General features: G+C 38.1%; 4 protein-coding genes across 16 annotated transcripts; 1 reads left to right on the top strand and 3 right to left on the bottom strand.

Annotated features, from left to right (window-relative positions):
- Positions 1–24,262: 24,262 nt before the first annotated feature.
- LOC108716896 (protein dopey-1) lies at positions 24,263–74,437 on the bottom strand. Of its 6 annotated transcripts, none has more exons than XM_018263444.2 (38): positions 74,342–74,437; positions 68,509–68,699; positions 67,188–67,369; positions 63,702–63,872; positions 62,604–62,793; positions 62,027–62,125; positions 61,061–61,160; positions 57,712–57,821; positions 56,905–57,013; positions 56,459–56,579; positions 54,744–54,863; positions 54,458–54,569; positions 54,078–54,107; positions 53,276–53,509; positions 51,712–52,318; positions 50,361–50,635; positions 49,300–49,452; positions 48,404–48,504; positions 47,942–48,198; positions 45,644–47,606; positions 45,448–45,559; positions 44,768–44,950; positions 42,279–42,404; positions 40,924–41,058; positions 40,139–40,194; positions 38,716–38,820; positions 36,436–36,502; positions 35,956–36,100; positions 35,741–35,823; positions 35,529–35,638; positions 34,692–34,841; positions 33,059–33,120; positions 32,333–32,485; positions 31,202–31,338; positions 30,859–30,914; positions 28,028–28,192; positions 27,186–27,315; positions 24,263–24,718 (listed from the first exon to the last, which is right to left on the bottom strand). In XM_018263444.2, the coding sequence occupies exons 2-38, from the start codon at positions 68,644–68,646 to the stop codon at positions 24,413–24,415; spliced, it is 7,353 nt and encodes a 2,450-aa protein (XP_018118933.1). In that variant the 5' UTR covers positions 68,647–68,699; positions 74,342–74,437; the 3' UTR covers positions 24,263–24,412. The 6 variants fall into 6 exon arrangements, with proteins under 6 accessions (XP_018118933.1, XP_018118931.1, XP_041418989.1 ...); XM_018263442.2 differs by lacking the exon at positions 74,342–74,437 and adding an exon at positions 74,100–74,305; XM_041563055.1 differs by lacking the exon at positions 74,342–74,437 and adding an exon at positions 74,100–74,305 and having other exon boundaries at positions 57,712–57,794.
- Positions 74,426–110,759, top strand: LOC108716899 (E3 ubiquitin-protein ligase E3D-like). Of its 7 annotated transcripts, none has more exons than XM_041563063.1 (12): positions 74,426–74,576; positions 77,455–77,592; positions 78,613–78,718; positions 80,684–80,765; positions 82,743–82,881; positions 83,673–83,807; positions 84,102–84,171; positions 85,395–85,464; positions 102,011–102,080; positions 104,455–104,524; positions 106,520–106,621; positions 110,658–110,759. In XM_041563063.1, the coding sequence occupies exons 7-12, from the start codon at positions 84,137–84,139 to the stop codon at positions 110,674–110,676; spliced, it is 366 nt and encodes a 121-aa protein (XP_041418997.1). In that variant the 5' UTR covers positions 74,426–74,576; positions 77,455–77,592; positions 78,613–78,718; positions 80,684–80,765; positions 82,743–82,881; positions 83,673–83,807; positions 84,102–84,136; the 3' UTR covers positions 110,677–110,759. The 7 variants fall into 7 exon arrangements, 5 of the variants coding, with proteins under 5 accessions (XP_041418997.1, XP_041418996.1, XP_041418994.1 ...); XM_041563062.1 differs by having other exon boundaries at positions 74,428–74,576; positions 82,785–82,881; positions 83,697–83,807; XM_041563060.1 differs by having other exon boundaries at positions 74,428–74,576; positions 83,697–83,807.
- LOC121393718 (protein kinase C theta type-like) lies at positions 88,893–91,290 on the bottom strand. 2 transcript variants are annotated; one of them, XM_041563059.1, is made up of 4 exons: positions 91,022–91,290; positions 90,376–90,567; positions 90,141–90,269; positions 88,893–89,625 (listed from the first exon to the last, which is right to left on the bottom strand). In XM_041563059.1, the coding sequence occupies exons 1-4, from the start codon at positions 91,031–91,033 to the stop codon at positions 89,503–89,505; spliced, it is 456 nt and encodes a 151-aa protein (XP_041418993.1). In that variant the 5' UTR covers positions 91,034–91,290; the 3' UTR covers positions 88,893–89,502. The 2 variants fall into 2 exon arrangements, with proteins under 2 accessions (XP_041418993.1, XP_041418992.1); XM_041563058.1 differs by lacking the exon at positions 91,022–91,290 and having other exon boundaries at positions 90,376–90,609.
- LOC108716897 (protein kinase C delta type-like) lies at positions 110,016–115,241 on the bottom strand. Its single transcript, XM_041563056.1, has 7 exons — positions 115,166–115,241; positions 114,181–114,272; positions 113,653–113,715; positions 112,555–112,693; positions 111,909–112,100; positions 111,679–111,807; positions 110,016–110,767 (listed from the first exon to the last, which is right to left on the bottom strand). The coding sequence occupies exons 1-7, from the start codon at positions 115,223–115,225 to the stop codon at positions 110,645–110,647; spliced, it is 798 nt and encodes a 265-aa protein (XP_041418990.1). The 5' UTR covers positions 115,226–115,241; the 3' UTR covers positions 110,016–110,644.
- Positions 115,242–117,744: the final 2,503 nt, after the last annotated feature.

The following is a 117,744-nucleotide window of genomic DNA, read 5'->3' as shown; positions in this document are numbered from 1 at the left end:
ATATATATATATATATATATATATATATATATATATTACATACACATATATATATATATATATATATATATATATCGGGAACAGACGGAGAGCCGCACTCACAGGACTTAAAAAATAAAAAATTGATTTATTTAAAATTATTGTATGACCAACGTTTCGGCCTCCTCCAAGGCCTTTCTCAAGGTACAGAAAATGGCAAAATATGTGCTTTAAATACATAAACTAGCGGGAAAAAACAGCAACACCCTTAATGACGTGTAATTCGCGTCAATGCCCAGTAAATATCATTAGCATAGATCACATTAGCTATTCACTATGTATATTATACACATAAAGTACTGGGTACTGATCTATGCTAATGTGAATAGCTAATGTGATCTATGCTAATGATATTTACTGGGCATTGACGCGAATTACACGTCATTAAGGGTGTTGCTGTTTTTTTCCCACCAGTTTATGTATTTAAAGCACATATTTTGCCATTTTCTGTACCTTGAGAAAGGCCTTGAAAAAGGTCCCAGAGAGGACCGAAACGTTGGAAATGAACCTGTGAATAAAAGCACATTTATTTCACCTTTAAGAATGAGTGCGGGTCCATTTACTGAATTATATATATATATATATATATATATATATATATATATATATATATATATATATAAAATGCAGGGATTGACAGCACTCAGAGGAAATACATCAAGTCAATAGTTCAAATGAAAGTGGAAATTTATTGGTGATCCAACTTTTGGCTCTGCACAGGACGAAGGCTCCTGTGCAGAGCCGAAAACGTTGAATGCATTTGAACTATTGACTTGATGTATTTCCTCGGAGTGCTGTCAATCCCTGCATTTTGTCTACATACTTCTCAGTCTAGCACCCAGGTTTCTGCATACTAATGGTTGTGCATTCCATTCTGTTTTGAAAAATAGTCGGAGTGCTGGTCCAAACTTCGTATACTATACTTTGACCAAGCACCCACAACTGAACAGCGTACAAGTGCAGGTACTTTCTAAATCATATATATATATATATATATATATATATATATATATATATATATATATATATATCTATATCTATATATATCAAAACTTAGTCTTTGGAACTATGGAAAAGGCCACTAAGTTTTGGTCTAAAATGATTTAACAAATGTAAAGGGACAAAGGGATTCATAAGCTTTTTCAGCTAAAATATCCACTGTGCTACAAGCTAAAATATTGTCAGATGCAGCTGATCAATAGCACCTTTCTCTCAGTGATGCTCATTAGAAGAACCGTTGGTCAGTAACATGATTGATTTTCCTAGTGCTTCCAAAGCAGCATGCATTATAGTGGAAACAGGAGAAAATGTTCATCAGGTAAAGAAACAGTGCCCTCTGCTGGTCCAAGTACATTGCACAATAAAAGTTCTAGTTTTAGGAATGTGACATATTTGTGTTGTGATTAAAGTTGTGTGCAGATGCAACATACCTAGTGGGATCTAATGTCCAATTTGTTCCAGAATATAAAGTGTAGAGATGCTCTTGTACTGCAACATGGGATTTAGCATCAGTTAAAACAGTTGCTGTAGGAGACCTAACACAGTAACTCAATGGTACTGTATGTCCAAACATTTTTTTAATTTACCTTTTTTCTCTAGACTCTCAAACTTTAATATACTAGACAGAATTCACAAAGAAGAAAGGCCAAATTCTGTAATTTTCAACTTTTTAAACAGTTTATTACGACTTTGGGGAGCTCATGCCAAGAAACACTCCACAGCGGTTCATCGTGGCTTATGAATGGCAGTGACACCTATAAGAAATCGTATTTAAAAATATTAATGGCTGTTTTTTTTATTAGCCTCACACCGACACTACAGATCTTTAAGGGAGATCACCTACAGGAAGTAAAATTATAATAGGATACAAGGCATACCTGTAGCTGTATGATGAATGACACATGTCTGCCAGCCATACAAAAGATAGGTCAGCTTACGACTGTATGTGTGTTTGTGCTGCACAGTATCTGATATACAATCAGAACAAAATTCCGTGAAAGAAGGCCGTATTTTAGGAAAAAAAGACCAAAGTAAATGTATTTACAAAGCTCCCTTGTTCCTCCTACACATGCATTATATATAATCCACTGCAAAAAACTGTCTCGTTATCCAACAGAATAAAATTACACCATAATGTTACATGAATCTAGACCTAGTATTAACCTAAATTTAGGATCAAAGAGTTTCTGGAGTGAAAAAAACTTCCAAGTACAGCAGAACTACAAGCAATTGCATCAATTCCTGCAGTGAATTCCCATATCAGTGAATGAGGGAGGGTGACTTTGGCAATCTGCCTCTTTGCTACAGCCCTAAATATTCATGATTTTATACTATCTGATCAGCGTAGATTATACCCTTTATTGTACTATGCTCAGTTCAGCAGGAAATAATTATGGTAAAGCGGGCTGTTTTTCTGATCAAGAAGCAGATTAGTTTATTGGCAGTTTAGGAAATGGTGACTTAGTCACCAGTGTTAAAGGAGAAGGAAAGTCGTTTCACACTTGGGGGTGCCAAATGTTAGGCACACCCAAGTGAATGTATTTACTTACCTGAAACTCCCGGGCCAGTGCTCCTATCAGCAGAAAACTGCAATGGCCCAGGGTTATTCCAGCGAGCACCATGGAGCGATCCTCTTCCTGCTTTATCTTTCTTTGTGCGCCTTCGCATGCACATTAGAGTGAAAACCCGAACTTTAACTAAAAAGTCAGCTTTTTCATTCTACTGCGCATGCGTCTGGAAATTTGAACAAAGAAATAGCCAGAAGAGGAGCGATCCATGGTGCTCACTGGTATAATCCCGGGCTGGTGTCGATTTCTGCTGATAGGAGCACCGGCCCGGTGTTTCAGTGAAGTAAATACATTAACTTGGGGGTGCCTAATATTTGGCACTCTAATTGGTAAACGACTTTCTTTCTCCTTTAAAAGTAGGTTTTTGTCTATGGTGACTAGTACAAGTATAGGATCTGTTATCCAGAAAGCTCTAAATTACGGAAAGTGTGTCTCCCATTGACTCCATTTTATCCAAATAATACACATTTTTAATCCATATTGGAAGCCAAACCAGCTTGGCTTTACATGATTTTCTAGTAGACTTAAAGTATGAAGATCCAAATTGTGGAAAGATGCGTTATCCTGAAAACCCCAGGTCCCAAGCATTTTGGATAACAGGTCCCATGTCTGTACAAAAATGTTATTTCCTGGTCATCAGCTGTCTCCTACTTGAATCTTTTGCATCTGTTTCATTTACAAACCCAAAGTTCACTCATTATTTAGTATGAATGAATTTCCATGCAGGAACAGCTGGTATTTTAGGCAAGACTTTCTATTGAGTCCATCTAGTGAGTTAGTAATGAAGTGCCCTTGTGTTGCTATTAATAATCTGTGAAAGCAATAAAAACAAGGCAACTAATTAAATGCATTATTATTGATGACTATAGTGCAGTGTTTTCCCTTATGGTATGTGATGTTGGTAGGACTCCAATATATAAATCCATTGTGACACTGTAATAAATAAGGGAGATGCTTTAATTCAGAGGGGATTTTATCTGATTTCAAACACGTGTCACAAAAGGAAATGTTTTATGCTGTGGGCATCGTGTATAAGATAACACCAAAGCTGGAGGCATGTTTATAAATCATCAAGCATTGTGGGTTAAATACTGCTTAGGAAGATTGTCAAAAAAAAATTAAGCGGTCGTTTATGACCTCTATGGCAGTGTGCAAAGTGTGTAAATTGTAGAACTGCTGTTTTGTAGTGCAGAGAATTGTGGTTGCAGGAGGTGCAGACATGAGGTGCAGGACAGGGAAGGTTTATCATTGTACAGCTGTAAGTAACGTATATTGGTAAGTTATTTAGAATTATATTTCAGTTTAATAGTTCTGTGTAAAGTGCACTGATACTGTATGTTAACTACACTTGTACAACACTTGTAGCTCCTAGCCGCCAGCACTACTCTACTCTCTGGTTCAGGCAGTAAATCAGTAGCTTTCATGTCTGTTTGGGTAAATTGTAAATTTCCCCTGTATTTGTCAGGAGCCTATCTGAATTGAGTCCCTTTGCCTGGTCTCCCGCAGTAACAGGCCTTTCTCATGTTGTCAGTAATTTGCACCAAAACCTCACTTACATACTCAATTGAAATGCATAAAACCATCACCCAAATTTCTCCAAATATTATCTAGAGCTGTGGAGCTGAGACCACGGCAGGGGGGCAAGGCAAAGGAAGAACATGTACGGGCCAGAGGCATGATAAGCATGGCCTCCGGTCCACTTCAGATCCGGGTTGGAATTCCTGGACATTGTGCAGTGCAGGCTTTCCTTTAAATATCAGATACAAATTGATGATGTGTTGTTTTTGTTTTATTGCCTGAGCTGGATGTTCTGAGCTTTAAAGGCACTGACTAGAAAACAAAAGAAAAAAGCATACCCATATTACTCCAAAAATCCTAACATAGCAGGCCATAAGTAAAAAGCAAAGTACCTTTATTTTATTTATATGCCCTTTAAAAAGTTTTTTTTTACATCAATTAACCCCCTATGGCTTTTACTCTTACACTGTTCGGTGTGTCGACTTGTACCTCATGCTTGACTCCCTGTCATGTATATGGGTTGTTTTGTTGTGTTTTGTTTTGTTTTACATGTTTAAAATAATGAAACTTACCTTAAAAACAAAATGCCTTACACATTTCATGCTGCAAGGAGCAGCACAAAATGCTTCAGGCTTTTTTAAGGGCATATAGACCAAATAAAGATACTTTTTGCAATTAACATCAATTTTTTTGTTTCATTTCCAAGATATTGACCCATCTTGTGTGGCCCCACCTACCTGCTGTTTGCTTACCATATGTAAACTTTAAATGGTATCACTACAGAGATTAACTGGCCCCTGCATTGTTTAAACCTCAAATTCAGATTTATTCCCTGTATTGTTCACACCTGTGATCCTCCTGCATTTTTCCCACTTGTGACACCTCTATTGTCCTGTCCTGTTCACACCTGAGACCCAGACTGAACCTGCCCACATTGTTCACCTGTTCACACTTTATACAAAATGCTAATAGACAACAGCACTGTGTCACTGTATGTAGTACATATTAGACTGGTCCTGATGGGTTTCCCTGTCTCTTGCTCTGCTTTGCCTTCCATATGCTGCCTGTGTGTGCCCGGTCTACCTGTTTGTGCCCTGCTCTGCCTACGTGTGACATACTCTGTCTGTGTGTGCCCTTCTCTGCCTGTGGAATATAAACCTGGTATTTGTTCTGGGGGTTTGTTAGAATTTGAAAATAAATTATTGTTAGGGCCCCTAAGGTGTTTAATCATGTGCTGGGGGTGCTGTGTTATCCAAGGGGAAGAGGAGGCATGTGGATTTAAGGATATGTCTTAATATGACAACTTTTTTCACATATGAGTGATAAGTGATATCCCTGCAGTAAGCACTAACTATTTGTTTTTTTGGTGTGCTACCACATGATCTTGTGGTTACATGGATGTGGTTTAAAGTGGGTGTGGTTTAAAAACAGTAACTGGCTTCCATTATCGGCCCTCCTCCACTATGTAGGCCAGAAAAACTTTGGCCCTCTGTACAACAGAAATTGAACAGTAATGAGTTGAATCAATGAATTTAGTATCAACAGTGCCACCTCCTGGGCAATTTCACTTAACTGTCTCAGTCAAGAAAAAGCTAATGATAAAAGAAAGATGATGTTGCTCTGCTTAGAAAATTACATTTGAAGAGTTTCTCTAATCAATATTAAACAGAAATAAGCAATTGCGAATTCATGAGGTAGAATACTGGGTGACTCCCAGATTCACTCAATAGTTCACCAGGTAACTAGTTCAGGTGCTGTAGTAAATTAGTCATTAAAACTTAACATTTAATTGTTTTCATTAAAAACCGCACTTCCCGAATACGAACAAACACACAAATGAATAGCGACAGCTCCGCTCACAACTTTGGTTCTAATCGCTATTATAACAGTAAAAAACAAACACGTGACAGAAAAATGAGGGGGAATAAAGAACCGTCCACTAGTACACAGTCCTCATATCCTCCTTTTTTGGAGACACGACATCCAGAGGAAAGAACTCTGAGGGACCGTCAAAAATGGGGGTACCGGTACAACAAGTAACCTCCCCAAACACACTACAAATCATAAATCTTTCAAAACATTCTCTTACGGAAAATCAGATTAAAGCTTTGAAACATGGTCTATCATTCTCCCCTACCAGCACATTCAATATATTTAATTGGGTCAAAGACCTACATCTTTTTGGTAGAAAACTTCTGCTACATAAATATTTTAGTAAAGATAACAAACAGTCGCATTGGTCCCCAGAAGAAGAAAGAGCTCTTCATGACCTATATAGCCTTTTGGAAGACAATGAGAACTACAGAGAGGAAGCATATGGCCCCTTTACTCTGCTCAAACCTAAAAGCAAATTTACTCCACCTAGTACGATCTGTAATAAAGTTGAAGTATTCATAGAAAGTTGTACCGAAGAACTAAAATCTTTACAGACTAGATTGAGATCCACGCCTTATTGTAGACAGAATATGTCTTGGAAAGAACGACAAGGTTTACTACAACTAGAAAAAAATGATGACATCATCATCAAACCTAGTGATAAAGGGGGCAATATTGTTATACTAGACAAACTAGCCTATGTACATGAATGCTTGCGCCAACTAAACGACACTAGCTGTTATGTACAACTGAGAGAAGACCCTACTAAAACCTTTCAAACAGATTTATTCCTAATTTTACAACGTGCCAAGGATTCCCATCTTATAAATAAGAATGAGCTGAATTTCATGCAGGTCAAATCACCTATTATTCCCACCTTTTACACAATACCAAAGATTCACAAAAACTCCACCTCCCCGCCGGGACGGCCCATAGTATCGGGGATTGGCAGTCTCTCGGAGCCCTGCAGCATTTATATTGACAAGATCCTTCAACCCTTTGTCACATGTCTACCCTCATTTGTGCAAGATACTATGGACACACTTCGACACCTGGAGGGAATTTCCCTCCATGAAGACCACTACTTAGCATGTCTGGATGTTGAATCCCTATACACTAGCATTATCCATGAGTTTGGGTTAAAAGCGGTGAAAGACACTTTAAATCAAAGAGGTCAACAGTTTAGTAAACATAACCTCTTTATTTTGGAACTTTTGGAATTCATCTTAAAACATAATTATTTTACCTTTAATGGCAAATATTATCAACAAATTCAAGGTACAGCGATGGGCAGTACCTGCGCACCCACATATGCAAATTTATATTTGGGTTGGTGGGAACGCGCATTCGTTTTCAGTGAAGACTTAAGTGATTACACAAAGCATATTTCTCTATGGTTACGCTATATTGATGATATAGTCATACTCTGGACAGGACCAGTACCCAAATTTAAAGAATTTGTTGAAAAACTAAATATTAATGACATCAACCTGCGAGTAACTTCCGAAATTGATCATGATACGGTCAATTTCTTGGATATTCATATTTTCCGAGATTCACACAACAATTTACAAACTTCTGTATATAGAAAAACCACAGCCACCAATAATTTGCTACATGCAGGTAGTCAACACCCCAAAAATTTGATCAAGGGGATACCAACAGGTCAATATCTCCGTGTTAGGAGACTTTGCAGTACCCTGCCTGAATTCAAAAGTGAAGCCAGAAAACTCCATGATAGATTCAAACAAAGGGGCTATAGCCACAATTGTCTAAAAAAAGCCTATAAAAAAGCTCTAGAATGTGATCGAAACCAGTTACTGATTCCTAGGAGGCATATAGAATCCAAAAAATTTACTAACACTGATAGACACCAGATCAGACTCATAGGTGATTATAGTTCACAACACAACGAAATTACCAATATTCTCCAAAAACACTGGCACATTCTAAGACAGGACTCAGATCTTCAAGAAATCATTGGTGAAAAACCGCTGATCACTTATAGACGCAGTAAAAATCTACATGACAGATTGATACACAGTCATTACACTAGCTCTACTAAAAAGACCTGGCTTTCACACAACACTAAGGGATGCTACAAATGTGGGAATTGTGTGGCATGCCCGTTCGTTTCTAAAAAAACTACTTTTATTGGCCGACTAGACATTAAAGAATTCTCCATTAAACATTTCATTAATTGTAAGACCACCGGCGTTATATACGTCATGGAATGTAAATGTGGCAAGAGATACGTTGGTAAGACGAAGAGAGAATTCAGGAGACGTATCATGGAACACATGGGCGATGTCAAAAATAAAAGAAATACCTCTATTGCCAATCATATCAATGATCACCATAAAGGTGATTGTAACGTGATGAAATTCATTGCAGTCGACCACATTATGTCCACCACAAGAATAGGTGACATTGACAGAAAATTACTACAACGTGAAGCCCAATGGATATACCGGCTTAATAGTAAAACACCCGTGGGCCTGAATGAAGGGTTCACATTCAGCCCTTTTTTGTAACATCATTAATTTAATTTAATCTAATTTTTCCTTATTTAATTTGATTTATTATATTTCCTAAAACTTATTTTCACTGGAACACAATTTAATTGATATAGGTATGGGCTCCAAGATAATTTGGATTACTCAGAAGCCCCGTTCCTTGCTCCTTATAAGAGGCAATTGTAGCAATATACTTCTTGACTTCCTTCCTTTTAAGTGACCTTACGATGCTTTTAAATGTCACCGAATGGATACAATTGTATATACATTACTTAACCCTGCAGTGTCAAAGCCTTTGACACCACAGGGAACGCTCTAGCGCAGCGAAACGAGTCACACATGCGCAGTACGAATCTCCTGACGACACGTAATACTTCCCCGATGGGCGCATACTTGTCACATGACCAGAATGACGTATGCGGAAGTACGCGCACAACAGCTAACGGCTTAGAAGCCTATTTATACCGCACAGAGAACACGCGCAAACCACTTATGCCCCTGAAGAAGCCGGTTTTACCGGTGAAACGCGTCGGGTGTGCATAGGTGGACGGTGGGAGACCAGCTCCTATCTGCTCCCTACGTAGCCAGGTAGAATTTCTGGGGATTAATAGAACGAAACGGAAGGGAGGTGCGGGAGGCAGCGGTCTTGTGTGGGCACTTTGTATGGTTGCATTTACAACCAAATTCGTTATTAATGGAGCAACTGTGAATAGATAACAGTTGACTTGACCAATACTAATGAGCAGCGTCTTGGATACTTTTTCACTTTGTATGCACGCTCCAGTGGGAGCGAAGTTAAACTAAAGTGCACTACCCTTACTTGACACCAATCCACCTATGTGGTTTTAACGAGTTTATATGTTTTTTAAGGGCACAGCCCTGTATCTCTGTAGCATTCAGACTTCGGCCTCAGAGATTTATTCATTTGTGTGTTTGTTCGTATTCGGGAAGTGCGGTTTTTAATGAAAACAATTAAATGTTAAGTTTTAATGACTAATTTACTACAGCACCTGAACTAGTTACCTGGTGAACTATTGAGTGAATCTGGGAGTCACCCAGTATTCTACCTCATGAATTCGCAATTGCTTATTTTTGTTTGATACATTGTTTTGTAACTTGCGGGTGCATCAACAAACTCTCTTTTCTCTTCACTACTACCCTATACATTATGCAATATTAAACAGAGCACGGATTCCTTTTCTCAGAATGTATGTTCTTTCCTGACATTGGCACTCACACATAATGACACTGCTAATTTTCCAAAGTTAGAACAAGGTGCTTAAGTAATTAGTGCAGGTACTGAGAATGAAGACATTATTCTAGATACACTGCAAGTGAACTGGATTTCCCTCCGTGATGGAATCCAGATGCAGACCCCAAACCTGATAAAATGTATAAACTAAAAAGGTCATAGCCATATTCCTTTTTAACAGGTCATTTTTATGCCTTTACTTTAGTACAAAACACCCAGTGATGAGCATGGAAAATAACTAGTCCATCTGCAGTCACTGCTTTCACTTTGACCTATTGCAGTGTTTGGATGATTTCAAATACTGACACTTTAATAGATCATCGATAGGACTATTCCAGTAACATAATACAATGCTAAGAAAGAGGAGATTATATTTAGAACAAAGTGTTCTCTCATTCTGACAGTACCTGTACTGTTAGCAGCTTCCACTTTCAGCCGCATGTGTAACCCTTCTCCAGCAATCTGCTGCGCTAAACGGCAAGACGGAGGAAGCAGCTTCACATCAGCTGGGATACAGAACCTCTCACACTGCTCAGAAGTTTGGATCTGCAAAGAAGACGGGCCCAGAGACACATCTACAGGAAAACCTTCTCAAAGGGTCATTCATTTACTATTAATAGCTGTATTTTCTTTTTTTATTCATATGTGACTGTAAATGTCACATAATGTCGTCGGACATTGTGTATTATGTGATTGTGTGCACTCATTCCATTAATACCAATGGTAAAGAGCTGCCATTTTACTTGCCTGGCAAACACATTCTCCATAGATATAAGTGTCATGTCTCCAGCATAAGCTTCTACCAGGCTATGGGGTTTCCTGACTCGCATGCTGTGGGCTCCCTCCGCTGGATGCTTGCTGTAATTACACAAGGCCATTTCATGTTTATTCAGAACCTTCATAAGGCCAGTTACAGCAGTGCAATTGAACCTACCTGGTTACCGTAATTACCATGTGACCTAGTGCAATGCCTTGTGGGAGCCAAGACTCCATTTTACAACTCATGGTGTGGAAGAAGCAGACAGTTTCATTCTCTCCTCATGGTAGCATCGCTGGTAAATAAATGGACTCAAAGTTGCACCAAATCACCTCCACAGCTGCCAGCACCCCAAGAGACATTGTGCATAGACATTTGTGCCAACATATATTTTATATTGCACAGTTCTCTGCAATTCATTTATTCTACTTTCTTTTATTTGTTTCACCTATTCCCCTTGCCATCGAGTAAAATCTACAGACTTCAGTTCTCAGTCTCTTTATTGGAGCATGGGGAGGTTTGGCTGCATGTCGAACTACACACTGCCCCAGGGTAATACATAGGGAGGACAGAACAATAAGTACAAAGCTGTAATCGCCAAATGATCACAAGGTGTGCCATCACAGAGAATGCCTTTGCTGAGTCAGTCAATATGACCCCCCTTATCCACAGATATGGACATAAAAACTATTTCAGACAAAATAAGATCAGAAACACATCTGGAAAAAAATATAATGGATTCTTCCTACTGATTTTAGAATGGATTAGCATACATGTGCTTGGATAGAAGGCATAAATTAGGCAAAACCGAGACTCTTTATTCCCTTTTAAATAGAAATGTATGGATCCAGCAAAGGGTAAAAGAGGCACAATGCTATAGTACTTTGCTGCTGACTTTTCCATGTATGCAAGTACATTTTTATGGAGACATACACAGGGTTTACTCACAGTAAACAATTTCTCTGAGGCAAGTGGTACAGACAACATCAAATGTAGAGTGTATTACAGGCAGGTTGAAACTTGAACAGGCAGTTATGACCTGAACAGCCCTAAGAAAAACAGAACTATTGGGTCTGTCAAACCCCAACAGGTGGCAACCCTAGCGATTCCTAATGGGTGGCAGTGGTTTGCTGGGAAATGTATAGATAAACATTTTGCGCACACTAGGGTTATTTAGCTGGACACTGGGACATTATATTTAATTAAATGAATAACGCTGTGTTTTTAAAGGCACCATGCCTTAAATGTATTGTGTTCTATAATCTGTGCAGCCCTGTATCAGTTATGTTGTATTATTTTCACTGTTAAATTGAGAATGCTGAAATGAATGTACTTGATTTAGAGCAGCAGAGATTGAGTCTGCAGTGCATAATTAATTTTTTACTCTTTAACTGTGTAATGTTTTAAAGGTGAAGGTTGAAATGTATGATAAAGGACTCCCAAAACTATGAAAAAATAAATAAACCCAACATCGTTACACTGTTACCAGTATAGATGTATGCAATTTCGTTACCATCAAGTACAAGCTACTGTTTTATTACTACAGAGAAAATGGAAATCATTGCATAATTTTTAAAGTTTTGAATTTGAATTAAAAATTTGAATTATCTCCTGAAAATGGACTTAGACTGCCTTCCCATAATTCAGAGCTTTTTTTTTTTTAAATAAGAGGCTTTTTGGCAGAGAGTCCAGAATACTCAGCACCTGCACTTAGATACAAATGTATCTATTTAAGCAAAGATACAACTGTAACTATTTAATATAAGCAAGTCTCTTGAGAAAAATGAGACTTGAAGATTAAAAGGACATGTCACCTTCATTAGCAAAACTGTAAAAACACATAAAACATGACCCTAAAACCCCCAGAAATGTGTTCAGATTTCCCATAACCTGGCAAATGTTGTAAAGTTGACATGATATTAAGGGGATGTAGCCACAAAATGGGCATGATAAAAAAATAACTTTTTGTCCCTCTTTCCAAGTTTCCAGTGTTGGGAGATACGACAGAGATGCTGAACCTGGAAATGGCTCCCCAGGGGGTCAAGTGCTGAAATAGGGGTCAGGGTAATCAAGAATAACTGAAAATAAGTAATTTAGCCTTAATTATAATATAAGTACAAAGTGCTATGCAGGGGTCCATAGTGTTATCTTTTCCTATGTCTTGGAATCCCTACTGATTGGGAATCCCCTGGTATGAAACACTGTATCCAGAAAAAATGTGAGGATCTCCAGGATTAAAGAAACAATTATTTAATTAAGTAGAAAAATGTATTAGGACATGAAACGCGTTTCGTGCCTATTGGGGCACTTACTTGCCCCAATAGGCACGAAACTCTTTAGGTTTTTCTTAGGGCTGTTCAGGTCATAACTGCCTGTTCAAGTTTCAACCCCAACAATAATTTGGCCAATAACCCCCTCTGATGTCAAAACCCCGCCAACACAAGGCACAAACATGCCCCCAAATGTCATAACCCAGCCCCATATGCCACTGCTCAGCCCCTGATGTCAGCATCCGCCCCCTTGTTCACTTATGCAGAGGGTAAAGCAGGCAACAGTAGGTATAACTGTCACCCACCCCTGTTTGTCCTTGCGCCGCTCACATGGGAGGAAGTGGTCCCTGACCCTGGACACAGCAACATCTGTCTGCAGCGCCATCTGCTGGTCTGCACAAAAAGAAAACATGCAGAATGTGTCATTTGTTTCAGTTACAGTTACAGTTTTGGAAACCTTACAGCCTCTGTTGGCACATTTTGCCATGTTACGTAAGAATAGATTTTATAGATTTTTAACAACAAATTGAGATAAAATGGAAATATAGCCTCCATTGTGCTGCTCTTTGTTTCCATGTTCTTAAAGGGAAATTCCACAAAAACATAACAAGCTTTTTGAAGTAAACATAATTTCAAGCAACTTTGCAATATACATAATTTAAAAAATATGCAGACCATGATTTTTAATGGTTTCTGACAGTTCCCTAAGCCTAGCCCCCTGCTCTCCTGCTGATCATTCTGTCTACTTTGCTGACTACTGTTACTTTGTATCAATTGCGATCTGTCCTCAGCCTGCATCCTCCAAACCCCACAATTCCCTGCACAAGTGATTTCAATAAGGAACAGAACATCACAGTACGATGCATTGTGGGTTATTTAGTTCCTGTATGCTGTCTGTAAACTGTGGAGTAGTAGTGTTTAGTCCCTCCTTCCCTGCCAGGATTTCAAATGATACAGAAAGAGAAGAACTGTTAAATGCATTTATTCATACTTTTTGAAGAAACAGGTAACCGTGATGGATATATTAGGGGTTTCTGTGTTAAGTGGGCCTCTTTATCAAATTTTGGTTTGGAAGCAGTTCCCCTTTAACATTTTTTTACCTATGCATAAGTCCTTGCATATGTTACATAATTGTTTTGGTTTGATTTAGCTTTTTCCAACACATCTCTAATGAAGCCACACAATAGCACCAATTCAAAATGAATTATTAGTTCAGGCACATGTCGGCCTGTAAATAGTGCAGCTGGCAGCATGCATCTGTACTAATTGATTAAGAAGCAGCAGAGCAGTTTTAGACCCCAACAGCAGCTCCTGCAAGGCACAGTAGTATCCTGCCAGACATATGCATCGAAAGCCACTCCAAGTTCCTTAAGGCAGCGTGTGCGGCAAGACCCCTCTACGAAAAGCATCTCCTGCTGTGCCTGCTGCCAGATGTGCAGTTTCACTATGTATAAGAAAAGTCTAACTAGAACTTTCTGTGAAGACCTGTAACTTTTATTTACACCACTGGCTGATTAATGATTGTGACCATTTATTAAAGGGTTGAATTCTCCTTTAAGGTTCACCTTCTAGGTTGTCAATGCCTCTTGTGGTCCGGGTCCCATACATCAGAAGAATGATCTAAGCCTGATTCCCTATTCAGTACTGCAGACCCTTAACACTTAACATTTGGTGATCTAACAGCTGCAGTTTACAGTCCTTGGTATTCATACTTACTAATATTTGAATCTAGCCTGTATTAAATAAACCCTGCTGAAACTGCTAACCATACACCTCCTCTTCTAATATGACTAGTGGCTGTGGTTGTTATATCGCATGTTCCTATTTTATTCCTGACAATAAGAGCATGTAATGTGTTGCAATGCAATATTTTGTAGGTTGCAGACAGGAAAGTAATTGAAACTACTGACGCTGAGAGGCGCACAGTAAAACCACCAGGGCTCCAAGAAAAAATTGATGACCTTGTCAAGAATTACAATATGTCAAGATCATTTGTACGACCTTCAGGAACAGAGGATGTTGTGCGTGTGTATGCTGAAGCTGACACACAGGTGGGAATTCACACAAAAATATTAACATTTTAGTTTGCTCTGTTTCTTACATTTAGAGATGATAAGCATTTGTTATCAGGACCTCAGCCTTCACTTTTGTCTGCATACTTAAATACGGATATCCCGAATTGTTACCCAAAAGTTTGAGCTACTTAAAGGGGACCTGTCACCCTCAGAAATAATTCCAATAATTTTTTATCATGTTAGTTGAGCAAAATAAAACTTACTTACACTACATTTATTATTTAATTTGTGTTTCCTTCAGTCTTGGAATTACACAATCACAGCACTCAGGCAGGCGCCATTTTGTGGACACTGTTATTCAGACAAGTTGTGTATCATCCCAATCTTTCCCGAATGGGAAACCTAATGCCCATACTCATTGCCCTAACCAATTATAGAGTATGAGGAGGGAGGGGGATTGTGGGGAGAGCAGTAACATCTAGGAAGTGCTGAATGGAAGATGAAAGTAATTGACTGCCCCACCTCTATGCCTCAGGCAGGTAATATTTGATTGACAGCTCAGATATTTAAATGCCTTTATTGATAAATGCCTTTAATGAGAAAAACTATTTGGGTTGCATGTTTAATTTGCAAACAACTTTTTTTTATACAGATTTTTATGTGTAGGTCCACTTTATTTAGCCATTATATATATCAAATATATATTTTGATCTAGTGGCTTTTTCAATCTCTTGATGTGCACAATCTCCATTTTTGTATTTGTCCTTTTTGTATTGGGATATTTTGTGTTGTTTGTTACTAAAATAATCAAAATCAGGGAAATTCATTATGTATTATATATTGGTGGACAAAAGCGCATATGCAAATGACATATTGCTTTCGATCACAAACCCTATGACCTCCCTTGCCTGCTGGCATCGGTGGTGAGAATAAGCCACCGCTCTACGACCCAAGGAACTCCCTTGGACAAATTTGGGTCTTTCCATCAATTGAGCGAATGCCTTACATGCGCAGATAGCGTCATGGGATTGTCCAGAGAGCTCTCTGTGCCATCCCAACTTCTCACTATTGCTCTCTGAAGAAGCTTCATATAGTCGCCGTCATTCCTCCAAAGGCTGACATGGCCTGCCTGATCGAGACTACCCTTCGCTGAGAGAGACTCAACAAGGAACTGCACAGGCTGACTTTCCTCAGCTGAGAAAGGTACGTACGACTCTGTCCGAATCCAGCAGAACCCCCAAAAACTGCTTTCTCCGTGACGGTATAAGATCTGATTTCTGGTAATTGATCTTCCAACCCAGAGCCTCCAGACAGGAAATTGCTTTCTGTAGATGACTGAGCAGTAGATCTCTAGAAGACGCTTTCAATAGCCAATCGTCCAGATAAGGAACAATCGGAATGTTCAGGGTCCTCAGGAAAGCTACTACCACCACCAAGACCTTGGTGAAAATTCGAGGGGATGACAAGAGACCGAAAGGTAGAGCTGCAAACTGATAATGACTTGTCTTGTGCTGATCTCTGATCGCAATTCTCAGGAGTTGTTGATGCCCCTCCCAAATAGGAATATGAAGGTAGGCGTCTTGAAGATCGATCGTCGCCATGAAATCTCCTTCCTGCAAGATAGAAACTGCTTATCTGACGCCCTCCATCCTGAAATGAATCTTCTTTATGAACGTATTTAGATAAACTATATTGATTATCATCCAAAATTTGCCTGACCGTTTGGGGACCAAAAAAACTGAAGAATAAACACCCTTCTTCTATTTGCTTTGAGGAACAGAAACCAACACACGGGAATGCACAAATTCTTGAACTCCCTTGAGGAGAAATATTCTCTTCACAAACCACCTGGGAACTCTTGTGCAAAGAAATCGAGGTCACATGACCAGGGGCAGCTGGGAAATTGACAAAATGTCAGATTTCAAAATTGAATATGAAAAAAAATCTGTTTCCTCTTTTGAGAAATGGATTTCAGTGCAGAATTCTGCTGGAGTAGCACTATTAACTGATGCGTTTTGAAAAAAACATGTTTCCCGATGACAGGATCCCTTTAATAATTTCCATGGAAGACTTCATGTCTTCACGAGAAACTCCATCTTCCATATCTTGATCCAGCTGCGTAAGCCAAAGCCTAATGGACCGGATAACACAAGCTGTGACCACTCCAGGCCTAAACCCACGCTGCAGAGGATTCAAATTGTTTCTTGGAAGCAGCATCCACCTTCCGATCCATCGGATCTCTAAAAATGGCTCCATCTTCCACTGGAATAGTCGTCTTCTTAGCCACCTCGACTTTAGGCAGAAGGTCCCAAGCTGCTACCACCTTTTCTTTAAATGGAAATAAAACTTTCAATTTCCTAGGCATAGTTAACTTCTTTTCAGGCTTTAACCATTCCTTAGAAATGATACTTGAAATTACCTCATGCACTGGAAATACTCTTTTCCGACCTAGAAACATCATGTCCTGTTTGGAACGTGGCTTATCTTTATTTTTTAAATCCATCGAAAATCTAACAGCTTTAACAAGATGATCTATATTTTCTACTGAAAAAACATAGGAATCCTCCCTAGCATCCTCATCAGACGAGTCCATCGCCACCTCATGTACTACTGGCGCCTCCACCTGGCTAGCCACTGAAGTACTTACTTGTGGCTGAGCTTGAGTGGCACTTTTGAACGTATCAAAAGTCTGTTGCATATTAACTTTGAACCAGGACATGAATTCCGACATGGACTCAGGCACATCTTGCTGAAAATTTTCCTTAAAGTAATCTTGACACTCTCTTTTAGGAAAATCATGGGGGAGTCTTGTCTTGCAAAGCGCACATCTTTTGGATCTTTTTTGGATTGCAATAGCAACAACCTACCATACTTCAGGCACACTGATTAGTTGTGCGACCTTAACTTATGAAGTGCAACTTTGTTACGGGCATTGGTTGATGGTGCCGAGGACACCACTTGATGGGAGGGTTCTCTGAGTGGGTGAAGGGGTTGGCACAGGGTATTTAATCCTCTAAGTGTGACCAAGTTTGCCCTGATTGCTACTCTAGGAGTAAGGTCTTAAAGGGGGGTTGGCACGTGGAGTGGAATCGCCTAATGGTTGTGTGTTTTGTCCGGTATTGGGACACATTGCATTTGCTATATGCTGCATGCGGTTGGTAATATACAACCACCACGCAATTAATCAGTACTGACCCCAAACACCAACTCACTTTTTGCCCTGGTCAATCAGTACTCTGTGGATAGCCTAATTTTTAAGTGTGAATACTGGACAGTTATATATTAACATTTTTAACATATTTTCTTATTAAAAGTTACGTTTTATTTGCACATTAGCAATTTGGATGCTGTGGATGGGATGGTGCAGTCACATGGGTCAGCTCTTTTTCTCCTTTATTTTTGATTTAATATACATTATCTGACTCTGCACACCATTTTTTCCTGTAACTGATGGTTGGTGCTCCCTAATATCTAAATTTTGTATAAAATCAGTTTTGATCAGATAGTTAGAAAAAGAAACAGATAATTTTACACTTTTGCTATTAAAGGAATTGTACAGTGTAAAAATAAAAACTGTGTAAATAGAGGCTGTGCAAAATAAAAAATGTTTCTAATATAGTTAGTTAGCCAAAAATGTAATGTATAAAGGCTGGAGTGTTTTGATGTATAACATATCAGTCAGAGCATTACTTCCTGCTTTTCAGCTCTCTTGGTTTACACTGACTGGTTGCCCTCGTTACCAGGCAGTAACCAATCAGAGACTTGAAGGGGGGCACATGGTTCATATCTGTTGCTTTTGAATCTGAGCTGAAGCTGAAGATCAACTGCAAACTCACTGAACAGAAATGTACCATGTGGCCCCCCTTCAAGACGATGAAAAAGCTGAAAAGCAGGAAGTAGTGTTCTGGCTATTATATTAGACATCCAGTCATTCCAGCCTTTATACATTACATTTTTGGCAAACTAACTATATTAGAAACATTTTTTATTTTGCACAGCCTTGCATACCCAGTTTTTATTTTTACACTGAACAATTCCTTTAAGTACCGGTAAATTCACTGCTGCAATTTACCATCTATTTTTGTATTTCAACCTCTGTACCGATTGCGATCTTAATGTTATATCTCTCTCTTACAGTGGTAAATATACAAAAATTCTGTGTGTGATACTTTGCTCATTCCATACGCGCCATCATCTCAACCCCAGCAAGATTGAGCTGGAGTGGGGCAAGACTACAATGGGCAACCAAGATTACACGCCATTAATCCAAATGAATGGTGTCAACGTGAAAACCTTTGACACAGGCACCAAGTACTTTTTACATCCCTGGTATCCAGGGGGAACTGCAGTTTGGTGATCAGCCCCACAGAGACTACAGACAGTGGCATATATCAAGTCCGGCTCTCAGTGAAAGGAAATCTCTACAAGCCAATTCCATCAATTGAAATTAAGGTTGTAAATCCAAGGGAACATTTAGGTCAGTTGTAGAACTCATTTCTGTTTTTATAGGTGATTTAAAATGAAAAGCTTGGCACCTGTTTACACCTGAAACATTCAACATATATAAAAAGCCTAGGGGGCCGATTTATTAAATGTCATTGTTTACCTGTGATCATTAGTTTTTTTCTGCAGGTTTTTATCATTTTTTCCCCAAAACATGCAGAGATATTTTTTATTTTCTAGGTTTCTTTAAAAAGAAAATCTTTTTTTCAAATTACGAAAATATCAGAAAAATGCAACAGTCAAAATGAATAAATCAGCCCCTCACTGTCTGTCACAGAAGCTGCTGTATTAAGGGGTGCTTACAAATTGTTTTCAGCCAAGCACTTAATGTCACTTAAGATTATTCACTTACCTGCCTTTCTTCTAGCAGCTAGATCACAGGCTGCTTCATCAAATGTAGGGAAAAAGACAACAATGCCTGTACCTACTAAGACGACTGCCGTAAATCCTACAGAGATAACTTCAATTGTGGAGGAACGTGATTTCATCAGCTATTATATCCTCCCAAACATCAAAGGAAATGAGAAAACAGCTCTTATAGTTGTACTCTCTATCGGTTCTGTCCTGATGCTCTTCTCAGTGATAGGACTTGTTGCATTGTAAGTCTAATTTGTTTTCATTTTGTGGAGGGCAGGTAGAGTGGAAACTCAAGTTAACTTTCCCCTCTTTTTACAGTATTCAGTATTGCAGACTGAAGAGAAAATTGCCCTCTATGGATGAAGGGGCACCTCCAGTGTTGCAGTCTATCAGGTATGTAAGCCTGGCTGAAATGTTGCAAAAGAGGCTAAACATGTTCAGAGGGGGAAATTAACACAGATATTGCAGGAATGAACAGTATTTTGAAACATTAAAAAAAAAACTGAAATATTACAACATATTATATGGGCTTAATGGTGACGTGTTAAAAATAAAATAAGCTAAGTACAAAGCAATACTCATTACAGTTTACCGTTCTAGTATTCCTTCATCTGATACACAGGCTACTCCTGAATGGAGGAACATTTTTTAATTCAATCCTTTAATTGCTACCCACTGTAAAATTTATGGACCAGAATGAAAGTACCATTGTACATTCTATGGGTCCGGTTTCTCTTTGACCTGCAGTCATCTTGAAAATATACATTGTTTTGTTTGTGCAGGACAGAGCAAGTGCAGGTGAAAATTGCTTCTGATAATGAAGAATCATCGTTTGAGGATGAATAGTCATTGGATGATAAATAATGAGATCAAGAAAAATGACTATATGAAAAAGAAAATTCTCATCTGCCACTATTATTGCTTCTACTGTATTGTATCAAACCTACCCACTCAGACCACACCTTCCCTAATTATCCACAACCTACCCCACAACTTAAATAAAAGTTACTAAAAACAAAATATCAGTACTGAAATACTCATTATTACTTAGGGGGAATGAAGCCTGTCTTGGGCTAAAATTGGGTAAGGCAAGGCCCCCCTTCCGCCTAAGGTGCAGCGTTTAGCCTCCCCCAACCCTCCCCAGCTAGCCCCCAGGTGAGAACAATTGAAGGGGGCTAGCAACGGCAAGAAAAAGAAGGGTGAGCTGGGGGAGGAGTCAGAGGAGGAGTGTTGAGCAGGGCAGGGTTTTTAAGGGGATGCGGTTCTTGAGGAGCTCATTACTAACCTGTTTTTTGTTTCCCACCCTCCCTCCCTAGGTAAGACGGATCCAGTCATGAAGAAGGTGCTCCAGGGTTTTTGACCTATCGACTGGATGGGGTCAGGAAGGAAATTTTCTAGTAGCACTAATTGGCTAAAAAGTGCTAGAATTTTTGCCCTTCCTCTGGAGTACCAACAGATTTGTTGGGGTCAGCTGTGGCTCTGCGTCAGTGCGGCTCTAGGAGTACGAATTGATTACAGTGCAGGCCTACCTTGAGTGAGTCATGAGTGTGCATCATACTGGGACTGCACGGTCTTTGATGCATGCAAGAGACTGGGTTAGCACCATTTTTGGGCAGTGAGCCCAAGTTTGGAGAATAAGAGCCGCAGCTGGGGTCAGGGTGTACCTAGACTTTGATTCTTTAAACTGTTAAATAAAGCCTGAGACCTACACAGTTTTTTGCCATAATTTTGCGTATGGTAAAGGCACAAACTGGGGGATAGGGGGTTCCTTGGCCTAGATTCATATACTGCACTGGGTTTTTTGCAACATTATTCTATACAACTAAATGGATTAATAATCTACCTTGAAACGTGTAAATTGGGAATTTCTGGGATATGGTTTGTATGAGTCAGGGATAGACTATGATGAATCCAGGGGAATCGTGTGTCTGTGAAAATTCAATACAGTTATACTTAATTTTTGAAGTCACATAAGCCAAATTGAAGGAGGTCAGGTTAAAAAAAAAAGTTATATTTGGGGGAGTGGCCATGATGCAGAACCGCTGAAACTTCCAAGATGGCCAACACAGAGACAACATTTACCCTCAAAACTCTCCAATCTGACTTGACTTGACACAGTAAGGTATTCTGGAGACTCACTTTTAATAAGCCGGTTCAAATCATTGCTGCAAGACGCAGGACCTGGGCAATAGCACCTTGGCAATAGTAGACAAAGTAGATGATATGCTTGGCAAGGTTACGTTTCACAATAAACTAATCACTAAACTACAACAGCAACTGCATGATCTCCAAGACCACATGGAGGAGAAAACTGATAAGGTCAGAACATTAGGATCCTCATTCTACTTCTACATATCCCCTGTATATACTGTAGTCCATAGGGCTCAAGGGCTAAGGCAACAAGCCCCCCCCCCCTCCCAAAAAAAATATGTTATTGCAGGATTTGACTACTATAAATCCAAAGAATCTATAATGAAAACTTCTAGGGCAGCTTCTCAACTTATAAAAGATATAAAAGACACATATATTCTATCAACTCTGATCTGGCCTCAGCAACATTTCAACACAGAAAAATTATGAAAGCTGAACTGCACTGATATCCCAGCACATCAGATATAGATGGAGATATCCCTTTAAATTGTCAATTTATTTGCAGAACTGCCAGAACTCTATCACTACCCCTCAAGATGGGCTATTCCTTCTGTCCCACCATCAGCTGTCTGGAACTTCTGAGCCTGACATGAGGTTATCCCTCACCAATAGTAGAACTTACCATTGACCTATAGGGTCAGTCACTTGGTACCTCCACAATCTACTATCACCTACTAATTAAAATGTTTTAGGTAAAGGTGGCCATAGACGCACAGATAAAATCGTACAAAACGAATTTTCGTACAATATTCGTTGCGTGTATGGTGGAAAAAGAGCCGACTGATATATCGGCAGAAGACTTGGATATCAGTCGGCTCGTCGATCGGGCTGGGCGGAAAATTTTGATCGGAGGCCTTTGAAGGGACCCAAACATCGCCCATTGTTAGTGCTGAATCGTCAGATACAGGTAGAATTCTATTGTTTCTTCCCGTATATCTACCTGTTTATCTGACGATTCAGCTCTGCCCGTGTGTATTGAAACGAACGATCTTTCTTGGAAAGATCTTTTCCAAGAAAGATCGTAATTGTTACGTCTATGGCCACCTTAACTGTCCACTTAACTTTTTATCTATTAGTGAGTTCTTAGTCCTTGATTTATAAATGGCATTAATATGTACCACCCACAATGTGTAAGGTTTGAAATCCATATCCAAGAGATCGAAGTCAGCTTGTGAAACTCGTTTATTATGTGCATGTTCGCTATGCAAGTTGGATAGAAAGGACCTCTGGCAGGGTTAAAAAAGGTGACCGGTGCCCTTTCAATGACTAATAATATACAAAGCAATATTTAATGGTAACCTCAAAAGTATGCCAGCTTCATGTTAAATGCCCCAGAACACACATTGTATGTGTATGTTGAAAATTCATTGGGAATAAGTTATTACAATAACATCCTGATAACTACGAGCTTTGCAGCTTCAGTTAATAAGACATATACAGTATTTCTGAGCTCACATCTTTCAACCAATGTTCAGAGCACCTAATGGGAGAGCAGATTCTCCAGTTCATGAAGACACTTTTGTGCAGTAAGTTACACTCTTGTGTATTCAAAATAGTCCAGCCAGTGATGTGACAGATACAAAGTCAGTGTGTCAAGCACTGAAATAATGCACAAAATTTCACAGGCTTTTTGTGTAACAAGCGCTAAATGCAATCATATTTAGGGGGGAGAAACATGCCACAAACCATCTCCATACATGTTATGAACGATACTGTCACTGTACCCATGGGATGATCTTCCACTGCTGATAATTTCATGCCTGAAGGGAAGTCATACAGGTGCTGGATTCCATTGGATGCAATGGTCTAGAACAGTGATCCCCAACCAGAAGCTCGTGAGCAACATGTTGCTCCCCAACCCCTTGAATGTTGCTCTCAGTGGCTTCAAAGCAGGTTCTTATTTTTGAATTCCTGGAGGAAACTTTTGGTTGCATAAAAAAAACAGTTGTATTGCCAAATAGAGCTTTCTCTAGGCTCCAGTCCACATAGGGGCTACCAAATAGCCAATCACAGCCCTTTGTTGGCATCCTCAGGAACTATTTTCAATGCTTATGTTGCTCCCCAACCCTTCTTACATTTGAATGTGGCTCACAGGTGAAAAAGGTTGGAGATCCCTGGTCTAGAACAATAGAACAAAACACAAGTGCCTTTGCAGTGCACCTTCCACATCCTGAACTTCCCTCAATGGGTACAGGGTGTTTGGTTCTGGCCGTGTACTTAGTTCATAACTTTAAAACTAACTTTTTGGCACAAGCTACTGGGATCAACGCAGTATACCCCTTGTAAATGAGGATGAATTAGAGCATTATTTGTTAAGTTATAGGGAATGCTGGAAACTATATTCATAATATATAGGGTGTTAGCTTACTGTCACGAAGAGAGCAAGACTAAGCACAAAAAAATATGCAGGAAATCTAGTTCAGACTGGAAGTTCTTTTAGTATGGTTGATTTTTTATTTACAAATAAAAATATTTAAATTAAATATGATCAAATGAGTAAGTAGTAAGAAGCATTTCTCATACATTACATACAAGGTAAAAAAAATCCAAATGCTGTACAATGCAAATGTGATGATCAGTAGTGGCTTTAGATCAGCTCTTCAAAACCCCCTCAAGAAAATCTCTCTCAAGCATCTCCTCAATTTTTTGTCTAATTTTGCTGGAAAACAGTTTCTGGTTTTCCAGTTTTATGTCTTTGTTGGGAAAAGAGCTTTGGTAAAGTATCGGGCTCCCTGATTCTCCAACACATCTGCTTGTGATTTTGCTATTGAAGACTTGGCTTAGTACGTTGAAAAAGGGCAGTAGCTGCTCGATGGTGCGGATGCTGTAGATTGTAAGTAGGAGGTTTCCTGGGTTCCAGTTTAGTGTTCTCCCTGAGCAGTCCTCCTCTGGATTTTTCTGAAAAAACACACAGGCTGTTTAAAACCCAGTTCAGTTACTGTTGGGACTGCACTCTACGTGCTTGTTGATAAGGGCCTCTTCCAACAAGTCTGAATAGGTCTTTATTATGATCTAATCAATGGCCAGGGAGCCAATGATCAAATTAGCCTGATTTGCAATGAAGCAGCAGTACTCTACAAGTGAGTACTGTGCATAGGGTCCAAAACTCCAGTAGTGCGTTAAAAAAAAGCTACTTTTTCTTTTAAACTCCAGATTAAAAGAATATGCAAAACAGCATTGGGAACTGGAAGCATTTCAGGCACTCCTGCCCTTAGTCACATAAAAATGAGGTCACACCATGCATATCATGTTTATGCATTGCACTTAATAAGAACATAACCACTGTATGAAATAATCATATTAAACTAGATAAGGTAACATACAGTGTTCAAACAATACAGAGTAGAGGGGTGCCGGGCAAAAGTCCAGCCTGCTTCTCATAATTATAAAGGATCAAAATATTCCCTTTTCTCAAAGAAATCTGAATTCAGTCTAACACCTAGATTATAAACATATTAATTTAGATTATAAAGAATATAGCACAGTTTATATAGAGAATAAACTACTCCCTTTTGTAAAATATAAGGATATTTTAAGTTACCAAGGAGTTCCATGACCATTTAAAAACACGAGGCTGAAGGCAGAGTGCTTTCATACAGGTCATGGAACTTCAAGATGGTATCTAATATCCTCATATTTTCCAACAGGGGGTATTTATTTATTATAATACACAAGTTTCAGTGAGTCATGTGACAAAAATAACATCACTAAGCTCTGATTATAACTGATGACATCACTAAGCACTGTTTATTCATGACTCTTGTGTATTTTAACGATATAATACACAAATACAATAATATACCATGTATATCTTGTAAATTATATCCTTATAAACGGTGAGTACTGATGTCATCAGTTATAAATGGTAAATAGTGATGTCATTTCTGTCACAAGACTCAATGAAACTTATAATAAATAAAGTACCACCTGTTGCAAAATATGAGGATATTAGAAGTTACCTCAGAGTTCCATGACCTGTATAAAAACTCTCGGCCTCGTGTTTTTATATGGTCATGAAACTCCTCGGTAACTTATAATATCCTTATAATTTACAAGAGGGGGTACTTTATTCACTATATAATAAGTCTGTACTTATTGAGGTTTTGTTCAAGAGCCATTTAAAGATGGTTTGTAGAACAGCAAGAAATATGGGAATTAAGTGGGGACCTACTTTGGTACAGAAACAAGACTCGCTTCACAACTGGTTATCAATCAATGAACATAAAAATGTGGTGTTAACCATTGTAAGACATGTAAAGTTTAGAATTCCAATTGAATGGTACAGAGATGATTTACCAGAATAATACATATTGTAACTGAAGTACTTTATAGATAATTAGGATGCATGAATAGATACGTAGATGAATAGACAGAACGTAGCATGAAGATTGTGTCCTCTTAAATTATTAGGGAGCTTATGAATGATGCCATTAAAATAGAGTTGAGGACACACTACAATATGTGGTAAGCAACAAGTGTGGAATTTAAGATCTAGGCATTAAATGATAGAACAAGTTCAGATTTACATCTCTTAAATTTAAGATATCACCCATCTTTGTGTGAAATAGGGTGATTTCCTTATTTCACACAGTATTTTGGGGCTTTCTTTAATTCTGTACTTTTTTGTTTTATAATGATATTTTTATTTCTATAGGGCCATGTTCGTATTAACAGCTCTGTGCTATACATCTAATATACATTTTTATGTGTCTATTACTAAGGGTGGGAGAGACTGAAATGCGTCAGGTTCCTGATGCTGTTTTGTATAAGCTTTTAATCTGGAGTAATGAGTCAGATGTTAACATGCTACAAGAATTGCTGCTGCTTCACCACTTTTGTTATAGTTTGGAATGCAATGAAGCGTTGCATCTGGTCAGAGTGAACAGCAACCCCCTTGCACACTGGTATGGTGTGAGGAGTCAAGAGTGGCTTTTCTTTTTTCTAATTACACAGCCTCTCATTTTGAGGCCTCGTCAATTGAGTTGAAGTTGCCATGTATAGCTAGTGTAAGGGTGATTTAGAGAGCATGACATCATTGCAAACATTATTAGTGGATGCAGCAAATGTCTGACAGAGTTTGTCTGTAGAGACATAAAAGTTATGGCAATGTAATGCCAATACCACTTACAGCCTTACACTATCTTGCTTAATCCAAGAGGAATAAAGATAACACAAAGGCTAAATTCCCGAAAACTCAGGGGGCATAAACACCACTACCCACAGAGCAGTTCTTGACAGATGAGAGGCTGGACTGCTTAGAGTAGGAGACAACATTAAAAAAAAGTGCCTAGTATTTTTACCATTAGTATTTAAATGATCATTATAGCCTCCTGTTCTACTTTTCCACCAATAAACAAAAGAATACCTTGGCTCTTTTCCTCAGCAGCTTTGCAAGGCGAACAACGTATGGTTTGAATTCCCGTTGATGTGTGCCTTGTCTGCGCACCTCCAAGCCTGCATCATCTGATGCTTCCGGGATAAATGCCCATCGGTACCTAGAGTTATCAAACACAATGTTTTTAAAATACAAACCTGGGCATGGGGATACATAGAATGAGTAGGTGGTACACTTTACCAGTGTTAGTGTGTTACTCAAGTACTCCATTCTATCATAAATAGATTCAATAATTTTTATTGATAAATGAAGGCTTAGAAATTAGTGCTTGAATCCATTCATATGAAATGATAAAATTATGAAACGTGTGTTCATTTATTGTTCACAAAAATGTTCTTCTCTGATAGCCAGAGCCAGTGCAATAGGGAAACAAGGATTGTGAGCACATAAATTACTTAATGCTCTTGATTACAAGTGCTCTTTGCTTTCAGCAAACAGCTAATTTAGCTCTTCACATGTTATACTGCACTCTTTGTAACCTTTACAGTTAAATTATCTCACTGTATGATGTAGATGGGAAAGACAATCTGCCAGTGGTTTCACTATTCATTTCAGTTGATCACTGAACTTACTCCTTTACAGTTTGGCATTTAACCTGTGGATTTTCTAGTCACTGAGCTAAGAAACCAGGCAGTAGTATCAATGACAGATCATAAGTTATCAAAATAATTAGATGATTAGAAATGAATAAAATACCCAGCCTCAAAACAGTAGTTCTATACTTCAGTGCGGGCCAAACATTCACATCCTGCAAGCATGAGGTTTCAGTCAGTTGTATGCATCCATTTAAAGCTGAAAAACATTCGACTTACATCTGAAACTGAGGCAGGTTTTCAGAAGGCAATGCTAAGGCCAAATCTAGAAATTTGCATGCAGATAGATACAGATTTAGCCACCGTTGGCTGTTGTAGGATGTAGAGAAGCCATTCCCTCCAGTGTAAGTTGTCTCTAATCCAGCAACTGATGGCCCAGATATCCTACAATAAGAAAGAGTGATTCAATTCCATAGAGGAGAAAAAGCATGGCCGTACCAGATAACAATTAGAATAATATTATGCTGAGCTCAACTTCACTGGCTGCTCTTTATTGTAGCACTATTTTGCACACAACTATTCACAGGATATAAATCCTCTATAGCTGCTGCTCTGAACTTTATGATTACGGGTATGTTATTGACAAACCTGTTAGCCAGAAAGCTCAGAATGATGGGAAGCCTATCTCCCATAGACTCCATTTTAATCAAATAATTAAAACGTTTTTAAAATGATTTCCTTTTTCTCTGCATGAACAAAGATATAATTAATCCTTATTGTATGCAAAACAATCCTATTGGCTTTAAAGGGGTGTTTCACCTTTCAGCCAACTTTGACTATGTTATAGAATGTCCTATTCCTGGCAATTTTGTAATTGGTCTTCATTTTTTAGTTCTTATAGTTTTTTTTTTTAAATTATTTGCCTCTCTTCTGCCTCTTTCCAACTTTTAAATGGGGGTCACTGACCCAGCAGAAAAAAACTATTTCTCTGTAAAGCTACTATTTTATTGTTAATTGTTAGTACAGTATTTATCATCCTATTCCTGCCCTCTACTATTCATATCCTAGTCTCTTATTCAAACCACTGCCTGGTTGCTAAGATAAATAAGACTCCAGATAGCAGCTGAAATACCAGAGATGCTGAACAAAAAGATAAGTAACTTTAAAACTGCAAAAAATTAAGACCAATTGCAAAATGTCTCAGGATATCAATGACTACATCATACTAAGGGCAGAGACACGCGGTCAGATTTGGGGAGATTAGTCGCCCAGCAACAAATCTCCTCTTCTTCAGGGCGACTAATCACCCAGAACTGCCTTCCCCAGCATTGCCGCCAGCTAGAATGTAAATCGCCGGTGGGATGGCACTTGGGGGGGCTTTGCTTTCCGAAGTCAGCTGAAGTTTCCTTGTGAGGCAACTTCGGAAAACTAAGTTCTACAAGTGCCATCCCACCGCGATTTATATTCTGGCCTGCGGGAACGCAGTTTGGGGAGATTAGTAGCCCCCAAGAAAAGGAGATTTGTCGCCGGGCGACTAATCTCCCCGAATCTGACCACGTGTCTCTGCCCTAAAAGTGGATTTGAAGTAAACTACCCCTTTAATTAATATTTAGCAGATGTTTTAGTAGACTTAAGGTATGGAGATCCAAATTACAGAGAGACTGAGATCTTGAGTATTCTATATAACAAATCCCATGTCTGTACAATTAAAGGAATGGCACTACTTAAACTCACAAACGGTCAACTTTAATTAATTACCAACAAACCAGTCACCAACAGTTCTGGTTTTGCCATTTTTTTTACTGTAGAAGCAGAATACACTTCCTAATTTCTCTTCTGGAATCATTATCCATGTACAGATGAAAATAATCTGCACTCTACTAATTTTTGGGCAATAACACATACATGCAACCTTTTATTATACAGTGGTGCTTGAAAGTTTGATAACCAGAACCCAATATAACAAACACATAAAACTTGTTCATTAATTTATATGCAAAGATCCATATTTGTTTGTGGCAAAAGAATGTGAATCGCCAGGATTCCCAGTTTATTTAAAGGGGGAATTTGAGGCAGGTGTTTCAATCAATGGGAAGATAATCAGGTGTGGGATAATTATAGGTTGCTAACCTTGCTGGAAAGAGTTAGAATTTCACCACTCCACGGTCAGACAGGACATGTATAAATAGAGGCAATTCATCACCTTTCTTAGCCTTCCCAGGAGTGGTTGATCAACAAAGATCACACCAAGAGCAAGGTGTGTAATACTTATATCCATATTATTCTCCAGAAAACCTCAAAGAAGGCCTCTCTTGCATTGGCGAATTTAAGTGTTCATCAGTAAAACACATACATGGCAGGATTGCAAGGAGAAAGCCGCTACTATCTAAAAAGAACATTACTGCCCTTCGTGTTAGGTAAAGACTTCATGGTTAAGTCAGAAGGTTATTAGGAGAATGTTCTGTGCATGAAACTAAAAACCTGCATATTTTAGGTTAGAATTAGGTATGGGCGAATTTTTTCGCCTTGTTTCGCTGCGGAAATGACGGACATAGACTTGTATGGTGTTGGGCGTCAAAAAAAAAAAAAAAAGTGCATCACAAATATTTCGCCACGTGACAAATAAATTTCAATGCCCACTTTAATGGGCATCGACGACATTTCGCTGGCGGTGAATTTTTGGCAAAATGAAACGGTCAAATTTGCTGATCCCTAGTTAGAATTTAAATTGAGTTTTTTTAAAGGGTCTGCTTTAATTTATGTAAAGCGTGTAAGTGCAGACAAATTGCAACTAGCAATGTACAACATAGTAATGAACCATTTGAATAAAGGTTGATTGATCTTGTTCGTCTTGTGGTACAGTGGTAGGCAGTTAGTATATAAGAAATAATTGCCATATAGCAAGATGGAGCTTCTGCTATTTCCCATGTTGGATACAGGGATATAGTTATGTAATAATCATTGGGGTACTGATAAATGGATTGCTCCACATATATAGTGCCAGCAGTATTCTATTTCCATTAAACTATACAACATAGTAGTTTTTAGGCACAAACACTTTTTATTCAAAAACAATATTTATTATATGATGTCAAAAAAACATATAGTACCTTGTGATATCTTCATCAGCAGTGAGTTCCTGTTCCATGAGCAGAAATACTTGTACCTACAAGGAAAAAGAGTTTGATTTGGATTCAAAGCACTGCATTGGATTTGCTAAACAGCAAGCAAATGTGTATGTATATATATATATATATATATATATATATATATATATATATATATATATATATATATATATATATATATATATATATATATATATAAACTGAATTTTTTTCATTCTCCATGTACGCTCGGATATGAAATATACCTCTGCACATATTTTCTTTACTAATAAAAAACTCCAATTTTAGAAAACAAGAGTACAAGATTAAATGATATGCAACACACCAGTTCAGTTATCATAGTTGGCCACAGAGAAGTGAGGTGCTGGGGAGACATCCTTAAGAGCAAAACTCGAAAGAACAGAAATACTTGGGAATGTAGGGTTGGCACCTGTGGTAGTCTCAGGCTCTCCACTAATCTTTCTGAAAAAGAGAGCAAAAGAATTTATTTCAGCGAGGTGGGGCACTCAATCTCATCTGATCAACCCAACCCTAGATTACCTTCTACATCATAAAAAGAGATGACTTTATTGAGAATAATTCCCTTAATTCACAAATAGCCAAAAAACATGCCTGTGATAAATAGAATGGTGGCTTTCCTAGCTGTGAACTGCTGCCAGTGTTGAATAGTATACAACTGACCATGGGGCTGTATCTTGTTTGAATATACAGTAGCGCCAACATACTTACATAGCACTTTACACAGATAACCATAAGGGAGCTTACAATCAAATTACCTAGAATAGACACAGGGGGTCATTTATCAACACCGGGCAACTTTGCCCATGGGCACTAACCCACGACAACCAATCAGATTGCTGCATTTATTGTCCTACTTTCAGCTGGCTTCAAAGATCTTATCACTGATTGGTTGCTATAGGTAACTGCCCATGAGCAAATTTGCACTGTATTGATAAATGAGCCCCACAGCAACTAATGTCGATTTCATCAGGAGCAAATTAACCCTTTTGAATGTCTATTATAATGTGAGTGTAAACTAGAGTACCTATAGTTACAGAGTTAAGTTGGGTTGAAAAAAAGACCATAAAGTTCAACCCCTTCAAATGAACCACACTGCATGTATAGAAATACAGATACCATCACAAACTTAGTTATGAACTCACATATTATAGGAAACCCACAAGGGGAGAACATAAAACCCCCTTACAAATAGTACCCAGGTTTATTATAACAACATAGGGGTCTATTTATCAGGCTGTTTAAAAGGTTGAGAGAAACAATACTGGTGATGTTGCTCCTAGCAACTGATCATATCTAAAGTAAATCTTATTGTTCATTGGTTGTTATGGGCAACATCACCGGTAAGGTTTCTCTACACTTTTTACACAGCATGATAAATAGGCCTCATTTGAAGGTTACTTGAAGGAAAACTTCAAATTAGTTCTGATGTATTAACCTTGTATGTCTGGTAGAAACTTCTGGTACTGGTCTATCTCACTGCTGAAGATGGCAAATGCCAGTCTCTTGAGAAGCATGGCTCGCTGCTCCAACTCTGCTTCACGGTTAGTGAACAGGCCAAGTGAACTGCTCTGTGCCACAGCAACACGGGCTGAAAAACATAGTATTACTATATAAAAGTATTCCAATTTTGAGCATGCACTTAACAAACCTCTTGGAGACAGCTAAAACATCTGCAAACACACGTAACCATAGATATAAAGATGCATTTAACTGGCACCCTTTTAAAAAGCAAACAGAACTTACACCATTAATGACGTACCGTAGTTTCCCCCGTTAACTATTAACTCTCTGTAATTTTCTATGAAATACAAGCTCTATTCTACATTCTGCATTAATGTCTATTTACGAACCAAGTTTTTACGTACGTTTTTTTCCTTTTTTCTGTCTTCAATAGACTTCCACTATGTTTTAGCAACAATTGTATCAACTTTATCAACATTAGTATCAACTTCTCATTTTTAATTAAAGTTTTAGTTTAGTTATCTTTTTTTGTTTTTACTATACTACACTATATACAAGAATTTAAAAATACAACGTAATGAACAAAATGAGTTGAACTGTGCTTTTTACCTAATATTTGCACTTATAATGTTCAGTTTCTACCAGTTCACTATGAAAATATATTGTGTTTTTTTCTCTTTTTCGCAATGCAGTCACTTACTCATTAAATCCCGAAATGTGGTTTTATCATGTGTCATGAGATGGTCCATAATAGATCTCCAGCTGAAAGGGAATATCAAGAAGTGTTACTTAAAGCACAAACATTTATGACTCTTTGCATTATGGATGAAGAGCTCACTTCTTCACAGAAAGAGTAGGTGAGCACTTCATCCATAATCAATTAGTTATTTAATGCCCTATCACATATTTCAACCCAGTGTGAATATTATGGGGCAATATACTGATTACTGGAACACTTAACTGCAATACAGTGGGACTTATGGTTGCTCTTTGCTTTATTGATGCATCTGCAGAGTGATTTTATTATAGCACATGTGTATACTTACAATGAACATTATTGGTTTAATATTTGTAATATATTTTGGATATTGCATTAATTGTGTAAAGTGACAACTATAAATTATTATTGAATATAGTGAGGAGCTCTGTTAGCTCCATTGTTTGAGAGCATTACTGAAACTGGAGAGCTGCTAAAAGTTAAATAACTCAAAAACCACAAATAATAAAACATGAAAACCAATTGCAAAGTGTCTCAGAATCCCGCTCTCTATAGTATACTAAAAATGAACTCAAAGGTGAACAACCCTTTTAAGAAGTATAAATATCTGCACACAGCTTAAATGGTGCAAGGGCAATATAAGCTATGTTACTCTCCTATATCCATTATGCGGAAACCGTTTTCCAGAAAGCTCCAAATTAGGGAAAGGCTGTCTCCCATAGACTTAATGTTATCCAAATAATCCACATTTTTAAAAATGATTTCCTTTTTCTTTGTAATAATAAAATAGTACCTTGCACTTGATCCCAACTAAGATATAATGAATCCATATTGGAAGTAGAACCAGCCTATTTGGGTTTATTTAATGTTTACATGACTTTCTAGTTGACAAAGGTATGAAGATCAAAATTACAGAAAGACCAGTTATCTGGAAAACCATTGTAGATTGAAACCCGAGCATGTTTTTCGGCCCGTCAGCAACAATTTTAGTATCCACATATCTTTTCTTCACTTTTTATTGCCTCTTCATGAACATGTTGAAACAGTCAAGGATAGTTAAAAAGTATATTCCCAAACATAAATGCTTATAGGGGGCCTGCTAATCTAAGAAATAATTCTAAATCCTATGCTATCATGTTAATCTAGCAAAATAAACTTTACTTACACTATATAAGTTTTTTAAATCTTGTTCCATTCATTTACCATCTACATTTAGATCATATAGGCAGACACCATTTTGTTGAATGTGTTATCAAAGCACAATTTGCAGCATCAGTTGTATGTGCCATAAAGGAGGACCTGATGTACATGTCTATGCAGAGGCTATGCAATCAAACAAACTTATGGGAAAGGAGGTATTTAGGGAGGTCAGCAACATCTATGAAGTACAGAAATGAAAGTGAACGTCTTTGCTGTATCTCAGGCATAGAGGCAAAATATCAATAATGCATATGTATGGACGTTTTAATTTAAAAAATTAAGTTTTATGTTTAATTTGAGTACTTTTATTTTATAGCTTTTTATGTCTGGGTGAAAGGTCCCATTAAATAATGATAAAGAGATTACATCAGAATGCGATTTGCCATATTATATCATAAGGATTGGATAGTCTTACTGACTAACAGAGGATCCATCCATCTGGAAGAAATTGGGATCCATAAAAAGGTCAAATGCTTCCTTCTTCCACGTTCTCCTTGTATACTGATAGCCACTGAGACTGCTCAGAAGCTGCACACACGCTCGGTAGCTGGAAGCATTATGTGCACTGCAGAGATGGGAAACATGTCAGAGAATAACAAATCAGCACTTTCAGGCATAATTTTATCACAGAATCAGCACATTAAGTCCCTTGGTTTACTGTCTCTTTGCTAGAAATCCAAGGAACAACTATTCACATGGTGTTCTGGGGGAAAGTTCATTATAAGCATTCTTTTACCTGAGCCTTGACTTCAGTTAACATAAAAGTAATAACTTGGCACAGACCACCCAAAAATGCTTGTTTATGAAACTGGTATAAAGAGGAAGAGGGAGAACCTCAGTGGGGTGCTTTACACTGGGATATCTGGGGGCACATATGGCCACACCTTGCAGACAGATAATGGACTTCAACACATTATATTTGGGAAATGTTAAGCACTGGGTGAAAGAAGAATTCACCAACTGATATCTCCCAAAAAGCTATTTTAGAGAGAAGTTTGAAGATCGAAGAATTAAGTTTAAACATATTTGTCGGGGGTTTTCTTTCAACTTTGCTCAAATCTAAACATGCAAAAAGGTTTGGTATTTGGTACAGTATTTAGGCTAAAGATATAGTATTTGGCCAAATAACCTGCATCCCTACTTTCATACAGGGTCAGCATTTTTAGGCATAGTTTCTTTTTAACTAGTTAAAGAGACCAAGTCTGGCAAAACCAATATGTTGCTAATATCCGTTTTTATATAATACACATACCTGTGATTGCGTAAGTATGGTACCACATAATGCATAATATTAACAAGCAAAGGTATAACTCTTTCTTTCTCATCACTGTAGAAGACCATATCCAACAAGTGTGCAAGAACCTGTCAGGATATAAACAGGAAGAAAACAGACATTTTAATGCTATGGGGCACAGGCAATACTGCTAATGCATTTAAAAAAATAATGCATTGCTGCTTTCCTACCTCAGCGAGTAGTGTTAGGGCATGTACACTGTAAACAGATGGAGTAATATTTGATATTTCCATGACTGGGGATAACATGATATCTGGATCAAAGACGATAAAAATGCGTATTAAGATTGTATACCAAACTGACATAACTATAGGCATATCATACTTTTCCTTGAAAAGATTATATATAATGTTATGGAACAGTAACAGAAAAAAAAAAAATCTACCTTCAACATCAGATTCTAGGTTGGTCCCATCTACAGTAATCTTGGGAGATGGTTTGACTTCCAGATTTCTTCTTAGCCATGTAGTCTGCTCCAGGGATGAACCAGCAATTGATCCAATGGCATCTACTATTTTGTGAGTTACATCCTAAAATCAAGCAGATGAGCATGCACAGATAAATTTTGCAATAGAAGAGCAGCCCCTTACACTGCAGTGGAATACTCAGCTCAAGGCAGTACTCATCAGAATTTAAAGTATTAATTTATAGTTAAAATCAAGTGTAATGTAGATCTTTTAAACCTTTGCTTTCTTGCAAATATAAAATACATGGTTCTCTTGGGTATATACTAAAATTAACAAGAGCTGGATTCACCAGTGCAAACATAGAAAATAAGTATATACTATATAATAATCTTTTTATGGAGTCTTCTAGCTAACAGATAAAGTTCTGTTCATAGTGCTCTACAATGGCCTTGCCCTACCTGTAGATCCCTCTGGTCTTTCTTGTTTTCCAGGGTGGGGTTTTTCATGATAAACTCATTTAGAATGCTGAAAGAATAAGAAAGTTATTTAACCAAAGCCGGTTCATACTTGTACTATATCTACATTGGTGTGAAAAACTATTTGCCCCCTTCCTGATTTCTTATTCTTTTGCATGTTTGTCACACAAAATGTTTCTGATCATCAAACACATTTAACTATTAGTCAAAGATAACACAAGTAAACACAAAATGCAGTTTTTAAATGAGGGTTTTTATTATTTAGGGAGAAAAGAAATCCAAACCTGTGTGAAAAAGTAATTGCCCCCTGAACCTAATAACTGGTTGGGCCATCCTTAGCAGCAATAACTGCAATCAAGCGTTTGCGATAACTTGCAACGAGTCTTTTACATCGCTCTGGAGGAATTTTGGCCCACTCATCTTTGCAGAATTGTTGTAATTCAGCTTTATTTGAGGGTTTTCTAGCATGAACCGCCTTTTTAAGGTCATGCCACAACATCTCAGTAGGATTCAGGTCAGGACTTTGACTAGGCCACTCCAAAGTCTTCATTTTGTTTTTCTTCAGCCATTCAGAGGTGGATTTGCTGGTGTGTTTTGGGTCATTGTCCTGCTGCAGCACCCAAGATCGCTTCAGCTTCAGGATTTTTTGGTAGACAGTAGAATTCATGGTTCTATCTATCACAGCAAGTCTTCCAGGTCCTGAAGCAGCAAAACAACCCCAAACCATCACACTACCACCACCATTTTTTACTGTTGGTATGATGTTCTTTTTCTGAAATGCTGTGTTACTTTTACGCCAGATGTAACGGGACGCGCACCTTCCAAAAAGTTCAACTTTTGTCTCGTCGGTCCACAAGGTATTTTCCCAAAAGTCTTGGCAATCATTGAGATGTTTTTTAGCAAAATTGAGACGAGCCTTAATGTTCTTTTTGCTTAAAAGTGGTTTGCGCCTTGGAAATCTGCCATGCAGGCCGTTTTTGCCCAGTCTCTTTCTTATGGTGGAGTTGTGAACACTGACCTTAATTGAGGCAAGTGAGGCCTGCAGTTCTTTAGATGTTATCCTGGGGTCTTTTGTGGCCTCTCGGATGAGTTGTCTCTGCGCTCTTGGGGTAATTTTGGTCGGCCGGCCACTCCTGGGAAGGTTCACCACTGTTCCATGTTTTTGCCATTTGTGGATAATGGCTCTCACTGTGGTTCGCTGGAGTCCCAAAGCTTTAGAAATGGCTTTATAACCTTTGAAATTGAACTCAGGTGTGATAAACCACAGTTAAGTTATTTTTTAACAAGGGGGGCAATCACTTTTTCACACAGGCCCATGTAGATTTGGAGTTTTTTTTCTCCCTTAATAACGTAAACCTTCATTTAAAAAATGCATTTTGTGTTCAATTATGTTATCTTTGACTAATAGTTAATGGTTTTTGATGAGCAGAAACATTTAAGTGTGACAAACATGCAAAAGAATAAGAAATCAGGAAGGGGGCAAATAGTTTTTCACACCACTGTATTTAACTGAAAGCAACACCATATAAGTGTGCAAAGTGAACAAGAAGGGGGTTATTTATTAAGGATGGAGTTGTGTTTTCCATGAAAATTTGAGCCGTCAAGGTAATTTTTTTAGTCAAAAATCACATTTGGGGTTAAAGAAAAACCTAAATTTTTTTATTATACCCTGGCCCTGGAAATCTAAAACATGTTGAGTCAATGGCAGAGGTCCCTTGAACTAGTTGAAGATGTTTTAAAAACTCTAACATAACCCCCTAAGTATCAAAAATTGCATATGTTGCTGTTTTTTCTTATCAGGAAAATAAAAAGATAAGGGCAAAATTGTGCTTATGGCACATGTAATTATTATCCAGTGACACATTATTTTGGGATTTGTTTTATTTTGGTAATAATGGCTCACATTTTTTTTTATAAGGCCAGCAAGTCATATTTACTGTAATTTTTGGTGATTTGTTAGCCACATTTATCCCCTGAGGGAAAACACGATTACTGGTATAGCCCCAAAGAACCCATGATCAGGAACATGCACAAGCCATTGTCAATGACAGCTCCTTCTGTAAGCCACCAGCAATCACTGCAACTGATTGGATGAAGAACTTTATCATGTTAAATGTGCATTTTGCAGAAATATATACAGTTTGTATGTTGTACTTTACTACAACATTTGGTACAGTTTTGGAACTTTTTTACTCTTTCCACTTGAAACAGAGCAATAAATGGCACACAATTTTAAGGAGATGTGAGGATCTGTTATCATACCCAAGTATAAGAAACTGCCCCGGTGCTGGAAGATTAAGCTGAATGGAGTCCTTCAGAAGCACAAGAAAAGAAGCCCAACTATCGACAAGATTGGAGACAGGAATTCTAGAAAATAACCGACAGATGTAAATAATAACAATATAAATTTACAATTATATGCGTTGAAGGTAGTAATGACGCTTATCATTGGAACTGCTATAGGGAAATGTATACTCAGTATGTGAGTAAGGATATTGTTATTTTTTGTAATCAGTAAATTACTATGGTCCATAAGCTTCATTTAATTTGTAACTTACTTCTAATAGCACGGGATTGTATGATATTGTTGGAGACTTTAATTACAGGTATGGTATTACTAACTCTCTCCATAGGTGTACAACATCCCATTGTGCATACCTATTGGATAGCCAGTAGATTTTCCACTATTCAAATGACTGCAGCACAGTTGCTACAGCAGTCACCTGTAGCATCTGTACATGAACCGCACACTCCAGCACCTTTTTTTGTGTTTGGTTTGAGCACCCTGGATGGGAGTCATAGTCCTTTGGCTGGACCCCAGGCCACGACTCGCCCTGGGGGAAGCTTTGGCAGAACCCAGGGTAGACGGGACTCCCCCTAGCTTTGGCGAAGGGGAGTCCAAACGACCCCAATCCCCTTGGGGGGGGGATGGTGGGCCCTCCCTGGCTTCGGTGAAGGGGGACCCACCCGCTCAAGCTGTCCGCAGGTGGTGCCTGGGACACTTGGGCAATGGAGCCCATGCCTTTGGGTAGGACTCGGAAGGATGATTCAATATCATCTGTACCATTCATGAGAACCATTAACCATTCTTCATACAAAGAGTCATATAGCAGGAAATCATGGCCATCTTACTATAATACATAGTATGCCCTTATTTACTGCCACACAAATAAAAATATGCATTCAATTATACTACAGAAAGTCAGTTAATTGTCTCTTTAATGTCAGTTCTAGCAGGCAGCATATCAAAGGAATATTATACTAAAACCCGACTAGTTTCTTTGATTTTATATATATATATATATATATATATATATATATATATATATATATATTAATTTTAACAAACATTTTACAAAATGGTTGAAAAAGCATTGTAGTTATATCATTTGCTTATATTATGCAATTTATCCCTTTGCTTGTTAATGCAAACAATTTTAAGACATTAATACAGGCACATGCCAAATGGAGAAATCAGCTTCACCTCTTATTACAATATTATTATTAACATGTATTTATATAGTGCCAACATATTTCGCAGTCACAAGGACATATTTATCATATCACATTCTAACTGCAAAACATTTCTAACCACAAATTAGAGTTTCATTTGTGAATCTATTTAGTTCGGTGAGACTTTTATACCTACATTTTATTATTTGTTGTAGAAATTCATCTGGCTTACCTCTGAACATAGGCATAAAAGAACTGTAGCATGCAGACCTCAAGCGAGAGATGCTTCTAAAATATTTAAAAGTAAAACAGATACATTAGCTTCAAAGTAAATGTTCTATGATCTGTACAGAGTTAAATGTAGACTGAATTGCAGAGACAGATTTATAATAAGATATATAATATAAGTTAAGGTGGCCATAGACGCAAAGATGTTGCCAAACGAGCGGATCTTTCCCCAATATGCCATTAATGAGCATGGGCTCCGGCGGGATCTGTCGGGTCAAAATCAACCCTGACCGATTGACCAAACGACCGATCTCCGCCGGATGAATGATGTCGGCACACGCCACACACGATCCGAAAATCGTACGAATCCTCGATTCGTACGATAGGATCTGTGTGTCTATGGCCACCTTAGCACACCTTTGAATACAATTATATACCAGGCTACAACTTTTTACGTATGTGACTTTACCCTAACTCACTGGCCTTCTATGCAGTGTGTATGCTCTCTTATTAAAATAATACTATATGCTTTTGCTTCATTCAGCATTATCATTTAACAATACCTTCTAACTGCTGCAGGGGTCTATTTCTGACCCGAGGACTACTAATTCAGATGATTGTTATTTCACAGTGACCAAAATAACACAATTATCTTGTGAATGAGGATTTTACATTTTATCTAATAGAACAATTCGATGCTCTACTTAAATATATAAATATATATTTTATACATGATAAATAAAAGAATGTCACTGCAGCTGTTCTTCCTAGTATTAGTACATGCATTACCTTGTCTTTAGCAATGGCTGGTGGCTGCTTTAATACTTCTTTCACAGTCTGTATCACGGTTTCAGTCCTCATCACACTGATGGAGCGAACCAGTTCCACCAGCAAAAGCTGCTCATCACTAGCAGATGGGATAACCTGAACATAGAAACTGCAGTTAACAGCTAAGCACATTCCTTAACAACTCCAACTAATAATAATGAATAAAGAATATTTCTGAATAACATTTTAATTGCAGCATTATGAACAAACTCACAGCTGTTGTCCCCCCAGCTATTGACAGGCCCTGTTTCAGACCCCTGCACCTGCATTAGTTATAAAAGTAGAGCTGGAATGGAACACCGGTCCTTTCGAGGGCCCCTCAGTTTAATTCCACATAGCCATCCCACTGTAACCTTTACATATTGAAGATGTTCTGCTTGTGAAGATTCTCATTCATCAAGGTCATGGTATATTTTTAGAGATAAGTCAAATCAACTGGACTTGCTGTGTTTTTTCTTGAAGACTTTTCACCAGTCATCCAACTGGCTTTATCAATTCAGAAATAACAATCTTCTGCCTTAGTAGTCCTGACTCCTGGGGTCACAAATAGACCCCTGCAGCAGTTAGAAGGTACAGTGTTATATGATAATGCTGAATTAAAAAGCCAGTTGGATGACTGGTGAAACGTCTTCAAGAAAAAAACACAGCAAGTCCAGTTGATTTGACTTATTTATACAAATATGCTGTTATTTGTGAACCTTCTTACTTAGATGAAGGCAAGACTGCTTTTTTTTGGCAAAAATGAGATCTTTAATAATACACTGCATCTTGTTTCTGTAAATCTCTATTCAAAGGTAAATATCTATTAATGCAAAGTATCTGGATTTTTTATGATATATCACAGATGTATTTATGTGAGTTTTTGTTGGGCAAATGGTTACGCAGTACCAGTTCTGCCCATAAAAACATTTATTGGTGTACACAAAAAAGTATAAAAAAAAAAAATTCATACCATACAAAATGACAGAGGTCTCTTAGTGATCTATACCCCCCCACCAGTTCTTCCTTCCTAACATCTTCTGATGAAGCACCCAATTGCATCCATTAAATGTTTTACGTGTGAAACTGCTTTTGTTTGGCATTCAATATTGTGATATATTTAGGGCCTTAGAAGTAGCCCAAATATATGATTGATGGCTTTTTTTTAATTGAAAATAAATGGTTATGCAGTCATTTTATAAAAAAAATAGGTGCTGCTGGGCAGGCCATATTAGATCTCCTTGAAACCTGACAAAGTATTTAACATACATTTTAAAACCTGACAGCTCAAATGTATTGTTGATGAGCAGAACATTGTTGACGTAAAGGACTATTACCTTTGTGCGAGCAGAATTTTTGTTCTGTCTTCTCTCATTCCAAACAAACGCAATGGCAGCCATGAAATATACCCCATGATTCATGGAAATTGGACCCAACAGCTCTAGAATCTGCTGCCGTAAATTCTATAGAGAACACAACAAAACAAGATTCCAAAATTGCATGGTTTCACAGTAATATACACAAGAAAATGTCAAGAAAAACATGGTAGTAGGTTATCCAGCTAAACAGGAACTGCCACTGATGTAAGATGTATAATGTACAGTAAAGTATCATTGCAGGCTAACTGCTATCAAAAACAAGGCAAGCTGAACAGAGGCACTGCTCCATGAGGAAAATGTAAACTAAAAGAACCTTTGTCTGCTTATAATTTGGTCTTATGGGTACATCTAGAGGAGATTGTACAAAATACAATTTCCCCTTTAGCTTCCTAAATTATGTGTTTGCAATCTATTAAAGTCCATGTGCTAAGGTAACATATGTGAACTTTACCTAAAATCCCATTATTACACAAAGGGGAATAAGACAGGGTTGCCCATTCTCTCAGCTTCTATTCTTATTTTGCATAGAACCTTTTAACCATGCCATTAGAATGTGTCTGGACATCTTGGTATTACAGGCAGATGGTATTGAATACAAGTGTTGCCAATATGAAGACAATATAATACCCGTTGATGACATCACTACCTAATCTATATCGCATCTTAGCAGGCCTAATGATAAGTCTGTTTAAATAAACAGCACAGGATATAATCGTTCTGCTACCATTAAATAAACTCCTTCAAATATATTTAGATTTTACCTGGAAATCTGAGCATATGGAATACCTTACAGTAAAAAGTTACCCCTGAGTATGCATATTTGAGTACCAATTACCATGGGCTTATCAATAGTTTACTGAAAGATCTTGAGACATACCCCCATATGTAATAAAAGGCACTAAGTTTGCCCAGGAGCAGTACCCCAAAGCAATTGATAAGATGTTTGCTTTTAAACAGGTGACCAGCAAATTCTACCTGCTGATTGGTTGCTATAGGTTACTACTGCTCCTGCTCCTACATATTTCCTAGTTTGGCAGAATCCATGCTCTCAAGAGGTCAATTCTAGAACACATCTTATATTTAAATGATCTTATATTGAGTTTGAAATATGTATATTTCAAACTCAATATCCCCACCAAAGCACTTAGCTACAAACAACTAGTCAGAACTTTACATACAGGAGTGTTAGGCCAAATTGATACTGACATGACATTTCATGCATGGTGGCCTGAGAATCCTAAAATACTATGGCAATGCCAGCATGGGTAGACATTTAAAATGCCATAAAACCCTCCCTGATTTTCCAATACATGCTGTGGTTAAACTGCATAAACCCTTTTGTAAGCTCTCCTGTAATACTATTATGCCTAAAAATTTATGATGCAATCTCTCGTCACCATGCCCTTCTGTCAGCCCTGCCTCTCCTCTATTTCATAATCCTAAATTCCACCTGGTACGTACAGTATGTCTCATTCAATTGTAATGGTGGACTGACAATGTTTTATTTTATAATTATATTACAGTATATCATCTAACAAGGTAAGGTCCTGGAGTGGTCAACCTTCAAACAGCAAAATCAAGCGCCAGACACAGAACTGTTCCAATTTCACCAGATAAATAACTTCAACCTCTGGGTGGAGAATCATACACACTCTCCATAACACAATACGAGACATCTTGCCTTAAGTATATATCATTAAACCTGTATGGGTATGACTAATGAAACCTCTTTAAAGAAGGCAAGAGAGTTAACTATCTTATGCGCAATTAACATTTAAACTTAAGAAACATCACATAAAATGCTTAGGGGGTACATGGTACTTGCCCACAGCCAGGGACCCTAATGCTAATCCACACTGTTTCAGAGGCTGTCCAATAACAGACACTATTAGTAACTAAAGTACAACTGGTTCAGAAATATAGCAGCTCATTTATTCACTATTAGGTATTCATTAAACCCATAACCCATATATTTATAGCAGCTAGGTGACATCAAGCGTGGCTTTTTCAGGGTTTAGTTAGTGACTTGAAAGCCAGCAGTGTTCTCCCCATGCCATTTTAGCTGAGGAATTAGTTTTAGTATCTGGAAAGACTTCTGCATGGTATTACCAAAGCCTGTTACAGGATCGTGGAACACTATGATTTTGTTTTAATCAAAAGGAACAAAACCTACCAAACCTAATCATAATTATTTATGCAGCACTTTACATCTATTTATAAGGTATAAATCTTACAATGGTTACAGAATAAAACTAGGACCAGAGAGCCCTGCACACAAGAGCATAAAACCTAAAGTACATCTTATACCATAGCTATTTCTTTTAATTGCAATGTGCTCAGTAATTGCACACCTTGAATTCTACATTGATCTGCTTTCATAAAAGAGAGAAAAAAACAAATCCAACATATCCACTGAGTGAAACAATTGTCTTTTGCCTTTGTCTAACCTTTGTAGAGCCAAGATTGATTGTGGTTACAGATGCAGAAGCAGCAGTGAAGTTTCTCTCTGAAGAGTCAGCTTGTTGCAGTACGCTCCACAGCAAGGTAACTGATGACATAATCAGATGAAGGATGGACAGCATTCCACTGCGAGCCTCAAGTAAGTGCTTCTGATCAACACTCACCATAAGCTGCCAATAAGGGAGGCATAAATCAAACAGCTGACAAGTACTGCCCAACGTCATCTCTTCTGTTAAAAACCTACTTAACTTGGTGCCACAATAAGGGGCAATTCATATCAAACATATGTTTGTCATGCCCAAAAGCCTCTCCTTGTACTCAGCTAATGAAATGTATAGGGTTCGGTTTGGCCCACCTAGAGAAATCTGTTTGCATCCCTCAAACATACTGCTTAATATTCAAACATGTTTTACAGCTTAGTGTAGAACAAAGTTGCAAATTGCAGTGGTGCAATTTCCAGTAACAGAAGAGCTGGATTGTTCGAAAGAATTAGCTAGATAAAAGTTCTATTCATGCACGTTGGTAGCCTATTCCACTGTGGATATTTTCTACCTTCTGTGTCTATTCTTTATTATTTCAAAAGTACATATTCTTGCTATTTCACTAAAAAATATTCATCTGTAGTCAACGTTTTGCATTCTATCAAAATTCATCATCCATATTTTACCTGGTGATACTGAGCGGATGGATCAAGCAAGCAGTAGTGAATTATTGTTGTAATTCCTTCTAACAGAGTCAGAATCGTGTCTGGAGGAACAAAAGATGCCATCCAAAGTGGCCTAAAACAGAAAAGAAAATTAAATGAGTTTTCTTAAAACAACACAACGAGAAATAATGAAAATAATATTATAAATATGACATGCCTAGAGTCCGACAGTCCAGTTTCATACTTGTACTGCTGAATTAAGTTATCCAGATTTCTGCAAAGCTGTAAGGTCACTGAAACTACTACTTTTTGCAGAACTTTCCCCATGTAAGGCAAGGTGGATGTCATAAGGCAAATCCACTGAGGGTGCATTTTACAAGTGTAATGCTGGTGTAAAGCTCTAATGACAGCACAAAGGAACATCCCCTGGCATGTGATTGGTTGAGAGTGCAAGTACTGGAGTGAAGTCATTGGCTGCTGAGGATTAATGTTTTCCAAGTCAGTAATGACAAAATCAAAGGCTGCTTCGTTGTCTTCCGGAACGGTCAGCACACGGTGCTCCAGAATGATCAGACTCTGAAGAACCTTTAAAAGCTGAGACTGCAATGTGCTGCCATTGTCAAACTCATCTTCTGAGAAATTAATTAAGCTGTCCTCAGAAAACCCTTCTTCTATAGCCATTATGTTCTTTTCAGCCATTCTTTCATTGTGCCATTTCTGAGCACTAAAAATTGATGACAACAAGCAATGTAAAATTACTTTCTGAACCTTGCACTTTGATAACACATCCGATATGAAACTGGCAAAACCCTTTGCAGAGCTTTCGATGACTTTAGCAAGCTCTGTAAAAAGCAGAGTCAGAATTTCAATGCTCATCATTTGCATGTTGCGATTGCCCATGAGATCTTGCTGTGTTACCTTAACATGAGTAGGATAGTGGCTCCTCATAAAATATAGACATAAGGATATAACAATCTCTATATACATTGAACTGCGAAAATTGTGATTTGAGTCCAGTGGAATATTGCTATAAAAATCTTTTCCCATTACCGATATCCGATGGCGGGCCAAAAGATTTTGGAGCAATGATAGCTGCGGGGTATAAGCATTACAAACATTAGTGGTTGAAATGGCTTTTACAAAAACCGTGGGGCAAGTCTTTAATATGGCTTTAATGGCAGTAAACGCATATAATGTCCTTGAGGAGTCATACAGCTGAAGGTAGAGCAGCACGTGTTGATACAGAGGGTGGATGTTAAAATGTGGAGATTTACGTACTTCAGGAGATCCCACTTCACTTTCAATTTCTGAAATTTCTCCTTCTCCGCAGCTGTACCAGTTCTCTAAATCCAACCCATCACTAAAGAAAACATTTGCCTGCTTTAGCTTTTCATTTTGTGTTTTTTTCTTATCTTCATCTTTCCTTCTGGACATTTTTAATTTGGGCTTTGCGCCCTGTTTGCTGACATCTTTAACAGAACTGTCTTTTTCAGTTGTTTTGCCTATAAAATTGAACTGTATACTACTGTGGCTTCTCTTTCTGCTTTGTGATTCTAAGTTAAGGGTAAAATCTGTGAGGTTTTGTTGGCCCATGATGCAAGGAGAGGAAATATTTCTAGAAATAGCATTTGCTAGGCTTTCAATGCCAACTTCTGCAGACACAGATAAAAGTTTAGATTGGTCACTGCCTACTAGAACATCATCATTCATCTGAACAACTTTACCCTCATTGTCCCCATTGACAGTAGAGCTGAACGTATTAATATTTGGGTTGTCTTGTGGATTATATTGTGAATAATTTGAATCATCATCTTCACCAAGGTCTGTGAGAACTTTGTCTATCATGTCTAAAATAACTTGTTGAACTATTTCAGCAATGGGTTCCTCTGCTAAAGTTTGGCAGTTATCTTGAGCAGATACACTCTCTGCATCAACCTCATAGTTGACACTTTCTCCCACTGATGACTGAGAGCAACCAGAGTCAGAGCTTTGCAAAATCTCAGTCTGCTGATCCGGAAGATCAAAATCAGACACTCCCATTGGAATAGTTTCGCTGCTGGTGCTCAAAAGGGAAAGCCTGTCACTGAGAGGGTTAACTGTAAGACTGAAGGTCTCCATATCATCAGCGGCTCCTTGTTTTGATGCCATTTGTCCTGAACTTTCCCTGGAGTTAGACATTGCTGAAAAAAAGAAAGAAAAAACAGTCTGAAATTGTATCATTAGAAGCATGAATTTATACTGAATCAATATTTAACCAAGCAACAAATATAAATAGATTATCAAGAATCAACGTCCACAAGTGTTTATACCATACCGAAAGCAGTGCACTAAGTAGATTAGTATGCAGTAATCCTGCATACCAATCTACTAAATGAGCCAATAACAAGTATGATATACTCTAGTTTTGATATATGGCTAAAATGTTACATCACTGGTTACATTACTCTAATGCTATACACAAGTGTTTACAGTTGGGGTGCCTATTTTCCCTATAAATGTAAGCAACTGCACATACCATCACTGCTGGTAAATTTTCTAAGTGAGTTATTCCTGTTATCTTCAAGGTATCGAAGGGACTTGCTCCAATGCCTCTCTGCTTGCACCCTTTGCACAGATACCCGCTGTGTCTTTGGATGAAGGAGCAACAGCAGAAGAGGCTCAAGTACTCTTGCAATATCATGTCTCTGGAGCACTTGATTTAGCCAGGCTTGTCCAACAGATGATGTACATCCATCCAAACTGTTTAGACTATCAAGCATAATAAACAATGACCTAAAAAAAACAAGGCATATAAAATGATCAGAATGGAATGATCAGAATGTTTCTGTAACATACAAAACCCTGGGCTTTGTGTGTTAATATACAGTGATATGTATTAATAAAGTTGCTGTAATTGGAATGTATCTTTTTTACCAAATAAGGCCCACCAAGTTGCTGTGTCTATAGTTATGGTTATTGTTGGCAGTGCATTACAGACCTGTCAAATGTACGTCCATAAGATGATGTTTTGTTTATATGTAAGTCCCGGGTCAAATGCCAGAGGACAGCAAATCTTCCATGAGCTTCCATTCTTATTTTCTATAAAGATATAAAATACATTAAAGAGAATATATGAAACCAGACAAAAATACACACTACCAATCTAATCTTCTAAACAAAATTAAATTCGTTTTACGCTGTACTCCCTTATCTGTGAGATGGTTCATCCAAAGTCTATATAAAACTTTTAAAAGAAAATTAACATTATAAAATTTTTATGATAATATGTGTACTAGGTGCACTGCTTCATTAGAGTATGAGGGTGAGGTTTTACTCAGATAGAATCAGTAAGGCTGCCTGACACATTTTATTGAATGCTAAGTCAGTACACAACATGTCAATTTCAAATTCTATACAGATATGGGACTTGTTATGCAGAATTTTCAGATAGTGGATAAGGGGCATTTTATTAATTTGGATCTTCATATCTTAAGTCTACTAAAATAATAATTTAAACATTAATTAAACCCACTAGGATTATTTTGCTTAAAATAAGTATATATATCATCGTAGTTCAGATCAAGTACAAGCTACTGTTTTATTATTACAGAGAAAAAAGGAAATCATTTTTAAAATTTTTAATTATATGATTGAAATGGAGTTTAAGGGAGCTGGCCTTCCTGTAATTCAGAGCTTTCTAGATAAGGTGTTTCCGGATAATGGATCCCATACTTGTATATGGAGAAGATATCTAAATTCACACAATAAAAAAAACAAAAAGGTACTACAGTTTACTAGTCCATACTTAGAAAAGCTTACTCCCCTATTAAGGCTAATCATTGGAGGCAACATAAGCCTGACATAGTATACCCTGACACATAGACAACAAATTACCTTGTCCTTGTGTGTTAGCTGCTGGCTGATGACATCTTCACATATACTAGAGGAGGGTACTAAACTGTGCAGCTGGTAGAAAAGTTCCACACTTCTTTGATGGTGTTGAGGAGTCCGATCTCCTAACTGCTCCCACAGAGTTAAAGCCACATGCTGTGAATGGTGAGTGAAACAAATACAAATGTATATAAAAGGGCTGTACAAGAAAATGAAAATGTATATTAAAGGGGATGTTCACCTTTGAGTGAACTTTTAATATGATGAAGAGAGTGATATACTGAGGCAATTTGCAACTCATTCTCATGTTTTATTATTAGTGGTTTTTGAGTTATTTAGCTTTTTATGCAGCAGCAGTCCAATTTGCAATTTCAACAATCTGGTTGCTTGGGTTCAACTTACCCTAGCAACCATGCCTTCATTTGAATAAAAGACCTGAATATGAAAAGGAGAGGCCCAAACAGAAAGATGAGTAATAAAAAGTAACAAAAAATTGTTACTCTTGCAGAGCTTTTGTTTTTTAAATGGGGTCAGTGACCCCCATTTGAAAGCTGGAAAGAGTCAGAAGAATAAGGCAAATAATTAAAAACAATAATAAAAAAAATAATGAAGACCAATTGAAAAGTTGCTTAGAATTACATATTAAAAGTTAACTTTAAGGTGAACCACCCCTGTATTGCTCTGAATTAAAAAATATTTTTTTATGACAGTTGCTTTATGTCTATGTAATAATCATCTCACAGAAAGATATTATAAACTACAAGGCAGAGTATTAAAAAAAACCTGGAAACTAAGGATAAATGTAATAGGAGAGATTCTAGTGTCACATCACATTTAGTGACGTGACACTAAATTTAGCTTAAAACATAGTCAGAGCAGCTTGGACCAGATTGTAGAAGGCTTAACAGTAATGCTATTAGCTAACCAATTCCAGGTATTTAATCTTCACATTGTATTTGACATAAATACCCAGCTCTCACATTAACCTAATCCAATGCATACATATAAAAGCAATGAGACAAATAAACAGAATATAACATTGAAAAGTGCATGTCCAACCTTACCTTAAAAAACTCTGTTTTCTCTGCAATGTATCTTAAATTGCCTTCAGTAAGTGGTGGCCTGATAACAACAGACACTCGCCCTTGGTTAGGGCTTAAAGGCTGGGAAGGTTCTAGACTGCTGGAGTTCTCGCCTGCAACGACTGCCACTGACTGCGTAAGTCCCACCAGGTCCATGACAAGAGAGATGGCCACACTCTGAATGCTGAAATCTTGTGCCATGCTGCATGCGTTCATAAGTGTCTGGAGCCACAGAGGAGGCTGGACCTGCTCACAGTCTGCATTGCAACACACATTTGAAAATATTATCAGAATCAAACAAAAATATAACTTTTACATAGATAAGTAATTAAACAGACTACAAATTCCACTAATCAGTTTTCTGCATTCAGCTTTCTTTGTATCAATAAGTGCTGCAAAATTAGTGTTGCAAAAAAATGATAACTTTATTATCAACACAGCCTTGTAATCCACTTTTATTATCTATGCTCCATGTAATTAAACAAGCCAGCTATGCAGCGTGACAGTACATCTGTAATACCTATTTGTTTGGTCATTATATGTAATGAAACTTGTGGCTCTGTACTATATGAAAAGGTCTACAGCAGGAATCCCCAACCTTTTGAACCTGTGAGCAACATTCAGATGTAAAAGGAGTTGGGGAGCAACGCTAGCATGAAAAATGTTCTTGGGGTGCCAAATAAGGGCTGTGATTGGCCATTTGGTAGCCCCTAAGTGGACTGTCAACTACATGAGGCTCTGCTTGGCAGTACATGCGGTTTTTATGCAACCAAAATTTGCCTCCAAGTCAGGAATTCAAAAATAAGCATCTGCCTTGAGACCACTGGGAGCAACATCCAAGGGGTTGGAGAGCAACATGTTGCTCATGAGCATTTAGAGATAACACACATTCACCCAGCATTAGTTGGATATTCTTGATTCACACTGGTGCTCCGTCACTGGCGGTTTCTTGATTTACCAATTTAATGCATGGATGTTGCTCATGAGCTACTGGTTGGGGATCACTGGTCTACAGTATGTTGTCTGGAAAAAAAAATATTAAGGTCTTCTCCTAGTCAGATAAATATGTGGTAGGTGTGTAATGGGCCTGCAAACCATAGAGGCAGCTTTAGGAGAGAGTGTGAGGCTCCTTCTGCAATCACTTTATTGGGTGAATCCCCACAAAATTGTGAGAATTTACCCCGTAAAGGGATTGTAGATGAACAGTACCAAGTACTGAGCTTGAGTCTTTTATTACGATTTATGCTGTCCTACAACACATACATGGCTTTTCTGAGTGTTACAGAGTTCTTTTTATATGCCTGAACCATAGGTGTCCCAGCAGAGTCTTTACCTGCATTAGCCATACTTGCATTAATCTCTGATGCTTGACTGCCTTCTGCAATGTAAACAGGAAAGCTTGAACATTCAAGAAATAGCTGGCATGCGGCAATAAAGGCAGGGCGGTATTCTTTTGGTGAAAGTGGCCTGTTAGTTATCTTCTCTTTAGGGTTCTTTTGCACTGGTGTTTGCCACTTAGTACTGTCTGTCTGACCTGCAGCGAGGTCCCCAACATGAATAACTTCCATAGTTACAGGACTTTTGGGAATAATGTACAAGGTGAAAAGTCTTGTCAAAAACTGCTGAAAATACTCTAAGCAACACTGCATGGCAGTCTTTTGTGTGGATGTAATGCTGTGAGCAGCTGTCCTGTGAGGGCTTAAAGACAGGGGCGGAATAAGTGTCTCCTCAGATCCAACTGTAGATGCTGTTTCAGCTTCTGATGAAGTGCTACCTAAGGGCAGACCGGTTGCACCTTGGCCTTCACTGTCAATGTCATCAGCTCTGTCAGCCTGATACTGCACAAACTCAGTAAAGCCACTCTCTGATGACCGACTGCTTGGTGGGTTCTCTCCATCTTCAAACACATCACCTGTGTTTTCTGAGGTATCAGGGGAAAGCTATGAAAGAAACATAAAATGAGAATGTAAGCAGGCAATAAAGCATTTAGGATTTTTTCAGTGCCTCAGAGCTACCCAATGCTGACAACATAGTAACACCGTAAGTTAGGTTGAAAAAAAGATATACGTCCATCAAGTTCAACCTTTTAAATCAATTTTAACCCGCCTAACTGCTAGTTGATGAATGAACATGAATACAGCCAAGTAATACCAAGAAAAAAATGACATCCCCTTTATGAGTGTTGAGATACTTAAATAATGGGTTTAGGTACTGTAGCAATCACTATTGTGTTGAGGGTATTTTGTATGAAAGAAAAAGCTCTGTAAGTGATTTTCATAATGAATAAATGACCATTACAATATAAGCTGCATTTCTGCCTCTCCATTTTGATGATTTACTATAACACTGTATACACTACGTTGTACAATAGGGATCTGCAAACTATGGGTCTCTCCCTGCTATTGATGTAAAGTACCAAGAATCCTCTGCAAAAGTACCTCAGTCTAGTTTTCCTTGCTGTTTAAGATACATATTGTTGAATTTCAATAACAAAAGGTAGTACAGGGAAAAACATGTTACAATACTCATTTTTAGAAGCTAAGCCAGCACTGACATTTTAACCCAACACATTTTCATCTTGGCTAGGAGCTTAGGGCCCTTGGGGTCCTCAGACCTGCTTCTCACAATAACATGGACCAAATTTTGCAAAACTGTTTCTAATTTCCCCTTGTGTCATCGTTTTATTTGGGAGTAGGGTCCTTCAAATAAATCATAACCAGGAACCCTTTAATGGAAGAGTGTGGCCCCTTCAGCCATTTTTAATTGCACTGTATAGGATCTGGGTACATCGTATCTCCTGAGATTTTACACAACTTTTAGAGGGATTTGTACATTTTACTTATTTTTGACCTTTATCTTTAAGTATGCACAATCTCATTTAAAAAATACTTCATTACCTTTCTTTCATCTTTCTCTTTGCAGTAGCTGTTTCGTCCACCTGGAAACTGTAAAGTACCATCCATCCCAGGAGATAAAAGAGGAGGCTGAACCTTGCTGAGGATTTTTGAACAAAGCCTCAGTGAGTCTTCGAGTTCTTTCAGGTCTAGGGTTTGAAGGTGGCTTGTCAGTGCTGAAATCATCCTCAGGAGGAGCTGAGGCAGGTGTTCAGTCTGTATTTCAATGTAGGCCTCCTGTACAAAAACAGTATTGAGGAGCTCAAGCATGTGGATTAACATTCATCGAAAACAACATTCCATATACATAAAGTTGACAGACCCTTGTGTGCAATGAACTGCTGAACATGGGGTTCTTTATTTTTTATTTATCAATTCAATCAAATCAATGCCTGGTGTTTTCTTCAAAAGACAGCATATATTCTACCTACCAGAACTGTATCTAAACTTTGGAAGTTATTCAAAACTAGAGGGGAGGTAAAAAACCCCATGCAGCTCGGTAAACATGGTGAAGTGTAGAAAAGGATAAAGAGTTAGTTAAAGATGCAGTTAAAGATACTTCTATATTAGACAGCATCGAACAGTGAAGAGCATTAATATCTGCTTTCTTACATGTGCTGAGTGGAATTCCAACCAACACATTAATCATACTGAACAAACAAACAAGTGTGACAATTGTTATCTCTAAACAACTTGTTATCTCTAAACAAAAAAGGAATTATTGATATTGCATAAAGTATATGCAAAGAAAATGGATTTGAGGGGACAAAACCAACAGGGAAATAATAAGACTGTCATACAATACCTGACAAATCACTCTCATACTTCTAGTCGGCTTCAGAAAAGGAAGGCAACAGATATAAGAAACAGGAAGGCAAATGGAAACAGATCAAGCAGATATTTTAGTACACACAGGAAAAAGAAGGGAAATGTGAACCTATCAAGCCATAATATGGGCAAATCAAGCTGTCTTTTTAGGGTGGATTTATAATCAATCATATATAAGAGCAGAGGGGAATGTAATATAGACAGTTGTTGCAAGCCATACATCTACAGTAGCTGTAGGGATGGTGTCTGCTTTTAATGATGCATCAGAATGTACATGACGACACTGACATTATGTATGAGGAAGCTGGCTTTCTAATCAGAAATTATGAAGTACTGAAGATGTAGTAAAGCTCTTACCAAGGAAACTATATCCAACAAGAAATCCACCAACAAGCAAAAATTGATAAGTGGTAGCTCAGACTTGCAACTATCACCACCTGAGGATTGTGGCCTGGAGTGGAGAGTCCTCCTAAAATTTCATAACATATGAACAGAAACAGAAGACTGTTAAAACAACTACAACTAAAGCTTTGGTTTCCTTAATTATGCAATAGAAGCCAGTAAAACAGAAAAAGTAACCTCACCCTAAATCTTTACCATTAAACATCAGGGAAAAAACAAATCACGTGTAATGGATACTGACCTGCAACATTCTTCAAACCAACGAGCGATGTAATCCCACATGTAATAAGGTTCAAAAGAGTTAAACAGAAGGTTTGCTGTTTTTATCAACTCTGCAGTCCTCTTGTTTTCCCTCAGTTTACTTCATAAATAAAATAAAGAAGTGACTGTAATTTCCAACATAAAAGCCTTTGTAAAGCCTTTTTACTGTACATTAAACATACAATAACAGAACATTTTGCTCAAAGTACCATGGCATTTGAACTGCCAGGAGTACATTTTTGGGTTCTGAGATTTTACCCTTATCACCAAGCTACTGTATGCCCTGGAAATTTGTGGGAACTCATATACTACAGATTAATAAACGTGCACAGCAGCTTATAAACATAGTAGGACAGATCTACCCCAAGGTATTCTTGAACTCTTTGGTTAACAATAACTGAGCTTTAAATAAATAGATTTTCAACTTCAACAGGAAATTACATTTCTCTGTACTACAGAAACAGATCTGGGGTCCTTGTGATTTAGGCTTATGCAATCAGGAAAGTGGAACTAAAGAATTACATTGGGGACAGTCACAATTAGGATCTATTTAACCTCCATTACTAGGAAAGGATGAACTCATTGAGCAAGGTTTAACAAGTGCATACTTCAAAGGCTGAAGATTCTGCATGTAATGTAGTGTAATTAAACATGGTTTTTTTAGTGGCGTTTGCCTGTGGATCTATTGTGCACAGCCAGCGAGCATGACACCAGTGCACACAACTAAGGGCAATGACACACAAAGAGATTGGTCAGCTGCGGTAAACATGAGCTACCCGAAGGGACAAATCTCCTGAAAATGCCTTTCCATTCCGAAAGTAAACACATCACTCGTACCAATACGGTTTACTCACAGGTAAATGCAAAGAAAGGTATTTTCCCATGCTGGATCAGCGCAAAAGTTTTTTTAGGAGACCTGTCACCTGTGGTAGCTCATATTTACCAAAACAATATCCGCTTGCACTCACCGGCCCTCCTTCGTTAATCCTGCTAGGTGTCCAGTCCTTGGGGGATACGGCAATCCCCACACTTTTGTATAGACAAAATAGAGAGTCCTGGCACTCAATAGCAATTGCAAAGGGGTAAACCCCTACGTGTTTATTCAGTCAAACAATGCACAACGTTTCGGGGGCTTGCCCCTTCGTCAGCTCATATTTACCACCAGTAACAAATCCCCTCATATGTCATTGCACTAAAATGAGCACAGATAATTTTGTGTGTGCACAACTAATTAACACTTGATTGGACCTATAAACTGCACACAAACATTTTTGTGCACATGGACTACAAAATATTACAAGGAACATGCTTTTAAGTCCAAATCCTAGTAGCGCTTTATAAAAAAAGTTATACCGGTACATGCAAACATAAATATATACAAATAGTTTAAAAAAAAAAAAAGACATGCTAACATTTTGTCAATTACAATGTTGCAATTGCAATCAAGAGGGAGAGGCTTACAAGGTGTGCCTGTGTGTATTGTTACCTGGAAATTTCTTACTACACTACAAAGCACTGCATGATATTAAACTCCCCATCACTTTTAAAGTAAACAGTAACTGCTTGCAAAGCCAAGGAAACACATTGCTGTTTTCTTCAGTTTGTACTTCCCCCACTGCAAAATGGTACCAATACTAGATATCAATACTAGATACTAGATATCAGCATCAACTATTGCCTGTCGTGAGTACTCACCTACTTAACTGCGCTGGGTCCTTGCTAAAAGGAGTCTGAGCCTGAAGATCAAGTTCTGCTTTGCACTGTGTGTACAATGTCCTGAACACTTCTATAAGTACATCTTCCAAGATTGCTGGTCCTAAACACAAACACAGGTATTTGACTTTTGAGTATGCCAACTGTATATCAGGTTTTCTGGAAAAAGCAGCTAAATTGTGAGCATCCATTCTCAGTAACTACAGTATATACCATAAGCATGCTACTATTAAAACCAATGCCTCTGGCTAAACATCATACAATCATGACTTCAGTGTTACCCTTATAAAAAGTATTTAAGTAATCAAATCATTCACACTCGGCAGTATTGTATGTATGTATGTAAAATCTGTGATTATGGAAAATAAAACCATTGCCGGCTGGAGTAACCTATTTTTTTTTCAGCGAAAATACCGAAAATCCTTTACCTAGCTCAGGCTTGTCCAATAGACTTATGAGAATTCGGAATGGCTTTAAGTCTTGCACAGAGGCACTCTCTCTGTTCATTTCTTTTCCTTGTAATGTTCCTACCATAGCCTACAAAAATAAATAATTGCACCACATTATTCATTATTATTTGTAGTCATTCAAATGCAGAGAATCAACAGTAAAAGTAAAGTTTGGTCATTTTTCTATATAATGAAAAGTAGGTTAATTGGCTCCTTATAAAACTAACCATAGCATATGTGAGTGTTATAGGGACCTGAGATTGTAAGCTCCACTGAAGCAGGGACTGATTTAAAAGGTTTATTATTTATGTTATGCACTTCAAAATATGCACTAGATAAAGGAAAATAATTATAAACCCTGTAATAAAATTATTTTGCAGCTATACTGTATTATTGTCAATACTGAAGGCAGTGGAGAGAAACAAATACATGCTAAATACATGCTTACATTAAAGTTGCATGTGTCCCACACATAATTTATTATTTTTTTTTAAATATGTGAGCCAGTTGCTAATCTTCCTCTTACATGATAAGGAACAGCCCTGCACTTGCCTGTTTATATTTTTTAACAACTAAAGTTCCCTTAAAAACATACATTTAATGGTCTGAAAATATCTGTAGCGCTAATATGTCTTAATCCATGATCTCTGAGGAAGCGCTCACTAAAAGAATCAAATATCATACACAACAGTCCATTGTTTTCATTTTGGTGATAAACAGAAGTAGTTCTTAGTTTGCCTTTCTTAGTACAGGTATAAAAACAGACAGAAGTGGCCCAGTACCAACCTGCACTAGGAGCTCCTTGGAGAATGTATTAAAATAGTGAGTGGCATGTTCCTCATGGTTGCTTTGCCTTGAGCTTCTTGGTCCTACAGCAGCACCATTGTTATCAAACCCTTTGAGTAAAATAACAAGGTGATAAAATCAGGTTCATATCTTAAAACAAAAAAACAGCAATGGGTTCTGATAACTCACCAGATTTGGAGTCCCCATAATGAAAGCAGGAGAAATACCAATTCAGAGTTTAGTAAGAATAAGGTTATTTACTTTAACTGTAGACTGTGTTTTACTTTGTATCAGCAGTGCTAATAACACTATCAGCAATAGCTACAAAATGAGCAATAAGTAGTGAAGAGTGAATCTGTCCTGCAGAAAAATTTGCAAGACTGCAAAAAGCACTGAAATCAAAGGGCATTTTTTCACTGTATTTTTGTCCCACATAAAATACATTAAAGTCAACAGCCATTTTTTGTGCAAAATGCAGTGAAGTCTGTGGGCGTTTTTTTTTTTTTTTTTCTAGGGGAAACGTTTCATGGCAAATTTTGCTGTGGTTTCGCAAAACTGTGAAAAACTTCACTCATAGGGGCAAATTCACTAAGGCGCGAAGCGCCGAACGCTAGCGTTAATTCGCTAGCGTTTGGCATTTTCGCTACTGCGCATATTCACTAACGAACGCTGGCGTAGTTTCGCTAGTGTTACTTCGCAACCTTACGCCAGGCGAATCTTCGTTAGCGACGAAACTACGCAAATTCACTAACTTGCGCAGTTTAGTGAACGCTACCTTTTACGCTAGACTTCCTTCGCCACCTCAGACCTGGCAAAGTGCAATAGAGTAGATAGGGATTGTTTAAAAAAAAGTCAAAATTTTTTCTAAGTCCCAAAAAACGCTGGCGTGTTTTCTACATGATGGCTGATAGGCTGAAAAAGATCGAAAATTTTTTGGGGCTCCCCTTCCTCCCCCCTACATTTCCTGACTCATGGCAACTTACCTAGACAGTGGGCACATGTGTAGGGCAAAATAAAATTTTTATTTGCTGATTTGAAGGTTTTCCAGGCATTTGTAGTGCAGATCCGTGTTCCTCTATTGAAATTTGAATTTCGCGCCATATGCAAATTAGCCTTCGCTAGCGCAACTTCGCTTTATATAGCGAAACAACGCTAGCGCAACTCCGCAACCTTACGCTACCCCTGTGCGCAACTTCGGATTTTAGTGAATTTGCGAAGCGCTGGCGAAACTACGCCTGGCGAAGTGCGGCGAAGTTGCGCCTGGCGCAAATTCGCATCTTAGTGAATTTGCCCCATAATTACTGATAACCTTACAATAATTTTTGTGGTGTTTTTTCATGCAAAATGCATTGAGATTAATGGGCGTGTTTTTAGCGAAAATTTTCACAGAAACATTTTGCTGTAGTTTTGTAAAAAAATTTGCAGATGGCGAAACTCCAAATTTTACAGTGAGTCCATGCCTTGTGAAAAATGTCCCTTATCACTACTGATAGGTTTATAATAAAAAAAGTATTATTTCTCATTAATAAACATGATATTTACATAAGGAATGGAATAGAGGGTTATTGTACTGCATACAGCAGAGATGTACACGATTTATATCTTTACCAAATGCTGACCTGCAGTATACAACACCCGTTGGCAGCCAGATCGGCAGCAACAGTTTTTAGCACTTAGCATGTATTTTCACACTGAAACTGCCCTCTGAGGCACTAGGCCTAAACCTTGCAAATAATGGGGGTAAATTTACTAAGCCGCGAAAATTCGCCAGCGATGGCTTCACACCCACACACTTTGCCTGGCGAAAATTCTCTGGAACAACGCTAATTACTAAAATGCAAAGTTTCCTCCTGGCCGACAGACGCTGACGAATTCAATGTTCGATTCTGCTTAGTGCAAATTTGTTAGAGGTCTTGCGCTCAGGCTAATTTGCATACGGCAGGAAATTTAAAGTTGAATGGACCTCTTTCTGTTACATGTTGCATCTAAAACATTACATTGACACTGATAACTAGACATATCCAGGGAACCTTAATAAAGTCAAGAGAGTCAACAAATTTCAGCCTATCACCCTGAAAAAAGGAAAAGACGCCAGTAATTAACAGAAAATTGAGGAAGTTCTATGCATTCCAGTGCACTTCGCCTGGTCTGAGCTGGAAAGTGGTAACGTTCAGTAAAATCCGCATTTTAGTGAATTTGCAGAGTACTGTCCATTCGCCAGAGCGAAAAGTCACCTGGCAATAGAGTGCGAATCACCACTAGCGTCTATCTCCTTCACTAGCGAAGTGACCCCTGTGTCCGTTAGTAAATTGGCAAAGTCCCTGCAGGCGGTAACAATGGCAAATTGTCCCCAGCATTTGCCACTTCGCCCTTTAGTAAATCTGCCCCATGGAAACACAGAACACAATGGTGCACCATAAAAGCACTGTGTTAGCTCTGCTATAGCAGATTTGTTTGAATGACCTGAATTTTATTTTCTTATGTCGTATTTCCATACCAAACCTCTACCCCTCCCAACCATTTCTGATACTTTTAATGAGAAGTAATAATTAATGTGCAGACTGGGGCTCATTTATCAACACTGGGCAAATGTGCCCATGGGCAGTAACCTATAGCAACCAATCACTGAGTGTCTTTCTTCAGCCAGGTAGAACAATGAATGCAACAATTGCCATGAGTTACTACCCACGGGCACATTTGCCCAGTGTTGATAAATGACCCCCACTGTGTTTTACCTCACTCATGAGAACCACTCCTAGCAGGCAGACAGAAGCCCATAACCTGTCCAACACTTTTCTCAGAGTCTAAGTCGATGAATGGTGGACTAGTTTGCAATGATTATAATTTCTTAGATGTAATTGGTTACTGCTACTATAATCAACACTTAGCTTGGCCATCCAACTTAAGAAAAATAATACATTCAAATGTTTGGTTGTTGGAGAAAGCAAGGCGCAACTATGAAAAACTTTCCAACCAGTAGTTGGTGAAACAGACTAGCTAAATTTAATTTTACCCTCCATATTTTACAGTTCAAAATCATGATATTGCACAAATGATCCCTAACAAGGTTTCACTGTTTTCGATTTTTTTTTTTTGGAGGATAAACTTGAATGAAAATGACAGTAGAAATGTTTTGCCTGTACAAGTTAAATCATGCACAATGTCACAAGAAACTGGTTGGATGCAATGAAATAAATCACTTGTACTTTGAACCAGGCTAAAAAGGAGTGCCAGCTCGCTGCAACTGGGTGTGTGGACATGGGATCAGTAATAGCAAAGATAAACAAAACGAACAAAATACATATCTATTTTTATGGAATTATCCATTATTTATGGATTACCCACATACCAAGGAGCCAAGCATAAAGTCTTCGATTCAAAGACATGTCTCTACGTAACACCACACGCAGTGCAGCTGACAAGATACGAATCATATCAGGACGGGTTGCCTATAGGTAATGAAGAAGAAGAAAAAAAAAAAAAGAACACTAGCAAAGTATGACACTTTCCTGACACTGCAAGATTTCAAGAGACATTGGAGGGGGTAGAATTTGACTCCCCAACATGCAGGTGTGCACTGCATTTGTGAACCTTTTTGTTGCCTTATTGTAATATTAATTACACAGAAAGAACACAGGGGAATTCTATCCAGGATAAGTAAGGGATATATTGCTGAAGTATTAACACAAGGAAAGATAAACTTTAGCTGTTTAGACCAGGAATATTGGACCAATATTCACCTCCTTGCTCTTTATATACTGTATATGGTTTGATTGTTGGTCTGTTATGATTCCCTCTATTTGTAGTGTCAAAAGACTTGCTACCTGGCATGTGCAACTAGGGCAGTGCCAAGGGTTTCTTGAGTCCTCCATTATCAACCAAAAATGCATCAGTGTGCATACCTGAGCAATAACCAACCATGTACACTTTTCACAATACATTACATTGACAATGTGAAACAACTTGAGGTGCTGTATTTCAATATAGCAATAGTGAGGGCATATACTTTTTATGGGGGGAGACAAAGAAGAATTCGAGCTGTTCTTTTTACAGCAGGCTGCTTACATCTCAAGCCAAGGGCCAAAATATATTAAAATCATGTTATCCAAAGAAGTCTAAGACGTTCATGAGTAGTCTGGGGTCATAAAAATACATTAGTGGGTCACATCCATAAAAATACATTAGTGGGTTACATGCCGCGAGCCCCTAGTTTGACGGCCAAGTTCTAGATTACTAGAGTTAGCACACTGATATAATATAAACAGATAATACAACATGGCCAAGAAAAAAATATTAAAAAGTCTACAGCTGATACCTGGCTCATATGGAAAGGAAAGCAGAAGAGTATAAGGTCTAGCGTACTCCTCTGAACAAGCACACTGGAGTCCTGCACAGATGTGCTTACAGCTTCCACCTGAAATCCAAAAAGTAATTATTTTCATTTACAACAACCAAATATGCACTTATTTACCAAATGAAAGTTCCAAATGTTTATTTATATATCTGAGATGCATGTCTCAATAGAACACAGACACATTTTAAAGAATGAATTAGAGTAGAATTCATCAGTCTGTGAAATGTAAGCATTTAGGACAGTGCAAGCAGTCCACGAATGCTACCATATTTTCTGCAATTCCTAACATGCCTGGAGATTATGTCAAACTCCTGATTCGTAACAAACAAGCAAGCGAGAAAGAAAGAAAGCAAACAAATAAAAGTTAATTATTTGTAAAGCAAATATAAGGAGAGTTTACCCTCAAATTTTCTGCTCTACTGAGCATTTTAATTGTATATTATATCAATTAAAGGGGCACCTTTTAGCTCATGGAAAATCAAATTCAGTTAAGCAAATTTGTAATTTTCCTATGCCAAAAGAAGACAAGAAGGGTTACCATTAATTCAATATCACTGCCAATGATATAAAGCTGATCCTCCATAGAAAGTTTTCTGTTAAGGTGTGACAGCACATAGGTGATGCCAGGCAATCTCACTGCAGGGCTGGTGAGAAGACTTCCCCACAATGCACTGTAAAATGCAGATTGTTCCACAGCAGAAGCCACCTTCTCTAACAAGGTGTTAGTCCTGTTGTGAAAAAGAGGGGAAAAAATTAAAAAACCTATAGATCACAAATATTTGTGTAAAAACAAGGAAGGAGGTACTCCCATAAAGCATCTAAGCATAAAGAGTCCAAGCATGTGAGTAACTTACAGACACAAACATAAAGGTTATAATAGTTGCCACTAATGTTACAGTGCTAAAAGTATTCTTAGCTAATTGCATTATTGTGATTTGTACAGGACACCCACATCATAGACATAGAGTATACAGGTACTAAATAGCATTGCCAGTAATCATTCTTCTATTCTGGCCACAATACCAATGATAGCAATAATCACTATAGCGTATCATTAAATCCCACTTAGTTTAGTTCAAAATTGCCTCTAGTCACACCACTTTGGTGCTTAAAGGAGTCATGTAAAAACAACAGAAAAGGCAATTTTCACGTGGTTACATGCAGTTCTCAGCTAAATATGCTCTCATGTATGAGTTTTCACAAGAAAATCACACATTCAGGCTGTTTCATGTAATTCCCATAGGCAGCAGATGGGAGAGGGGTGAGCCGTGCCATAAAACTATATCAAAGCCTTCTGCCGATATTGGTCAGCTCGTCTCCCACCATATACACACCAAATATTGTATGAAAATTTGTTCACACAATATTATCAGTGCATCAATGGCCACCTTCAGAAGAGTGGTTAGAATACACAGAATCAAAGAAATGGCTGCACATGGAATGTAAACATTTGTCTTTTATATTATATTAGATATATCAATATAGGTGTTTTCTGTAAGGCAAATGCAATGTAGTTGTTGTCTAGACAACAATAAGCAATTTTTAAATTATCTAAGACATAACAAAAATGATACATTTACAATAGAAATATCAGAGGTTCCAAACTTGCAGAAGCAGTCTATAGACATGCACCCACCTATCGTAATATTCAGAACCTTCCTCTAGTCCTGGAAGGATTCCAGTGAGCAGTCCTTGCAGTCCAGGTTTCAAGGTTTTGCCAAGAGGAAGGTAGTACATCTCGTACAGACTAAGTAACGCTGGTTTCACAGACATAGCAGCATTTGTCAGCAGAGGGAAGAGACCGGAGCTGAGAATAAACAGAAAGACATTCATGATTTCACACTGGCAAGCAACAATTAATAAGATAAGGACAAACTGTAAGTTAGAGCAGAGACTTATGTGAATGATATACAGTCTCTATAAAGCACTGCAGAATATATAAAGATGAGCAAAGACAGGATGCATATGGCAAGTGCCTAGTAAAATGTGTACAAGTTAGAGAAAAAAACATGTTGTGCAACATGTCTGCAACAAAAGTATTGACTAGAATTTCTTTTATACTGGTATAATGTTAACCAAGTGTGTGGGCTCAAGTTTATGACTGTTTATACAAGGTTTCCATCAGGCACTCTGTTACCCGAAAAGGCCCAGGAAAATAAGGAGATGTGCAGGCACATCGCTTCGGTCAGACCCGAGGATAAAGCACCCAAAGCTCCCGTAACTGCTCATTCTGAGCACCAATTCTGCTGCATAAATTGGAAAGAAATGACCAGATATAGAAATATCTTTTGACTGTATGGTGGGATTTCCTTAAATATGCATTAATCAGGTACAGATTCCCCCTAACTTTTGTGTCACACATTCAGGCATTTTATCATTTTCCCACTGTACAAATAAAACATCCCTGGTTACTTACCACCTCAATTGCTATAGGAAGAGGTACTAGACAGGGCTGCCCCTTGTGGCCAACCGTTTTTGTCTTGATAATGGGATTCTTAGCGGCACTACTGCACTAATAACGATATTAGTGGCTTAACGGTAGCAGACAAAGAGTACAAATGTTGTCTATATACTGACAATTATTACGTTTTGGATAAATTTAGCTTGCTTTCCGATCTCAAAATAAACATTGCTAAATCAGAAGCTTTAGCCCTTAACATGTCGCCTCATACGATAAAGCTTCTGGAACTTAATTTTAATTATAACCGGTCTTATTCTTCAATAAAATATTTAGGGGTATGCCTCACAGATTCACATAATACCTTAAGTGAAGTGAATTATATGCTAATTATAAGGATCTTATTAAGAAGTTTATGGACGATCTGGATTTCTGGAAAACAATTACTGTTTCATGGTTCGGCAGGATCAACATTATAAAAACGAGTGTTCTACCTTGTATTTTGTATTTATTTAGAACTCTTCCCCAAGCACCCCCAACAGATTTGTTAACCAAATTACAGAATGCATGTAGCATGCAAAATCATTTATAGACACAGATCCACGGGAGGATTGAGCGTCCCAAACCTTCAGGAATATTATTTTGCTGCCCAAGTTACACAGTTATTAAATTGGTTTGTCCAAATGGATTCTAATTAATAAGACATTTGTCAATCGATCATCTTGGGGACCTTCTCTGGAATTACAAACAGTCTTATAGATCTATTGTTTTCCCAACAATATTGTATGCTCTTGCTATAGGACACTCAATTAGTATTAAACCTAATTGGCTCTCTAAACATCATCCTTTAGCCGCAGCGCCTGTGATTTTTTTCCACCAGGCTTAAGCATATACGCCATTATATATTACATTAAAAATAACATCAGCTTATATTAGAGGGAAACCTAAATTTCTGCTTGATTTGCGATGACCCCTAAGCTCAGCTTCTCATCAACTGCTCAGAGCCCACTGAGCATGTGAATGTTGCAGACACTTTTCAATATGGGGATACCCTGTGACAAGTTTGAAATCCTGGATCATTGCTGCTAATGAGAAACTGAACTTTAGCCTGATGCAATATGGTCATTATATAAAATATGGCATTTTAGCTATATTCATTTTTAGGGTTTAGTTCTCCTTTAATGAAAGGATTGCTTAATTTTATCTATTATCAATGTATTAACATCGACACCTTGAAATTTATAAAGCAGAACTGTCTCTAATCTTAGATGACCAAGACGGGCAAACATTTTTTTCAAATACATGCATAATTCTAGTAATGTGTTAGCTCAGGAAACATTATATACGGTTTTGAGTAGAGTTGTAAAGCTAAATGGACCCCTGGCACCTACCTCAATTGTTTCAGGGGCTGTGCCACCCCAGGTACAATAGCACATATATTTTGGAACTGTGATAAAGCATAGCATTTATGGATTAGGGTTTAACAAATAATTTATGCAGTATTATAGGTTAATATACCCAAAATGTCTTCTTAAGGACTTCTTAAATAAAAATAAATAAAAAATCTATGCAATTTTTAGAGCACAGTGTACCTTAATTACACCCAATATTCACTGCCACCAAGCAAGTAATTGCAAAGGCCTGGCTTAATCCTAACCTGTATTTTCTGGAGGTTAAAGGAACAAAAATGTCATATATAAAGGCTGGAGTGACTGGATGTCTAACATAATAGCCAGAAAACTACTTGTACACTCTAGAGCTGAGTTAGTCAGCTTGAAGGGGGCCACATGGGACATAACTGTTCAGGGAGTTTGCAATTGATCCTCAGCATTCAGCTCAGATTCAAAAGCAACAGGTATGACCCATGTGCCCCCCCCCCCCTCAAGTCACTGAGTGTTTACTGCTTGGTAATCAGTCAATGGAAGCGAAGAGAGCTGAAAAGAAGGAAGTAGTGTTCTGGCTGTTATGTTAGACATCCAGTCACTCCAGCCTTTATACATTTTGGCCTTACTAACTATATTAGAAACTTTTTTTGGCACAGCCTATTTACCCAGTTTTTATTTTTATACTGAACAATTCCTTTAAGGCAAGAATAGACAGAGTATTCATTATGGAAAAATTAACTAGTGTAGCACTTGACAAGCAAAGGCAATTCATGAAGGTTTGGGATCCATGGATTCAGTATCACTACCCAAGCAGATTTGATTGTTCCACTTGAATCTACTGATAACCCCCCCTCTTCTTTTTTCATTCCTTATTTCTTCTTATGTTTTCTTGTAGTCCAATAGCTCCATGGAAATTTGTGGATATCAAACACATTTGAATCCCTTGAAGTATAATTTGTTCATTTGTGACCTTTTTTTCTGTTAACACGGTGGATGTTTGTGAAAAACTTTTTGCAAAAAATTTCAATAAAACAAAAGCATAAACAAATACATAAAAGTATGCTGTGTAATAACTGCCTACATTTTGCATCACTAATAATAGTACTAGTACTATACTAGTAATGAAAAACCAGGAAAGTCTGCAATGACATACTGTAGTATACTGAATTTATGTGATATTTTTTTCTTTCCCTTCCGGTATTAACACATATTCTGCTGAAAAATGTTAACATCCAATAAATATGTTATTTAGAAAACAATTGGAAACCATATAGGGCATATGTGCAGGAGAATTCAAGCTGCAAGCTATCAGCAGAATACAAGGCAATATGCAAATTACCTGTACAGAAAGAGGTCTTTGGCAAGGCGCTTTGGTCCAATAATTTTGAAGATAATTTCGTAGGTCTCCAGGGCTTTCCTGTGAACGCCACCGGGCAAGGCAGGGTGAAGGCATTGTGCCAGCCTCTTACCAATTGTTATTTTTTTAGGAACAACCTGATACTTTGCATTGTTCTGCAAAACCTGTCACAAGTAAGGCACAATTAAAAACAGAATAAAATATTTTTTATAACTTATAACTTATGGTAAAATGCCCCTTAAACAACTTAAATATTATCTCAATATAGCTGTATATTCAAGCAATGTATTTAAAACTACTGCATTTTCAAAACTGGAAACCATGTCCAGCACTTAGAGTAAATGTAAAAATAAAAAAATAATTCAAATCAAATATTCTTAATGGGAGCTAACATGGTAAAAGTGAATAACTGATGCCTTGCTATGGGTCCTTGAATGAGCTCAGATGGGTATGTGAGTTAATTATCAAGCCCCAGCCTCTATTCCAAAAAAAAAAAAAAAAACAGCATCACGACCTGATATAAAAAAGAAAAATGAGGTAAAGCATTACAGTCAAATGTATATAAAATATCCCACAGAAATTTGCACCTACTGCTAATATGTCCATTGTACCAGTTAATATAAACAAGGCACAAAGAAAGAGTAAGGTAAAGTGTAACAAAATATTAATTAATTCATTAATATACAGAGCAACGTAGCAAGAAGGAGAAGTTTGGTTTCTTACATTCCACAAGGTAAAAGCTAAAGATATAAACAAGTTATGTTGAGTGAAGTGTGAGCTTTTTTCTTATTTTATTTTCATATCATACGGCCAGCCCAGCCATGAAGCACAGATATGTGGTAATGAAACACAGTTAAACAAAGTCTAGTGAAATAGTTGATATTGTCTGCCAAATAGCTGCCATGTTGTGGTCAATGGTACAACAAAACTATGTTAGGCTTTTTTGCCTCTTTTTTTAATCATCCACTACTACTACTACTACTGATAAAAATACAATAGAGTACCAGTGGAGAAACACTCCACCATTAGCTTTCATCAATCTAGGGCAGTCAGAATAATGAAAGCAAACATCTCATTAGCTGCTGCTGCTGCTGTTAAATGCACTGTTATGTTAGTTTCAGAGTTGAATCTTGGGGGTTGCTGGTACGGATAAGAGTTAGAAGACTGCTGACTAATTCATTTTTGTTTTAATAAAAAACACATTCACAAATTAAAGAGAATATGTCAACCTAGCAATGCTCTCTGGATTTAAAATTACAGTTACAGTTACTTGTTTTTAACTAATTATCAGTTTCACACTGACCTTGTTAAGCTTCCCAAGTGCAGATATAAGATCAGCCCATTCGCTGGAATATTCAAAGTTCTTTAACGCTTTGTCAACAGCTGCCACATAGTTCCTATACTTGGAGTCACTTAGAAGTTCTAATTCCTCTGCGTTCATTCTCACACCACGTCCCTCTAGAGGCAAGGCCTGTACTCATGAGAAAGCATCACCTAAGGAAGGAAATACAGTTCTAGTAAACAATGGATATATAGAAATATGGCAATTTGATCAAGCATGGAAAATAGATTTACCTTTTTGATCTTATTTTTTCTAATTATGCATCCTGGGTGTCATATTTTTAATAGGTTAATAGGACTGGGTAAAATATTATAAACCAACCTGTTATACTATAGGGGAGTTTTCTGATGTATTTTCTAGCACCAGGCAACACATAGGGGATTATTTATCAAAGGTTCCAGCTTTAGAGTTCTTTGTACCTCGAATGAACTTGAATGACCGCACAACTCGAATGGTTTCTAATTTAAGAAACAACCCAAAAACTTAAATTAATCAAGTTTTCGGCTGGAAAAACTGGAATCGCTCCAGTTTTCAGGCAAAAGCCTCCTAAAAAAACTCGAACATCCTGAAGGCTATTAACATCTTCAAATGGTTCAAGGGACTTCTGCCAACTCCTATGTGAACTCGACAGGTTTCAGATGGTGTATTTTCGGATTCAAGCTATTTCCATTGTATCTTGAAAAATTTTAGGTTTTTTTTAACCCAAAAATGTGACTTTTGACCAAAAAAACTTGAAAACTTGAATTTTCGTGGAAAACACAACTCAAACCTTAATAGATAACCCCCTTAGTTTTAACCCAAACATAAATTAAAAGGCTGAGAAATTGTTAGCACATTTGGATGTTATATTAGTCAGATCTTATGACTGATAAAAATGTAAAAAAACAAAATTAACTCAATCTTTATACAGAAAACTACAAGTTACTACTATAATAACAGAAAGTCTGACCTGTATACCTTATTCAGCCCAGCAGTGCAAGTCATATGCAAAACAGACTCTGGCCCACAGTTAGCCAGCACTGCATCATCTGTATTAAAGTTTTTTTCTTAGTAAATAAGGTCCAATCAATGATTCACATGCACATGATAGAGTACGCTGTTTCTGGAATCTGTGCAATGAAAACAAGCCACAGCCTAGATATGATAAGCTACTACACCCCAGTGCGATTACAGCCAATCTCAAGTTCACCAACAGTGTTATCTATCACACAGGAAAATCACATTCTTATTGGCATATATAAACTGTTCAGTAATTGCCAGGCTAAGGCTAAAGCATAAAGGAAATAAATTATATGGTCACTGTGATGTTCTAGATATGAATACACTTGTAGAATAGAAGATTGTTTTACAATATCCAGCAAGATTTGTGTTTCTTTTATTGGACTAGCATTCAATTTTCTTGCAAGGTTTTAAGGCATAGAACACCAATCTCTGCCATTATCAAATGCTGTACTACATGCAGAGTTTTGTTTACAGCCAACTATATACCTGTAAAAGGTATATCTCTTTTGGAAAACAATGGCAGATTTTGTACGGACTGATACGCTTCCAATTTAGAGGTTATGCCTCTGACACACAGTGTCTCAGCCCATATTCACAGAGGGTGGGTCTTTTAAAGGGGAACTATCGTGAAAATGAAAATTAAATAAAATAAGCTTCCTCATACTGAAGAAAGAACTTTCTAAATACAATCAATTAAAAATTCTGCCTTTCTCTGTGTAGCAGCTGGCCATAGACGCAAAGATCTGATCGTACGAATCGGGGATTCGTACGATTTTCGGACCATGTGAGGAGAGTCCTGACATTTTTTATCCGGCGGAGATCGGACGTTTGGTCGATCGGACAGGTTAAAAGATTTCTGTGGGCTGCCGATAATATCTCTGCATGTATTATCGATCCTACGATTTTCAGTGGGAGACTGTCACTAGCTTTGGTCGGACATAACTTTCGTACGATTTTTATCAGGGGCGGAATATCGGCTGATCTGTTCTTTTGTACTTTATTTGATCGGAATGGTTAATGGTTAGTTAGTGGTCGGGAGATGGGAAAGTCTGATCATACGATGATACCTATGATCGGATCTTTACGTCTATGTCAAATAACTGATTTCAGTACAAACAAAATCAAACAAAATAACTGCCTTTTGCACGAATCCTGCATATAGAGAGGAGACAGAATTTCTGGTGATTTTAATAGAGTGAGCTCTTATACATCTTCTAGGCAAAAGGTGCCCCCTATAAGATATATTGGATCATTCATCTGGCACCCAACTGCTGCATGAAGAGAGAATGAAGAGAAACAGATGCTGAGAGAGGAATAGTAAAGATTAACTTGATTATTTCAGAAACGGTACAGAATTTTTATTTGATTGTATTTAGAAAGTTTTTATTTCAGTGTGCTGAAGCTAATATAGAATTTTAATTTGTCGTGTCTTTTCCCTTTAACTCAAGGGGGCTGAACACATGTTTAGCATGAACCAATTAAATAGGGATAGTACTGAAAGTGTATTCAGCTTTACAAAATAAACTTTTTTATTAGAAAATATGAAGGAATGATTTAGCCTGATACTTTACTCTAAAGAGCACCAAAATATATATATATATATATATATATATATATATATATATATATATATATATATATATATATATATATATATATATATATATATCATACCTCCCAACATTTTGGAAGCAAGTATCGCAGCAATTTTTTGACCACACCCCTTTCTGTGGACACCCCCCCTAATTACCATGTTTGTTCTACAAAATTTGGCAGGTTATGAAAGTTTGAAAATATTTCTCCTTATCTAAACTGTGTTTTTGTGTCTCATTGTTACAAAGTATCTTATTGCACCTGTTAGCTGTTCTGGGCTCTCTGCTAAAAGCCAATTAAGTGAGAAACTTTGTTTCTTTTTCTGGCTGTTCAGTGCAGACAAAAGAGGGACTTTCCAGTACAAATGAGGGACTGCGGGTTGAGCTGTCAAAAGAGGGACTGTCCCTCCGAAAAAGGGACAGTTGGGATGTGATCAAATTTTTCAGATTCAAGTTTTTCCTTAAGTATGCCAGCAGTTTGCGAACTCAGATATGAAAGTTAATAACTTTGCATCATCAAGTCAAATAGACAACACTGCAAAGTCAGCTGAAATGTTGCTGCTAAACACAGCTCAAGTAAATGGAATATGAAGAATTTATAGAGGGCAACACAATTTGAGATTTCATTAAATTTGGTCTTTGAAAAATTTGCAGGTGGTTACAACTTGTTCACCAAAGCAACTTTGTAGCTGCAACTAATGACATCTGACTTTTATTACAAAGGATGCCATTGATTTTAATTCTTCCACTTAAAGCAAGAAAATATACACGCAACAGTTGACTGGTTTCTGTGCAACGTAAATACCGCATCACTGACTTCAGGGTTGTGGAAAAAGGTTGTGACAAGTTGTGTTTAACTCGCTACCTTACAGCAAACAAATTAGCACACCGTGAAACATCTCTATAAGAAGGTTATAAAAAGGGTGCTGCCATTTTTTTTTGGATGGAACTGAAATGAATACTAGAACATATATTTTTGACGCAGAATAGGGTTTGAGATTAAGGGTGAGAAAGAGACAATGAAGAGCTCAACTACAGAATTCAATGCTTCTGCTGCTCCAGCTGTAGTTCCACTAATCTCTGCATTAGCAAGACTGGAATTTGGGATAAATATTTATTTGCTCTGCTAGTAAAGAAACTAAATTTGTGGTGCCAATGAAAACATAAATATATTACAGTATATCTGTAACCTAGTCATGACAGGGGCCATTAGCAAATGCTAGAGCAGAAAATGACAAAAAGTCTAATATCCACTGTCTTATTAAGTCTCAGCCTGTGATGTTAGAACTTTAACTGGCAAACAGTTAAACAACAAAATATAAAGCATGATGCGATTTGTTTTAAAAAGCAAACAGAGTCAACAAAGTTGCAAAGCTAATGACTCACACAATTAAATTAAGCCACTTATCACAAGATCCAAGAAGCAGCAAAAAATGTATAGCAAAAAGTAAAGTATAGATTTTAAGCCATTGTTTACAAAACCTGTATATTGTCCAGATGCCAATACATATATACTTGTATGAACAGAACTGTGGAATAGGTTTTTCAGTTCTATCTAAAGGTATGCATCAAAGGGCAAGGAAATTTAAATTCACTGGGGTGTCAATTTGTTTCCTCTTTGGAAAAAAGGCACCAGTTAGGGTGTTTTAATGGATCACAACTAGATGGGGTGAGTCCTGCACTCTGTTCACAGCGCTGTTAGGAAATAACATGAATAGCAAGGTATGTAGTATTATTCTCATCAAACAAAACAGCTATTTTGTCCCAACCAAAAATATCTGTCATTAAATGCTGGGGGGGGGGCACACACACTACCTGTCATAAAATGCTGGGGACCACATGCTGCTGGGCATGAAAGGCTGGGGGGCACACAAGCTACCAGTCATGAAAGGCTGGGGGGCCACACACAAAGCCTATCATGAAATGCTGGAGGCCCACAAGCTGCCTTTCATGAAATGCTGGGGGGCCATACGCTGCCGGTCATGAAATGCTGGGGGGCACACACAGTGCCTGTCATAAGATGTTGGGGGGCACACACACTGCCTATCATGAAATGTTGGTGGGAGTACACCTGCTAACTGTTATATAATGTTGGGGGGGCACACCCGCTGCCTGTTATATAATGTTGGGGGGGCACACCCACTGCCTGTTATATAATGTTGGGGGGGCACACCCACTGCCTGTTCTATAATGTTGGGGGGGGGCACACCCGATGCCTGTCATAAGATGTTGGGGGGCAAACATGCTTCCTGACATGAAATGCTGGGGGGTACACACACTGCCTGTTGTGAAATGTTTGGGTGGCACACAAGCTGCTGTCATGGAATGCTGGGGGTGGCAATTGTAAATTTAACTTGTTTTGAGTTTTAAATATATAAACATAAAAAAATTCTGTACTGATGGCAAAACTAAAGGTCTTCTAATCAGATTCCATTGTTCACGCGAACACTAAAAAACAGATATGCTTTAACACCTTTAAACTACACAAGGACAACCAGCAACGTCAAGCCCACATAGCAAAAATGTTCTCTTTGGAAAGGTGTTATACAGTGATACATTATCCAATCAGCTTCAGTCCATTCACCCATACAACCATGATACCCCTCCCCCACATGCCTCTTACATTTTCCTACTACATTTAGCCTCAGATTAGCACATTTCTGTCATTCTCCTGTAATAGGTCTGTGCGTACAGCTCATCCTGTCAACTACATGTTGGCTCAAGCCCCATCAAATCCAGCAAATACAGATCATAAATGGGTCTGTCTCATCTTTCCGCTTTTGATGTTAAAACAGATATATGGAGACGCGACTGCATTTATCCAGGGTCACCAAGGAGAAAGGAACCATCTTTCTTTAGAACAGACCATTTCTTTGCTTGCTATCACAACGCCGTACTATATGAGCATCCGGAAATATCAGAGGGTTGGAAAATGAAAACACACTCTCACATTATTACCTGTCGTGACACCAGTTCCCCTATCAGAACCCAGAACTCTCACCCAGCAACACCGCTCACAGTCCAGCTGACAGCTCCCGGCATGCAGTTGTGATGAGTAGGAAGTACGGTGCCCATTTTAGGACATCCATCTAAAAAGCGAAAGCGCGTCCTGCTTTCTCCCTCTATAAAATGTCCTCATTGCTAAGAATTTTTATCGCACCTCCCCCATTGCTGGTAACATATATGCGATCTCCTCTTACTTTGTTCTGACAGGTCCTGCATGCCCCATTCATCCGCCTCCCTGTGATGGATACATAGCCCCGCCTCAATGTAACGTCATCCATAGCCCCGCCTCTGAGCATGTCATGCCTTCCGCCATCATTCTTATGGGCTACATTACTACAACATTATTACTCTTACACCCGCCTTGCTCTTTCATCACACAAACCTCAGCCCTAACCTGTCTGCAATACAACTGTATTCTATTTGCATTTGGTATGTGATTCTACTTCTACTTTGTCATGTGATCTGGTGGGGACTAGCATTTGTTTCTGCAGTTGTTATTAAACTATAACTCTAAAGATAACTTGGGGCTTGTGAGAGATGTAGTATAACACACCCATATGTATATAATATTTAGGGCTAATTTAATATTTTCAATCCATTTCTGCAGTGACAACAGGTGAAACTTGGTCAAAGTCTTGTAAGATGAGACTGTAATGTTATATAAAGCACTGCTGCCTATAGACCTGGAGGACGGGGAGTAAATGTCATGAATGCTTGGGGGATACAGTATGTCAAAGTGCTTAGGGGTCTGTTTAAGACTTTTGTGTTTCACCAGCATGCTTGCCCCCTTATTGACATCACAATCAGGGGATATACATTACTATTTGACACATACAATATAAAGGACACCAAAATGCAACGGCGCACTGTTTTTATTTTCAAAGATTTTCGTTCGATGTGTATATTTGATGTATGATGTATAAATGTATTTATAAAGCACCACAAGGATACAAAGTGCTGTATAATCTTACAGTGTACACAGGGAACATTAAAATAAAGAGAGCTTACAAGTGGGTGGATAATATACAAGCATAAATTGGAGGGCAGACATGCACAATTTTTGGGCATTGACCCCCAGAACTGGACAAGACTACATAACGTTCTATTGCTTCCAATATTAGCATTTTAGTATCTTTTTAAAGAGATTGAGCAAGTGTTTCTTACAAAGGAACTTGGGTCTTCTGCTGCTACTGACTGCACTTAATCCTTTGTGATCAGTACAGTTGCATGCTGTTAATAATTTGTTTTGAAATTACTTTATTGTGTGGCTTAATTAGGGATGTGGTGGAAAAACCTAAATCAAGCCAAGACAATTATGTAACATGTGCGTGTGCAAGGCGTTATGCATAGGTACACCAATAACACATGGAAGCATAAACCAGCACAACGGGGGCTATATTTTTTATTAAATCTCAATTTGTTGTTAGAAAAAGTATATAAACTGCTAGGGGCAGATGCATCAAGGTTCGAATATCGAGGGTTAATTAACCCTCGATATTCGACTGGGAATATAATCCTTCGACTTCGAATATCGAAGGCGAAGGATTTTGCGCAAAAACTGCGATCGAAGGAATAATCCTTCGATAGAACGATTAAATCCTTCGAATCGAACGATTCTAAGGATTTTAATCCAACGATCAAAGGATTATCCTTCGACCAAAAAAACTTAGCCAAGCCTAGTCTAGCCTAGGCTAACATTGGGTTCGGTAGCTTTTAGGTGGCGAACTAGGGGGTCGAAGTTTTTTCTTAAAGAGACAGTACTTCAACTATCGAATGGTCGAATAGTCGAACGATTTTTAGTTCGAATCCTTCGATTCGTAGTCGAAGGTCAATGTAGCCCATTCGATGGTCGAAGTAGCCCAAAAAACACTTCGAAATTCGAAGTTTTTTTACTTCGAACCCTTCACTCGAAGTTAATGAATTGGCCCCTTGGTGTTCTCCCCAGGCCAATTAAAAAAATTAAATTAGCAGAAATGTACAATAACATTGTGACTTTGTTCTTTACTGGATCCATGCATACTCTGCTATTAAAAAAAAATCAGTTTTGCTTATAGAAAAGAAATACACTGTATTTTTACATTTGTGCTTCTCTTCTGTTTTTTTGTCTGAAATAATCAGTATATGCACAGATTATTCTTTGCATATTTTCATGTACATCTGTGTGTGAATGTGACCATATTGATTGCTTCGGCAAAGGCCTGACAGCACACCTTGTGATTATTCCTTGATTGCAGCTTTGTACTAATACCTTACTTGTCAGGCAAGATGTTAGCTCTTTCTCATATCTATTACAGGGGTTGTTCACTTTTGATTTAACTTTTAATATGACATAGAAAGTGGTATTCAGAGACAATTTGCTATTGGTTTTAGTTTTGTATTATGTGTTTTTTGAGTTATTTAGCTTTTTAATCAGCAGCCCTCCAATTTGCATTTTCAGCAATTTGGTTGCTAGGGTCCAAATTTCTGTTACAACATGCCCTAATTTCAATAAGGGACTAGAATATGAATAGGAGAGGGCCTGAATAGAAAGATGAGTCATACAAAGTAGCAATAACTGAAGCCTTACAATGCATTTGTTTTTTAGATGGGGTCAGTGACCCGCATCTGTAAGAGTGAGCAGATAAAGGCAAATCATTAAAAAAAACATAAATAAATGTAGACCAGTCAAAAAGTTGCTTAGAATTGGCCGTTCTGTAACATACTTAAAGTTTTCTTAAAGGTGAACCACCTCTTTAATGGCAATATGCATAGCCTGTAACTCGGTACACAATGCCCAGTGCCAAAATTCGTATGTTTAATTAGTTTTGTGAATGGATTTTGAGATGATTGTAGATTTCTTTCATTTTATGTTCAGGAGATGACCTATATAAATAAAGAACGAATAATTCCACCGGCACACAGGTCTTTAGTTGCAAGCAGGGATAACCCTTGCTAAATTTTTATTTGCGTGATGCAACGTTTCGGGGTGATCCCCTTTGTCAAACATGCTTGACAAAGGGGATCACCCCGAAACGTTGCATCACGCAAATAAAAATTTAGCAAGGGTTATCCCTGCTTGCAACTAAAGACCTGTGTGCCTGTGGAATTATTCGTTCTGGAAGTTTGTGGGTTTCCGAAGCCCTCTCGGCCGGGCACCGGGCAATACACGTTTTGGAGAGCCAGGGTGTGCAACCTGATAACTATATTTGTGTCTAGATAAATAAAGAGAAACGTACGGTACTTATTAATAGCAAATTAATGTAATTTTTTACATCAGCGTCTTAGAAGGTTTTCCCATTGATGTGTCTCTGGCCCGTCATCTTTGCAGATCCAAACTTCTGAGCAGTGTGAGAGGTTCTCTATCCCAGCTGATGTGAAGCTGCTTCCTACATCTTGCCTTTAGTGCAGCAGATTGCTGGAGAAGGGTTACACATGCGGCTGAAAGTGGAAGCTGCCAACAGTACAGGTACTGTCAGAATGAGAGAACACTTTGTTCTAAATATAATCTACTCTTTCTTATCATTGTATTATGTTACCGTAATAGTCCTATCACTATAAAAGTATCAGTTTTTCATTTGAAATCATCCGAACACTTGTCTGCATTAGGTCAAATTGAAAGCAGTGACTGCAGATGGACTAGTTATTTTCCATGTTCATCACTGGGTTTTTTGTTCTGTTGTAAAGTAAACACTTAAAATTAGGAACATGGCTAAAATATTTATTTAGCCGGGTCTGCATCTGTATACATGTGTATATCGTTTTAACTTGTAATGTATCTAGAATTAATATTTTCATTCTCAGTACCGCTCTGTTTGGTGATTTAGCAATGTCAATGAGAATTTTAAGGGAATCAAATACCTACATTCAGGAAAGAACATTAACTCGTAGGAAAGTGTTGTGGTGTGTGCTTGCTTAATACTGATTATAGAAAAATCATAGTTACATAGTTAAATCGGGTTGAAAAGATACCAAAGTCCATCAAGTTCAAACCCTCCAAATGAAACCCAGCACCCCTAAATACACTGACATTGACCTCTCCATACACTCATATAAATTATATATACCCATATCTATACTAATTGTAGATTTTCGTATCACAATAGCCTTGGATATTATGTCTGTCCAAGAAATCATTCAAACCCCTCTTAATGACCTGGAGGAGGGCATTGAAAATACAGTTTCTATGTTTGCTGATGATACCAAATTGTGCAGGATGTTGCTACTTCACAGAGAGATTTGACTAAACTGGATAACCGGGCAGCGAATTGGAAAATGAGGTTCAATGTTGATAGATGCAAGGTAATATAAAGGCAAAAATAATATAAATACAAGTTATACACTAAATGGCAGTGTGTTGGGAGTTTCCTTATCTAACAAGTTGTCTAATTCTGGGCAGTGTCATTTTGTGGCCACTCAAGCAAATAAAGTTCTGTCTTGCATAAAAAAGGGCATAAACTCAAGGGATAATTTTTTTTCCTATTTATAGGTCCCTGGTAAGGCCTCACTTGGAGTATGCTGCACAGTTTTGGGCTACAGTGCTTACGAGAGATATAAATGAGCTGGAGAGAGTGCAGAGACGAGCAACTAAACTGGTTAGAGGGATGGAAGACTTAAATTATGAGGGTAGACTGTCAAGGTTGGATTGTTTTCTCTGGAAAAAAAAGATGCTTGCAAGGGGACATGATTACACTTTACAAGTACATTAGAGGACACTATAGACAAATAGCAGGGGACATTTTTTCCCATAAAGAGGATCACCGTACCAGAGGCCACCCCTTTAGACTAGAGGAAAAGAACTTTCACTTGAAGCAGCGTAGGTGGTTCTTCACAGTGAGGTTGTGGAATGCACTGCAGGTTGATGTTGTGATGGCTGATTAATGCTTTTAATAAACAAGTTGAAAAGCAAAGGTCCAAGTACAGATACCTGTAGTACTCCACTAACAACACTGGTGAAATAACTTCAAACTTTCTTAGCAGAGCAACTTCACAGCTCTTTTTTTTTTTTTATCATTCGTTTTTTCCTAACTGCAGACAGCTGGCCAAAATGACCAGGAAGTGTCTCTGTTGATACAAAATGTATTATTTTAAAATAGTCTAAAATTCATCTGTGTATTGATCTGAGACACAGCCTGTTATTCTCTTATTATTTCCTGTTGAGCTGTGCATAGTACAGTGCAGGGGAGTATCTATACTGATAAGGTAGATTGTATAAAATCATGTATATTTAGGGCTGTGGCAAATGGGCATATTTCCAAAAATCACCCCCCCCTCTCCCATTCACTACTATGGGAATTTGCCGCAAGAACTAGTGCAATCTCCTGTTGGGAAGTTTCACTTGGAAGTTTTCCACTCCAGAAATTCTTTGATCCCTACCTTTAGGTTAATGCCAGGTAGTCAAGTGTTCAAAAAGGTACAATGTTGTTGTGCTTCATTCTTTTTAAATCATCAGTGTGTGTTTCGTTGAATTATGATTTGGTCAGGCTGCATTATGGGACTTTGATCCTACTTGGCAAAAAAAGTCTGAGCCTTAAAACCAGAACTTTTTTATTGTGCTGTGTACTTTGACCAGAAGAGGGCAGTGATTCTTTATCTGATGAACATTTTTCTAGTCTTTCCACTAAAATGCATGCTGTATCAGAAGGTGTTATTATTGAGCTGATTCTGACAATATTTTAGCTGGAGATCACATTAATTCCTTTTGATCCTTTACACATATTAAATCATTTAGAACTAAAAGTAAAGCTTATTGACCTTTTCCATACTTTACACATGTTCCGCTATATTCCATATACTGGTGCTGCATGGAGGTAATATAGTGTGTAAATCATGATGGACCAGTCTGTCCAGTCTCTATAGTACTATGGTAGGAGAAAGTAAATTGTTGTTTAGAGTTTTCCTGATAACTGATCTTTCCGTAATTTGGATCTTCATACCTTAAGTCTACTAGAAAAAAATATAAACATTAATTAAACCCAATAGGCAGGTTTAGCTTCCAATAATGATTACGGTAATTATATCTTCATTTGGATCAAGTACAAGGTACTGTTTTATTATTACAGAGAAAAAGAAAATCATTTTTAAAATATGGGATTATTTGGATAAAATGGTGTCTATGGGAGACAGCCGTTCCGCAATTCAAAGCTTTCTGGATAATGGGTTTCTGGATAACGGATCCCATACCTGTACAACCAAACGTGCTGGTTAAATGCATTTCAGCAAATGTCTCCTGCTTTAGTACCATCTCTGACCAGAGTTCCAAGATCAAGATATAAAGAAGAAATATTTTAGTTCATAAGTTACACATATTGAAAAAATAGTATGTACTGGCTGCTAAAACATTTGCCTATTTATATTTGCAATACAATAAAGAATGCATTTTTATGTTCTTCCTTACTGTTCTCAGTAGAATCCCATGTTGTTGGTTTAGTGACAGGCATTTTACAATAGATGAAAGACATTTATAGTGAATGTGCTGTAATAAAAAGCATTTTGTCATATGAAAGCCTTCACACACAATCTCTGTTAATGCTGATTGCTGTTCTGTAATTGATTTCTAGACATGCCTCCACTGCTGAAGGAAATCCTGAAGATTAAGAAGAACTACACATTGTCATGTGGAGAGCTCATAATCAGAGAACAGTGAGACATTCTAATGTACTATTCATATAATATAAAATTCAAGATTCCTGCTAAAATTGAGCATGCTATGATACAAAATGGTACATGCCTTCAACTGTCTGATGCTCCTCAGTGTGTGAAGGCTCCAGCTTTACAGCAGAGTTCAAAATGTCATTGTTTCAAATTTTGATTTATGTGGTGGCAACTATGAATGTAGCCTTTTTCTCAGAGCAGAAATACAAAGGGAGTAAATGATCTTATAGCATAGCAGCACAAGTAGGATTCTATAACTTGAGTAGTGAGTACAGTCTATGTACAGTTTATGATGTTAAAGAAAAATCAGTCGTACAGTATATAGGTTTCTGTAGGTTTCCTTTAGAAATTGTAATATAAAGCTAACAAAGTTGTTGACAACACTGATTGTGGAACAGGTAATATTTATTATAACTGGTTTATAATAATAAAGCAAACTTAAAGGGTAGGCGCACAATAGAATCCTATTCCCTCATTTGAGTTCCTTCTCTTCTCTTGAAGAACAAATAAAGTGTTATTCACAGGGGGTGCAGATTTCTTAGTTACTCCCGTTGAATGTAAATTCCCCCCGGTTTTATGCCCCTCTTCTGTAAAAATTCACCAGACAAGGGTACTTTTTCCATTGTGAAGTGATAGATTCAGGTACTTAGTCAGTGCCAGGCCAGGCTGGTTGCCTAAGGCAACCCAACCAGCCTCCTTGGCCCCCGCTATGTGCGTGTATGTGAGTGAATAAGCTGGTGCACACACAAACAAGTAGTAGTAGTTACTGATAAGATGGGGAAATCTGAATTGTGGGTGGTGTAGGGACAAGGGCTCGGACTAAGGGTAGGCTGCATTTTATGTACATGCCTAGCACCCCCCCCCCAAAGTGTGTGCCTTTTCTGCCTACCCCTAGTTTCGGCACTGCTTACAAGTCCCTCTGCTCTCTGTAGTGGGAGGTGAACAGTAGACAGGCTTCGAGTATTTGTGAAAAGAGACAGAATTTCATGGTTTCCTTTAAATCTGTAGAAAGAGGTATGTCTGTGTAAAACATATATAAATATATTTTTTCGAAGTTCAGAAAACTGCACAGTCCGCAAGAAACATCTGTTGCCTTTATTTACACTTCAAATAACTTTTTGGGTTGGATTTGGTTTGGCTAAAAAATATGAAACCACATCTTGCAGAAATCAGTAGGGATGCACCGAATACAGGATTCGGCCAGGATTCTGCCGAATCCTTCTGCCTGGCCGAACCGAATCAAGGAAGTTAAAAATGTTTTCCTCTTCCCACCACAAATTTGCATATGCAAATTAGGATTCAGCTCGGTATTCTACCGAATCTTTCGCAAAGGATTCGGGGGCCGATTTCAAAATTGTGGATTTGGTGCATCCCTAGAATTCAGGACCAGATTTACCTACCTATTTTTCATAGCCTAAGCCCACAAAGAGTCTCTCACACAAACCAGTGACGATGGTGTGATTCTATTGAAGAAATATTACACTTAGAAACACAGTATTGTCATTCTGGAATTTACAAAGCAAGTAAATACTGAAAGTCAGTCTTATCTTGATTGTAGGAAAGTAAACTATACATTTTTAGAAGTTTCCAAGGATATTTATACGTTGAGTGACGTAATCTAAGCCGTATTTATGTGGGAATTTATGTGGGAATACTATTGCCAATGGTAATTAACAAAAAAAATTTCAATCTGGCAAGTCAAAGTATAACGATTTTTAGTTGTGAATTTAGTGCATATCAGCCATAATAATTCAATATGCGTGAAGCCTTTTCATTTTTTTATGAGCTATAGAATGCCTTTTTGCCCCTTGTAGAAATGTGATGGTATTAATTTCCCATCTGGTGCTTGGCATCCTTAGATTGGTGCAGGTTTTACTCCGCAGATTATATATTACTTTCAAAGCACTCATTGCATGTGAAAACACAAGTGTGTAACAGTAAAGCAGAGAATTGTTCTTTTCATAGTCACTTTCTCTCTCCTTTTGACAACTGCGCATGTGTCGAAAGTGCCGGAAATTGCTGAAGTGCTGGAAGAAGACCCGAAGATTACTGAAGAGAAGAAGATGGTACCCGTGAACTCTGATCCGCTGAATCTACAATGAGGGTAAGTAAAGAGTTAGGGGCATTTACCAAGGGTAACACCTAGGCTGGGGGGAAGTAGGGAGGGGGTCTATGTAGGGGGGGGTATGGGATTTTAATATAAAGGGGCCGATTCACTAAGCTCGAGTGAAGGATTCGAATGAAAAAAATTCGAATTTCGAAGTATTTTTTTGGTACTTCGACCATCAAATTGGTTAAATTCGTTCGAATACGAACGAAATCGAACGAATCGAATGAAAAATCGTTCGACTATTCGACCATTCGATAGTCGAAGTACTTTCCCTTTAAAAAAAACTTCGACCCCCTACTTCGGCAGGTAAAACCTACCGAAGTCAATGTTAGCCTATGGGGAAGGTCCCCATAGGTTTGCTAACCTTTTTTTGATCGAAGGATTTTCCTTCGATCGTTGGATTAAAATCCTTCGAATCGTTCGATTCGCAGGATTTAATCGTTCGATCGATCGAACGAACGTTTAGCGCTAAATCCTTCGACTTCGATATTCGAAGTCGAAGGATTTCAATTCGAGGGTCGAATTTCGAAGTATTTTTTACTTCGAAATTCGACCCTTAGTGAATCTGCCCCAAAGTGTTTGGTTCTCCTTTAAGTTAACTGTTAGTATGAATTAGTTATAGTACTAATTCTAATCGACTTTTTAATTGGTCTTCATTAATTATTTGTTATAGTTCCTGAATTATCCTGACTCTTTCCAGCTTTCAAATGGGGGGGTCACAAATGCTCTGTGAGGCTACAAATGTATTGTTATTACTACATTGTATTACTCCTCTTTCTATTCAGGTCTTCTCCTATTCATATTTTCAGGCTGTATTGAAGTATTAGACACGTGGAAAACTACTTTTTGACTTTGCGATGAATATTGTGTGTCAATGCCAGATGCATCAAAAAAGGTTTCACCGAAGATATGTACATAATGTAAGCACATGTTGCTAACTTGAATCAGAAGCAAATGCTCAGATTTCTTCTGTTCTACACACAGGTAAACACACATTAACCAAACTTTAGCTGCAGAAAGCAACAGAACTCTGCCTGCTTGTGTAGAGTGCAAAGCTTGGGTTAATACCTGTTTAACGATGACATAAAAGGCAGAATGACAACATTTAAAGCAGAGCAAGCTAAAGTTCAGCCTGGGCTCCACAGAGACAAAGAGAAAAGTTCTTTTTCTGAAGGTGTTAATTGACATTTAAGTGGCATTTCTCTGCCTTCCAGATTCCAAAGGAAAATACCAAAGTCATTTGCAGACGATGCAAGGCAATGCTGGGAGAGAAAGTGTCATCAGGTACATAACACTTATTCTAAGATGAAAATAAAAATATTCATTAACAATGTGCCATTTGTACATACAGACAAGGAAATTAATATTCTTTCACACATTGTTACTGGAACTGAACTTTAGAGAAGGGAAATTCACCATCCCTTCAACTGTGATGAACTTATATTTTCAACCAGCCTGGCTGAGAATAGAGAGACAATAGGCTATGTATTATTTTTTATCAGCAACATCATACTGGGCTTTTATTATGCACCTAAAATTCTCAGGGTGTCTTGTTTTGAGTTTTCTGTGTGTCATTTGCATTATATCTTGAGCATTTCATGAATAAACAAACATTGCTTTTAATTGCAATTACATGTATAAATAACATTACAACTATTGCAAATTTGGTTATGTACAGTATATTGGAAAGTAGCCTAGAATTTTCATTATAAATGCAACTTAAATCAGTTTTGGGTTGTGACACTCTTTAAAAAAAATAAATGCATTTAGATTTTTAAAATTGATTTAGCAATTCAGATTTTTTTAAGTTTTACTAAGTATCCCTACTGAGTAGAGATGCACCGAATCCAGGATTCGGTTCGGTATTCGGCCAGGATTAGGCCTTTTTCAGCAGGATTCGTCCGAATCCTTCTGCCCAGCCAAACCGAATCCTAATTTGCATATGCAAATTAGGGGCGGAGACGGAAACTACGTGACTTTTTGACACAAAACAAGTAAGTAAACATTTTTTCCCCCTTCCCACCGCTAACTTGCATATGCAAATTAGGATTCGGATTCGGTTGGATTGGTGCACCCCTAAATTAAAGACTATCCAACTTTTCTGCAAAATTGCGGTATGCAAAAACAAGTCCAACTAAAGGTGGCCATTTACAAATACATCCAATCATTTGGTGAGGTCGCTAAATGAGTGCACCTGGGCCTGGTTTGGCCACCCACACACTGGGCCAAATTAGTCTTACCATCCATTAAACCCACAGAGACTCATGGGACAAGAACTGTATCATTGTGCCAACGGGATTTTCAAACCTGCTGATTTTCAGGCAAATTAGCTGCCACCTCAGACTGAAGGGGCGAAATTGGCATCACAAATCTACCCGTTTATGCCCACCTTAAGACTGTGTGGAATATGAATGTGTGTTAAAAAAATGCATAAATTCAATATTCATTCACTGAACCCTCTTACTGCAATACGCAAGTTTTAAAAGTCAGTTGTTCTCTGTTTGTAGATACTATCAAGTACTAAATCACAGAAATAATGATTCAGCCATCAAATTCATGTTATTACATGATTTCAAGGTAAGTAAAATTTAAAAAACACTGCCAAACATATTGGTTCTTCATCAGTACAGGTAAAGAATATTATGAAGAAATCTGTTTTCCACAAAGCATTACGAATGGCTAGAGTCAGACCATCTCATATAGTTCCCATTTTAAGAAAATAATTCAAAATTTTAGAGTAACTTCCTTTGTAAAAATAAAACAAGACCTTGCACTTGATCCAAACTAAGCTACATGATTCCATATTGGTGGCAAAACAATCATTTTGGGTTTATTTAATTTGATTTTTAGCAGACAAGATCCGGCTGATCCAGATTACAGAAAGCATTCTGGATAACACATTTTATACCTCTGTTGCAATATGTCTGATTTGCTCAGTTTCTTTGCATGGCCATTGTGTCACTGTGTCAATTTTTTTTGTTACAACTTTGATGAGCACAGCATATTCTAACTCTGCTTTGGTTTTTCTACTGCTTGCTTTGCCAGAGATCATTTGAAACCCACATGCAGTACTAGACTCTTAAAGCTTTGTGGCACAGTCTCCCAAAACTCCATTCTGTAGTGAAATAAACCACTCCGTAACTTAACGATATGCTTAACTACTAATTTCACCTCTAAGAAATACCAAAGTATGCTTGGTGCTTTTCCATAGTTTGGAGCTACAAAAAACATTTACATTTTTAACAGGCTTATTTTTGTGATCCATATGGATTTATGTTTAGTTATCAAGTACCCTTATACTGTCTAATTATTACAGGAAAATGCAACTCTGTAAAACAACAAATTGCTTATTAAGAAAAAGGAATGAGAATACTCTATATAGGTGCTTACTGGTAATTCTAGATTATAGAGTCCATCTTTTTTTCCTTAACCAAGTTATGAGACCCACGCACAGCCCCTTACACACATTTTACCCCTCTGTCTTTGTTTTTAAGATTGGGATGGTAAGATTTTAAGGATAAATAAAAAGATACATTTACCTGTCCTCCAAATGAGGCTTACGGTGTTACTTACCTGTTCTAGTAATATGACCAGGCAAACTGGTTGCAAACTGCTGTGTAACACATTTAAATAGTTTTATTTGTTGTCAGATGGCTCCAGATTTGTGAATTACTTATATTTGAAAGGTATGAAATGATTTAGAACATGGCTGCTTTTCTTATCTGGTAACAATCCCCAGCAATGGCAAGTCTTAATTTTATACAGTGGGGTGCTGACAGCACATAAAGGAAATGGATAATACAACACAATTTGTTTCTCTTTACTTTTAGCAGCTTGTCCCATCTGTGATAGTTATTGTGGCTATACACTAGGGATGCACCGAATCCACCATTCGGTTCAGGATTCAGCCAGGATTCTGCCTTTTCAGCAGGATTTGGATTTGCCGAATCACAAAACAAGGAAGTAAAAAAAAAGTGTTCCCCTTCCCACCCCTAATTTGCTTATGCAAATTTGGATTTGGTTTAGTATTCAGCTGAATCTTTGGTGAAATGCCATACGGGTACTCTACCTACCTTGCTCGGAAAACAGGAACATGGAGTAAGTAATTCCATTACTTCTTGAATTTGCTTTTTTTTTAAAAAAAAAAAAAAAAAAATCCCTTGCAACAATAGGAAAGCAAAATTGTTGGCTTTTCATAGGTGATCCAATCACCTTCATTAACATCCACACATGTATGTAACAAAAAAGTAGGGATAGCAAAAAAAACCGCTCCGGTACCTCTGTAAATTACTTTGTTAGTGCCCTTACATACAGGTATAGGAAACGTTATCCAGAAAACTCCAACTTACAGAATGGCCATCTACCATAGACAACATTTTAATCAAATAATTCAAATTTTTCAAAATGATATCCGTTTTCTCTGGAATAATAAAACAGTGCTTTGCACTTGATCCTAACGTAGATATACATCCTAATTGGTGGAAACAATCATATTGGGTTTTGTTATTGGTTAACTGATTTTTTTAGTAGATTGAAAGCATGGGGATCCAAATTACAGAATGATCCCTTATCTGGAAAACTCAAGATCCTATGCATTTTGGATAACGGGTCCCATACCTATATTTTAACTTGAGATTCTTCTTGGCACTAATAAATACATGACACACACACACCCTCAGTCTCCCCCTGCCCTTGGACAGTAACTCATGTGAAACTGCCTCCTGTTCTGCTTGTGGTATGTTTTATCACAGCTATGGTGGGCATGAGTGCGATTGCATGCCCAGTAGTTACACAACTGCTAGAAGATGTACATGACACAAAATGTCTTCATTAAACTTTGATTTTAAAGAAGTTCTATACTATCTGAAAAACATCAAAACTCAAAAAAGTATTTGGAAGGTGAAGAAGCCCATAGACTAGATTTGGCTAAAAGACATCAAGCCTGCCACCACGTCAAGGTAGGCTCACTGAGCAGGTCCCTAACTACTCTAACCATCTTATTATTTCCTATTATACTATCTGCTGTGCTAACCTGACTTCTAGTAACATATGGTCCAGGGGAAGGCAAAAAACCCAACAGAAACAACTCAATAGTTTTACTGTCAGGGAAAAAATCCTCCCTATTATTCCTGGAACAAAATCTTTCCTATTATTCTGGAACAAACTCTGCTCCATCTATATGTCCTATGTATTCCACTAACATTTTAATTTAAATCTATAAAACAGTTAGTCCTACTTTAAACTCTATCATATTATGTTTATTTGATCATATTATCTTATGGCTTCTTCTAAAATCTTTATTATTGACTTAAGAATTATATGTTATTTTTACACCCTACTGCATGTTTGACAGTTTTCTATTCTATTTGTCGTAATAGGCAATTTTATTATATTCTATATTACATTTTTGATTTTATTATGCTACAATTTCTTATATATACCACATCTACCATTTTATCCTCTTCCCTTGTAGTTTAATTTAAAACGTCTAAGCCTTTAGCCTATCCTTTCATGTGTTACCATATTTTATATTATGTTTGTTATACCTTATGTGATCTTCCAACATCTTGTTATTTTGTGAACTATCCTATTTAATCTTCTAATATCCTATCATATTCAGTATTATATGACTGTTGTCATTTTCCACTGTTAGATATTTTTAATATTTAATCAATCTATTTCCTGTTAGCTAATTATATATTTGCTACTCTATATATACTCTTTTATATATATATATATATATATATATATATATATATATATATATATATACACTCTAAAATACTCTTATATATTTGCTACTTTATATATACTCATATATATACTCTTATATACTCATATATTTGCTTCTCTATATATATATATATATATATATATATATATATATATATATATATATATATATATATATATATATATATACTCTTATATATTTGCTACTTTATACTTGATATCATATATATTGATATGTATTTATGTATTGATATTTATTTATATATTTATAATATTTATTGATTTTATTTATATTTCCATGTATCTCTGCATTTACATTTCTACTATTACCCTAATTCTAGTTTGATTTTATACTATCTGTTTTATAAGAGCCCTTTAGTTATATCATTTAGCCAAAACTTATATAACCAAAGGATCCCAGCTCTTGTAATCATTTTAAAATACTTACCACCATTTAAAAATACTTACATCAGCTCCTCTTACACATTTATATCAGGGTTAGAGAGGGTAGCTTAGTAAGTCCATACAGAGATACAACTGATGGTAGGCCAGACCCAATGTTTTCACCTGAAGAAGTAGAGCCAGTAATCCGTTGAAGGGACAGGTGAAGCTGATGGTAGTTCTGGTGAATTTGACAGATGGAGATGGAAGTATAGGTGATGAAATAGCTTTGATGGAAATGCAAGATGGACTTGATGGTAGTTCCATAGACTTTGAGTTGGCTGCTGAGCTTTATGTAGCAATGATGCATTAGATGAAGCTGATGGTAGAGCTACAGATGGAACTGTTAATTCATACAGCAGACTGGTGGGTTTTTATACAAATGAAGCAGTTTTTCAGTTTTGATGGAAACTGGACTTGGAGTTGATGTATCCTCTGGGCTTATGTCTTCCAGCTGGGACTCAGATATGTGAAATCCTGAAGACTGTAGCTGTAAGTTGAGGCGGTGTCAATGTTGAGGACCTCTAAGGCACTTGCTGGAATGCTCACATCAGGATTTGGTTGCTTGAAAGAAATATAAATCTGTTACTTTTCTTTTTACATATATGGATTCAGTTGATAAGTGTAGTGTGTGTGTGTATATATATATATATATATATATATATATATATATATATTTGTGGTGCACTTCAATATCTGTGTTTCTTAAAATATTTTAATGTGACGGAACCACTGATTCATTGGGTGAAAAATAATGCATCATGCCAGCAGTCATGTAAAATTAATATACACTTGGTAAATATTCCTGGAATTTAGATGCATTATGTAGTGATATGTGATATTATAAGGCATTTTTGCATAGCTTGGCCCCTAACTGTACACTGTGGTTGCAGTCTTTATAACATAAAAGGTGCAATATAGAGTTAACTCCTTGAGCTATTCCTGTTATACAGGCACATAAAGACAGAAATATTGCGGTGTTAATAAAGTCTCTTCGATATCTAGTGTGCTGAACTGTTACTAAAAAGTGTAGCTTGTAATCCATGGTTTCACAATATCTATTGCAGTCATATACTTACAGGTTCTGGCTGGAAAGGTGGTTTAAGCTTTTGACTTTCTGCTTCGATCCAGTTGATAGATTTAAAAAATTGGTGTTTCCTTATATCCCCCTTGAACCCAAGTCGCTTGTATGGCTTCTTCTTTAGGAGCTAAGGGAACAAAAACAAGTGACTTACTGCTACTAATAGAAACCAAAACTACAGTCCATATACTGTATATGCCATATATATCCTAATCAGATGCACTGGCACCCACCTTTTCCAGGAGATCTTGCAGTTCTGTACTGAGCTGTTCTGAATAGCTGGGCTGACAATTGAGGATGAAATTAATGCATTTCTCTGCTTTACGGCCTTCATAAAAAGGTGATCTTCCAGTGGCCATTTTGCACAAGACAATCCCAAAAGCCCACCAGTCTACTGCTGAATTGTAGATGTGACACTGGATCATCTGAAATACAAAGAACAGATCATTCCCCATCAAATACAGAAATTCCAGTTTATAAACGTTTGTGTTTATGCCTTGATGAGATTTTAGCGTTCAAGGGTTCTATGATCAATCTGTGGTCCAAGTTCTCCCATGAAAACTCAGTGCTCCGTGTGCACAAAAGGTAGAACTATATAGGTGCTACAACTAGCTAAGAGCCTATCGAAAGCCTTTGTTTTCACAAGTGATTCAAGGGTTAAACATGATGCTGGGATTCAAGAAGATGCTTTTAAAAACAACAGCTGAAGAAATGTATTATGATTATTCATATTTTAAGAAGGAGAAATGTTTGACCTACAATCTGTTAGGCTAATATGCAGATTATTGACCACTGAGAAACATTATAGGGAATGTGCTTCCACTACTTTCCATACTGTATAATTCTGTGCATTACATATATCAGTAATAAGTCTCTCACCTCTGGGGCCATGTTGTGCAATGTCCCAATTGATCCTGAGATGGTTTTGTTGCCAAATACGTTCTCAGCAGCCAATCCAAAGTCAGCAATCTTGATGTGTCCCTTGCTGCTGAACAGAATGTTTTCCGGTTTGAAGTCTCTGTAAGGTAAAGTACAGGTGTCACTGCATAATTCTGTTCATTCTCTACCATTCATCTAGGTCATGGTATATCTAAAGAAATAAGTCAAATCAACCCAAGTCAGCAACTAGTTCACCCAAAAGACCCAACCCCAAAACACAAGAAGAGTAACATTGTGTGTGCAGTGCAGTGAGGAGTGCTCTGATTTGGATGTGCGGGAACCAAACAACAGTTACACCAGCATATGGAGCAGCAAAGAAGAGCCAGCTCCTCTGGTCAAAACTCAGCCGTGTACCTACATCTAAAAGAAAAAGGACACACGTTTGAAGACTGTCAAGTCCAGATTCTAGACCGGGAGAGTGACTAGTTCAAAAGAGGTGTTAATGAACCATATATGTAAAAACTGAAAACCAAGTTTGAATAGAGGCGGGGGGTTGGGGGTGCGGCATCTATTGTCGGCCACATACAATGCGGTTTTGGCACCTCTCCCTGTAAGGATTAATAACACTCCAATCTTGCTAATACAATCAACACCTAATTTAATGACATCATTGATTGATTGGAGCAACATTCCAGAGGATATATAGTGAAGCAAGATCCTATGTACAAGTTATTCTGAATTGAGAAAGCCCGTTGGATGACTGGTGAAACATCTTCAAGAAAAACAACAGCAAATCCAGTTGATTTGAGTTATTTCTATAGATACTGCATAATTCTGTTTGTATGGCAGAACCTATGTGGTTTCAATTCTACATAGAATAACAATCTAATGGGCATTTGTGAAGTACAAAGGTTTTGTGTGAGGGCAAACAGATGACAGCTCCCTCCTATGGCAGGATGCAAAGTGCTAAAAACATTGTAGATTGCACCAGATTTTTTTTCACTTTGCATCCTGCAATGGATTTGCAATACAAGGCCCCCAATAATATCAGCTATTAAACATATTACAGAAAGATCATATAGAAAACTGTTCTTACCGATGGATGATTCCTTCAGAGTGCAGAAACTGCAGGCCGCACACCATCTCAGCTCCGTAGAACCTTTGAAAAAAATGAGTAAAAATGCACATAGTGGATATATATTCTTATTCTTACGCCTTTAAAAGACAAGGAAAGGCTTAATTACTGGGGTGCCAATTTTATAAGCATCCTCCAGTGACTGAATTATAATCATAATAAAAATCACATCAGCCAAGGGACAATGCTAGTGAGTGCCGTGTTGCCATCTTTCTTTCTGTCCCTGGGATCCCTACTGCTGCCCTGTGCTGTTTGCATGTGCATTAGTGAAAAGAGTTTGGCTTCTAAGTTTAGTTTTTACTCTTCTGGAATGTGCATGTGTCATGGACTGGTGACAAGGTGGTGTGTGTCAGGGACTAGTATAGTGTTTGTATTGCTGCTACAATCTAGCAAAATGTTGTTGCCATACTGTGTTTATTGCACATTCAACGTATGGCTGCTACATGAAGAAAAGCACCTCCCCAGGCTGTATGTCACTTACAGTACGGAGTCCATGTCCAGATAGCCTCTGTTGTTGAGAAGATCTTGTAGGCTTCCTCCACTTGCATATTCCATCACAAAGAAGGCATGCAGCTGGATAGAATTAGAAAAAGAAAGCACATGTTACATAGGTACCACTCTACAACAATATTAAAAGAAAACTAAATTCAATTAGTGACCATACATCCCCTCCTCAGCCCCCTCTCCTGAACTGCTGCAACGGCATTCCAAGTGCAGCCCTGCACCCCAATACTCCTTAGGCATAGCTGAGTACCATGGTGACTGCAACATTCTTCTGCTTCAATTCTGCTCCCTGGTGCTGATCACCAACTATGAGCATGTGCCCTGGAACCAGGACCAGATCAACCTCCAACCCTGCTGTGTAGCTCAGCCATAATAGGGCAGGTACGACAGAATCAGACAAATTATCTTTGGAACCACAAGTCGAACCTACTTCATGTGTTTTCATAACTAACCCTGTGTCCTGAGTGATGCCTTATGCAAGTACAATTCTATGGGTTTCCCATGCTTTTCATGTATTCAAATAAAAACAGTAATTTAAGACAACTGCGGCAGTAATTATGTCTCCTCTCAATCTCAACTCTGGTATCAATTTGCTGGGCCCTGTGTGTAGGGTTGCCACCTTTTAAAAAAAAAAAAAAAAAATTACCGGCCAGTAGTAGGGGTGGGAATTAAGGGGTGGATCGTGATGCAAAATGGGAGGACCGGCGGAGTGTGACTCAAAAATGGGTGGAGCCACTGGGTAGTGCTGCAAAAGGGGCGGGTCACATCACCCAAAGCCAAAGAAAATGTACGTTTTCACCGGCGGGCAAAGGCTTTTGTAAATGGTATTACAAATTACCGGCAGCTACATTGCCGGTAAATTTGTAATACCGCCCCTGGCAACCCTACCTGTGAGACTTTCTTAGGGATATTCTCCTCTAAGCAAATTGTACGGTCTCTCTGGAAGAGGCCCCTACATCAACACACCTCACTGCAATATGACACTTAATTGTACCTGTGTTTGGAATGCTGCATGGATGTTGCACAGGAAAGGACATTTCCAAGCCAGCTTCATCACCTTCACTTCAGTCTCATATCTGTCTTTAAGCTTGATGTTTTCTTTCTTAAGAATTTTAATTGCCACTGGTTTCTTTCTGTCGGGCAATGATGCTAACATAACCTAAAAAAGAGAAGGGATAAATGATACAAAACCGCCACAATGTGCACATTTTTATTTTGTTTTGATTGTTTTAATGCTTGTCAGTTAATATGAAGTAGAGCATATGTATGAACTAAATGCTGCAATGCTATATTTAAAGTTATTTATACCATTACAATAATACAGCATTGCAAAATTAATGGAAAGTATTTGATTCTCACATTCTGATTTTATACAATAAAAATGTTTCATATCATAAAAATGATATACAGAATAGTTCATTTAATAAGCTACAGAGATCCTCTGCCAACTGCTTTGCTCCACATAAATAATAAATAAGGTCGGCCATCCTGCCATATAGGGGGTAGAATTAAATCCACAATCACAGGCCACTTTAGAGGTAGGGCTTACCCAAGAATGCATGGACAAAGGACCAGTTTCAGTAAACTTGAAGCAACTTATTTAGAAACACAGGAAAGCCCACATAGAAGGGTCCCAGTCAGGTTCCTAAGACTTATAGGGCCAAGTAAGTTCTAGTGGCAACCCTGTATGATCTTTACACCTGTATGTGTAGAAACAATAGTTGATCCTGCTTTTTATATGACCGTTTTAACCCCAGGACCCTTGTTTTTGACTGTTAACTATAGGTACTTTATTTAATGGCAGATAAGTAAAACATGCATGTATTGCTCACATTGCCAAATGATCCATTGCCCAGCTCGTGATGGAAGTTGTAGCTGGAAATGTCCAGTGGATCACATCTTTCTTCGTCCATGTGTGGTCTCTTCCAGGCACTTTCTCCTTCTGTTAGAAAAGAAATCCTGTTAATTTATATTGCAAATATACAATACATATATTATGGGCATAATACTGAGGATCTATTAATAATAAACTGAAAACAAAATTGAAGGAATTCTACAGAAACACCTCTTTGTATAGTATATACTATAAAAGGTCTGGTCATAACTTCAGGTTATATAGTAATAACTTAAATGAGAAGGAAAGTAATTTGCCAAATGTTAGGCACCCCCAAGTGATTGTATTTACTTACCTGACACCCAGTGCTCCTATCAGCAGAAAACTGCACTGGGCCAGGGTTCTTCCAGCGAGCACTACGGAACGGTCCTATTCCGGCTTCTTTCTTCACATGCACAGTAGAGCGAAAAGCCGAACTTTAATGAAAAGGCCCGCTATTTCTTTCTATTGCGCATGAGTCTGCCCCGGGAAATTTGAAGAGTGAAGAAGCAGGAAGAGGATCACTCCATGGTGCTCGCTGGAAGAACCCCGGGCCAGTGCAGTTTTCTGCTGATAGGAGCACTGGGTGTCAGGTAAGTCAGTACAATCACCCGGGGTGCCTAACATTTGGCACCCCCAAGTGGCAAAATTATGGGGGGAAAACAGTTGGTCCTATGCATTCCACTTAAAGGACATGTAACCCCCCCACACAAAAAAAATATAATCAATGAACAGCCTCTTTGAAATATTAGATAACTGCCTCTCTGGTTGTTAAAAGGTTAACAGTAAGGCTGCAGCATCCCCTTAAAGGGCAAGGATAGTTAAATTAAAGAAGTAGACTATAAATGTTGTACATTATATTTTGGGGTTCTGTACCAGCCCACGGCAACCACAGCCCTTTAGCAGTGAAGATCTGTGTCTCTGAAGATGCCCCAGTAGCTCCCCATCTTCTTTCCTGCTGATTTATTGCACATGCTCTGTGCTGCTGTCAGTTACTGAGCTTAGGGACCGACTCAAAATATACAGTACACATAGAATATAAATATCACAATATAAGGCTGATTGGTAATTAATATGGATAATAAGTACATGGCAGCACAGAAACCAGTGCAACTAGCAGCTGCTCAGAGCCCACTGAGCATGGACACACTTTCCAAAATGGTGACCCCATGTGACAAGTTTGATGTCCTGGATCATTGCTGCTATTGAGAAGCTGAAACTTTAGGCTGGTGCATCATATAAAACATGGAATTTTTAGCCCTGGTCATTTTTAGGGTTTAGTTCTCCTTTAATTAGAAATCCTTCTACTCCTCTAACCTACTTTCCCCCTCCCTCAGGAATTTACTTTGGCTATTGGCTCATGAGCATGCTCATTTCTTCTCAGCTCAGATTACTAAACACACTCTCTAGTCTAAGGCTAAGGCCACACTAGGCGATAGCGCCGTGATTTGACTCGCGGCGACTTTTCGCCGCGACTTTTAAGCCGCAATCGCTGGGGAAACTTTTGCGCTGGCGTCTATGGGGAATCGCCAGCGTAAAAACACACGCGGCGATCTTTTTTCTATTGTCGCTCGAAATCACCTAGCGAGGCAATTTCGAGCGACAGTAGAGAAAAGATCGCCGCGTGTGTTTTTACGCTGGCGATTTGTCGCGATTCCCCATAGACGCCAGCGCAAAAGTTTCCCCAGCGATTGCGGCTTAAAAGTCGTGGCGAAAAGTCGCCGCGAGTCAAATCGCGGCGCTATCGCCTAGTGTGGCCTTAGCCTAACAGCTAATGAAGTGATAGCATTGCTAGTTCCCATAGAAACTCTAGTTGTCTGATCCCTTTTCTACTCTCCTGAGCTCAGCTTAACCATTAGTGTTCACCCCTAGCAGAACTTTTTATCAAAGTATGTTGTGCCTGTGTAAACCTGCATTCTCAATTGCCTGAAAGTTACAGCAAACATGTCCTGTTTATAGATGTCAATGTTAATGATGATGTGCTCAAGGGAAAATGGCTGCTGGTGTGAAAAGGCTATTTGTTTTAGTAAAATGTGATGGGGCTGGCAAATGGAGGGGTATATGCAGTACAAATGATGTGGCTTGTATGGGGAAGATATGCCCAATTTACATACATGGTAGGAAAATGTAGGTTTTGCATGTCCTTTTAATAGAGCCTATACCTGTATAATTATTATAACTTATTATAAAGCACCAACATATGAGGCAGCACCAAACTATTGGCTCAGGTGAACTCAAACAGCATAACAAAAACAAGGATAGAACAAGCATAAAGGGAGACATTAGGTCAGAACATCCTGCCCATAAGCTTACAATCTAGAGGTTAGAATACAAATGATAGGAGAGGCACATGTTTGCTTCAGTGTTGCACATACATAGGATTTTACTAGACACTATGGTAACCATTAGAAGGACTGAAATGGGCATCACAGCTCCTTAGGGAACAACACAGGAGTGAGACTGAATGAGGGATTCATAGGAAGGATCAGGATTTGTTGGCTAGAGTGATAAATAGGTATTGATAGATTTATAGTCAGACAGACACAAGTGGATAACTGGAGGAGGCAAACTGTTTAATGCTAGGTTTAATGCTAGGCATTTGCAACTGTTTTTTATGTCAGTTATGGACCAGTGACAGCTTTCCCTTAGAGTGATTGTGCTCCAATGTCACTGTATCTAATACATTAAATACCATGTTACAGTCAGGCTGGGAATTTGCCTTTGCCAATGAGGTCAAAATATGATGTCCTGTGGCTACTAGCCATGGGTATAGGTAACAAGCTTGAAGAGACAGTTAGAGACAGTTACACTATGTTATGGGATAGTCTGATCCTTTTTACCTTCTGCTTCATCCCTGTCGCTGCTTCTTGGTCTTTTCCACCTTTGCTCTTCCTTCTTCTCATACAAGAGCCTCTGTCTCCTCCTCTCCCTCTTCCTCCTTCTCCTCTCCCTTGCTCGCTCTGGTCTTTGGTGGGGTCTTTTGTTGTTTATCTCTGGGCTTTGCTCCCTCTTTCTCTTAACCCTCTCACGTGTTTCCATCCTGCTGTCCTCCTCAAGATGAGATCTTATTTGCTTGATCATATTGATTGTAGAGTCCATCCTGGATAAGTTCTTTTCTTCTCACTGTAAAAAAAATCGCTCTGGAAGACGCTAAAATCTCCAAAATCTCCAAATGCTGGTGCAGCAAAGACAACCAGGCTCGTTGCAACCAACTGTTACTTTGCAAGGGATGATGGGTATATAACAGGAAATGCGCATACCATGTGACCAACTGCCATTTTGCTGCACCTGAATGTTACAGCACATGTACACTGCAGGCCAATGCAGATTAACAGAGCATAGTATAATAGGAAAACATATCTGAGGAAAATAATTATTATTTATTTACAGCTAATCCTGAGATCCTGGTAAATCTTATATCACTACATCAGATGGGATCATAGAAAAGAAAATTAGGAAAACAAGAGTATTTCCTAAAGAAGGCAGTGTTACACTGGTGAAACATTCACTTTCATCCAGAGTTAAGGTGGCCATACACGGGCCGATAAAAGCTGCCGACAGACCGTGTCGGCAGCTTATTGGCCCGTGTATGGGGGCCCCCGACGGGCTTCACCGATCGAGATCTGGCCGAAAGTCGGCCAGATCTCGATCGGATGGTACAGAAAATCCCGTCGGATCGGGGCCGCATCTATTCGTTGATGCGGTCCCGCGATCCGACCGCCCGTTTGGGCATCATTAGGATCCGATCGTTGGGCCCTAGGGCCCACGATCGGATCAGCCGATATTGCCCACCTCAAGGTGGGCATATCGGAGGGAAATCCGCTCGTTTGGCGACATCGCCAAACGAGCGGATCTCTCCATGTATGGGCACCTTTAGAATACTCAACAATTGTTTGTGAAGACTGGGCAGTGTTGTTGAGTTTGGTTCTCAGGGAGATTTCAGGTAATCCTATGGGTCAGCAAATGAACACAAAAATACTTTTATTATGTTTAGTATCCAGTATAGAAAGGCTTTTCTACTCACTTAGCAACTGATAAGATGACAGGGCTTATAGGTCAGACTGCCATTATTATTTAACACGCAAGCATTATAGGGATGTTTAAAGTCGGCCCTGACAATTCTAAGGGTTTTTCTAGATCTTTAATAGAAACAGTTTATTTTTTACCACAACTCGAAGTCTTGTTACACCAGCCTACAAAGCCCAGGGGGTGGGGGTGAAATGAAGTCTTACTGAATTGTAGCCATCTTCCTGTATATACCGTATATACGGTTCTTTCCACTTTGATTATTTGGGATTCTGCAACAGAATTGTCATTTTGATTTTGTTTGGTACGATTGGGCCACTAAACCCTCTAGCGAATTATGTTTAAATTAGAGCAAGTATTTTAGCCTCACCAGCATTGCGTATTTTCTGGAGTGAAATGCGGTGGCATAGTTTGTTCTGATAATTATTTTTCTTATAAAGGGTTATTTACTATGATCCTGTGTGCTCCATGTGCCCTCAACCTTAGGGGTGTGGTTAAAAACCACTTGCTTTGTCTGGCTCCACTCTATACCTAACACTGAGTTTGAAATCTTGTGCAAGGTGCAGAGTGCAGCACTGGTGGGTGCAAGACAGCTTTATGGCAATGTATATTTAATCTGAAAAACATTACCTCGTAAAACTGCACTTGGTAATATACAGTATGTTTAAACACATTTATTTTATTACCTAATGTCTCCAAAAAGATGTATAGAACATTCATAACCTTGTATGTATTACAATGATTCATAAAGCTATATTGCACTTCCCCATTTCATAAAGCATTAAATTCATATAGCGACAATCAATATGCAAATTCATGAAACAAAAATCAATTATACAAATTCATAAAGCATTGCAAATAGTTCGAAGCGGTTAATGGAACCTTCTTATTGTGTGGCTGGTGTTAAAGGCACAAAAGTCTATTTAAGTCCATTCATAGCCTTATCCTCAAACGATGCAAAGTCCAAAATGTAAATAGTTGTTCCCAGGTGGCTTTTAGGATGTACCTGCAGACAATGTTACTGTGCCATCTGCAGGGGAGATCCTGGCCCCTCCACCGCCTGAGGAAACTTTGCCGCTGCTGTGTCCCCCTCCCCCACGTACTCGCCTTTGTGCTCAAGAGAGGGTCGAGGGTCATGAGGAACCAGTTATTGAAGGTTTCCTTCTTAATAGTCCCAATTCTAGTAATACAACTAATGATGCATGGTTCACACATGAGGAAATTCAAGAGACTAGAACATATTAAGATAAAGAAAGGTGCAGGGCCAGATGGTATTCATCTCAGGGTGCTTAACGAGCTTAGCTTTGTGATTGCCAAACCTCTTTACTTAATTTTTCAGGATTCATTTAGGTCTGGCATAGTGCCGAGAGACTGGCAAATTGCTAATATGATGCCTCTATTCAAAAAAGGATCCCGTTCTCAGCCTCAAAATTATAGGCCAGTTAGTCTGACGTCAGTAGTAGGAAAGCTTTTTGAAGCGTTATTAAAGGATAAGAAACTGGACTTTATAGCAAATCATAATACTATGAGTGTATGCCAGCATGGTTTTATGCATAATAGATCATGCCAGACTAACTTACCAGTAATTTATTTTTATGAGAAGGTAAGCAGGGACCTCGATTCTGGGATGGCAGTGGATGGGATTTACTTAGACTTTGCAAAAGCATTTGATACAGTGCCACACAAAAGGTTACTGGCTAAATTAAGGAATGTTGGCCTGGAACATAGTATTTGTACCTGGATAGAGAACTAGCTAAAAGATAGACTACAAATAGTGTGGTAAATGGAACATTTTCTAATTGGACCAGTGTTGTTAGTGGAGTACCACAGGGCTCTGTACTAGGTCCCTTGCTTTTAAACTTGTTTATTAATGACCTGGAAGTGGGCATTGAAAGAACTGTTTCTACTTTGGCAGATGATACTAAATTGTGGAGAACTATAAGTTCCATGCAGGATGCTGCCACTTTGCAGAGTAAATTGTCTAAGTTGTAAAACTGGGCAGCAAACTGGAAAATGAGGTTCAATGTTGAAAAATGCAAGGTTATGCACTTTGGCAAAAATAATATAAATGTAAGTTTAGCACTTAGGGGCAAATTCACCTAGGGTCGAATATCGAGGGTTAATTAACCCTCAATATTCGACTGCCGAATTGAAATCCTTCGAATATCGAAGTCGAAGGATTTAGCGCTATTCCTACGATCGAACTATTCGAAGGATTTCAATCCATCGTTCGAAGGATTATCCTTCAATCAGAAAATTGTTAGGAAGCTTATGGGGACCTTCCCCATAGGCTAACATTGGCCTCGGTAGGTTTTAGGTGGCGAACTAGGGGGTCGAAGTATTTTTTAAAGAGACAGTACTTCGACTATCGAATGGTCGAATAGTCGAACGATTTTTAGTTTGAATCGTTCGAGTCGAAGGTCGAAGTAGCCCATTCGATGGTCGAAGTAGCCAAAAAAAAACATTCGAAATTCGAAGTTTTTTTCCTCTATTCCTTCACTCGAGCTAAGTAAATGGGCCCCTAAATGGCAGTGTGTTGGGAGTTTCCTTAAATGAGAAGGATCTAGGGGTTTTTGTAGATAACAAGTTGTCTAATTCTGGGCAGTGTCATTCTGTGGCTACTAAAGCAAATAGTCATTTGGACCCTAGCAACTAGATTTCAGAAACTGAAGAGCTGCTGAATAAAAAGCTTAATAACTCAAAAACCACAAATAGTAAAAAATGAAAACCAATTGCAGTAACAGAATATCACCCTCTACGTCATACTCACAATTTAAAGGTGAAGTGTGCATTATAAGCCTAGGAAAGTAGTGTTTGTGTAACACCTGCATCAGTTTATGATGAATGGTGTTAATAACTATAATATAAGAGACTCAACTTTTGTGCCAGAACATGCCTGCTCATAACTAGCCATCACAATAATACAACACAAAAGTAAGCTGTTTTCAGAAAGCCCCCACTTAAACCCAATAGGCTGGGTTTGCTTCCAATAATGATTCATTGCGTCTTAGTTTGGATGAAATACAAGGTACTGTTTTATTATTACAGAGAAAAAGGAAATAGTTTTTTAAAAATGTTGATTATTTGGATAAAAAAAGAGTCTATGGGAGACAACCTTTTCATAATTCGGAAAATTCTGGATAATGGGTTTCCAGGTAACGGATCCCATACCTGTATTTTATATTTGCCTGCTGTATAGCATGTGCACCTGTTTTGCACAGGTAAACACACATTAACTGAATTTTAGCTGCAGAAAGCAATAGAACTCTGCCTGCTTGTGTAGAGTGCAAAGCTTGGGTTAATACCTGTTTAACAATGACATAAAAGGCAGAATGACAACATTTAAAGCAGAGCAAGCTAAAGTTCAGCCTGGGCTCCACAGAGACAAAGAGAAAAGTTCTTTTTCTGAAGGTGTTAATTGACATTTAAGTGTCATTGCTCTGCCTTCCAGATGCCAAAGGAAAATACCAAAGTCATTTGCAGAGGATGCAAGGCAATGCTGGGAGAGAAAGTGTCATCAGGTACATTACATAACACTTATTCTAAGCTTAAAATAAAAATATTCATTAGTAACGTGCCATTTGTACTTACAGACAAAGAAATTAATATTCTTTCACACATTGAACTCTAGATTGAACTCTAGAGAAGGGCAATTCACCATCCATTCAACTGTGATGAATTTATATCTTCAACCAGCCTGGCTGAGAATAGAGAGACAATAGGCTATGTATTGTTTTTTAGCGGCAACATCATACTGGGCTTATATTATGCACCTAAAATTCTCAGGGTGTCTTGTTTTAAGTTTTTTGTGTGTCATTTGCATTATATCTTGAGCATTTCACGAATAAACAAACATTGATTTTAATTGCAATTATATGTATAAATAACATTACAACTATTGCAAATTTGGTTATGTACAGTATATTGGAAAGTAGCCTAGAATTTTCATTATAAATGCAACTAAAATCAGTTTTAGGTTATGGCACTCTTTAAAAAAAAAATAAAAGCATTTAGATTTTTAAAATTGATTTAGCAATTCAGATTTTTTTAAATTTTACTGTGTAAAGGTGGCCATTTACAAATACATCCACTAATTTGGTGAGGTCGCTAAATGAGGGCACCTGGGCCTGGGTTGGCTACCCACACACTCGGCCAAATTAGGCTTACCATCCATTAAACCTACAGAGACCCATTGGACAAGAAGTGTATCAATGTACCAACAGGCAGGGCCGCCATTAGAAATCATGGGGCCCCGTACAACAAAATTTTTGGGGCCCCCTGGGCCTCACCCACCCTGGTGCCCAAGCCCCGCCCACTCCACATCACACTAAAAAAGTAACCCCCCCCACACACACAAGTTATAAAAAGCTATTGACGGTCAGGGCCCCCTTATAAGTTTTAAAAAAAAAACATTGGCACCAGGGCCCCCCATAAAAGTTTTTTTTAAAAAGCATTGGTGCCAGGGCCCCCCTTAAAAGTTAAAAAAAATTGGTGGAAGGCGCCTTTAGAATATTAAAATAATACATTGGTGGCCAGGGGATTAAAAAAAACAAAACACAAATTGGTGTTCGGTAGAATTGAACTCATGGCTTCAGGACTTCAACTTCGCCTCCTTACGTGACTTTGGGTCTTTTCACCCCTTCGGGACTGTTCGGCATTTCGGCACTTCCGCAATTGGCTGTTCGGGACTTCGGCAGGGCAGCACAGCTTGGGCACTGTTAAGGGGGGCCTAGCTCTTTGGAAAAGTGCAGCCTTGCCGTGCCCCCCTTCAGGCCCGGGCCCGGTACACTTGTACCCCCTGTGCCCCCCTGATGGCGGCCCTGGTATGTAGATCTAAATGAAAGCAATTAACCCTAGGTCCCAAGCATTCTGGATAACAGGTCAAATATCTGTACAGGCCCACTGGGTTATGATGCCTTGGTCTGAAATCAAATGAAATGAAAATGTGTTAGGGTATTTTCCATATAATTGTCCCCTTGTCTGTGGGACACTAACAGAATGGCAGAGCTCAATATGGGCAGGACCAATGGCTGCAAAGCACAGTGAGGCCCTACACTTTATTTCAACTTTATAAATATATACCAACATCAATAGGTCCCCCCCAAGGCACTCTTAAACAGCAAACGTCTGCAAGGTGCTAAGTTCTGTCAAACAGACCTCTCACTGCCTACAGCCCAGATGAATCTCCAGACTAGCGTCCCATGACAATTGACAGGCGCTCCGAATGGTCACGTGGCTTGTTACTATGAGGCTGGCAGGCGTGGCGTTAGAAGAGAGAGAGAGGAGTATTTTGCACAGAGGGAATTCTGTTGCTCGGCCGTGGTGGGCGTAGTTGTGCCGCAGTTGGCTGGGGGACGGTGGACACGGTGACGTTTAGAGCATGGAGCAGCACCGCCCCTCTTCAGTCCAGTCAGTCAGTCTGTGGTCACTGGGAAGTTAGGGCTCAGTTCGCTCCTTGTTCTACTCACACGTCCCATCTTCTCTTCTCCTGCACTTTCCTCTCTGTGTGTTCAGCAGCTCAGCGCCCTTCGGAAGGGCTGCACAGATTCGGCACTATTAAGGGGGACCCGGCTCTTTAGAAAAGTGCATCACTTCCGGGCCCCCCTTCAGGCTCGGGCCTGGTACACTTGTACCCCCTGTGCCCCCCTGATGGCGGCCCTGCCAACAGGATTTTCAAACCTGCTAATTTTCTGCCAGATAAGCTGCCAACTCAGACTGAAGGCACCAAATTAGCATCCCAAATCTACCCGTTTTACCCACCTTAAGAATGTGTGGAATATCAATGTTTGTAAAAAAAAAAAATGCATTTATCCAATATTCATTTTGCTTGATTTGTACACTGAACCCTCTTACTGCAATACCAATTGTTAAAAGTCAATTGTTCTCTGTTTGTAGATACTATCAAGTGCTACACCACAGAAATAATGATTCAGCCATCAAATGAATGTTATTACATGATTTCAAGGTAAGTGAAAGCTAAAAAACACTGCCAAACATATTGGTTCTTCATCAGTACAGGTAAGGAATCTATTATGAAGAAATCTGTTTTCCATAAAGCATTACCAATGGCTAGAGTCAAACCATCTCACATAGTTCCCATTTTAAGAAAATAATTCAAAATGTTATAGTAACTTCCTTTTTCTTTGTAAAAATAAAACAGGACCTTGTACTTGATCCAAACAAAGCTTCATATTGATGAGTTTATTTAATTTGATTTTTAGCAGACATAAGATCCGGATGATCTAGATTACAGAAAGCATTCTAGATAACACATTTTATACCGCTGTTGCATGAAATAGTTGTGCCACTGTCCACCAATGGTAAATAATTAGGCTGCATTCCACTGTCCACCACTGTTTTATTCGGGCTGAATATTTCAAAGGGCGGCATATTTTAAAATGTATATTTAAATTACATATTCAAAATGTATTGCCCCTCGCTGCGCACAGCAAGCGTTTGATGCTGCCTGTTAGCTGTCCCCAGTATGATTAAAAAATAATGCTCATGCATCTCCTTAGCTAAGAGACGCTTCAAATCTGATTGGCTAGGGAGCGTATTCAGAGGAGTCAATGATGAGGCGTGCATAGCTAGATTTGCATGCATGTCATCATCCAAGGGAGAAAGGCTGCGTCCCTGAGATATGCACATTATACTGTAATTGTGCCCAACACGCCTCAAGGCTGCCTCGGGCAGCAGGGAGGAAGCTGCCTGCAAAATGTGTGACGTCACCGGAGTCCAACGCTGCAGTCTCCATAGAGTGATGTTGCTTCTACTAGACACCAGGGAGACAACTTTCAAAACTTTGAGTAAGTTATAAGTCCACCAGACTTAGGATAGAAAGCTATTCATGTTTTGCCTTTCCTTCTCCTTTATAGCTGCGTGGCACAGTCTCCCAAAACTCCATTCTGTAGTGGAATAAACCCCACTTGGCCTTGTGCTGCTTCCTAACTTAACACAATGCTTAACTACTAATTTGACCTCTAAGAAATACCAAAGTAGGCTTATTGCTGTTCCATAATTTGGAGCTACAAAAACCATTTACATTTTAACAGGATTATTTTTGTGATCCATATGGATTTATGTTAAGTTATCAAATACCCTTATACTGTCTAATTATTACAGGAAAATGCAACTCTGTAAAACAACAAATTGCTTATTGAAATAAGGAATGAGAATACAGTATATAGGAGCTTACTGATAATTCTAGATAATAGAGCCCATCTTTTTTTCCGGAATCTAGTTATGAGACCCACACACAGCCCCTTACACACATATTACCCTTTTGTCTTTAAGATTTGGATGGTAAGATTTAAGGGATGAATAAAATTATACATTTACCTGTCCTCCTAATGAGGCTTAAGGTGTTACTGTTCTAGTAATATGACCAGGCACACTGGTTGCAAACTGCTGTGTAATACATTAAATAGTTTTATTCGTTGTAACATGGCTCTAGATTTGTGAATTACTTATATTTGAAAGGTATGAAATGATTTAGAACATGGCTGCTTTTCTTATCTGGTAACAATCCCCAGCAATGGCAAGTCTTAATTTTATACAGTGGGGTGCTGACAGCAAATAAAGGAAATGGATAATACAACACAATTTGTTTCTCTTTACTTTTAGCAGCTTGTCCCATCTGTGATAGTTATTGTGGCTATACACTAGGGATGCACCGAATCCAGGATTCAGCTCGGCATTCGGCATTTTTCAGCAGGATTTGGATTCGCCGAATCCTTCTGCCTGGCTGAACCGATTTCGAATCCTAATTTGCATAAACAAAACAAGGAATTAAAAAAAGTGTTCCCCTTCCCACCTCTAATTTGCATATGCAAATTAGGATTTGGATTCAGTTTGCTTATGCATATTAGGGTTTGGATTCGGTTTGGTATTCGGCCGAATCTAAAATAGTGGATTTGGTGCATCCCTACTATACACTGAAGACTAATTTCTGTTTCTGCAGAATGAAATATTTGGAAAGCATTTTAGTGCGGCTTCTCATGGAATACTCTACCTGTAGGAGTACTTTTAGGTTCTGCATTCAGATGGCAAGCGCTTTCTTTTGGTAAGACATGGTTTTATGTTCACATTATTCACTTGAACTTCAGTTCACAGACAGACCTTTTTTTGCAAACCTTGCTGGTATAATTTAGAATTCATAGTTCAATCAACATTAGCAAGTCATCTTGGTCCAGAGACACCAAAGCAGGTTCAAACAATGATACTGCCACCACCATGTTTTATAAATAGATAAGGTTCTTCTGTTGGGATGCAGTGTTTGCCTTTCACCGAGGCAATAAATATGTTTGTGAATGTATGTATGACATACATACTGTGACATGCCACTGGCCTGCACATGCACTTTTATGGGGGAATTAGCGTTTGGTAGGCAGATAGCATAGGATTTTTGAGCTAAGAGACAGGGACACCAAGGCTTCAGACAAAAACACAGGTTTATTATGCACTGGGCATGCCCAACAAAAAGGCAACAGAAAAAATGTTCAGGTTACAGTTCAACAACTTCACTGTAGAACAAGCAGGGTACAGTTCAGCAAATACATTCAGGGTTTTCCCCCCTCTGGTCGCTCACCATCAAGGGAAACTCTCACCCTCTTGCACTTTGAAATATTTGGGCTTCACTCTCAGCCCTGCTGGCTTGCCCTCCTCAGACTCGCTAGCCTCTGCCAGTCCTTTTGTCTTTCTTTCCCCATAAGGGATTTAGGCTCCAAGCTCTGGAACTCTCTTGCTGGCAGCAAAGCTCCTTCTGCCCAGCTCTGTCTCTCACAGCCCCTCACTTCCCTGGAGAGCCCTAAACTGTGCTCACACCGCCCTTTTACATTGCCAGGTAGATCCTCTCTCAGCTGCCACTTAATTACCTGGCTGAGAGGGAATATTAACCCTACCTGAGTCGAATATTCCTTTGCAGCACATACAATGCAGTTTAAATGCACTCTTTTATGTGCCTTTTGGTCTAAGACAGTGGTGTTTCCCAAACACCCTGTCACAATACATATATACACGCATACACACACATCGCCACTGCTTCTACCAATGCATTGTTAACCTTTATGCGCCAGACAGTAAAGCACTGCGTATCTTTTTGGCTCTATATAAATAAATGATGATGATGATGTAGGCAATTGTCTCATTTACTGTTTACTTGACCTTGAGTGTCTGAATATGAAGTGACTTGATGGACCAAAAGCAAACTAAATAAATAGTAATGTCCATGTGGCCCCCTTCTAGCCTTTTAGATTACCTTTTTCACTAACTACATTGAATTATATTTTATTTTGCACTTTAAATACTTTAATACCTATATATACTTTAATAGCATTGATTACTATGTGAGTGACAAAATTATGCAGCTCTGTGCTAAATCAGTAATGTTAAAAAATTCACTTAATGTTTGTTTTTTAACAAATGTTACCAGGTTTTTGTATTAAAAAACATCACAAACTAATTTGGCTATAATAATACTATGTTAAAAAAAATATAAAACAAATATCAAGGGACTAAATTCTAACAGCTAAATTTGCCTGTGTATTAATTACCTAAATATTTTTGTTTTGCCCTATTTAGCTTTGGCTTCTGAATACGGATACATTGTTAGTGGAATCATTAAGAAAGCCAGGGACTGTAAACAATTGTTTCTTTTTTGACAATGTCAAACCTTCTACAATACGGGTACTCTACCTACCTTGCTCTAAAAACAGGAACATGGAGTAAGTGATTCCATTACTTCTTGAATTTGCTTTTTTTTTAAAAAAAAAAAAAAAAAAATCCCTTGCAGCGATAGGAAAGCAAAATTGTTGACTTTTCATAGGTGATCCAATCACCTTCAATAACATCCACGCATGTATGTAACAAAAAAGAAGGGATAGAAAAAAAACGCTCCGGTACCTCTGTAAATGACTTTGTTAGTGCCCTTACATACAGGTATAGAAAACGTTATCCAGAAAACTCCAACTTACAGAATGGCCATCTACCATAGACAACATTTTAATCAAATAATTCAAATTTTTCAAAATGATATCCGTTTTCTCTGGAATAATAAAACAGTGCTTTGCACTTGATCCTAACGTAGATATACATCCTAATTGGTGGAAACAATCATATTGGGTTTTGTTATTGGTTAACTGATTTTTTTAGTAGATTGAAAGCATGGGGATCCAAATTACAGAATGATCCCTTATCTGGAAAACTCAAGATCCTATGCATTTTGGATAACGGGTCCCATACCTATATTTTAACTTGAGATTCTTCTTGGCACTAATAAATACATGACACACACACACCCTCAGTCTCCCCCTGCCCTTGGACAGTAACTCATGTGAAACTGCCTCCTGTTCTGCTTGTGGTATGTTTTATCACAGCTATGGTGGGCATGAGTGCGATTGCATGCCCAGTAGTTACACAACTGCTAGAAGATGTACATGACACAAAATGTCTTCATTAAACTTTGATTTTAAAGAAGTGGTATACGATCTGAAAAACATCAAAACTCAAAAAAGTATTTGGAAGGTGAAGAAGCCCATAGACTAGATTTGGCTAAAAGACATCAAGCCTGCCACCACGTCAAGGTAGGCTCACTGAGCAGGTCCCTAACTACTCTAACCATCTTATTATTTCCTATTATACTATCTGCTGTGCTAACCTGACTTCTAGTAACATATGGTCCAGGGGAAGGCAAAAAACCCAACAGAAACAACTCAATAGTTTGTTACTGTCAGGGAAAAAATCCTCCCTATTATTCCTGGAACAAAATCTTTCCTATTATTCTGGAACAAACTCTGCTCCATCTATATGTCCTATGTATTCCACTAACATTTTAATTTAAATCTATAAAACAGTTAGTCCTACTTTAAACTCTATCATATTATGTTTATTTGATCATATTATCTTATGGCTTCTTCTAAAATCTTTATTATTGACTTAAGAATTATATGTTATTTTTACACCCTACTGCATGTTTGACAGTTTTCTATTCTATTTGTCGTAATAGGCAATTTTATTATATTCTATATTACATTTTTGATTTTATTATGCTACAATTTCTTATATATACCACATCTACCATTTTATCCTCTTCCCTTGTAGTTTAATTTAAAACGTCAGCCTTTAGCCTATCCTTTCATGTGTTACCATATTTTATATTATGTTTGTTATACCTTATGTGATCTTCCAACATCTTGTTATTTAGTGAACTATCCTATTTAATCTTCTAATATCCTATCATATTCAGTATTATATGACTGTTGTCATTTTCCACTGTTAGATATTTTTAATATTTAATCAATCTATTTCCTGTTAACTATATACTGTATAGTATATATATATATACACATACACTCTAAAATACTCTTATATATTTGCTACTTTATATATACTCATATATATACTCTTATATATTTGCTGCTTTATACTTGATATCATATATATTGATATGTATTTATATATTGATATTTACTTATATATTTATAATATTTATTGATTTTATTTATATTTCCATGTATCTCTGCATTTACATTTCTACTATTACCCTAATTCTAGTTTGATTTTATACTATCTGTTTTATAAGAGCCCTTTAGTTATATCATTTAGCCAAAACTTATATAACCAAAGGATCCCAGCTCTTGTAATCATTTTAAAATACTTACCACCATTTAAAAATTCTTACATCAGCTCCTCTTACACATTTATATGAGGGTTAGAGAGGGTAGCTTAGTAAGTCCATACAGAGATACAACTGATGGTAGGCCAGACCCAATGTTTTCACCTGAAGAAGTAGAGCCAGTAATCCGTTGAAGGGACAGGTGAAGCTGATGGTAGTTCTGGTGAATTTCACAGATGGAAGTATAGGTGATGAAATAGCTTTGATGGAAATGCAAGATGGACTTGATGGTAGTTCCATAGACTTTGAGTTGGCTGCTGAGCTTTATGTAGCAATGATGCATTAGATGAAGCTGATGGTAGAGCTACAGATGGAACTGTTAATTCATACAGCAGACTGGTGGGTTTTTATACAAATGAAGCAGTTTTTCAGTTTTGATGGAAACTGGACTTGGAGTTGATGTATCCTCTGGGCTTATGTCTTCCAGCTGGGACTCAGATATGTGAAATCCTGAAGACTGTAGCTGTAAGTTGAGGCGGTGTCAATGTTGAGGACCTCTAAGGCACTTGCTGGAATGCTCACATCAGGATTTGGTTGCTTGAAAGAAATATAAATCTGTTACTTTTCTTTTTACATATATGGCTTAAGTTGATAAGTGTAGTGTGTGTGTGTGTGTGTGTGTGTGTGTGTGTGTGTGTGTATATATATATACAATATCAAAACAGGGGGGTTGTGGGAGCACTCTAAAGGCTTTAAAGTATATATATATATATATATATATATATATAAGTATAATAAATGCTATTGCATATGTACCCAAATAGGGGTTATTTTGTTACAAAGTTATGATCATAAAATTGATAAGCCACCATACCACGTCAAGGTAAACCCCGAATGGCGGTCCCTAACTTATTTTATTTTATATGTGCATTCTAGCATTACCTGTAATCAATGTCCATTGAACGCTGTTTTTTCACTGAGGGCTAAATCCTCCCCAGCCAGCAATCAGGCTTTTAAAGGAGAGATATTCCCAAAACAAACGCCCAATTTTAAAAGCATAGGATCACCACTAGTTTATATATATATATATATATATATGTTTGTGTTTGTGGTGCACTTCAATATCTGTGTTTCTTAAAGTATTTTAATGTGAAGGAAACACTGATTCATTGGGTGAAAAATAATGCATCATGCCAGCAGTCATGTAAAATTAATATACACTTGGTAAATATTCCTGGAATTTAGATGCATTATGTAGTGATATGTGATATTATAAAGAATTTTTGCATAGCTTGGCCCCTAACTGTACACTGTGGTTTCAGTCTTTATAACATAAAAGGTGCAATAAGGAGTTAACTCCTTGAGCTATTCCTGTTATACAGGCACATAAAGACAGAAATATTGATGGGTTATTAAAGTCTCTTGGATATCTAGTGTGCTGAACTATTACTAAAGAGTGTAGCTTGTAATCCATGGTTTCTCAATATCTATTGCAGTCATATACTTACAGGTTCTGGCTGGAAAGGTGGTTTAAGCTTTTGACTTTCTGCTTCGATCCAGTTGATAGATTTAAAAAATTGGTGTCTCCTTATATCCCCCTTGAACCCAAGCCGCTTGTATGGCTTCTTCTTTAGGAGCTAAGGGAACAAAAACAAGTGACTTACTGCTTCTAATAGAAAGCAAAACTACAGTCCATATATATGCCATATATATCCTAATCAGCTGCACTGGCACCCACCTTTTCCAGGAGATCTTGCAGTTCTGTACTGAGCTGTTCTGAATAGCTGGGCTGGCAATTGAGGATAAAATGGATGCATTTCTCTGCTTTACGGCCTTCATAAAAAGGTGATCTTCCAGTGGCCATTTTGCACAAGACAATCCCAAAAGCCCACCAGTCTACTGCTGAATTGTAGATGTGACACTGGACCATCTGAAATACAAAGAACAGATCATTCCCCATCAAATACAGAAATTCCAGTTTATAAACGTTTGTGTTTATGCCTTGATGAAATTTTGGCGTTCAAGGGTTCTGTGATCAATCTGTGGTCCAAGTTCTCCCATGAAAACTCAGTGCTCCGTGTGCACAAAAGGTAGAACTATATAGGTGCTACAACTAGCTAAGAGCCTATCGAAAGCCTTTGTTTTCACAGGTGATTCAAGGGTTAAACATGATGCTGGGATTCAAGAAGATGCTTTTAAAAACAACAGCTGAAGAAATGTATTATGATTATTCATATTTTAAGAAGGAGAAATGTTTGACCTACAATCTGTTAGGCTAATATGCAGATTATTGACCACTGAGAAACATTATAGGGAATGTGCTTCCACTACTTTCCATACTGTATAATTCTGTGCATTACATATATCAGTAATAAGTCTCTCACCTCTGGGGCCATGTTGTGCAATGTCCCAATTGATCCTGAGATGGTTTTGTTGCCAAATACGTTCTCAGCAGCCAATCCAAAGTCAGCAATCTTGATGTGTCCCTTGCTGCTGAACAGAATGTTTTCCGGTTTGAAGTCTCTGTAAGGTAAAGTACAGGTGTCACTGCATAATTCTGTTCATTCTCTACCATTCATCTAGGTCATGGTATATCTAAAGAAATAAGTCAAATCAACCCAAGTCAGCAACTAGTTCACCCAAAAGACCCAACCCCAAAACACAAGAAGAGTAACATTGTGTGTGCAGTGCAGTGAGGAGTGCTCTGATTTGGATGTGCGGGAACCAAACAACAGTTACACCAGCATATGGAGCAGCAAAGAAGAGCCAGCTCCTCTGGTCAAAACTCAGCCGTGTACCTACATCTAAAAGAAAAAGGACACACGTTTGAAGACTGTCAAGTCCAGATTCTAGACCGGGAGAGTGACTAGTTCAAAAGAGGTGTTAATGAACCATATATGTAAAAACTGAAAACCAAGTTTGAATAGAGGCGGGGGGGTTGGGGGTGCGGCATCTATTGTCGGCCACATACAATGCGGTTTTTGGCACCTCTCCCTGTAAGGATTAATAACACTCCAATCTTGCTAATACAATCAACACCTAATTTAATGACATCATTGATTGATTGGAGCAACATTCCAGAGGATATATAGTGAAGCAAGATCCTATGTACAAGTTATTCTGAATTGAGAAAGCCCGTTGGATGACTGGTGAAACATCTTCAAGAAAAACAACAGCAAATCCAGTTGATTTGAGTTATTTCTATAGATACTGCATAATTCTGTTTGTATGGCAGAACCTATGTGGTTTCAATTCTACATAGAATAACAATCTAATGGGCATTTGTGAAGTACAAAGGTTTTGTGTGAGGGCAAACGGATGACAGCTCCCTCCTATGGCAGGATGCAAAGTGCTAAAAACATTGTAGATTGCACCAGATTTTTTTTCACTTTGCATCCTGCAATGGATTTGCAATACAAGGCCCCCAATAATATCAGCTATTAAACATATTACAGAAAGATCATATAGAAAACTGTTCTTACCGATGGATAATTCCTTCAGAGTGCAGAAATTGCAGGCCGCACACCATCTCAGCTGCGTAGTACCTTTGAAAAAAATGAGTAAAAATTGCACATAGTGGATATATATTCTTATTCTTACGCCTTTAAAAGACAAGGAAAGGCTTAATTACTTGGGTGCGAATTTTATAAGCATCCTCCAGTGACTGAATTATAATCATAATAAAAATCACATCAGCCAAGGGACAATGCTAGTGAGTGTCATGTTGCCATCTTTCTTTCTGTCCCTGGGATCCCTACTGCTGCCCTGTGCTGTTTGCATGTGCATTAGTGAAAAGAGTTTGGCTTTTAGCATCTAAGTTTAGTTTTTACTCTTCTGGAATGTGCATGTGCCATGGACTGGTGACAAGGTGGTGTCTGTCAGGGACTAGTATAGTGTTTGTGTTGCTGCTACAATCTAGCAAAATGTTGTTGCCATACTGTGTTTACTACACATTCAACATATGGCTGCTACATGAAGAAAAACACCTCCCCAGGCTGTATGTCACTTACAGTACGGAGTCCATGTCCAGATAGCCTCTGTTGTTGAGAAGATCTTGTAGGCTTCCTCCACTTGCATATTCCATCACAATGAAGGCATGCAGCTGGATAGAATTAGAAAAAGAAAGCACATGTTACATAGGTACAACTGCACAACAATATTAAAAGAAAACTAAATTCAATTTGTGACCAGCCATCCCCCCCCCAGGCCCTCTCCTGAGCTGCTGCAACCGCAGCCCTTCACCCCTATACTCCTTAGGCATAGCTGAGTACCATGGTGACTGCAACGTTCTTCTGCTTCAATTCTGCTCCCTGGTGCTGATCACCAACTATGAGCATTTGCCCTGGAACCAGGACCAGATCAACCTCCAACCCTGCTGTGTAGCTCAGCCATAATAGGGCAGGTACGACAGAGTCAAACAAATTATCTTTGGAACCACAAGTCGGACCTACTTCATGTGTTTTTATAACTAACCCTGTGTCCTGATTGATGCATTATGCAAGTACAATTCTAAGGGTTTCCTATGTTTTTCATGTATTCAAATATAAACAATAATTTAAGACAACTGCGGCAGTAACTAGGTCTCCTCTCAATCTGAACTCTGGTATCAATTTGCTGGGCCCTGTGAGTAGGGTTGCCACCTTTAAAAAAAAAAAAAAAAAGAAAAAATTACCGGGTAGTGGTAGGGGTGGGAATTAAGGGGCTGATTGTGATGCAAAAGGGAAGGAGCCGGCGGAGCGTGACTCAAATATGGGCGGAGCCACTGGGTAGTGCTGCAAAAGGGAAAGTGTACGTTTTCACCGGCGGGCAAAGGCTTTTGTAAATGGTATTACAAATTACCGGCAGCTAAATTGCCGGTAAATTTGTAATCCCGGCCCTGGCAACCCTACCTGTGAGAATTTCTTAGGGATATTCTCCTATAAGCAAATTGTACGGTCTCTCTGGAAGAGGCTACTACATCAACACACCTCACTGCAATATGACACTTAATTGTACCTGTGTTTGGAATGCTGCATGGATGTTGCACAGGAAAGGACATTTCCAAGCCAGCTTCATCACCTTCACTTCAGTCTCATATCTGTCTTTAAGCTTGATGTTTTCTTTCTTAAGAATTTTAATTGCCACTGGTTTCTTTCTGTTGGGCAATGATGCTAACATAACCTAAAAAAGAGAAGGGATAAATGATACAAAACCGCCACAATGTGCACATTTTTATTTTGTTTTGATTGTTTTAATGCTTGTCAGTTAATACGAAGTAGAGCACATGTATGAACTAAATGCTGCAATGCTATATTTAAAGTTATTTATACCATTACAATAATACAGCATTGCAAAATTAATGGAAAGTATTTTATTCTCATATTCTGATTTTATACAATAAAAATGCTTCATATCATAAAAATGATATACAGAATAGTTCATTCAATAAGCAACAGAGATCCTCTGCCAACTGCTTTGCTCCACATAAATAATAAATAAGGTCGGCCATCCTGCCATATAGGGGGTAGAATTAAATCCACAATCACAGGCCACTTTAGAGGTAGGGCTTAGCCAAGAATGCATGGACAAAGGACCAGTTTCACTAAACTTGAAGCAACTTGTTTAGAAACACAGGAAAGCCCACATAGAAGGGTCCCAGTCAGGTTCCTAAGACTTATAGGGCCAAGTAAGTTCTAGTGGCAACCCTGTATGATCTTTACACCTGTATGTGTAGAAAAAATAGTTGATCCTGCTTTTTATATCACCGTTTTAACCCCAGGGCCCTTGTTTTTGACTGTTAACTATAGGTACTTTATTTAATGGCAGATAAGTAAAACATGCATGTATTGCTCACATTGCCAAATGATCCATTGCCCAGCTCCTGATGGAAATTGTAGCTGGAAATGTCCAGTGGATCACATCTTTCTTTGTCGATGTGTGGTCTCTTCCAGGAACTTTCTCCTTCTGTTAGAAAAGAAATCCTGTTAATAATTTATATTGCAAATATACAATACATATATTATGGGCATAATACTGAGGATCTATTAATAATAAACTGAAAACAAAATTTAAGGAATTCTACAGAAACACCTCTTTAGATAGTATATACTATAAAAGGTCTGGTCATAACTTCAGGTTATATAGTAATAACTTAAAGGAGAAGGAAAGTAATTTGCCAAATGTTAGGTACCCACAAGTGATTGTATTTACTTACCTGACACCCAGTGCTCCTATCAGCAGAAACCTGCACTGGGCCGGGGTTCTTCCAGCGAGCACTACGGAACGGTCCTATTCCGGCTTCTTTCTTCACATGCACAGTAGAGCGAAAAGCCGAACTTTAATGAAAAGGCCCGCTATTTCTTTCTATTGCGCATGAGTCTGCCCCGGGAAATTTGAAGAGTGAAGAAGCAGGAAGAGGATCACTCCATGGTGCTCGCTGGAAGAACCCCGGGCCAGTGCAGTTTTTTGCTGATAGGAGCACTGGGTGTCAGGTAAGTCAGTACAATCACTCAGGGTGCCTAACATTTAGCACCCTCAGGTGGCAAATTACTTTCCTATTCCTTTAATGTTTTTCAGTAGACCAGATATCATGAGCAAAATTATGAGTGGAAAACAGTTGGTCCTAAGCATTCCACTTAAAGGACATGTAACCCCCCCCCCACAAAAAAATGTAATCAATGAACAGCCTCTTTGAAATATTAGATAACTGCCTCTCTGGTTGTTAAAAGGTTAACAGCAAGGCTGCAGCATCAGCTTAAAGGGCAAGGATAGTTAAATTAAAGAAGTAGACTAGAAATGTTGTACATTATATTTTGGGGTTCTGTACCAGCCCACGGCAACCACAGCCCTTTAGCAGAGAAGATCTGTGTCTCTGAAGATGCCCCAGTAGCTCCCCATCTTCTTTCCTGCTGATTTATTGCACTGTGCTGCTGTCAGTTACTGAGCTTAGGGACCGACTCAAAATATACAGTACACATAGAATATAAATGTCACAATATAAGGCTGATTGGTAATTAATATGGACATGGCAGCACAGAAACCAGTGCAACTAGCAGCTGCTCAGAGCCCACTGAGCATGTGAGTGGACACACTTTCCAAGATGGTGACCCCATGTGACAAGTTTGAAGTCCTGGATCATTGCTGCTATTGAGAAGCTGAAACTTTAGGCTGGTGCATCATATAAAAAATGGAATTTTTAGCCCAGATCATTTTTAGGGTTTAGTTCTCCTTTAATTAGAAATCCTTCTACTCCTCTAACCTACCCTCCCTCAGGAATTTACTTTGGCTATTGGCTCATGAGCATGCTCATTTCTTCTCAGCTCAGATTACTAAACACACTCTCTAGTCTAACAGCCAATGAAGTGATAGCATTGCTAGTTCCCATAGAAACTCTAGTTGTCTGATCCCTTTTCTACTCTCCTGAGCTCAGCTTAACCATTAGTGTTCACCCCTAGCAGAACTTTTTATCAAAGTATGTTGTGCCTGTGTAAACCTGCATTCTCAATTGCCTGAAAGTTACAGCAAACATGTCCTGTTTATAGATGTCAATGTTACAGATGTCAATGTTACTGATGTGCTCAAGGGAAAATGGCTGC

This window comes from Xenopus laevis, chromosome 5L (assembly GCF_017654675.1).
Source record: "Xenopus laevis strain J_2021 chromosome 5L, Xenopus_laevis_v10.1, whole genome shotgun sequence".
Classification (NCBI taxonomy): domain Eukaryota; kingdom Metazoa; phylum Chordata; class Amphibia; order Anura; family Pipidae; genus Xenopus; species Xenopus laevis.
This window is presented reverse-complemented; position numbering and strand designations above follow the sequence as displayed.

Excerpts from the sequence above, each read along its gene's own strand:
- LOC121393718 (XM_041563058.1), bottom strand. The coding sequence starts at position 90,597 with ATGGGGAATGATCTGTTCTTTGTATTTCAGATGATCCAGTGTCACATC. Across the intron at positions 90,270-90,375 it reads TGCAAGATCTCCTGGAAAAG|CTCCTAAAGAAGAAGCCATA; the intron begins GTGGGTGCCAGT and ends TTGTTCCCTTAG. Across the intron at positions 89,626-90,140 it reads CACCTTTCCAGCCAGAACCT|CAACCAAATCCTGATGTGAG; the intron begins GTAAGTATATGA and ends ATTTCTTTCAAG.
- LOC108716896 (XM_018263444.2), bottom strand. The coding sequence starts at position 68,646 with ATGAACGCAGAGGAATTAGAACTTCTAAGTGACTCCAAGTATAGGAAC. Across the intron at positions 45,560-45,643 it reads ACTGGACTGTCGGACTCTAG|GCCACTTTGGATGGCATCTT; the intron begins GCATGTCATATT and ends TTTCTGTTTTAG. Across the intron at positions 35,639-35,740 it reads CCCTAACACTACTCGCTGAG|GTTCTTGCACACTTGTTGGA; the intron begins GTAGGAAAGCAG and ends ATATCCTGACAG.
- LOC108716899 (XM_041563063.1), top strand. The coding sequence starts at position 84,137 with ATGCAAGGCAATGCTGGGAGAGAAAGTGTCATCAG. Across the intron at positions 84,172-85,394 it reads GGGAGAGAAAGTGTCATCAG|ATACTATCAAGTACTAAATC; the intron begins GTACATAACACT and ends CTCTGTTTGTAG. Across the intron at positions 104,525-106,519 it reads TGTTATTACATGATTTCAAG|AATGAAATATTTGGAAAGCA; the intron begins GTAAGTGAAAGC and ends CTGTTTCTGCAG.
- LOC108716897 (XM_041563056.1), bottom strand. The coding sequence starts at position 115,225 with ATGAAGCTGGCTTGGAAATGTCCTTTCCTGTGCAACATCCATGCAGCA. Across the intron at positions 113,716-114,180 it reads CTGGACATGGACTCCGTACT|GTACTACGCAGCTGAGATGG; the intron begins GTAAGTGACATA and ends TTTTTTTCAAAG. Across the intron at positions 112,694-113,652 it reads TCTGAAGGAATTATCCATCG|AGACTTCAAACCGGAAAACA; the intron begins GTAAGAACAGTT and ends TTTACCTTACAG.